Source organism: Punica granatum, chromosome 6 (assembly GCF_007655135.1).
Source record: "Punica granatum isolate Tunisia-2019 chromosome 6, ASM765513v2, whole genome shotgun sequence".
NCBI classification, from domain to species: domain Eukaryota; kingdom Viridiplantae; phylum Streptophyta; class Magnoliopsida; order Myrtales; family Lythraceae; genus Punica; species Punica granatum.
In genome coordinates, this window is record NC_045132.1 from 24468599 (window position 1) to 24590494 (window position 121896).

The 121896-nt window shown below is 39.0% G+C and overlaps 21 protein-coding genes, 1 non-coding gene and 1 pseudogene across 37 annotated transcripts; 9 read left to right on the forward strand and 14 right to left on the reverse strand.

Moving 5' to 3' along the window:
• Positions 1-5658: 5658 nt before the first annotated feature.
• Positions 5659-8902, forward strand: LOC116211289 (serine/arginine-rich SC35-like splicing factor SCL30A). 3 transcript variants are annotated; one of them, XM_031545603.1, is made up of 6 exons: positions 5659-5815; positions 6331-6496; positions 6596-6673; positions 7700-7864; positions 8207-8353; positions 8430-8902. In XM_031545603.1, exons 2-6 carry the CDS (start codon positions 6348-6350, stop codon positions 8650-8652), a joined length of 762 nt encoding a protein of 253 aa, XP_031401463.1. In that variant the 5' UTR covers positions 5659-5815; positions 6331-6347; the 3' UTR covers positions 8653-8902. The 3 variants fall into 3 exon arrangements, with proteins under 3 accessions (XP_031401463.1, XP_031401464.1, XP_031401465.1); XM_031545604.1 differs by having other exon boundaries at positions 8210-8353; XM_031545605.1 differs by having other exon boundaries at positions 5660-5815; positions 8207-8344.
• A 687-nt stretch (positions 8903-9589) lies between these two features.
• On the forward strand, positions 9590-18191 carry LOC116211286 (probable acyl-activating enzyme 18, peroxisomal). Of its 6 annotated transcripts, XR_004157643.1 has the most exons (16): positions 9595-9934; positions 10080-10285; positions 10371-10633; positions 10738-10942; positions 11026-11066; positions 11176-11304; positions 11436-11509; positions 11594-11814; positions 11901-11995; positions 12078-12294; positions 12529-12654; positions 12780-12878; positions 13039-13245; positions 13431-13546; positions 17521-17581; positions 17966-18191. XR_004157643.1 is itself a non-coding variant. In XM_031545598.1 (15 exons), exons 1-14 carry the CDS (start codon positions 9663-9665, stop codon positions 13542-13544), a joined length of 2193 nt encoding a protein of 730 aa, XP_031401458.1. In that variant the 5' UTR covers positions 9590-9662; the 3' UTR covers positions 13545-13546; positions 13764-14023. The 6 variants fall into 6 exon arrangements, 5 of the variants coding, with proteins under 5 accessions (XP_031401458.1, XP_031401456.1, XP_031401455.1 ...); XM_031545598.1 differs by lacking the exons at positions 17521-17581; positions 17966-18191 and adding an exon at positions 13764-14023 and having other exon boundaries at positions 9590-9934; positions 10156-10285; XM_031545596.1 differs by lacking the exon at positions 17966-18191 and having other exon boundaries at positions 17521-17703.
• LOC116211288 (F-box/kelch-repeat protein At2g44130-like) lies at positions 14529-16150 on the reverse strand. Its single transcript, XM_031545602.1, has one exon. The coding sequence runs from the start codon at positions 15982-15984 to the stop codon at positions 14896-14898; it is 1089 nt and encodes a 362-aa protein (XP_031401462.1). The 5' UTR covers positions 15985-16150; the 3' UTR covers positions 14529-14895.
• Positions 18192-23370: 5179 nt separating the features above from the next.
• Positions 23371-25107, reverse strand: LOC116211287 (probable polyamine transporter At3g13620). The gene has a single exon (XM_031545601.1). The coding sequence runs from the start codon at positions 24968-24970 to the stop codon at positions 23534-23536; it is 1437 nt and encodes a 478-aa protein (XP_031401461.1). The 5' UTR covers positions 24971-25107; the 3' UTR covers positions 23371-23533.
• Positions 25108-31361: 6254 nt separating this feature from the next.
• On the reverse strand, positions 31362-33214 carry LOC116210170 (probable polyamine transporter At3g13620). The gene has a single exon (XM_031543992.1). It carries the CDS (start codon positions 32929-32931, stop codon positions 31522-31524), a length of 1410 nt encoding a protein of 469 aa, XP_031399852.1. The 5' UTR covers positions 32932-33214; the 3' UTR covers positions 31362-31521.
• Positions 33215-37533: 4319 nt separating this feature from the next.
• On the forward strand, positions 37534-39586 carry LOC116212446. Its single transcript, XM_031547066.1, has 3 exons — positions 37534-37750; positions 38258-38635; positions 38741-39586. The coding sequence occupies exons 1-3, from the start codon at positions 37582-37584 to the stop codon at positions 39436-39438; spliced, it is 1245 nt and encodes a 414-aa protein (XP_031402926.1). The 5' UTR covers positions 37534-37581; the 3' UTR covers positions 39439-39586.
• A 625-nt stretch (positions 39587-40211) lies between these two features.
• TRNAG-UCC lies at positions 40212-40283 on the reverse strand. The gene has a single exon. It is a non-coding gene; the product is annotated as a tRNA-Gly (tRNA).
• A 773-nt stretch (positions 40284-41056) lies between these two features.
• Positions 41057-46401, reverse strand: LOC116211980 (serine/threonine-protein phosphatase PP2A-2 catalytic subunit). Its single transcript, XM_031546538.1, has 11 exons — positions 46118-46401; positions 45035-45091; positions 43988-44071; positions 43609-43680; positions 43179-43250; positions 42792-42832; positions 42457-42523; positions 42068-42259; positions 41863-41952; positions 41665-41772; positions 41057-41536 (listed from the first exon to the last, which is right to left on the reverse strand). Exons 1-11 carry the CDS (start codon positions 46208-46210, stop codon positions 41471-41473), a joined length of 942 nt encoding a protein of 313 aa, XP_031402398.1. The 5' UTR covers positions 46211-46401; the 3' UTR covers positions 41057-41470.
• A 2448-nt stretch (positions 46402-48849) lies between these two features.
• LOC116210535 (F-box/kelch-repeat protein At1g55270) lies at positions 48850-52879 on the forward strand. Its single transcript, XM_031544417.1, has 2 exons — positions 48850-49338; positions 50977-52879. The coding sequence occupies exons 1-2, from the start codon at positions 49267-49269 to the stop codon at positions 52225-52227; spliced, it is 1323 nt and encodes a 440-aa protein (XP_031400277.1). The 5' UTR covers positions 48850-49266; the 3' UTR covers positions 52228-52879.
• A 401-nt stretch (positions 52880-53280) lies between these two features.
• LOC116212294 lies at positions 53281-53805 on the reverse strand. Its single transcript, XM_031546853.1, has one exon. The coding sequence runs from the start codon at positions 53803-53805 to the stop codon at positions 53281-53283; it is 525 nt and encodes a 174-aa protein (XP_031402713.1).
• Positions 53806-54951: 1146 nt separating this feature from the next.
• Positions 54952-56735, reverse strand: LOC116210536. Of its 2 annotated transcripts, none has more exons than XM_031544419.1 (2): positions 56103-56735; positions 54952-55711 (listed from the first exon to the last, which is right to left on the reverse strand). In XM_031544419.1, exons 1-2 carry the CDS (start codon positions 56604-56606, stop codon positions 55706-55708), a joined length of 510 nt encoding a protein of 169 aa, XP_031400279.1. In that variant the 5' UTR covers positions 56607-56735; the 3' UTR covers positions 54952-55705. The 2 variants fall into 2 exon arrangements, with proteins under 2 accessions (XP_031400279.1, XP_031400278.1); XM_031544418.1 differs by having other exon boundaries at positions 54952-55676; positions 56103-56726.
• A 5376-nt stretch (positions 56736-62111) lies between these two features.
• LOC116211599 (GPI mannosyltransferase 2) lies at positions 62112-65709 on the forward strand. 7 transcript variants are annotated; one of them, XR_004157704.1, is made up of 10 exons: positions 62116-62509; positions 62600-62705; positions 62912-63004; positions 63083-63278; positions 63456-63634; positions 63987-64207; positions 64341-64501; positions 64777-65016; positions 65173-65379; positions 65507-65709. XR_004157704.1 is itself a non-coding variant. In XM_031546050.1 (8 exons), exons 1-8 carry the CDS (start codon positions 62179-62181, stop codon positions 65564-65566), a joined length of 1347 nt encoding a protein of 448 aa, XP_031401910.1. In that variant the 5' UTR covers positions 62115-62178; the 3' UTR covers positions 65567-65709. The 7 variants fall into 7 exon arrangements, 4 of the variants coding, with proteins under 4 accessions (XP_031401912.1, XP_031401910.1, XP_031401911.1 ...); XR_004157705.1 differs by having other exon boundaries at positions 65512-65709; XR_004157706.1 differs by lacking the exon at positions 64341-64501 and having other exon boundaries at positions 62112-62509.
• Positions 65710-65853: 144 nt separating this feature from the next.
• LOC116211601 (transmembrane protein 45B-like) lies at positions 65854-67377 on the reverse strand. Its single transcript, XM_031546054.1, has one exon. It carries the CDS (start codon positions 67019-67021, stop codon positions 66080-66082), a length of 942 nt encoding a protein of 313 aa, XP_031401914.1. The 5' UTR covers positions 67022-67377; the 3' UTR covers positions 65854-66079.
• A 5882-nt stretch (positions 67378-73259) lies between these two features.
• On the forward strand, positions 73260-74163 carry LOC116212443 (dirigent protein 22-like). Its single transcript, XM_031547063.1, has one exon. The coding sequence runs from the start codon at positions 73271-73273 to the stop codon at positions 73946-73948; it is 678 nt and encodes a 225-aa protein (XP_031402923.1). The 5' UTR covers positions 73260-73270; the 3' UTR covers positions 73949-74163.
• A 1107-nt stretch (positions 74164-75270) lies between these two features.
• On the reverse strand, positions 75271-76251 carry LOC116211883 (dirigent protein 19-like). Its single transcript, XM_031546415.1, has one exon. The coding sequence runs from the start codon at positions 76168-76170 to the stop codon at positions 75388-75390; it is 783 nt and encodes a 260-aa protein (XP_031402275.1). The 5' UTR covers positions 76171-76251; the 3' UTR covers positions 75271-75387.
• A 2417-nt stretch (positions 76252-78668) lies between these two features.
• On the reverse strand, positions 78669-79680 carry LOC116211886 (dirigent protein 22-like). Its single transcript, XM_031546419.1, has one exon. The coding sequence runs from the start codon at positions 79534-79536 to the stop codon at positions 78922-78924; it is 615 nt and encodes a 204-aa protein (XP_031402279.1). The 5' UTR covers positions 79537-79680; the 3' UTR covers positions 78669-78921.
• Positions 79681-87683: 8003 nt separating this feature from the next.
• Positions 87684-88607, forward strand: LOC116211884 (dirigent protein 22-like). Its single transcript, XM_031546416.1, has one exon. It carries the CDS (start codon positions 87713-87715, stop codon positions 88391-88393), a length of 681 nt encoding a protein of 226 aa, XP_031402276.1. The 5' UTR covers positions 87684-87712; the 3' UTR covers positions 88394-88607.
• A 728-nt stretch (positions 88608-89335) lies between these two features.
• LOC116211885 (dirigent protein 22-like) lies at positions 89336-90771 on the reverse strand. The gene has a single exon (XM_031546418.1). The coding sequence runs from the start codon at positions 90246-90248 to the stop codon at positions 89541-89543; it is 708 nt and encodes a 235-aa protein (XP_031402278.1). The 5' UTR covers positions 90249-90771; the 3' UTR covers positions 89336-89540.
• A 1694-nt stretch (positions 90772-92465) lies between these two features.
• On the reverse strand, positions 92466-93085 carry LOC116211995 (annotated as a pseudogene).
• A 2217-nt stretch (positions 93086-95302) lies between these two features.
• LOC116210283 (dirigent protein 22-like) lies at positions 95303-96237 on the forward strand. The gene has a single exon (XM_031544130.1). It carries the CDS (start codon positions 95386-95388, stop codon positions 95983-95985), a length of 600 nt encoding a protein of 199 aa, XP_031399990.1. The 5' UTR covers positions 95303-95385; the 3' UTR covers positions 95986-96237.
• A 5893-nt stretch (positions 96238-102130) lies between these two features.
• LOC116211602 (dirigent protein 22-like) lies at positions 102131-102952 on the reverse strand. The gene has a single exon (XM_031546055.1). It carries the CDS (start codon positions 102855-102857, stop codon positions 102258-102260), a length of 600 nt encoding a protein of 199 aa, XP_031401915.1. The 5' UTR covers positions 102858-102952; the 3' UTR covers positions 102131-102257.
• An 8862-nt stretch (positions 102953-111814) lies between these two features.
• Positions 111815-112618, forward strand: LOC116211501. The gene has a single exon (XM_031545928.1). It carries the CDS (start codon positions 111828-111830, stop codon positions 112323-112325), a length of 498 nt encoding a protein of 165 aa, XP_031401788.1. The 5' UTR covers positions 111815-111827; the 3' UTR covers positions 112326-112618.
• A 750-nt stretch (positions 112619-113368) lies between these two features.
• Positions 113369-120308, reverse strand: LOC116211500 (DNA (cytosine-5)-methyltransferase CMT3). Of its 2 annotated transcripts, XM_031545927.1 has the most exons (22): positions 120007-120308; positions 119394-119901; positions 119008-119036; positions 118736-118829; positions 117771-117878; positions 117559-117678; positions 117382-117481; positions 117051-117250; positions 116865-116930; positions 116492-116752; positions 116347-116405; positions 116130-116196; positions 115500-115829; positions 115311-115379; positions 115134-115223; positions 114964-115051; positions 114753-114868; positions 114557-114661; positions 114423-114466; positions 114259-114328; positions 113971-114074; positions 113369-113857 (listed from the first exon to the last, which is right to left on the reverse strand). In XM_031545927.1, the coding sequence occupies exons 1-22, from the start codon at positions 120177-120179 to the stop codon at positions 113689-113691; spliced, it is 2970 nt and encodes a 989-aa protein (XP_031401787.1). In that variant the 5' UTR covers positions 120180-120308; the 3' UTR covers positions 113369-113688. The 2 variants fall into 2 exon arrangements, with proteins under 2 accessions (XP_031401787.1, XP_031401786.1); XM_031545926.1 differs by having other exon boundaries at positions 119394-120308.
• Between the last annotated feature and the right edge of the window lie 1588 nt (positions 120309-121896).

Consider the following 121896-nt stretch of genomic DNA (forward strand, 5'->3'; position numbering starts at 1 on the left):
TGTCGGAATTGAATTAAATTGAGTTTTAAACCAAAAGCGCGTTTAATGAATGAATGGTATTAAATGAGAAGACTCTGTCTGTCTCTCTCTAAGCACCGACGCCCTGTCAGTCTGAGGGTCCGACTCAAAGCAAAGCAAAGGATCGAGGGAGATGATGAAGATGATCTGTTCCATAGAAAACTGTGTAAAAAGTGCCATCGATCAGTCTTCCCCCACCCGCCCACGCTCGCTTTCTCAAAGTCAGCGACCACTGAGCGAGTAATATGTATGTTTGACTTGTACTATATATACATATATATATATCTGTGTGTGTGGGTATATATTCATTCATTATCCTATCCAGCTATCAATTGCCAGCTTCCGCAGCAAATCTTTCCTCTCATGCCATTCCCTAAAATATTATATATAATCCCCTTCTTTTCAGTCCAAGTCTTCCCATCTATCCATTCAACTGGTTAATATGTTCTCTCGAAGAATTTATCAGGGAATAAATATCATAAATCATCCCAATTATAATTATCGGTTCAACTAATTTGACACTTACTCATCTTAAATAACGTCTCAAATTTGAGTTTTATAAATAAAGAAATTCCATGATTAGGAAAATGTTATCTATAACTGGGCCGAGTTTGACTTGAACCAAATTAGTCGGAACCACTAAACTTCTAGATATCAATATGCATCCTACTAAAAAAAATCGTTTCAATTTCAATAAATCATATACATATACAATACATAGTAGAACATCTTAGTTTTAATATCATGTTTATACTAGATGGTAACACGTGCTACACGCAGGAATCATCGATCGCTTGATTAAAATGAAAATTAATTAAATAATATATATATTACTAATAATAATATATATACATAACAAAATAATTTTTAATTTTTATAAGAACTTCTCATACCTCGTGCTATGCACAATTGTTGTATTTTTCTTATTTGTTCACGTCTCCAAAGAAAACTATAATTATATTTTCATAATTTTCACAAATTTTTCTTAGAGCTAAAAAAGATTTTTTATAAGCCAACAGTTTAATTAATAGAAGTAATAGTAGAAATAAAGAAATTATTATATAGAATAGAGTAAAGAGAGAATGAAGAGGAGATCTGAACATCAAGAGAGCCGGGAGGGAGAATGGTGGATAGAAAATAATGAATGCAGGTGAAAAGTGGATGGTTAACCCGGCAAAAATAGAAAAGTGGTGGTTAAAAAAAAAGAAACTTCACCCCAAAAAATAAACAATTACCGTCTATTATCCATATACAATTTTAAAAGTTAAAGTAATTCATCGGGTGATGCCGCATAAGACTTAGATAGTTCCTGATTGAACAACTTTTGAAATTTTTACTAATCATAACACAACAAATGGTATGTTATAATCTTGCTACTTCACTAATAGAACTTCAAGGTTTTTTGGTTACAAAAGTCGAAGAGCCTTTTGTATATATATGTATATATTTATATAAAAAGAGAAATTCGTTGATTATGGGCATATGCTTTCATTATCTTCATAACGGCAATATAGAACTCATACTATTCTATGAATCGGGGAATCTCTCATTACTGTAAAAGTGAAAAAACTATTATGTAAATAGAGAAACTTTACCAAAATTGCAAATGAAGAAAACAATAAAACTAACTTCTTTATAGACAAGTTTAGTCATAAATAAACTTTTGCGATACAGTTTGTCTTTTATGTCAAAAAACTCTAACTCACACATACTCACGGCCCTTTCGTCAAGTAATATATAAAAGCTAAAGCGCGAGATGTGGAAGCTCTATTTTGTAACTCTTAGCTCGTGGTTGAATGTAGCACGAATCGTAGAAGCCCCAATCGCTAATACTCGGATGATTAATTTTTTCAAAAAGATATTTATGTATTTGAATATTTAAATTTTGACACAATAATAACAACTAATTTTATATTAAAAATGGAATGAATATTAAAAAATTTCTATAGAATAAGAAAGTATTTTTAATTTTCAATGGATATTAAAAAATCTTTTCTAAAAAAATATAACATGATCTCGAGAAATTATTATATATATCAAATAATTATATGTTATTAATTTTTTAAAGTGCCGACGCAATGCGCAGTACTGTACCTAGTCATATTATTAATCTAGTGACTATTAATTACTTTCACTATTTTTTGAAGGGTGTAATTCAAAGAAGGAACATTAGACAAACTATTTTTATTTGCCTATATAATAATAGATAGATAGATAGATAGATAGATAGATAGATAGACAGATATATCAAATGCGACTTGCAAACCTAGAATTCCTATTTTTAAATAGCTTTTCTATCGAGTGCTACGTCGAGTGCAATGGCATGTGAATTGCATTCTTTAACTAGTCTCCGTCTTTTCTCCTTTTTCTTTTTCTTGGCGAAACTAGTCTTCGTCTTTGAAAACACTTTTTTTTTTTCTAATGATAAACGTAAATCAGTTTCCCTTTGGAAACTCCTCTTCCGTTTTAAATATCGATTCATTTTGAAATTTTTTGGTCCATTTGAAATAGTAAAAACCAAAAGGCAACCTTAGTCTAAAGAAAATCTAATAAATATATCCTGAAACAAGGGAAAACGAAGCACTTCGATAGCTAAACTTGGAGAATAAGTTGGGTTACCAATTGGTCGGTCAGTCGAAATATATACATACATCATTATTTCTCAAGGCATACCTAAGCTAGGGGTATTTACCTAAAATGACTAATGATTTACCCGTTTTGTCAAATCTATCATATGTTTTTTTTGTCAAATCTATCACATGGTTTACTTTTTGCATCAAATTTATCCCGGCGTTATCTTTTTCGTCGACATCTAACGGCCGTGCTGACGTGGCGCCCACGTGACAAGTGTGGCCCACTATCTCTCAACGTGCCACGTCAGCACGGCCGTTAGATGTTGACGGAAAAGATAACACCGAGATAGATTTGATACAAAAAGTAAATCATGTGATAGATTTAAAAAAAATATATATATGATAAATTTGACAAAATAGACAAACCATGAGCCATTTTAAGTAAAAATCCCCCCAAGCTATTACCACACAACTCTCAACAATAGTCATAATTGAGAAGCCAAGTCATGGCATGGGCAGGAGACTTCAATGGTGCTATAAGTAAGTTTTACTTCGGGGAGAAACATCAATACGAAGACCAACCGTGTCATGACCAAACCCGTTCGGAAAAATCATACGCAGAAGTCTTCTTTCTAATTCTCGCACGTCACTTTTTGATAACAAATATCCGACCTGGTGTTAAGAACATGTTGTGCTACCGTCCCGAGTACCTCCTCCCATCTCCAACGTCCTATATATTCTTCCTATAAATAATTTTGTGATTTTCAGTATGCAAGCTGTTGTTGTAGGAATTTAATCCAAACATACCAACCCTGTCCCGTCCAACAAGTTGTTGACGACTTGCCTTAATCAAATGTTACGCTCTTTGTTCCTTTTTTCCTTCTCGGGTCAATGTCATTGTCTGTGAAACCCTTCCTAGACGGGAGCGTTCGACACAATATACACACTCAAAGAATTGACCAGACCGCTATGAGAGTCTTATCCTCGAAAACGTTTTCTACGCATATGGGGTTAGACTTGAATTAGTAGTACTGCGTTTGCGCATTGACGAGAAACGAAATTTGGTGCAGTGCCATTGTCTTCTATTTAAGACAAAAAGATATAAATTCGACTATCGTTTTATTTCCTCTCATTTATCTATTTCTTTCTAAATTTTCGGCTTGGATATATAAAAAGATTCTGCGTGTAATTAAGCAATTGAAAGTTTGCAAAAAGATCCAAACCAACGTCGGCATGCATCTAAAAAAAAAAAAAGTTGTCACACAATTGCACCTACTTATGAGCAAAGCTGGCATCTACCTAGACTAGGCACCGAACATAAACCAATCAATATGACGGCATTTAGAGCAATAAACACTATAGTATTATTTTGGTGGGAAATAATTAATTTCCTAAACAACCACGTAAGCGATAATGATTTCTCATCTGCTTCTAGCTGGATGCATAATGCATTCAGGAGGATAGAAGGTACAATATAAACTTACTGGTTCATAGTTGCCGATAATCTTGTTCTGCAATATGGCCCGAGCAGTGACGATTTTAGGCTAGAGTTTGGCCTGCACCAGATAATCAAATAGCTGATACAATTGATCGCATCAGACAACTAAATACTACATTAATGTATCGATCGACCTAGAGTAGTCACAAGTAGTTATTTTTATCGTGCAAACAACATCGTAATGCAAGTAACGACAAGCTTTTAGCCGAAAGAAAAATGTTACGTTTAGCTATTCACATGTGTTCCAAGTGCCATACCATACAACCCACAAATTTAACAGCATAATCAGTTGGTCCTTTTTCACTAGAGGCTTTTTTTTTTTCTAATGAATAATAAAAGTCTTTATCGGCCATAGATGTAATCCCGTGGCCATTGTATTTCGGAGTTAGGAGTTTTCGTTAAAGCCGCGCCATATTATTGTGGGGAATTTATTTTTTTAAGATAGCTTTCCCAGGGTGCCTTGCCAATGCCCACTGTTCTATTTCAAATTTTTGATTCGCCGAGCTCTTATCAATTTCGATGTCCAAATTTGATGAAGTATTCAACTTTTATTTCCTGTACTTCTGATTCCCAAGTACTATAATATTTTTCTGGTAAATTTCTGCTTGTGACTTTAATAATTTCTCCATACGTGGAACGAATTTCCCGTTACATATATTTCGTGTACACGTTTACAGTATATGTACATTTCATTTGTTACGAGTGTTTCCTCATGGCCCATGATTGGGCCCAATTCACAGTATCGAGCCCGAACAACACGATACAGTCGATACTATCTGGCATTGCTATTACAGCATCTTTTGATGATCGATCCTTTTGAAACTATCATCATTGTAAACAGATCTCTGATATACTAACGAGTACGAAGTTCTGACTAACATATGCTGCTACTTTATTATCGTGTCTAATACGGATAAAAGCGTTTTCGATAATTCTATATATTCGCTAAAAAGACAATCTCCTGCCTGAACTGCAAGCCTCATAGGCAAAAATAAGATCTCCACCGAATTAATGGATAAAACGATCGTAAATAATAAAATTATATTATCCTCAATCATATATATATGCCAGCCAGCTCCCAGTTTTACTTAGCTGTGTCCAGCACCTAGAGAGGAGGGTTGGCCTTGGGCCAAGACAGGTCTCGAAATACCGTCTGGTCCTCCTCGAGTAAGCGTTCATCGTCTAGAAATTTGCAAACCCAAGCTCTCGAAAGGATGTCCTGGAGACCTCCCTCGGGAATTTATTTATCAGAGATCTCGAAAGCACTTGGCCTTAGCCTGCCTACCAGTCTCGATCACTTGCATACACAAGGTAAGCGCCCTGAGAGCAAGAAGTTGGATCAAATATATATTTCTACATATATAATAATATAACATAAACAAAAAAAAAATACAGAATTTATTTATCTTAATTACTTGGGCCCAATTAAGCTGCTAAGGCCTGATTCTGATGGGCCTGGAGTTCTGTCAGAAGGGGCGGCCCGGTACCGATCCAGCGGGTGAACCGGCGGCTCGGTCCTGAAAATGACGTGAGCCGGCGCTTCGGCTCGCGCGTGATTTCATTAATTATGTGCCCACCGCTCCTCATTAATAACCCTAGGCCCCCTGCTGTCCTCCTTATAAATCTTGACCGGCATACCCGCAGCCCTCTTCTTCGCAATCGCCGTCGATATCACCTGGTCGCTCCGCTCTCGTCCACCACTCTGTCGTCGCCATTTTTGAGCAAGGTTCGTCTCTCTCTTTCTCTATGTATACGTATTGTTGTATGTATTTGCCGAAAAGTGTATCGGAAACGATCGTCTGGCTTAGCTACAAGATCAAGGTCTACCGTCTTATAGATGATAGCTGATTGATGCGATTCTGACGTTGATTCGGCGTCTCTGGTTGTTTATATCGTGGAATTGCTGTTACTGAATATGCTAGTGGAAATTTTTTCTCAGCTTAGAAACCCTAGAAATTGGACGCAATTTTGGCATAATCAGTTCATTGTTTCAGAAATTGCCTCAGCTGATTTCTTTGTTTTTGGACACCTATTTCCGTTTTCCCACTTTGGTTGAATTTAGTTTTCTGAACCAATACTGAATGGAGGGCCTGCCAGAAAGGTTGTGTCCTGTTCTTGTGCTTTCTCAGAGATCGGTGGATGCGTACTTTCAATTGTTTCATCCCCTAGCGCATTGGTTCTTGTGTTTTTGCTGTTATGCTTAGCATCATGCTGATGGTGTTCTCTGTTTTTAAAATTTAGGGTTGTTTATTGTGCCGATGAGGGGAAGAAGTTACACACCGTCTCCCCCAAGGGGATATGGGAGAAGAGGACGGAGCCCTAGTCCAAGGGGTCGCTATGGTGGTCGTGGCAGTGGCAGAGATCTCCCCACTAGCCTTCTTGTTCGCAATCTTCGCCATGATTGCAGGTATGCTTTTATCAGTGCATATGTGCGTGCGTTGCTGCTACAATTGATACACGTATTCATATGAAGTGTCTGAGCATGTCCTGCTGCTATCCTGTACAGGCCAGAAGACCTTCGTCGGCCATTTGGACAGTTTGGTGCTCTTAAGGATATCTATTTGCCCAGAGATTACTACACTGGGTGAGCTATGGAATCTAATATTAGTTCTATGAAGCTTCCCTTGAAGGGAGTTTCTCTTGGACCTGTTATCTTGATTTTCATGAGCTTCAAGTTAATTTCATGATGGTTATGACTTATCAAATTTCTGCTTGAACACATTTAAGAAAACTTGGAACTTGCAGTGTTTTACCAATTTCTTGTTTAGTTTTTCAAAACGAAATTAGGTTCTATAATCTCTTGGTTTGTTTTTGTAAGAACGGAATAATGTTGTAAAGAAATTTATTGACTTTTCCTCTGTAACACTCTTGTACCTAGCTGTCATTTCTTGTTCACTATAAGTGCTGTGAAGATGCATTTAGGGTATTTAGGGTTATAGATGCCTCAGACACGTCTTTCAAAGGTGGAGAGGTGCTCTAAAGAGATTGAAGAACTTGCAAATACTTAAAACTGTGCTTCTTTTACTTGCTTATTGGAAGTTAACTATAGGTTCTGCATATTAGCTTCTTAGATATATCATGTTCCTTTTTATGCAGCATTATTCTAACTATATGTGGTTTAGAGACAGTGACCTATTACTAGTAGGCTACTCCCAAGTGTTTTTGCACATGGTTTTCTTTTTTTACTTTTTTTTCCTTTCTTTTTGATGAATATCAATATCTTCCTGCGTGCGATTACATTACTATAAGTTGCGGGCATTGTTGCTGAGATTTAGCAGTGAAATTAAAGTATTGAAGAGATCAATCAAGTAGTAAGAGTTCAATTGAAGATGATGTTAATGGTAATGAAGATTGGAAGGAAGTTGGGTTTGATTACTATGTGAAGATGTTCCAAGTCTTGAAGAATATCAAGTCATCTTAAAACTGACACTTGCAAGGTCAGCAGCCAAAGTGCTTGCTTTTACTTGCTTATCATGGTGTTCCACATTATTGTGGATATCTGGCAAGTTATAATATCGATACATTGTAGACAGTTCCTGAAGATTTTCTTTGCTGTTTCCTATCTGACTTTGTCTGTTGCATGTTTCCAATTGTCATGTGGTATTTGCAGTGAGCCCCGTGGTTTTGGCTTTGTCCAGTATGTGGATCCTGCGGATGCTGCAGAGGCTAAGTATCATATGGATGGATATGTTCTCCTTGGAAGAGAGTTGACTGTTGTATTTGCAGAGGAGAATAGGAAGAAGCCTACTGAAATGAGGTCAAGGGAGCGTGGGAGGTATGCTTGTCTTTTATTCACTGGAAAATATTCTCTCTAGCTCGTGGATCAAGTTTGGTTTTGATTGATGACAATTGAGATTATGTCTGGTCTGGCTTACATGTTACGTTGCCCAAGAAACATAATTGCGGATATCTCATTTGAGTTCTCTATTCCTCTGAATAGTGTTTAATATTTTACATATTTAAAACGTCAAGGAAGAATTTTGTAAGTATATTGCTAAACTATGCAGTAATTCTAGTAGTCCTGCAATGATGCTTGTTTTGATCATTACAATTGCTTCTTTGTCTATTTGTATATATCATATTTTTGTGAAGTTGAAAGATTCTTGTTGGAATGCAGCAGGAGCAGCAGATATGATCGTAGGCGCTCGCCCCCTCGTTATTCTCGCTCACCTCGATACTCTAGATCCCCTCCCCCTCGCCATGCAAGGTCTCGATCTCGCAGCCATGATTATTACTCACCTTCGGCAAAGAGAAGGTACTCAAGGTCTGTGTAGGTTTTCATCTCTGATATGTTATACCTTTCTGATGCTTTGATTTGAGGCACTGTTACTTTCCTTCAGGTCTCCTTCACCTCAGGTGAAGAGGCACAGTCGGGAAAGGTCTTACACTCCCCCACGGCAGAGCCGTGAGAGGTCCTACTCCCGATCTCCACCTATCAATGGCTCCCGAAGTCGGAGCCAAACTCCAGTTCGTGGTAAGAGTCGGAGCCCTAGCAGGAGCAGAAGCCCACCTCCTGAGAACTATGCCAGGGGCACGAATGGCGAAAGGTCCCCGAGTCAATGAAAGGGGGTCCAGCAGCAATGGAGTGGAAAAGGGGGACAATTTGAAGTACTGTTTTTTATGATGCCTCATATTGTTACTAGAAAACTTATCTAGCGGTTGGTGCAGGATGGTTTTGATGTATTAGGATCTCTGGATATGGAATGAATCTTGTGCTGTTGCGACTAATGTTGGAGTATTTAGTAGGTTATGTTCCAAACTTCTCTCGAGACTTGTAATAAAATGCTTTTTAGTGGTTCAGTTTGCTCGTAAATAGGTGGGTAGTGGTGTGCTATGGCTTGTTCCATCGGTGGCCTGAATTATCACTCTAGATTTGAGGTCCTTTATGAAAATGGAATCCTGTGATCAGATTATCAAATTAAAATAAATGAATTAATGTAGGATATGCATAGCACCGGATCTTGGTACTGAGCGCATGATAATTATGGTTGTGTTATCTGCATGAATATCATCAAGTGATGTTTTTCATTTGTAGTCTATCCATGTTACTTGGTTATGGCAGCCGAGGAGTGTAATTTTCCCACATCTTAATTTAAATGCGCAAATTCCATATATTGTTTTTCCTTACTTTTTACGTGCATGTGTTATGTACCATTTAAGTTGGTCCTATCCTCAACCCACCTATATATGTAGCGAATGAGCCAATCTAGTCTCTACTCCTAGTGTTTGGCAACGAAACCTAAGCGACACGGCACGCGTCGGAATCTCATTTGACGCTCCTGAGAAAAAACCGGTGGGTGACGGGTACAGGATCCTCCTTGAGGAAGTGATGGAAGAGAGGGAGGTGGTGCTGGTGCGGGTGATGGAATTAAAGTCGACCCATCTAACTACGAACAAACGAATCACGTGGCTCATCGCCTGCTTCCCAAACAAACATATGATCGACCGTACCATTCTTCCCTCCCACCTACCTCCTCAGCTGCTTTAAATAAATAGAACGCTCCTCTCTGAAACTGATCAGTCAACAGCTTCCTCCTCTCCTGCGGTACCTTGTACCAGAGACCCGTAGAGATATGGGGACGAAGTGCTTAACTGAAGTCAATGTGGATGATTTGGTGTCGGCGGGATTAGCGGCTGATGAGGCCGAGCAGCTCCACAGGACCCTGCGGGATGCACTGCTCGGGGCTGGGAGTGGCGGTCCGAGGGAGGTGTGGAGGGAGCTGGTGGCTCGCAGGGCCCTTGAGCCGTCCCACCCGCACCGCCTCCATCAGCTCATCTACTACTCTGTCTACTCTGACTGGGATTCCGATGTCAATGGACCTCCCCTCTATTGGTTCCCCTCCCTGTAAGCAGTCCCTCTGCTATCTCTATCTCTGTTTTTGAAGTAGAGTGGAGTCGGTTCTAGAATCCCGGTTCCAAAAGTGATTGCAGACGTCGTGGTATTATCGAGGATTGGCTTGACATTCACTTACTTGGTTTTTCGATGACAGTTTACGAGCAGCCATGCTTGGTTTTTCCTAGACGAGCTAAGAAATGGATTATATATCTTTCGTGTTTTATGATCAGAGATCAAGCTAAGCAGACGAATCTGGGCCGACTGATGGAGTCGCATGGCCAAGATCTCCTTGGGACATTGTACAAGGATCCAGTAACGAGTTTTAGCCTTTTCCAGCAGTTCTCAGCTTCGAGACCCGAGGCGAGTAATTAGCTGGTGCCCAAGTAAACTGAGTTTAGCGTGTTAATGGCAGATTCGTTTAATATGATTTGGGGCCTTTACATAGGTATATTGGTCGATTGTTCTGAAAGAAATAGCGGTTAAATTTGAAGCTCCTCCGAGGTGCATTTTGGATACTGCAGACAAATCTAAGCACGGGGGAACATGGCTTCCTGGTGCAGTTCTGAATATAGCTGAGTGCTGTCTACAGCCCTCGAACCATCCGAGAAAGGAGGATAATAGTGCTGCCATTGTATGGAGAGAGGAGAGAGACGATGATAGTTCGACGGTTAAGTGCATGACCTTGCGTGAACTCCGGGAACGAGTAATGTATGCTCATACTTTGTTCCCTGGCTCTACTGTTCAAGTATGCGAAATTGCTGTTTTCCGTTCTCTATGTTAAAAGTTCTTCCTGATATGTGGACCGAACTTAGCAGGCTGGTGGCGAATGCACTCAATGCAACATTCTCACGGGGCGATGCAATTGCAATTGACATGCCGATGACAGTCAATGCAGTTATCATATACTTGGCAATCATACTTGCTGGAATGGTCGTGGTCTCTATAGCGGACAGCTTTGCAGCGAAAGAAATTGCTAGCCGTCTGCATATATCAAAAGCAAAGGGAATCTTCACTCAGGTGATCGCTCTCTCTTGCTTACTCTCGGAATTACCCGGTACGAGTAAGTAAGCTTATCCTTATGCCGGTTTATGCTGTTTCAGGATTTTATACTGAGAGGCGGTCGAAAGTTCCCCTTGTACAGGTAATTGTCATCCTTTCACTCAGACTTTGGAAAGACGATCTACATTACATATGGCTAGATGAACCATACTAGAACACGGAATAACAATGTTATCTCCTTTTCCTTCCAGTCGAGTTGTAGAAGCAGCACCTCTTAAAGCAATAGTGCTTCCTGTTATTGGAGATGAAATGGGAATACAATTAAGAGAGCAAGACCTGTCATGGAGAGATTTCCTTTCTAGCGTAAACGATAATCCAAGGTAATTCTTGCAGGAGGTTCGGTTTCATATTTTCTCGACCTATCCGAGTACTTCTTCTTTCCTTCCTTTTTTTTCCCTGCCATCTATCCATCCAAGTTTATTAATGTGATTGACTTCGGATCTTTTTGCAGGCCACATCATTTTGCTCCAGTTTACTGGAATATCGACTCCGTGACTAACATACTCTTTTCCTCTGGAACGACAGGTAATCAAATTCCACTGCAGAAATGCCGCTTTTCCCCCTTAACTGTCCATCACAAAAGTAGCTCGTTTATCATTCTTGTATCAGGAGAACCGAAAGCTATACCATGGACCCAAGTTTCTCCAATTCGTTGTGGTGCCGACTCGTGGGCCCATTGTGACGTTCGACCTGGAGACGTAATGTGCTGGCCAACAAACTTAGGTTGGGTAATGGGACCGATCTTGCTGTACTCTTGCTTTCTTACCGGTGCGACCCTTGCCCTCTATCACGGATCTCCTCTTGGGCGTGGTTTCGGAAAATTTGTTCAGGTAAAACACATTCTTGCTCCTTTTCACCTCTTTATTATTGGTCTACATGAACACAGCAGAGATGCTGACGTGGTACATTTCTCCAGGATGCAGGAGTGACTGTTCTGGGTACGGTTCCTAGTTTGGTGAAAGCTTGGAAGAGTACGAATTGCATGGACGGACTCGACTGGACTGAAGTCAGGTAATAATCTACTCTTTCTTCGTTTTTAGTTTTTCTTCCGAGTTTTATTAGAGCAATAAACCGTGAATTCATATATGGGAAGGGTTTTTGCTTCAACTGGGGAAAGCTCCAATGTCGATGACGATCTCTGGCTTTCTTCGAGATCATATTACAGTCCCATCATCGAATGTTGTGGTGGGACAGAGCTTGCATCTTCCTACATACAAGGGAGCCCTCTGCAGCCTCAAGCTTTCGGGGCATTTAGCAATAAATCCATGACAACGGGGTTTGTCATCCTCGATGACCACGGGAATGCTTATGTAAGATAATCCTATTATGTTTTCAAATTCTAGCTAAATATTGTTGCGACCAGCGTAACAGAATAAACGATTAAGTAGGTTTCTGTTTACGTGATGGCCACCACTACATGTTCCTTCGAGCAAGCCATTTCAAATTGCATTAAGAATACACGTTGTTACATTATGAGCTGACGGACTGATCTTAGAATTTTTTTTTTAAAAAAATTTATTTATCCTTTTCAATAATGCAAGCAGCCTGATGACCAACCTTGTATCGGTGAAGTCGGATTGTTCCCTATATACATGGGATCAACAGACAGATTGCTTAATGTTGATCACGAGAAAGTTTACTTTGAAGGAATGCCGAAGTACAAGGGAATGGTACGATCGCATTGTAATTATTCCTGCATTTTCCGTCTCTCTCTAGTCATGGATATCATGTTGGTTTTAAGTGATGAAAGATGGCCTGCCTCTTCGGTAAATTTAAGTTCATTTACTCATTGCAGCGTCTTCGGAGGCATGGTGACTTAATCAAGAGAACCGTTGGAGGCTATTATGTTGTCCAAGGCAGGGCTGATGACACTATGAATCTCGGAGGCATTAAGGTACACACTTCTCCTGCTGTTTACTCTATACAAATGCACATCTTTGACGGATCCAAATGTGCACGAAAAGCATCCTGTTTAGTAGCGCGTGGCTGAAATGTGGGAATAATATTAGCCTTCCTGAAAACCAGACCTGAATTATAATGTGTTTCACGTGCAGGCGAGTTCGGTTGAGATCGAGCGGGTCTGTGACAGGGCTGATGAGTCGGTCCTGGAGACCGCTGCAATCAGCATATCACCAGTCACCGGAGGTCCCGAACAGCTGGTCATACTAGCTGTACTCAAGAAGGGACACAACACTGCCGCGGATGAACTGAAGAAGAAATTCACAAGAGCCGTACATGCCAACCTTAATCCGCTGTTCAAGGTCGATTATTATTTTCCAACTCAAAATCATAAATGATCCCTAATGACCCGACTGCACTGGTCAGGTCTTTTACCTTCACATAAAGCAGTACATCATCGACTCTACATGAAAGTAGGCCTTTCCGAGTTCGGAAGAACATGGTACAAAGAGTCTGATCTCGGGTTATTTCTTTGCCGTTGCAACAGGTGAGCTTCGTGAGGATTGTTCCAGAGTTTCCCCGAACCGCTTCCAACAAGTTACTGAGAAGAGTTCTGAGGGATCAGATGCGCCGCGAGCTCTCACTCCAGAGCAAACTATAGAGGTACATAAAACACCACCCGTTCTTCCCCATGCGTGTATTCAAACTATATTTGCAACATTCTTTCCCCAGTCACCCGTTCGGTTTTCGTTGCAAATTGGAAGATCGTTCATAAAACTAAGCCGGTATCGATAACACACGGTCCAAATTCAGCCCAAATATCACGTATTTCGGTTTTTTTTTTTTTTAAAGATTGATGAAGGAATCTTTCTAACTGCAGCTGGACAGTAGAGACAATTACATACAAATCAATAATCCAACCTTCTCGGCCCAAGTGTTGAGGAACATGGCACTGTCATCTTTGTCATGTGGCCAGCAGGACTTATCCTAAAATACAAAGACCAATTGAAATTGAAATTGCTCTATAATATAATATATATATATTGTTTACATATATGTATGATTAATTGATTGATTGATTGATTGATTTCATAATAATTGTGCCCATCCGCGCCTTGAAAGTTAATCCCAATTTTGTCCTCGTCCCCCCCCTTGTCTCTCTAAGAGCTTCTAGAACGAACAATAGCTTTTCATTTCGTCTCACTATCAACTGTCCGAATATGATCACAAATCTTGAATTTGGTCCCATGCTCATGCACTTTATCTCCTTGCCCTTTTTCAACATATTCGGCATAGTTTCTCCATCCGGCAAATCGCTGCCGTTAACATCCTTTTCGTGCGTTTCTCGGGGACCATTGAGGCGGTCGTCGGGTAAAAGTAAATCAATCGTGCGTGGTGTGACGGGGGCAGTTTTGGGGCTAGTTGGCTGCTTGATTGAATCTCTGAGCTAATCTTATCCACGTCCCGTCCTTAGCTAATAGTATGTGTTCCAACGTATGACAGACGGGAAAAGTCACTGGTAGGGTAGGGCGGCCCCTTAATAGATTCCATTCTGAGACATATATATATATATATATACATACACTTCTTGATCGGGCCAATAATCGGGACTTACTCGTATCTTTAGTCGGTATTCCGTTGCGTATCTTCTCTTCAAGCAGATTAATGATAGATTGCAAATGTCGAAAAACACGACCGACGCAGTCGATGCTTGCTACATATCGCCCGATCATATTGAGAAAGCTCTACATGACTTGTAAACATAAACTTGCTCAAACGCTCTCGCAAACTCCTGACTGACACAACGAAATATTCCCCGGAATCTAATCCCCGATATAGGTCCCATGTTCACCTCGAGAATCTCCGTCGATGAGTTCGTACTTCTGGACTGACAGTTTGGCGCTTTAGGTCGGACTCATGACCCCGATGCTCGAGCTGGAAAATTGGGCCTCGGACAGATATGTCCGAGAGAGAATGATCATACCTCAAACACAATCACCACCTTTGATTTATTAGATCTCCACGCAGCATCCCGATTGAACAAAACCGGAGAACTCATCGGGCACGCTAATTTTCTCGTATTTACCATCTTGCCCCTCCCCTCGCCTGGCCATGTAGAACTCGTGTGGCCCGCCCTGGTACTGGGCTCCGCCCACCAGAGCCCATGGGCCCAGCATTACGCCGCACGTCGCCACTCTGACCGCCGGCTCCGACTCGGCCCAACTCATTAACTTCCCGTCCTTCCCCACCCCGACACACGACCTCGGGCACTGGCTCTGCCGCCACGCGCCGTCGACCCGCCGCCACTCGCCGGAGTCAAACCCGTGAGACTCGGCGCTCCCCTCGAAGCCGCCCTGGCTCTCCGTCCGGTAGCCCGAGACGACCCAGAACTCCCGCCCAATCACCACACCCTCGCACTCGTCTCGCGCCTGGCTCATCTGAGCCAGCTCGGTCCACGTGTCCCCCCTCACGTCGTATGCCCAGGCACTACTCAACGCGTTCTTGCCCTCGTCGTGCCCGCCCGCGACGTACACGCGCCCCTCGCAGGAGGACCCAGCGGCGGCGAAGAACGACCGCTTGGACAGCATCGGAGTTCGCTGCTCCCACCGGCGAGTCGTGAAGTCGTAGACGAAGACGTCCGTCACGGGGTCGTAGCTCACCGGGTCCCACCCGCCCATGACCACCAGCTTCCCCTCGCAGCTCGCGAGCTGGCAGAAGACGGGCAGCCCATTCGGATACGGAGCCGGCTCGAGCCGGTCCCAGGTCCCGCCTACCGGATCGAACACGGTGATGCCGTAAATCGGAGCTCCGCCCCCGGATTTACGCCCCTCCAGCGAGATTTGGCTCGGAAGGACCTGGACCAAGCAGGCGACCTTGCGGGTGTACCCCGATCTCTGCCGGTGGTAGTAGAACTCCTGGCTACGCAGCAGGTGGCGCCACCTCCGGCAGACACGGGAGGTAGCGCCGTGGGAGGTGTATGACAGCCGGGCCAGGCACTCGAGGCCGAGGTCCTCGGGCAGTCCTTGCATCAACTCAGTGAACTCGGACGATTCCATGGGAGGAGACGCTGTGATAGTCATAGTAGTATGATTGGTCGCCATTGCTGAAGATGATGAAGCTGGAGAGATGTCAGTGGCTGAATTTATAAAAGGGCAGTCGGGCGGTGTGTGCGTGAACGAGAGAGATATAAGATACCATCATAAGGGTCTAGTATTCCAAGCTCACTTCCATGTGATTTGAAGTTTTACAAGTCTTAAATTCGAATCATAGGGACATATGCTAGAGTCGGTTCTTTGGCTCAAGCCGAGGTCATCTCCGGCTTTTGTGAAGATGATGAAGCTACGTTGACGGGACAATATTTGCGCTGCCTGTTTAATTCGTCTGATACATTCACGGTTGAACAAAAAAATCCGGACATGATATAGTGGGGGTGACAAGATTGCCACTACTGTTGTCCTTTATTTTATTCATAAAAAAAGAGAGATATAACATAAATAAACTGTGAGCTGCTTGAGATTATAAACAAGACGATGTGGCTCGCAAACTATTTGAGCTTGGTTTGGTGAAAGTTTGAGTTTAGCTCGGTCTTATCGAGCTCGAGCCGAGCTGAACAGTCTCATGAGCCGAGCTCGAACCGAGCCAATCAGTCTCATGAGCCGAGCTCGAGCCTAGGTATGCTTAGCTTGAGCAGCTCGCGAGCCATATAAAAACTTTGGATGTGTTTATTACAATTTTTGTTAAATTAGAATTATGTCGAGCACAATCGAGTCGAGCCCGAGTCGTGCTCGAGCTTATCGAGCTCGGGCTCCTCGTGCTCGAAAAGATTGATGAGCCGAGCTCGAGCTCGGCTCGCGAGTTGCTCGAAATACTCACGAGCCAAGCTCGAGCTTCACCTCTCCAGGCTCAATCGAACTCGAGCCTAGCTCGAGCCCCGACTTTCACTCTCGAGCCGAGCTTGGAGCCCCTTAAGTGTGGGATGGACTTGGCTCGATTACACCCCAAATGCCATTGGCGCTGCTTACAAACAATATCGTTATCTTTTTATTTCTTTTTTTAATATTACTTACCCAAATTCTACAATGCATGTTTTGATTTTTTTTTCATATCATACATAACTAATTTGGACCCTTAGATCCATTTCAGTCTAATATGGACCGTCCATTTTTATAAGTTTTAAAATTTCGAAACCCCCAAGAAAATCATGATTCGGTGCCTTTATTATAAAAAGTATGATTGATCTTTGTTATCTCAGCTCATCCTTGGGTCCAAGGAAGAGGGAACGCATTGGAGATACCAGTAGATATATCTATTATCCACAATATGAGGCAATTTGTGAAGTACAACTGCTTTAAACAATTTGCTTTGAGGCTGAGAGAACAATAATTCCTTATTTTCATAAATCGATGTTTACCATTTTGGCATCTAACAATGTTACTTCTCTTAAACATTTGCGAGCACTCTTGACGAAAATGAATTGGCCGATCTGAAAGATCAATTTGATGCTATTGATGTGGACAAAAATGGATACATCAGTCTAGAAGAAATGAAACATGTGAATTTTTACTCCAAACTTGTAATGCTGATTCTTTCTCATTAGAGCTTCTTCTTGGTGGCTTACTTTGATTGTCTTCGTGCAGGCCTTGCTACGGATCTTCCCTGGAAGTTAAAAGATCTCGTGTCTTAAAAATTCTCCAAGCGGTAAGTTTCCTCTTCTCTTTTTATTCCAAATCATTCTTGTTATGATCGAGAAAAATATTTTCGAGTGACATTATGGTTTATATCTTTTGAAATGGAATGACACCATTTGATGTTTCGATACATATTAATATGGTCGGTAGATTTCGACAACATTGTTGAAAATTTGTAGGAAGAAAATATGAAAGTAGAGAATGAAAATACTAAAAAAAATTATGTATAATGAACAATTCATATTAAATGGGAAGATCTAAATGTTCATATTGATTTTATATGGTATAAAAGATTTTAAAATTCGCACAGAAGAAGCAGCCTATTGCACGTACAAAAAAAAAAGAAAAAAAAAAGGAAGCAGCCGATTACTTATATATTTTTTTCTTCTTTTAGGGCTAATGAATAAAAATATGTAAAATATCATCGGCTGTGTGATGGATGGACGGATCATGTCATAGCCATTATCATGCATGTGATTGATGGAGTATTATATGGGGCGGGGCTTCCACGGTGAAAATGACCGATCCAAATTCCATCATATAGAAACCAAGAAGTGGGCCGTCTCAATTTGTAAAATTTTCACTTTAGCCTATACGAATTTGAGTCAATCTTCAACTCACCCAAATCTCATATAAGTATGTGATTTCTTTTTCAATTTTTTTATGCGGAATAACATATCTCAACACTGCCTCCCCGTGACAACTTGTGATCTTACATGTGCCACGTGTTTTTAATCACTCGCCCTTAACAACTGACCATGAGTCGAACATCCTCTTTCCGTGTGATCCAACACATGCTATGTACCATTAATCACCCGCCCTCAACAATTGACCATGAGCAAGGTATCATTTTCTAGAGGGGGATAAACACCAAACTAGCATCGAGCTCCACACTTGAACCTAACTAGAGATGCACCTTTAACTATCTTAAAACTAGACCGGGCCACTCTCGGGTTTGACTAACATGAGACGCACTCTTAGCTGCCTCGAAATCAAATATGGTGAGGTGAGAGCCCATATTTGTGCGCGAAAGCGTAACTCACTCTGATTCATGTAAAATTCTCACTTGAGTTCACACGAATTTGAGCTTATCTACAACAAAAAATTTTAAGCTAATAGATTGTTGGATACAAATCTTACATAAGCGTGTGATTTCTTTCTCAATTTCTTCGTGTGGGACAACATATCTTAACACTACTGCACACAATCTAAGTCTTGGTCTCATCCTCGAGGCCAACTTGAGATTTGGCTATAACTAATGTTGAAAATAAGATCGAGCTCGTCTCAAACTTGGTCCGGCTTGACTCATTTCGATCTTGCATCCAAGACTATGTTGAGCTCAAATGTCATGCATACTCGAGCTCTATTAAACTAGCTCGATTGATATCGAACTTGATCGGAATGAATCGGATTTCAGATAATATGCTACGTTTGTTTACAAAATCAAATATAACTTAACTTTATTTTACTTTTATTTCAATTCAACGATACAATCATTTTCAATCATTTCTTATACTTTTTTTCTTTTCTATTATTACAATTAATTTTTTAATACTAAATTCTCTTAACTATTCAATTTTTTTTCTCAATTCAATAACACAATCATTATTTTTTTATTTTCTTCTTCAAATTCTTTCGCATACTATTTTTTATTACTTTTTTTTCATCTGCTCAAAATCAAGTTAAATCAAATTTAATTTTATTATCAAATGCAATGTAAAATGGGCCTGTTGGGTTTCAAAATGCAATTTTAGAATCACAATTCTAACTTAATTCTACTCACAACAAAACAAAATAACTCATACAAAGTCAAAGAGTGGGCCCCATTTATACCACTTTTTTTCCACAACAAAACAACATAACTCATACAAAGTCAAAGGGTGGGCCCCATTTATATCACTCAAAATCAAAATTAAAATCTGATTTTAAAATTCTACTATGAAACCAAACGCAACCTTAATGCCTTGATTGGTTCGTGAGTATAATTTTAAAATCATAACTTTAACCTAATTCTATCCACAACAAAACAAAATAACTCATACAAAGTCAAATAGTGGGCCCCATTTATACCACTTTTTTCCATAACAAAAAAACATAATTCATACAAAATCAAAGTGTGGACCCCATTTATACCACTCTTTTTCAAAATCAAAATCTAATTTTAAAATTCTACTGTAAAACAAAACGCAGCGTAATTTATTGGACTCCAGAGAACGGATGAGTTGCGATCGACTTCGTTTACATCAGTGCTTCGTGATGGTGATGCCCCGTGTCCGACCGATTTATCTTATTTTATCTCAATCTGATATGAACGGATGAGATTGATAGGGCGGATTTGTCCGACGGCGATGTATATTTATTCTTCACCGTGCTTCTTTCTGATCTGCCCCTTTCTCATTTTATTATCTTGTTAATCTTATTTTTGTATTTTGTATTTTACGGGTTTCCGGTGAATGATGCAAGGTGCAAAAATTTTCCATTTCATTTAACATTGAAGAGATCAGCATAAAATTGACATAAATTCATTTCAAATAGATTTGTCTGACGGCGATGTATATTTATTCTTCTCCATGCTTCTTTCTGATTAGCCCTTTTCTCATTTTATTATCTTGTTAATCTTATTTTTGTATTTTGTATTTTACGGGTTTCCTGAATGATGCAGGGTGCAAAAATTTTCCACTTCATTTTAAATTGAAGAAATCAGCATGAAATTGACATAAATTCATTTCAAATAGAAATGTCCGAACCCACTTTTAATATATCATTAGCCGCCTTTTCTTGATTAAACAACAGTTTGTTGGTTTTAATTTAGCAATTTATACTAATTAATTAGAAGGAATTTTTTTGTTTTATTGTCCCCAAAAGCCTACAACAGATTCCAGACTTGAAATATGGTCGAACACCTTGACAAGTTAATACTATTTACAGAAAATATTTCCTTCACTTTTGTTAAAAGAATGGGAAAATCGACCCCGTATGTTCGACTTCATATGGATCTCACACTCACAACAATTAAACTAGTGTTCATATACCACTAAGAAAGTACTTCCCGTAAGATCTTAACCATAAAGACGCAGTCCCCAACAACTGAATTAAGTAAAACTAAATGTACTCATGGGGTTAAATATGTTTTTGGTGAACGACATATACGTATATATTTTATACTAACAATTAATGAGAAGATCATCGCACAACGTCGATCATGCCACTAGATTTAAGTTTAAGTATTTCGTATTGCATGCGCTGGAGGAATGCTCATTATCAACTCGAGTACGCATAAACTTAATTTCTTTCTTCTTAATTATATTATTATTTACATATGATAAGTCAGTAAATAACACTTATGTCCAATCAAATAAATTTGTTTAATGATTTCCGGCAGGGCCCCTCTCTACTTTTCCTAATTTTCCAGCCGTGAGAGGGTTGAAAAATAAAATTAAAAATGAGAAGTTATCTTTGCATATTAAAAATGAGAAGTAATTTTTTTAACCGTTGACTTGCTTTACTTGCCCATTACGGCCATCATCATCAACATCATAATATAATAATTAAGTACAGTTAAAATCACTTGAAAGCAAACATCACTTGCGAACTTCAGCTTCATATGGTGTGCGGGTTTGCGGTTTAATTAGGAAAAAAAACAATTAATTAGGGCTTCCTTGCATCAAGAGAAATGCCTCCTCCCATAGATATCCACATTATATGTGTGTGTGTGTGTGTGTATATATAGACGGCATCTAAAATCTCTTGACTTTTAGCTTAAGAAATAAATACTCTGCTTCATTGAGGTTATCCGCAAAAGAAGAAGTTATTCTCTGATTACAACGAGACTCAGCGCAAGTTGATGGAAATTATATGCCAACTATAAGTGTGATGCAGAGTCAATAATGTGAAGTCAATGCAACCTATTTTGGCTTATAAGACGGAAACGTAATTGCCATAGGGTTGATGGGTTGCTTATAGCCGACACAGAACCCACGGGCCGTTCTACGATACATAGGGTAGAAATGACATGTATGAAAATACGCTTTTTTGTAAGTAAATTATTCGATCTCAGATAATTTATTTTGGATTTTATATAATTTATTCGAAATTTTTTCAAAGAAAATATTCATATGTGCGGTACATGCATGTAATTAATTTATTCATTCACCTTCGGTTCAAAAGGTAAAACGAAATCGCAAGCCATGACATGACAAAATATATCGCCAGGCATCAAAATTTTGGCCTAACTCTGACTATGCAAGCGGTCTATTCTCATATAATTGACCGAAACCGGAACCTTTGTGGAAGCGAGCGGACCAAAATAAAAGGTTTATGCTAAGAGAATAAAACCGATTCTTATATCTTATTAAAGGGCTCGTTTCAGGTCCAATCGGCCCGTGAGGTTTCGAATTGGCAAAGGGCGGAATAATATTATGGATTAGAGCAACGTGGATAAGATCGATCAGATAAGCTTCCGTGATGTCACAACGGAGGAATAAAAATTCGTATTGTGAATTGCAATTTTTTTTATTAAAAATCGCGTGATGATTACGTTAGAAGCGCAAGGCCAGCCGATAGAGAAAAAAAAAAAGGCATCAAAAGAGAGATTGAGATCAGCTTTCAGGGCAAAGGTTGAACCGCAATGCGGGGAAAAGACTATCCCATGGTTTTGAAAAATTAACGGCTTTTGCGGTCAATAACTTTTATATATATAAGTTTTAATTAATTAATTAAATAACTTCACCAAAAAAATTTAATTAATTAATCTTTATACGTAATTTTCAAGGAATTAATTTTTCCGAAAAAAAGAAGAAGAAGATAACTTCGTAGACATCTTAACATATCATCAAATCTTGATATTATACAATGACTGAGATAAAATAAATAAATCACTTCACTCGGGAAAAGTTATTGGATTTTTCGATACTCCAATCTCTTATCACAATCTATATATACACCTTCAGTGTCGAACAAAATTTACTAGTGGACCGACATGTCCGACTTGATTAGTCGGGACTCAATTGAACTTTCGAAAATCAGGGTTCACACCGAAAATTTTTACTAGTAGGATTGTTTTTCATAATTTGAGTCTCCAAGTTGGGATATTGTATATAGATTTTCTAGGATTTTGATGCCGTTTGTCCTAGTATTTAAGAGAACAAATTGAGATAAATGTATGAAAATAATCACCTGAAGAGATTCTTTATAGTCGAATTTTTTTATATATATAATTACAAAATAAAATTCAAGTCGAAGACACATGAAATGATGCAGAAGTCGAACTTGGGCTCGATGAGGGTGGCCCACTTAAATGGCCAGCTGGAATGGCCGACATACTTCGAGCAAATTCTTTAGGCCCACAAAGTTCGACTGAGCCCAATAGTCAGTCGTAGTGGGCCAGGCAGCTGTATAGATCCAGTAATTAAATCGTATCCCGAGTTGGCATGGTATGGGCGCGATACGTTGGAGAACAAGACAACACAAAAGAGACATTAATCGAATGCGAGTCCGGAGGCCAATGGTCTGTCCAGTCGACAGGAACGTCTGTACTTTTCAAATACTCTAAAATTATGCATAGGTTGTACCATCCATGAATGCCCTTCTAATTGTGGAAAGTTTTATGGTCCCGGGGGAGGACCCGTCTGAAAGGGCTCGAGACCGTTAGATAGGAGGACAACCCCTCCCGCCCTCCCTCGAATAAACAGGAGATGTCCAACCATAGATCGCAGGGTCTTATGGACGAACCTGTCAACAAGCCAATATTGGATGCATCGACTACACACACATTATTGATTATGCATTTACACTTTATGATTGGCATAATTTCCATCAACTTGCATAACATTTGATATATATTCCGAGCGCGATAAAACAGAGATATGGACAAGTGTAATATATGTTGGTGCTGAGCTAACTATGAACTAAGTTTCGTCCCAATGCTACATTGAATAAAATAATTAAATCAGAATGAATAATTTCAGCCTTCTTCCATTGCTCCTACATCTCCACCATCGCTGAACCTCATGATCTTCCTGGACCTGCAGAAGTTCATCAAGAAGTAGAACCCGATCCCGCCGACCGTCATCAGCCCTGCCACCATGTACACCACCTTGGTCGCCAACACCATGATCAGTATTAGGAACCCCGCCGGGATGAGGCACATCACTGCGAGCCACGGGAGCCCCAGCGGCACCCGGTAGGGCCGCTTGATGTGGGGCATCTTCCGCCTCAGCCACAGGAAGGATGCGAATTCGAGCAGCATCCCGAGGCTGTAGAGCAGGTTTGCAGACCCGACGACGTCCTCGAAGTTCATGTACGACATCGCGATGCACACTGCGGTGGAGAAGAGGATGCCGACCCAGGGGGTGTTGAACCACTTGGAGCGGGCCCCGAAGAAGCTCGGGATCATCCCGAGTTCAGCCATCCCGAGGATCTGGAAGGCGCAGCTGCTGAGCTGGGCCTCGAACAGGCCGACCGAAGAGAGGACAGCCCCGACCTCGATCCAGATCTTGAGCCACTTGCCGGCGATCATCTCGGCGGCCTCCGCGTGGAAGCCCGTGTCCCACTGGGACTGGCCCACGGAGACCGAGCCCGTGACGGCGAAGAGCGGGATGAGGTAGGCCACGCAGGTGAAGATGACGGCGAAGAACAGACCGACGGGGAAGGTCCTCTGGGGGCGATCGACTTCGCCGGCGAGAGTGCTGACGTTGTCCCAGAAATTGAGGTTCCAGAAGAGGGTGTTGAAGTAGAGGGTCCAGTCCTTCTTCACGCCCTTCTCCCCGAGGCTGAGCCAGCGGTGGGGGCGGATCTGGGGGATGGCTATGGCGGACATGAGGATGAAGGGCAGGAGGGAGACGACCCCGAGCACGACGGCGGCGTACCCAACGACGGTGAGGCCCAGGAAGTTGAGGAAGGAGAGGACGAGGGTGAAGGAGAGGAGACCGAGATTCCGGGGGAGGCCGGAGGAGACGACCGGGAAGAGCTTCTTCAGGTACTCCATGCAGAGGAGGGGGAAGGAGGCGATGTTGATGACGCCGCTGAGGAGCTTCCACGTGCCCATCAGGGAACCGGCGAAGGGCCCGAAGGCCCGATCGGCCCATATGACGAACCCCCCGTTGCCGGGGAAAGCTGTGGCGAGCTCCGCCGTTATCATGGCCTCCGGGACAGACCAGATGAAGGGAAAGACAAGGAAGCCGATCAGGGCAAGGAGGGGGCCAGCCGCCTGGACGGCTGGCTCTTCCCCGTACGGTCCCCCGGCGACCTCGAAGTAGATTAGGAAGATGAGGGGGATGAGGGTCAGCTTCTTGGGCTTGGTCGTCCTCACCCCCACCACGGCAGGCGGCGCTTCAGCAGCCCCCGCGGCGGCCGTCGTGGGGAGCCGCTGGTCTTGGATTTCGGGAGCCATTCTATGCATGGGCTGGGCGACGGAGCAGAGACAGACAGAGAGGGAGAGAGTGAGGTCAAAGTCAGAGCTTCATCTTTTGGAGCAGATCGATTGAGGGTGAAGGAAAGAAAGTCATAGAGAGACAGCTTCGGTTGCTGTATTTGATTTGATTTTTTTTTCTGATTACAAAGATACTCTTAGATTTAATATAATAAAATAAAAATTTTAATATTTAATAAAATAATATAGATATTCTCATTAAATATTAAATTTATAACCTTTTGATTATTAAAAAATAATTTATGCCAATGTCCTATACTTTATATTTGATTTGGTTTATTCACCGAAAAAGCAGTGTTAAAAAAAAAGTGTTTGATTTTCTTTTTTAGACAGTTGGCCAGTTGGCGATTTTATTTTACTTTTTTCCTTTTCTTTTTTTTGCATTAGGAGATCACAAATGAAAAGCTAAATATAAAAGCATAAATAACAAGAATCGAATTTCAAAAATTTCCCCCTTTTGGTTACAAAATATTTGGCTCCAAACTTAGCTTAATAAATGGTATGTCATGTCATATAGAACTGAACCGAATATTTACTACTGAAGACATAGCAGCAAAGAATGAGAGATTTTTTTGGCCCCACATGATTTAAGGAAGTACCAATAAATATATAAAAGATAAGTGAATCGATGTTGATCGTGCCAAGCGAGTGATGCTAAAACTGTTGTTGATTCTAACTTATGATATTCTGACCATAGATGTATTTGCAATGGCCAAGGATTAAAAGCAAATTTTATCTGTCTATCATGGGTATTAAAGTTACACTCTCCAATTTCATGCATTAGAGCGGCTCGATCCGTTTAACCAGAATGTGCCATATCAGTACTTTTAAAGGTTTTCAGTGCATTTGAATAAATGACCCTTCATATTTCTTTTATGTGCTGAATAACCCTTAATTTCTTGTATTTAGGTTTTATACCGAGAAAATAATTTTTTTTTTAAAAAATCATTCTCGGATAAATCTTAATTTTGATTATCTCCGTGACTGATTTCGCCACCTCCTCCATTTCCTTTCCTCTCAATATGTTGGCCTCGCCTCCATCTCTATTTTGGCTCTTCCCAAAGTCTTCTCCTCCTCGCCCCATCTTCGATAATTGCTCCAATCTCGAAGAACAATTTGAAAATTGAACTCGCAAAGTTGCAAAAAATGTAACTCCTGCTACTGCTAAATGGAGGAATCATCCTATATTTCATATATCAATATTTCATTTTCATATAACTATTGATATGAAAAAATTACATTTAAATTTTCAAAAAGATAATAAATATAAAAGTAATAAATCTATACTGTCAATCAATATTACATTTTTTAATGCGTAATACTACATATAAACCATCAGCAAGACATATCATAATTACAAAAAATTACAATTATTTATTTACAAGAAAATAAACAAAAAGGAAAATTGTAAAGATCCGCGCAACACATGGGCTTGGAGACAAGTTACAATTAATTTTGATGCAGATTGTCGGCTGCCAAATTGATTTGAAAATGATGTGGATGTGATTAAATGATCAAGATATCTTCAGGGAATTGCAAGTTCATTCACATCCGATTAGGAAAATGTGGGCAGGGATTATATTCCTACTTTATAAATTCATTCACATTGGAATCGGGTCTTTAAGACTTTTCTAGTTTTCTAATTATTATTATTATCGTTCTAAATTTAGAGTTTAGGAATAATTTATTTTTATTCATTTTTGCCACCTCGGGAAAGTACTACGTGTCAGTCAGTTTCCTACGGCCTCTGTATCCTAAAATCTTCGACGCAGGTGCCCAAGTGCAAATCGCGTTCATCTCGTTCTGTTCTCTACAGAAATTGAGCCAATTTTTCTATTCCATTTTTTTTTAATTAAGAAACCTAGATTCCAAATGATATTTTACTCTCTCATTTTATTATTATAAATATAACTAAAAGTGAAAGTCGTTAGAAATCAAAATACGCATTTTCAAAATCACTTCATTTATGGCTAATCGTGTATTTTTCGTTAAGCATTTTCCATTAATTTCTTTTAAAATATTAAATAACGTTAGAAAAAAAAATAGGAAGAAAAACATACGGAATAATGTTTTATCCCCCCCTTTCCTCGGAGAGCAAATTGGCATGTTTTGCTGCTATGATAGATAGATTAGAGGCTCTTACTACTGCCCCCTAACTCCTCTACATCATCATCTTCTTCTTCTCCTTCTACCTACTCAAAAACGAGTAACATGTACGTCTCGAGCATTTTATTTTATTTTTACTTAGAAAACAAGTTTTTCTAATGAAATATTTTGAAAATTAAGAGGGGAAAAAAAAAAAAAAAGGAACAATGGGAAAGATGCAGTGAAGGCCTCACCAGCAAGTAGCAACCTCCCATTATATTGAGGGTGGAGGTGGGCTGGCGGGGCCTTCACCCACTCAAAGATCGAGACCCATTCCAGTAGGCGATAGCTCATAAGTCTCTAGGAGGAGACTCGTTATTTCCGTCCCGAAATATAGCAATTGTGCCAGGTCCGGTCCGGGATAGAGGGAAGGGATGAAGGAAGGGAGAAATCGACCATAGTGAGGCAGAAGAAGGTTGGCAGGTGGGAGAGGAGGCTAAGAGAGAACTGGGTATGGCTGAGGATTGGCCCAGATCTTATGGGCTTCTAGCTAATACCATTAAGGACAGAAGGATTAGATATGGAGCGTCAATTGATTTTTGGTGAGGTGATATTTTCATTAATTCATAGCTAGGAATATATAGTTGTCTAAGTGTGTTTACAAATCGTATAAATTAAACGTACATAATTGAGACGATTTATATATGAAAAGACATTATTTGCTGCCATTATCTCTGTTATGAACACCCATCACATCAACTTGCGTAAATGTAGTGTCACTTTCTTCTCCAGTGTGTATTGATTACTCAGGGAAATTCTCATACGAATTTGAGTTGTGGTAACATACTTAGTACATTAATTTAAGTATTTCAGTTACTTTTATTTTTGTGATGAATCATACTTAACATTAAATATTTGAACTAAAATACTAAAATATTTGAATTGAAAGTAAAAAAATAAACACTTGTCCTAATTACGAATACTAAAAGTATCAATCGCTTAAACTAATTATCAAAAACTTTAACTAAAAGTACTAATACGTGTTATCGCGACTCAAAGCCATGCTAAAAAGACCTAATTACTCATATGCCGTTTGATAACATTGTATAGTATGATTTTATTTAATTTCACGGGATGAAAATAAAAGTAGTTAGAGAAATTTATTATTAAAAATTTGATTCTAATAATGGTTAAGAAAAAACATGTGAGGTAATTTATTATTAAATTGAAGAAAAAGATAAAAAAAAAAAGAGTAATGATTGTGTTGTTGAATTAAAGAAAATGTATTGAATAGTTGAAAAAATTTAGCATTAAAAATTAATTGTAATAATAGTTAAGAAAAAGTATGTGAGTGAATTTATTTATTAAATTAAAGAAAAAGATAAAAAAAAAGTAATGATTATGTTGTTAAATTGAGGAAAAAGTAAATTAGAATTAAGTGGAGTATGACTTAATTCCATCGCTAAATAATTATTAGCCAATGAAAGAACAATTATATCTAATCAAATAAATCTATATATAACTAAATTGTACTTGGATGCATAATAAATGAGATTGGGTGCACAACGCTTAGAAGAAGATTTAAAAAATATGGAAAAAGAAAATAAATAAATATTTTTAGAAAATGCAATTAATGTATCTAAATCTCCGACTCAATATATAATAGAAAATTAAATGAATATGAAAAAATTTTAAAAATAAAGATAATAATTAAAAATATTAATAAATGCAATTAAATGTACATAAATCTCTTACTAAATACAATTAAGAGAAACTTTTTTGTAATATTTTGTTTATATATCAATGATAAATGTAAATAAACAGTTAACTTACTGCGATATTATAAAAATTGAGTCTACCTTATAGAAATTGATGTAAAGATTTTGGTATTATTCTGAAAATTAATGAAGCATATCTATAATTTATCAGAAAAACTAAACATCAATATGTACGATCATATTGAAAAGTAAAATTTTAAAAATATGGAAAAAGAAAATTAATGAACAAAGATAACAATAAAATATTTATAATAAACGCAATTAATGTATCTAAATCTCTAACTTACTATATAATAATTATAAAAAAATTAAAAGAATATGAAAAAAAATTAAAAATAAAGATAATAATTAAAAGTATTTAATACATGCAATTAACTGTACATCAATCTTTTACTAAATACAATTGAGAGAAAAAAATTTGTTGTAATTTTTCAATTATATATATGTGATAAATGTGTATAAATAGTTAACTTAACGCGACATTATGAAAATTGAGGCTAGCTTATAGAAATTGATTTAAAAATTTTGATATTCTTACGAAAATTAAAGAAGCATATATATAATTTACCATAAAAACTAAACATATATATGTATGAGCATATTGAAAAGTAAAATTTAAAGTGTTAAAAAGAAAATTCACGAATCATAGAAATTACCTTTAATAAATTCTAAAATAATAAGAAATATATTAAAACTATATCTAAAAAATATAGTTAATATACATATAAAATATATATTATATATCATTATATATAAAATAATAACAATTCTTACCCATGAAATAAGATTATATAAATTGAAAAAATGATATTATATAAAATAGTAAAACTCTTTATCCAAAAGGAAGTTTCCATAAATTTGAAAAGTAATATAAAAGAATAAAAATATATAAAATCAAGAAATATATATAGCACAAACTAACGCGGTGAAAGAAAATAAATAAATGTACAAGATATAATAAAAATGTTGATTATAAAATTATAATTGCATCATTCAAAATAATTCAAGCTAATATATTGAAAATTATTTTTGAAAATTGATTATTGAGAATTTTTATTTTCAATAATAATAATAATAAATTAATATCTTAAATTGTGATAATTATTATTTATAAAAAATATAAATATATGAAAGTAAACCCATGCAACATACGGGATTAAACGCTCGTTTGTTTGTATTATTTTCTGCAGCCCGTGGCTCTCTCACCTTTTGCTAATTGTTCCAGCCATGAGAGAGTTAAGAAAAATAAAAATGAGAATATATGAATGTCAGATGCTAACTTTGATTAACCACTCGAGAAAATTCTATGGTCTAATCGAGAAAATTAGTCGTAACGTACAATCATGTAAATTACTAAATACGTGAGTAAAAGTTAAGTATTTCATTAAAAGGTTAAGTTTTTGAAATCCATATATCTCATTTAAAAAACGTTATGTAACTTGTTTTGAAATACGTGTAATTTACTTTAAAATTTACTTTTAATTACTTTCTTTGCTAGTACTTTACCAAAACTTTAAAGTAATTTACTACAAATTGAAGTGATTTATATGATTGTATGGTGCAATTGATTGCAACGGAGACTTTTTCATTCTAAAAGACATTTAGCTCATCGAGGACACCTATAAGAGTAGATGTATGTGGGTGTTATAACAGAAATAAAATCTCTTGTGATAATAGTACGTGTGTAATATGCAGTCAATTTCGAATCAAATTCAAGTGAAATTTACTAATAAGATTATTTTGAGTGATTTGAATCTCTCGAACCGATCTGAGCATGGGTATAGTCCACTGAATTCTAGATATTTAATGCCTCTTGTTCTTGATATTTAGGCAGCAACTGAGATAAATGCATGCACAGTTGAAGTTTTGTTTCAGAAGAGTATACCCATGATCCAAAAACTGATGGAATTCCGGTCTCGATTGGAGTGGCCCACTGAAATCTCCAGATTGAAGGGCCCCACATAGTTCGAATTTAACTTCGATCCCAAAGCAAAGGAAAGGTGTCCTTTATTTATTTATTTTTATTTTTAAGTATGGAAAGGTATCCTTTGGACCGACATGAGAGGGTCCGTAGCGGGTGTTTCCAGTCCAGTAATTAATTAAATAGAATTCCTAGTTGATATGGCACGATACTCTGCGGGAACCAAGACAACACAATGAGATGTGGGTTCGAGAGCTGATGTTCTGCCCGGGCACCAATGCAGCTCGTGTAAGCCAGTTCGTCGGTGTGTTCGTATTCGGTGTTCCCGACTTGAAGTGCGGCTCGATTTGCTGAGAGGCCTTTTAATGCGAAGAACGTGAAGTGTAAAGATCCTTCTTACAGGGTAGAGTCTATGTACAGTTAAGTCAACTACCTGCAAAGATTCCTTTCATCGAAAGGAAATAGGGAAATTAAAAACTGTCATCTGTAATTCGAGACTCGATATTTAATGAAATTATTTATATTTTTAATTACAATTTTTATTTTATTGTATTAAATTCATGATCATTCTTGTAATTTGATATTAAAAAAAAAAGCCAAAATCTGCAGACGACTAATATTTATTATGTCATTTACAAATAGTTTATATACGACAATAAGACGCAGCAAATGCATCTTTCCTTTGGTGCTTAAGAATTATATTGCTAACATACGTAATGATTCAGATAATCATGTGTTCAGCCTTCCTCCACTACTCCGTCGTCTCCTCCTCCATCACTGAACCTGAAGATCTTCCTGGACCTGCAGAGGTTCATCAAGAAGTAGAACCCGATCCCGCCGACCGTCATCAACCCTGCCACCATGTACACCACCTTGGTCGCCAACACCATGATCAGTATTAGGAACCCCGCCGGGATGAGGCACATCACTATGAGCCACGGGAGCCCCAGTGGGACCCGGTAGGGCCGCTTGATGTGCGCCATCTTCCACCTCAGCCACAGGAAGGATGCGAACTCCAGCAGCATCCCGAGGCTGTAGAGGAGGTTTGCGGACCCGACCACGTCCTCGAATTTCATGTACGACATTGGGATGCATACGGCGACGGAGAAGAGGATGCCGACCCATGGGGTGTTGAACCACTTCGAACGGGCCCCAAAGAAGCTCGGGATCATCCTGAGTTCGGCCATCCCGAGTATCTGGAACGCGCAGCTGCTGAGCTGGGCCTCGAACAGGCCGATCGCAGAGAGGGCTGCCCCGACCTCTATCCAGATCTTGAGCCACTTGCCTGCGATCATCTCGGCAGCCTCTGCGTGGAAGCCTGTCTCCCACTTGGACTGGCCCACGGAGACCGAGCCCGTTACAGCAAAGAGCGGGATCAGATAGGCCACGCAGGTGAAGACGACAGCGCAGAACAGACCCATTGGGAAGGTCCTCTGGGGCCGGTCGACTTCTCCGGCGAGGGTGCTGACGCAGTCCCAGAAATTGAGGTTCCAGAAGAGGGTATTGAAGTAGAGGGTCCAGTCCTTCTTCACGCCCTTCTCCCCGAGGCTGAGCCACCGGTTTGGCCTGATTTTGGGGATAGCGATGGCGGACATGAGGATGAATGGCATGAGGGACACGACCCCCAACACTACCGTGGCGTAGCCAACGACGCTGAGGCCAAGGTAGTTGAGGAAGGAGAGGACGAGGGTGAAGGAGAGGATGCCTAAGTTCCGGGGAAGGCCGGAGGAGAAGACCGGGAAGAGCTTCTTCATGTATTCGATGCAGAGGAGGGGGAATGAGGCGATGTTGATGATGCCGCTGAGGAGCTTCCACGTGCCCATCAGGGACCCGGCGAAGGGCCCGAAGGCCCGCTCGGCCCATATCACGAACCCCCCATTGCCGGGGAAAGTGGTGGAGAGCTCCGCAGTTATCAAGGCCTCCGGGACAGACCAGATAAAGGGGAAGATGACAAAGCCGATAAGGGCCAGGAACGGGCCAGCCGCCTGGACGGCAGGCTCCTCTCCGTATGGGCCCCCGGCGACCTCGAAGTAGATCAGGAAGATGAGGGGGATGAGGGTCAGCTTCTTGGCCTTCGACGGCACTTCAGCCTCCTCGGCGGTGGTCGTCGGGAGCCACTTCTCCAGGTCCTGGATTTCGGGAGCCATGGCGAAGGAGCACAGAGAGAGTGAGATAAGAGTCGTCAAAGCTTAATGTTTTGGGGCTGATGGAGGATATGATCGGGAGCGGGAGAGGAGGAAAGACAGAGACGGTTTGGGCTCACCCAGGTTTAATGGCATTGGCGGAATCAGAGGATTCGTTGCTTATGGGATCAGCTAATGCCAAAACGGTTTGTGATATTTTCATCCAAAAAGCAGTATGTGATCTAAGTTACCTTATTACTATTAGGCCTCGATCACCATTGTTTTTTCGGTAAAGAAATATAAGTTTTTGGAAATTCAAGGTACAATCACTTTTTCTTTTTCAAATGCAATCACATTTTTAATTGTCGAATGATTCTGTTCCGTAGACTTATAGAGTATTCACATAAATCGTGAGTATAATCGGCGAAACAAGTTCGCTCTTGCTATAAAAAATATATATGTTATTTATTATTAGTTAGGTCATAGACTTTCCCAATATTTTTACACACTACAAAAAAAGATCTCATTAATTATATATATATATATATATATATTATTTATTTATTTATAATAATTGATGAATTACTAATCAGAGAATCTGCAAAATAAGGCTGTAGGCCAATTGCGGATTCTGTTTTTGGTCACAGATGCATTTGGCTCAATCCTTGGCTCAATAATTGGTATCACACCTCATATCAAACCAAAAAACCAAACATTTACGAGGAGCGGTTATATTTTTGCCTATTTTATTATAAAGATTGGTTTGATTTATCATAATCTTTGGTTTAAATTCATGATTTCCTTATATGAGACGTCTCTTCTGCAATTCCTAAAGTTACGTAACGCGAGATTCACCTTGAACGTGTCTTTAAAACATTTCAAATTTTTTACTTTATCGTTTTAAAGAAATGTAATTTAATATACACGACATTGCCTAGAAATATCTAAATTTAAAGGGTCACGAGTAGTTCATTGAATATTCAAATCTGGAATATGATAGATATCAAGTAAGTGCGTGTGTCACAACACTACGCCTTTTTTATTGAAATATTAGACTATGTCCTGTTGAAAAGTAATATATGTCAGTTTCCTACTTGCTTCGTTTAGTACGTAGGAATGGAATGAATTGGAATGAACTGCTCGTTTCTTTATTGCATCTCATTTTCTTATTAGTGTTTCTTACATAAGTTGAAAAAGACATTCCCTCATTACCATCTTTTTCCTTCATTTTTGTGAAATGAGCATCCTCTCAATTAAAAAAGGGAATGGTCATTCCCTTATTTTATGGTATATATTATAAACCATCATATATGTTATTTTAATTTATATATTTAAGAATGTATATAACATGATATCTTGATAAATAAGTCTAATATTATAATTATATTTCTTTCTTTTGTGATAGTTATTAAAAAAATTACATTTTTTACTCAATACTATTTCATTTTTCCATATAAAATCCATTCATTTTCATTACAAACCAAACGAGATATTTCTCAGAAAATGGAGCGTTGATCCCATACTTTTTTCAATTGAATTTTTTTTTCCACAGATTCTTATGATGGGAGAGCCCAATAATAGAGATGGAATATTCAATTATACAGATTCGACAGAAGAAAAGGTAACGTTGACTTTGGATGTATTAATTGTGGAAAGTAGGGACGAATATTTTTTGGAGTTGACCAATCTCGTTAGAGTTTCATTCCGTTTGGTTTTTAAAAATTATTTAACTTTATTTTATTTAACTGTATTTATCTTATTCAATAATACAATTATTACTTTTTTTTATTCAATTTTTTAACCATTCAATTCAATTTTTAATACTAAATTCTCACAACTATTCATTATTATTATTATTATTATTTTCATAATTTAACAATACAATCATTACTTTCTCTCAACTATTCATTACTTTTCCACAATTCAACAACACAATCATTATTTTCTCTCAACTATTCATTATTTTTCACACTTTTTCTCATAATTCAACAATACAGTTATTACAAACCAATTAAAATAAAATCCAACTCTACTCAACTCTAAAACCAAATACAACAAACTAGTCAGCCACCAACAATGCTTGGTTTAAATGGCTCGGTGTTAGATTATTGTAAAGTTTTGATTTCAAGTCTTATAAATAAAGAAAATTCACGTTGAAAAAGTTTCACTTCTTTAAGGGGCGACCAAACTCTAATTGAATTAGTCAGAACCTATTGTACTTTCAGATATCATGATACAAACAAAAGAAAAACCTTGTCAGTTGCCCACCTAACTATATTGATTCGATTTTTATTTTCTCATTATATATGAAAAATTACGTTTTGAAGTGATTGGATTTTAAATCTTTCCGTATATATGTAATTTTATTCTTATCTTTTCAAATGACTCTATTTTTTTTTAACGGTGAATTTAATCCTATGAATGTGGAGTGAGGGCATCAATTAATGAACTGTTATCATTCTTCCCGTCGACAATCCATAAATAATACTAAAACTCTTGTTGGAATGGTCACATGTCAAATTGATAATTTTTGCTTTTCTTTTCTTTTTTCTTTTGATTTTTGATGTTGTACTCTCATCTAAGGCCTATATATATATATATATAAATAATTTATTTATCTCAATATAAATTTTTTATTTTAAGTAGCCACTAGTTTCCGATGGAATGCAAAGTTAATATAGCCTATTGACAATCCTCTCTTGAATTGGTCGTGGTCGCAAAATGCTTCCAATGAATTTCAAAGACCACTTAAAATTAACGAGGTTCACAGTGATGAGTTTTCAATTAAATTTTTACTTAATAAAAATTAAAATAGTTATAATACTTCGTATTTATAGGTTTGTTGTATTATTATAATATAGTGCATATTTTTCAAATGCTATAATGCACCCCATGTATTTTTTTATATTTTTATTACTAAATACAAGAATCCTCATAATTTTACACAAAAATAAAGAATTCTCATAATTTTGTAGTACATTTTAGCATTATATCATAAGTCAAAAAGGTATCGAGATTAAATGAAATATATTCCAATGAGGACAAGCTATAATAGTAACATATTAAAAAAATATGAGATACGTAATGCCGAGGAAATAAGTAGAATTATATGCTAATAAATATAGTTGCAATTCTATATGTGTAATACAAATATATATGGTATAGTTATATCTACAAAGCATGAATTAATATTTTAATTTTTATAAAATTAATTATATCTCTATTTTTAATATTTCATAACATTTGCAATTTTATACTTGCTTATCGTGTCATCTAATTAAGTTTGTCATTTTTTCCTCCGCGTCTATATATGTTTATTAAACAAAGACAATTTCGAATTTAGAGTGTTACATCGATTTTTAAAAAAGTCACTAGATATTAATTTGTTAATATTTTATATTTTTCAATATTATTAATATCATTTATCGTATTATGAAAATATTATAGACCGAGATCTTTTTTGGAGACCCGCGGTATCGCAAAGGTCCCTTTTCTAATGTCATCTTAATTCACATGACTGACACCGACTACCCATCTCAATAGTTTGTCATAATAATATATAGGATGACTCTCACAAAAAAAAAATTTAAAGACTACTGTGAAATTTTCACTTGGGCCTATATCGATTTGAGCCCATCTGTAATCCAAAATCTTAATTTAATATGTTACTGAACCCAAGTCTTATATATGCTTGTGATTTCTTTCTCAATTTTTTTCGTGTGAAACAACATATTTCACACACCCACCCTCAAGTGACAATGTGTGGTCTAGCACATGTCACGTGTCTTTAAACATCATCCCTCAACAATTGATCACGGGTCAAGAGAGGGGAGACAAATAACAGACTAGTCTCAAGCTCTACACTCGGGTCTAACTAGAGGTGCACCTTTAACCACCTCGAACTTGGATCGGGCCACTTTTGGGCCAAACAAATATGAGGCGTACTCTTGGTTACCTCAAAATCAAATTTGGCATGATGTGAGCCCACATGTATGCGCGAAAGTGTAATCCGCTCTAATACCATGTAAAATTCTCATTTGAGCTTATACCGACTTGAGCTCATCTGCAATTCAAATGGTTAAACTAATAGGTTGCTGACCTAAGGCTCGTGTATACTTATTGTTTCTTTCTCAATTTTTTAGTATAAGATAACATATCTTAACAACTACACTTTTTAACCAGTCCTTTTCATCATTTATTGCAATTTGCAAGGTCATCGAGGCCACATAAATCTCATACTTAAGGATGATTTAGTTCGTACTGGATCTGACCATCAAAAATATTTATGACAATATACATGCTCTGCAATAAGGTTCGCATTAAATTATCACGCTTAATTATTTTCCGGAGATCATTCACCGATCAAGAAGACCATAGTTGCATGTATTCCACTCAGATTGGATTGTACTAATACGATGCTTTCGGCCTTGTCAGACCGGATACGAAATCACCATTAAATGGAATTAGAACTCTCACGTATTGCACCGGATATGGGCTTGGAGTCGGCCCATTGTATCAAAATCTGTCCAATCCATACAGACTCAAGCGCATTCGGGGGCCCATTAACACACTCAGGTGCTATGGAACGACGACGTACGAGGTCGCCGTCCTCTCCCCGTGTCTCCTTCCCCGTTCGCTGTAAGCCTGTAACGTGTACGTCGCAGGTGGGGTGGAATGGAGATATTGTGCCCCGGAAGCGTAATCGGTACGGCCCGCTCGCAGAACTGCGGCTTCCGGCAAAGGAGAAACCTCAAAGCTTGCTTCCTTGGGCTGAGAAGCTTCCGATGTTCCAATGGGCGGTCGCGGTTTCGGATTGTCAGCTCGAAGCGGTCTGATTTTCAAGGTATTGCGATCACATCAGCTCGACTGAGCTGCTTTCCTCTACCGTTTCCGTGCGGAATTAAGCTTCGAAGTATGGAATCAAATCGGTTAAACATGATTGTTTGGAAAGAAGTAGGATTGGTGATGGATTTATATAAGCTGAACTGAGGACATGACCTTCCATATAGGGAACTTTAATGGAGCAATTTGTGATTAGGGCAATCGTTTGCTGTAATGATGAACTACGAGCTGCTTTAGTAACAAAATCTTGCGGCTTTTTCGTTATGATGTAATTTAGAGTTCCACTCACACGTTCAGTACTAAGAAATCGGAAAGATTTGCTGCAGATGAGCACTCGATTGCGATGATTTTCGAGTTTGTGATGTGTCAAAATTCCTCATGTAGCCATATGCATCATCATTTGCTTGTTGTTTTTGCCATGTAATTTGTTGCAATGTTTTGGAAAATTCAGTTGATGTTTAGCTATCGGCGTTATTTAGTGGAAATGAAATTGTGAAGTCTCCTACAGACTTTCAGGGCTATGCAAAACCTTCCCGTCTACTCCCTGCCAGTGAAGTTAAGGTCTCCAGAGGAATACCGCCTGATGAGAAGCCCATCCCTTCTGATAAGGGTCATTCTCAGGCTCTTTTCAAGATTAAGATTTGGACGAGTCGCATGTACGGGTCAAGTTTGAGCAACGACAACTCGGGACTACTCCTCTGTGTGATAGATGAAAATGGCGACTCGATATTACAGAGGATACCTGCTATCACAACGAGCAGTTCTTCCTCAGGAGAGAACAATGAGTCTAACACGGTCCATTTCCAACAGGGGTCTGATGATGAGTTCACATTCGAAGGACCAAAACTGGGAAGAATTCAAGCTGTTTGGATCAGCCTCGAATCAGGTTTGTGCTCCTTGACCTCTATGCATAGTGTTGACTCCTATCAGTTTCTTCCGTGTAATGAAAGTTGTTGACAAGTTTATTTCTCCTTTATGGTTACGAAGACAGGTCAGTGGAGATCAGGGGGTCTGAGTCTCTCTGTCGTTTATCCACCATCAGATGAAGGTCATGGTGGAGAAGAATTCCAATTCACGGGTTTCCAGTATGATTTCATAGCTGAGGATGTCTTGCTTGGAGAGGGAAGTGACACATCAATGGTGGAACTCAGGCCTTCTCGAGTTGCCGAGTTGTCTGGGCCTGATCCCTTTGTTCTCTTAAGCCGAAATTCCCAGGAATCTACATCCGCCTTAACCAGCCAAACATCCAATGAGGAAAGCATGAGGGAATATGCAGATCTGAAGGCCTCTCTGCTACTTTATGATGCTGCTCTGATTGTGATCGGTTCATCAGTTCTCTCATTGTCATTGGGTGAAAATTCAGCTCTTGCTTTCTCCATTGGCGGGGTTGGAGGGTTACTGTATCTGCTTCTACTGCAGAGATCTGTCGATGAGTTGCCATCTCCAGCATCAATATCTAGGGACAGTGTCGGTCGAGTGCTTGGTCGGTTTTGGGGGCCCATATCAACCGTAGCAGTGGCAGTTGCTTTTGTTTTAGTAGCTTTGAAGTATAGCTCAGGAGAAAACGCGGTATCTTTCACCCCAAAGGAGCTCATCCTTGGGATGATGGGATTTCTTACTTGTAAAGTTGCCGTGGTCTTGGCGGCATTTAAGCCCATGACGATAAGTTGGAACCGGTCGACTGATTAAAGGAGGAAAATGGGCATATTTGTCATGTATATACCATGAGAGTAGCAGAAACACCAGTTGAATGATTCCTTCAAATCACACAGCACACTATTATTCTTTTGTTGTCACTTGTTTTCGATCCAAGGCATCTATCTCGGCAGAGTTGATATTTTGACTGGGCAATAACTGAAAATTTCTCTTGTTTCTGCTGCTGAGATACTGTACATGGTGAATTACTGAAGGTGACCATCATTCCGAACTCTCGCATACTTCGGGACATGGTGAATAGGGGTCCCATCAGGAGACGTAGATCCACATCCGAAGCAACCAGAATCTCGAGCCATTTACCCTTAATTTAAGGCAGGTACTCAGTGAAGTTGCCTGAGAGCAGCATATACATGCTAGCACCAACGGATCATTATTGAATGTCTCTGCTATATAATCCTTATGGCTTAGTTGATTGAGTCCGCGTGGATTAACATGGGACCAAATACTATTGTTATTATTATTCAGTGAAAGTAGTTATGTGAGGTTGCTTACAGCCTAAATCCTAAAATCTTTAGGAATTCAAACATTAGCTTGGCGCGATACCCGTAAAAAAAGAAAAAAAGAAAAAGCAATAAACTAATCTGGAAGAATTACATACTAATTAAAAGCTTTTCGATCACAAAACATTTTGGTTGTAATTTGGATTGTGGTAACCGTTGGCCTGGACGACTACTCTCGACTCGAAACACACAATAATTAATCGCTTCAAATAAATATGGAAAAAGAAAAGGGCACGGAAATAGTAATGCGTTTGCCGGGAGTCGAACCCGGGTCTATTGCTTGGAAGGCAATTATCCTAACCGTTGGACTACAAACGCTGCTTCTGATGGATTGGCCCAAACCCTGTTAAAGATAATAGGTTCGAGTAGGCTGCTTTGATCCAATGCCACTTCAATCCGCGAGATTCTGACTTTACTGGCTGACTATGGCATCAAGGTATAATTCATCCCATTGAATCGACGGGCGAAAGATCTATCATCTCTATGGGTACGAATCCTGAGTTCCTGAAATCTCTCGCCATCTAAGACGAGGCATCCTACCGCTTTGCCTAACAGTACAATGCTTGCTAACCCGTTTAGTTTTACAATCAAAATTTTAAAAATTTTAATTATAACTTTAATTTTCCCCACTACATAATTATTACTTTTATCTTTTTCTTAAATTTTTTTTACTATTTAATTTAATTTTTAATACTAAATTCCCTCGACTATCAATTATTTTTTTTACAATTCAACAATACAATCATTATTTTCTCTCAACTATTCATTACTTTTTCACATTTTTTCTCATAATTCAACCCAATTAAAATTAAAACATTTTTTCTCATAATTCAACCCAATTAAAATTAAAACTCAACTCTACTTAACTCTAAAATCAAACACACAAGTCCCATACAATAATGCCATTTGATTTATCCACCATTGCCTCATCAAATCCTAAGTGTACAGACATCATGATTCGATCATTTTCATGACTATTGGTTTTATTAATTTTTTGAATAGTATTAAAGAACTACCACGATCGAAGTGGTTCTTCCATACGATAACATTCATCAACTTGGGGAAGAGTTGACGGAAATGAGACTATAAAGTCACAGTTTTCGGAGCCCCAACTTGTAGTATTACTCAAAGAAAATCTCAAGTCAAATATTACACACAATTAATAAAGGTTAAAAAGAAAGAATCAGAGAGGCAAAAACCATCCCAACAATCTATAGATCCCGACAATCAAAGGTCGCGGTTCAGTTTTAAAGATGAAACGGCGCCAAGAAACACACACAATATATGCCGCTACCACCATCGTGGGGCTGCAAATGCTTCTCTATTGAGGAATGAAATGTTGCAGGAGCATCAAGTCAACCCACCCAGGTGAAGCTTTGTCAGGTTTCCAGTGAACCTCTCTCGCCTGCAGTTTTTGCTGCAATGGGAGTTTCAGGAATCCAAAGTACGCTATGACGACACAGGCAGGGACTGAAGCTTAGGAATGTTCAGCCAAACGACTTTCATCATAGGAAGTAATCAGGTGTCCTTCGAGTCACGTCAGGCTCTCCCCTCCTTGGAGCTGGCTCAAACTGCAGCACAATAAATTTGATGAAGAAACCCAGCCAGCTATAACTTCTGAAATTCATGTACTATGCCAAAGGGGGGAGAAGGAGGGGGGTGTGTGGGGGGGGAGAGGGCGAGAGAGAGAGAGAGAGACCTGAATGAAAGTGTGGTCCCTGCAATCATCAACTTCGAGGATGGATGCCATGTTGCCGCAGCGATAACAGTAGTTCGGGGCACTGAATATGGTGACTACTTTTTGATCCTGTTTAAGTCCCGCAGAGCAATTAGATGGTCAACCAATGAGAGGTTATATGAAGACTAACGGGGGACTAGAGGGATTCGAAATACTTACATGGCCCCAGTTATATCCTTCCATAACCAACTGGTGAGCTCTAGCTATTAGCTTCAAGTTGTTGGTATGGTTAAATTGTTCGGATATGTCCTGTGAAGATAATCAGATGGGACAAGAATGTCATTGAGTACCCAAGGATGCTAATTTAGACAATAAGTAAAAGAGAGACAACAAAAGAGAGAAGTTGAAGAAAAAACAAACTGACCTGACCAAAGGTATATCCTGCTCCCCTAGGCGATATGCCCCAACCACAGCGATCGTCAGGGTCAGACCATAGAAGGTCGCACATTGGCCCCTCATGAGGAACTTCTTGGACTCGATCAAAGTTACGTATGTTATCGAGGGTTTCAATTGATGGAGATAACCCACCATGTAAACAAAATATTTCCGATTCAACCTTCAGAAATCCATACTTGTAATGTCAACTCCCAGTTACAGAAAGACGCATTAGTGGCACTAAAGCAATGATGAAAATTTCCCTTCTAACGAGCACACACTCGGTAAAAATTCAAAGACATACATACAGTAGGTTCTTCTACATAGAACAGCAACCAAACGGAATAAGGAGAGAAAATTGTAGAAACAAGGACTAACCAGTGCTGTCAGCGGGAAATAGTCAAAAAGATCAGTAAATATCTTCCAAACATTAGCATTGCCATACCTGCAATAAGCAAGACATTACTTACAATAGGTTCAATTAAAAAAGCAGAACCATAAGAAGAACGGACATAGTAATTGTATTGATAGATCAGCACATATTTATATCTAAATGCATAATGCAAGCATTATATGCTTCGATGGTTCACTAACTCGAGCAACATAGCTACTTTATAAATTTAACCCACTGTTATAAATCAATGTGTCTTCTGACTTTTTCATATCTCAGACTTGGCAAAAACAATTCAAACCAAAGCAAGTAAGATACTCACTTCCTCAGGCATTCATCATAAAATCCATAAACTTGAGTAATCTGCAGGAAGCATGAAGAGGGGAAAAAGGTCAGAAACAAATATTTTCCTTCAATTTTCTTTGCTAATTTGCATTCTGACTAACACAATCAACACAACACATGCATTATATGTCTACCACAAAAAAAAAAAAAGGTTCTATAATTGTTTGACAATAACCAAAATGGAAACAGCCCCTTAGATAGAGAACTGTAACTGATTAGCTTGAAATACTACAATGAACTTCACAAATAACAAGGCACTTCATTGCTTGCCATCCTATATAATACTTCAGGCACACTATGGCTTTAGAAAACAACAGATACACAGGAAGCACACTTGTCATTATTGAGAAAACAAAGTATGTACCTGCCGACTTTCATGGTTGCCCCTCAGAATTGTAATCCGTTGAGGATAACGCACTTTAAGAGCCACCAAGAGCTGCATGTATGACGCAATCATTATAACAGAAACAGCTTTACAATAGTAAAGGCAACAATTCAAATAACTCCAAACAAAAAGCTATATATGGCAAATATGCTCCAGAGAAGCCATAAATTGGAGTAACTTTCAGTACGACCAAGACTAGTGAATAAAGATATGCCAGAGACACCACCCCGGTCCCATGCCATGGAAGTCCAGAAGCTAATAACTCTATTCACAACACTCAAATTTTCCAATTAAAAAGAAGCTGTGTTGATTGTGATTTTCCCAGTTGTATATCTTAAAAAGATATACCCACGATCAACTGAATGTAAATGATATAAATCAATTCGCAGGTTTGGAAAGGGCCGCTTACAGTAACAGTTTCAACTGAATAATACCCACGATCGACATAGTCTCCCATGAACAAGTAATTGGTGTCTGGGCACTGCCAAACACAAACCAAAACAAGAATAAGATAAACCTCATATACACTTATCCTAGTGTGATTTCATACAAGAAACAAGAAAAACCTCTTTTTTTTCGCTGAATAAACAAGAAAAACCTCTTGAAATGTGATAAAACCATCATTAAAATATGTAGGACGACATAGATATTAAAGAACATGATCTTCTCTCGAGAATCAGGTTGCATTAATAATTACCAATTTCCAGAGGCAATCTGATGTTAATAAAACCATTTTCTACCAACTAAACATACACATGTGAAAATAAAAGTGGGCAAAGATAGCACACCTTTCCCCCAATACGAAAAAGCTCAGCCAGATCATGGAACTGCCCGTGAATATCACCACATATTGTAACAGGGCTTTTGACAGGCTGCAACATGAAAGCAAAGAGGGGGAGGGTCAATATAGATCATACTTTTGAGTAGGGCTGATAAAACAAACCAGCTGCCTCGAAAACCCGTTCTGAACCGCCTTTACCGGCACTGAATTTTCGGTTCCCTTAGATCTCGGTTTGGTTCTCAGTTCAGTTTCCTCTCTCTTTTTCGATTATGGGGATGGGGACGGTTTCAAAATCATAACCCCGAATACCCCAACCCGCTAAAAGTTTGCATTATAATTAATTTTCTCAGCCCAGCCCACTGCCCAGGGAGCCCTCATCAAAACCCTTCCGCTCCGTTTGATTTCGCAGTTAAAATCACAAAAAATTTAACTATAACTTTAACTCGACACACTACACAATCATTTGTCCTTTTCCACAATCAAAATCAAAGTTACTTTAACTCTGAAACCAAACGCACAATTCAAAACCCTCGACTGTTCTCACTCCTCCGCTTCTTTGTTGCAATTGCAAACCCTCATCTCCCTTCTCAATGAGTGTCACTTCTGCTCTGTGGTCACGCTACACTCTTCAAGATTATGACGGTTCGTTTACTTTCTTCTTTTAATTTTCTTTCGCCCTAGCTAATCAACAAAGGTCGCTTGTTCTTGCTTTAAGTTTTTGTTGATTTGTTTTTTTCCCAATTTTTCCAACAATGTAGATGTCTTCGAATAATTTTCTCGGGTAACCCAAGAACCGAACCGTAAAAACCCGTAACCGTAAGGATCAATTTTCTTTACTTATTTCGGCTACGGTTCTCGGGGACGGGTTCTAAAATCCCTGAAGCGACGAAAGTGGTGAACCGTAATTTTACCCCGAACCGAACCATGATCAGCACTACTTTTGAGAGCAAGATCAGGTCAAGCCACTGTATAAGAGGATCAAAAGAAGACATATATACCATGGATATATAACATTATTCTAGAGGTGATATTAGATAGTGACATTCTTACACACCTGCACATTGCTTTCTACCATTAGAATCTCCTTGGCCTTCTCACAGAGCACTCTCACCTGTCACATGGAAGAAGAAGACATTAGTATGCTTGTTTGAGCTAATTCTTACTTTTTTTTTTTTTGAGTGATAAAAATAGAAGAATCCAAAAAGGAACACCAAAAAAGGTACAAAGAGATGCATGTACAAAAGCATGCCCAAAGGAAAAGCCAACTGCTGACAAAGAGTAAATTCATACAAAATTAGACAGAAGAAAAGAACACGATCATTCCATTTAAAAGGACTATTCGAAAGTTGCCCACTTCATTGATATGGGATGCCAAAGCTGCAAAGGCATCTTTTGCGCTTCAAACGGTATCTCGCTTCCCTGTATGCTTGATAATGGAATCAGCGCATTAACGAAGTTTCAACTAGATACCCCATCTATATCTCCCGAGTCTAAGCAGGGACAATAACAATATGCAGAACAGCCAGAACACCGCCAATAAGTCAGATTCCACCAGAATGAGAGAATATGAGGCATGGTGACAGCTTCCATCCAATAAAAGATTCGGGAACAAGTGAAGCAAGATTTCATGCAGTAGATTATACAAAATCAAGGGACGCCCCATTTGCTATTGTCCCATAGATCGCATCGTTGTTCATGAACTCCACTAACCAACAGTCTCTCCATCGAGAGGCAATGCTCAAGCTCTCTCTAATATAATGCTTCTACACGTAAATTCCATGTCTCCCCAACTTCGTCACTGAATAAAAAGATAGGTGGGAACATTCATATAAACCTATAGCTAGGCCGGCGCCAACAAATCACTCAAGCTCCAGACTTCCACTATCCGAAACTTCACAAAACCACGCAGCACATGGGTCATAGAAGGCTGCCACTCAGCTACGCATCGAGGATCAGCTAAACGAAAATAATTCATGGACAAAACTCGAGAAGAATCTCATTACGGAGAGACAACAACGCATGTTCGGTCCGGATCCGTACTATCTACCGGGAATAAATCTATGAAAATCCCACAGATTGAAGCAGAGCCTTCTGAAAGGTCGAGAAATCTGAACGGGTACAGGGACTTAGAAGGTACCTCCTGTTCGGACAACGGCTTGCACTGCATGAGCTGGGAAATCTGCTCGTCGACGTTGCCATGCGAGCTCGAGGAGATGGAATCCGAGCTCATTTTCTCCACACAACTCGACGCCAACGCCGCGCCTCAGATCGCTCTCGCCTCTTCGATATCCCGGGCTCGCTCTAACCCCTGGCGCTTCACCGCATTTCCTCGCCAGCCCTCCGCCTCCTCCGTCACTGTAACTGATTTTTCCGATCGACAGAGAAACCCAAAAATACAAAAATGGCGATGGAGAAAACGAAGAAAAGGAATTGATTTATATATTTATCTTATTTTTCGTGGAGGATTTTTTTTAAATAAAAAGGCATTGCGTCGGGGCGTGGCACGGGATCTCCTCTTCAGGCGCGTGAGCGGAACTTGCCGCGGTGGCAGGCGGACCATTGTGCTTGTGCGGCGTGGCGGGCTTTGGCGGCGAGTAGGGACAACGAGGATGAAACCAGCGCGTGAAGGTGGGCGTTGTGATCGGACGGTGAAGAGTGAATGGCCAATCCCCAGAAGATTTTGGGGCCGGAGGATTTTGAAATCGAGGAGGAGGGAACAGCCCGATCGCACGGTGGGAAACGGGCGGGAGTTTTTTAATTTTTAGTTTTTTACGTAAAAATCTGACGTGGAAAATAGGATTATTAATTTTCAAAAAATTATTGTGGCTTTGGTAGAATCGATTAAGTAATGATTAAAGGTAAGAATCTAATGAGAATAATGATTATAAATAAAGGGTGAGATCGTTTAAATGTAGCAACATGTGATCACTTTTTTATATTCACATGTATAGATATCTCCAATTAATCCCGATCAGAATGAATCAATCGATGTTCCTCCTATGACATACGTATCAAAAAAAGTACGTCATTCTAAAATTGCGTCTATAAAATATATGAATATCGCATGCGTTTAGGAGACTCAAAGCATAATAGGATTAGAGAGGATTGACGTTTTCTTGTAGTAATTGTTATTTTTGCAATTCAAGTATTTGAGAAAAACACGTGTAGGTGAAGCATATGGATTAGGAATTATCATCCACCGTACCCTCGATCGACGAAAATTAGTATCCAATGGACGATCGCAATTTGTTAATGCAAATGCTATTTAAAAAATATTTTGATGTAATGCGTGTGCAGAGAGTTCATTTATTTATGGCGTGATATATGACTAATTGAGACATATGTAGCGGTAAGTTTTAAAGAAAAACACTTCCGATGTGTCTAACCGTTTTTAACAGCGTTTTATACGATATATATGACCTAGGCAATTCATGCTGCCAAACAATCATTTTATTTTAATATAAATTGATCACATATAAATCTCAACGAACATATTAGTTGATTTTATTTATTTTATTCTCATTTTAAATAAGTCGTTCTTCGCCAGTTTTGACTGAATCACGTGGTAATCTCCGCCCTACCCCTTCCATGTTTATAATACGTCATCTGTCATTTTCGAGAGTAGACTAATAACGTGGAAATTAACAGAGTTGTGAATTTCTAAATTGAAACATGGAGTAGATGAGAGGAGAGTATACTTAAAAAAGAAAGGAAAAAAAAGGATGTTGATGGAGTATTTCCGGTCAATCTCTTTGACATATTCATATGAGCCAAAGTGGCAAGTAAACAAATTATTCTCGCACATCACTATCTTAGGGGTTTGATAATGTCAAAGTTCTCGTTAATGTTTTGGAAGATGGTTGAATTTAATAAAGAAGTTATTAATGCGTGACATTTATTTGACTACTAATCTAATATTTATCTTCTAATCTTGACTCAACACAAATTGCATGCACATCAAAGAAGCATTGGATAAACTCAATACCAATACATAGCTTTCGTCAATTAATCATATAGCATTATCGTATGTCGACACCGAGATTAGCAACTTTGGAGAAAAAAGAAGAAAAACTTGGTTTCGCACGGCACTTTTTTTTTTAAGTAGAATACCACTGTCGGCATTTACTTATTTACTAACAACCGATTTTGTTCCTCGTATATTTTTGTCATAAATTAACCCCAAACGTTGGCATTCTGTTTACCATTTATGCCATTCCGTTAACTTCCGTGATAGAAAATTTATTGACGGCGTTACCTTTTCCGTTACGGAAGGGTATAAATGGTAGACATAATATCAATGTTTAGGGTTAATTTGTGATAAAAATATTTTATGAACAAAAACGATTGATAATGAATAAGTGTGTGGTAATAGTGGTATTTTTTTTTTCTCTCCTCGATCTTTGGTTGACTTCTTTCGTCACCATTAGTTGCACATTTCATGCATTGGTACCTTTTTTCCCACCTTCCTTCTCACATTTTTTCCCTCGATACCTGGCGTGTAACCGTACACAGACTGAACAATAGAGATAAACCCCAATTATCAGAATTAAAAACTACGTATCAGAAAAATAAATAAATAAATACCGTTTTTCGTCGTAATCTTTATGAAGGGCGTGCCCGATGGGTAGAACGAACAAAACCGATGTATAAAATGTTTATGGATGGCATGTTGTAACATTGGGGGGAGATGACTGGTTGAATCAAATTGACCGGAGTCCGGCAATGAACAACGGGACCCCGACAGCGCCTCCGACCTTGTCCTCGATTCACCTATTTATTAACAAAATAAAATAAAATCCTTGCGTAAAAGGTAGATTGATTAATTAATGAATTAATTGGTTAAGTGAAATTGATTAATCAATCAATGAGTCTTCTCTCTCTCTCTACGCTGGCCGAGAGCGAAAACGAGAAGTTGGTGGAGCACTCAAAGCCCCCATGGGTCCTCTGCTCTCCTCCTCTTCCTTTTAACTCTTCAACGACGACACCCACTGTAGAGAGAGAAAGAGAAGAGAGAGAGAGGGGGGGAGGGAGGGTCACATTTTTGTTGGCGTAATTAATGAGCAGCGAGAGCTGTTTTGGGGAGCTTCCTCTGTTTGCATTCGGGGGCTGGGCTGCCCTCTTGTTTTTTCTAATCGTCTGTTAGATCAGAATCGGCCCTGATTGAGGAGGGTGGCATCAGCTGCTGCAGCTCTCATCTCTCTCGATCTGTTGTAGCTTTCTCCCGTCTTCTTCCTCCTCCACCTCCTGGTCTTGCTTGCTCCTCTGCTTCTTCTCTTACATGAGTCTATGGACCGAATTGTGGAGCAACGGCAGCAGCCTTCGAATGCCCAGAGGGGCTTCCGGGTCCAAGCTCCACTGGTTAGTCCACCTTACTATCGTTCTCCTTCTTCAGTTTTCGCCCTTGCGGGTTTTGATCTTCGGGCGTTTCTTGAAAGACCCCGAATCGAAATTTTGGTCGGCTTTCTGATGTTCTGAGGATTTTGACTAGCATTTGCCTATGCTGAGAGATTTTCGGATATCTGATTGAGGATGATTGCTTTAATTGGTTTGTCGATTTTGTTGCATCATTGTGAATTTGGTGATTCCAGTGCTTGTTTTATAGGAAAAATTGAAGTTTTGCGTTTAAACCGTGAGAAAAGTCTTTCGGTTGGCCAAGATTACCAGTGGGTGCTGGACAGGGGTAATGAAAAGAATAAATCCCAGATTTTTAAGAATACCCTGATGAAAAGCATCTAAATGTGCAACCTTTGAGACAATTTGATAGGGACCATGTGTCCGAGAATATATTCTTTGTTCCCAGATCATGCTGATAGCTATGTGACCTTATTGAGTGATCGTTTAGTTTGATGAGTGTTTACTAGGGTGATCTGTTTTCTCTTCTTCGTTTCAAGCCTGGTTATCTCTTTTGGGCTTACGTCTCAAATGCTGATCTTGCTCAGTTGCTCTTTGTTTCATCATTTGCTCTGCCAAATTCTGTGGAATACTGTCTTGCAATCCTGCGATACATTTGGAGCTGAAAGCCGGAAACTGTTCTCTTAGTCTTTGATTTCATTGTGTAAATATCATGCTTTTCTTTCATTTGTTAATGGGGCCCTTTTCCCTCCAATCATCCTTATTATTGTTACATTGCAACAGGCAAACCACTTTGGTTTCCCATTCCGTTCCTGAACAAATGTATGTCCAATAACAAGTTTATCCATACATATACTCACACAAATAGATATATATACATATATGCGTGCGTGTGCGTGCGTGTGCCATTTGTTTCTGCTACCAGCTCCAATCCTAACTATGTTGATCTCTTCTCTGACGTGCCTATCTCTTTCTCTTTCAGTTTTCTATGTTACCTCCTCATTTATTTTGTTGGTTGTACATAAGCAGTTTCTCATTCATTTTTTCTCATTTTAGCCCTCTCTATTTCCTGAGTCTTGTTGTCTTTTTATTAGTAAACTGTCTGCATAGCCAGCAATAATCTTACTTGTCGTATCACTTGGTGCTATTGCCACATACACACGCTTGCATCCGCCTTTATACATTTTGATCCTCACTTCTTGTCCACTCAACTTAGTTTCCTAATGGAATGTCCATGGTACCTTCCCTAAAATTTAACCTACAAATAGAGCACTTTGTGAAGATAAAACTATTCAGGCTGTAATTGGCTAAAGCTCACTTTTCTCATCAGACATTGCTCTACCTAGCTATATTTTTATGGATATCGTAACAACGCTAATATCTCCCCGCTGAATATTTCCTAATACCAGGTTTAACTTTTAATTTTATTTTTTCAATAATGAGATCCCTTTTGATCTACTCTGATTCCCTGGGTGGAAAGAGGAATCAACAATATCTGATATATCTTTTCAACAATACCTGAGCCAATGTATATATGAAAATTAACAGCGATCCCTGTGGCATTAGCTTCCCCACATTTTTGCTTTCTCATGTTAAAACCTTCTTCTGTTTCAATAATAATGAGATGTCTACCAAACTTTGCAGGTTGATTCCGTGTCATGCTATTGCAAGGTTGATTCGGGGCTAAAAACAGTTGTTGGTGCCAGAAAGTTTGTTCCCGGTTCAAAGCTCTGCATACAACCTGACATCAACCCTAATGCGCATAGAACCAAGAACTCTCGCAGAGAGAGAACTCGAGTCCAGCCCCCTCTCATTCCAGGCTTACCTGATGATCTGGCCATTGGGTGTCTGATTCGGGTTCCACGAGTTGAGCACAGGAAGCTGAGGCTTGTGTGCAAGAGATGGTACCGCCTCCTCACTGGAAACTACTTCTATTCCCTGAGGAAGAATCTTGGTTTAGCAGAGGAGTGGGTATATGTGATGAAAAGGGATCGCGATGGGAGAATCTCGTGGCATGCCTTTGACCCTACTTACCAGCTCTGGCAGCCCCTGCCTCCAGTCCCTAGTGAATACTCAGAGGCCCGGGGATTTGGGTGTGCTGTTCTGAGTGGGTGCCACCTGTACTTGTTTGGAGGGAAGGACCCGCTGAGGGGATCTATGAGGCGGGTTGTGTTCTATAGTGCTCGGACTAATCGATGGCACAAGGCACCCGAGATGCTGAGGAAGCGACATTTGTTTGGATTTTGCGTAATTAACAACTGCCTTTACGTAGCGGGCGGGGAGTGCGATGGGATCCAGAGGACCCTCCGATCAGCTGAAATTTACGATCCTAACCGGAACAGGTGGAGCTTCATCTCAGACATGAGCACGGCTATGGTGCCCTTCATTGGAGTGGTCTATGATGGGAAGTGGTTCCTGAAGGGACTAGGGACCCAGCGGGAGGTCATGAGTGAGGCATACTGTCCCGAGACCAACATGTGGGCCCCAGTTCGTGATGGGATGGTGGCAGGGTGGCGGAACCCAAGCATCACCCTTAATGGTCAGCTCTATGCCCTGGATTGCCGGGACGGATGCAAGCTTAGAGTTTATGACAAGGCCTCTGACTCGTGGAACCGGTTTATAGACAGCAAACTCCACTTAGGGAGTTCCAGGGCTCTCGAGGCTGCTGCCCTCGTCTCACTTAATGGGAAACTCTGCATTATTAGGAACAACATGAGCATCAGTCTAGTTGATGTTTCAAGCCCTGATAAGCATGTAGAGACAAACCCCCAGATATGGGAGAATATTACCGGGAGAGGACATTTTCGGACAATCGTTACCAACTTGTGGTCGAGCATAGCAGGGCGGAGCGGATCAAAGAGTCATATCGTCCACTGTCAGGTGCTCCAAGCCTGAGAGTCTTGAGAGCTTTTGATTGTTGTTCCTCTATCATGAACTGGTTCAAGCCTTCATGCTGCGGCTGTGAGACTGAACGAGCTTTGTCTAGCATAACCTGGGGCCACTGCACTGACTTAATATTGCTTATGGGTAAAAGGATTTTTGGTTGAGGTGATCTATATATGATGTTGTTGAGCTGAGTATCGAGAAGTTGAAGGATCTTATGGCATAATTGATACCCGAGAGCAGAGAAAATGTGCCCATCTGCTGTTAAGAGATTCGATCATGGAGTGGATTGACAGGGCTTCTCAGGAGGGACATACCAGGACAGGGATAAGGCGACTTTGGTTTTTGACAAAATGGGGATGAATTCGGAAGCAGATTGCTGTAAAAAATGTTGCTGCCGGGCTCTAGTTCGGGTCCGTCCATTTTTTACTTTCTCTCCCTCTCTTTTTTTTTTTTTTGCCTAAAAGAAAATTTCGGTTTGACGTTGTTTATGGCATTGCTTCAGCCTTCAGCAGTACTAGGTATTATTCTCGGAGAGATTTCTTAGTATTCCCCCTTCCCGTTTTGTGTATATACGTAGTTGCAGTCTCATAGATTGTATGTTGTGCTGTATCTCTCTCTTTTGTTTCAAGCAAAGGAGCAGTGTGAATCCGCTTATCCCGAATTCGGTGCCTTCCTCTCTTCTGCTCTAGGACATAGAGAGCCATGGTTTCTGTTCCAATCCCCAGCACCGGAGACCTTGCCGGGGCTTCATGGGTGGGAGACGAGAAACTTAGAGAAGCGGGGTCGGTGCGGTCATTAACTTAGGTTGCTGAGGTACTAAACATTATTCATTAGGGAAATATCCGACATGGTTCTCCGAGTTATTCAAGACTTGATGTATTATTCGAAGAGGAAACAGTAGATTTTACGTAACGTAACGTAACATAACCGGCTTAATATCAATCCGATGGCTCAATTTCGCTTCCAAGCTATCAAACAATCGCATTAGTTACATAAGTATGATACATATCGGCAGAGCATATTTATATGCTTCTACTCGCCATCAATGGCGGCTCCAGAGCTTCACTTCATAGCAGCCTTCTTATCCGTTTCGTCTTCCAAGGACGCCTTGCTTCTACATTCGGGGATTCGTTCGAACTGCTTCATCGGCAGCTTCTCCGACAGGGCACCCACGTAGAACTCCATCATGCCAGAGGCCGAGTCAACCTGGATCGCCGTCACAGAGACCCAGACAAAGAGCTTCTTCGCCTGGATCCCCGACACGCCGGCCGCCGAGCCGTAGCTCATCTTCCCCTTGATCCTCCTGTCGTAGTAGACGAGCTCGTCGAAGTGGACGTAGCAAGGGCGGCCGAGCTGGATCTCGAAGGAGCCGTCGTCGGAAAGGTTGTAGGACTTGACGTTGTTGGGGATGAGGCCCCGGGGGAACCCGTACTTCGGGAGGAGGTCGTGGACGTCGGCGACTCTCGACGGGACGTTGGATGCGAGCTCGGGCGTTCGGATGGAGAGGGAGGGACCGGCCGAGAGGACGAAGACGACGAAGAGGAGGATGAGGGCGGAGAGAAAGGGCGGAGGAGATGAGGAAGCCATTAACGAAGGCGGGGAAGGTTTGGTGGGTGAGGAGAGGCCCCAAAGAAAAAGGATTGAAGTGGAAAGGGCGGGACGGTAATTTAATAGACTGGAGGAGGGTAGAATGGGAAGATCGGGCTTTGCCTTTGTTTCGACGACTTTTCATTTCATGGCAGTTACTTACTTGCACTCAATGGCGTGTAATATTTGACTTTTGTACGCAACTGCATCGCACTGGTTCACGTGCGAAGACCGAACCGGCAAGAAGGGGTGGGGTCGGGTCCAAAGACAATATATAGGATTGTGATTTGATCAAGTAATGGTCACTATAAGTGACTCGACTGTAAAATTTTTCTGGTTAACATCGAGTTTTCACCACGCCTGCGTAGTATTTGATTCTTAAACCGGACCTTATGAATAGTAACATCTATTCGTAAATATTATGGTTCTTTCCTAAGCGGACGCTGAATTCCTAGTGCTACCATAAGGACCAGTTATCAGAAGCCACGATCGAGTTTTATGGACTGCGTTTGATTTGTTAGTGTGATTTTAAAATCATAATTTTGATTTTGATTTTGATTTTAATTGTGGAAAAAGACAAATGAGATGGTATTATAAATTTAATTTGGAAAACGTGTGTTTTTGTTGTTTAGTGAGTAAAGTTAAAATCAAAATCGCGATTCTAAAATCACACCTACATTTCAAACGGGCCTCAAGACCAACAATCTACGAACTATTGGAACGTGGCGTATGAGTTGATGCAACAAATCATATTATAAGTAGAAGAAGATATACCGGGTACGGCACTTTCAGTAGAAGTTGCTATCAGGAATGGGCTCCATCTTATTCATCATCTCCCTCACAGCTTCAGGGATCAACAGCGCCTGGCCGTCGTCACCTGTTGTTGAGACGCCCTCGTCGACAATGACGAGAACAACAACAAGGCTCAAATATAAGATGGAGCATGTGACTGCCGAGCTCCTCTTTCCACTCAAGTTTAGGCTCAAATCTGCTCGTCTCGGATTTGGAATCGGCAGTCACATTTATAGTGAGACTCTGAATCTCCCACGGCCTTCCTATCTGCTGTCCTTCCAGCCCCTGATCGTCTGCTGCTTGCTGTGTCTCATCGTAGCTCGTGTTGAGAAAAAAAAAGTACTTGTCCGATGATTGCATAACACAAACTTCTTATTCATAATTAAAGTTCCAACTAGAACACCAAAATCTGTCAAACCAAACAGGAGTTCAATTGAGAACTTTACAACAACTATAGAATATGTTTTCTTTCAGATGATATGTTACACTAGCTACTCAGAATTCCTTTTAACAGAAGTGACAGTACGATCTATGGGGAAAATATCAATCGAGACCAACACATACACTCTGCCATGGAAGTGCCCCTCACCACACAGATATCACAAACCGGTATAGTTAGTAGGAAAGAACTTCAATGCTTAATAGTTCGACTTGATTCTGGGTTTCTCTTCCATTAATTTACCATCCACATTTTTTCTCCTCTTTGAACTTGCATCAAGTCAAATATCTATCAATTTAGCAGAAGAGGAAGGACCCTGCCGCTTCCTGTTTCTGCATAATAAATAACTGCACGGTAGTGCAATTGGCTGTCGAGGACCCTTCGGACAGTCAAGATGTAGAATCCGAACCAGAACAATCGAGGCTTTAATTAACCCAATCAAACCACACAAGGTTTTTGTGCAATGAAGTTAATGAGAGCAGAGATCACATCTGGTTTTCACAAGAAAAAAATTGAGATAGAGTGACGTTGCTCGTAGCTGATTCCGATGGATTGATCATCTTCCGGGTAAAGAATGTCCGCTCCTCAGGGATGCCTATTCTGTCTTTACCATTGGAGTTTTGCCGACAGAATTCGGGAGCTGCAAATTGCAAAATGATAGCCCAGTTGTTACTTCTGCAGTATGATCAATCGACGTGAAATGAGGAGGATGATTAAGTCGAGGTTCAATTCATTGTATTTATAAATCAAACCGGGTCTTAATTTAGATCGTTTCTCCTGAGAAACGAAACCAACATAGTGACCGGTGTCACGCATACACCTGCAGGACAATCCATATTTACCGGCCAATGTCACATGTATGGCTGTGCAAGCATATATCATACTTCTAATTCATGTTAACAAGGCAATAATTGATTTTTGAGTAAAGCCAATTGATTAAGATCCTGATCGAAGATATCCGAATTCCATGGGACAAAAGGTTTTACTATGGCCAGACAGTGACAGGAACTCTTCATAGAAATAAGCATGAACAGAATCAAGAAGATCATATGGGCATACTTCTTACCTCGGTAACCCGATTCAATGACTCATGGCACAGCCCGGAGACACGGTCTCGACAAGAATGAACTTTCATGAACTGATCGATATCGAGCTTCTTGTTAACGAAGCCGACCTGGAAGTATATCGAATCTGATGGAGGAAGATCGACCCTGATCTCATTGACGTCGAACCAGATGAAGAACCTCTGCACCTGAATCCCCTCGAGCTCCGTGATCGACCCGTAATTGATCTTCCCAGTGATCTGGTCCTCGTAGTAGATGAGGTAGTCGAACTGCACGTAGCAGGGCCCCTTCAGGAAAACAACGAACCGGCCATCGGGGGAGAGGCTGTAGGACGTCACAGAGTCGGGAAGGAGCCCGCCCGGGAGGCCGAACTCGGGCAGGACGTCGTACACCGTCGGCTCGCCGGGTTGAGGCAGGGGCGTGGGCTGCGAGAGGGAGGTGGAGATCGTGAGGAGGAGGGAGAGGACAGGGACGAGACTCTGTTGGAGCTTCGGATCCATAGCCATGGATGTTGGTTTGATTGAGGGAGCAGTGGAGCCCAAACTTATGGGATGATGGCAGTCAAGGTGAGGGAAAGACGAAGGTGAGGAGAAGCTTCATTGTCGAGCTTATTTGGTCTTTTGTTAATGGCGGGGATTTTTGGTTTCAATTTAATCTGCATAATATATTAAGAAAATGGAAAAAAAAATCAATTATTTTCAAAATTTATTATTGAGGGCTAATTTACCAATTAGGATTGCAATCAAGAGAATTAATTAAGGGGAAATTACGGATACTTATCCAACCTTCTATATTTTGTTTTTAATTCTTTCGTTTAATTTTAAGGATGATGTAACATGCATATAATATATTAATGATTTATATGGAATTTAAGGTGAAGACAAAAGATATCTTAATCATGCAGCCATCCATTATGTGCAAGTGTCCAAAATTCCAATCTCCATTATTGTTTGGTGAGAAAATAGGAATATATATACCAGACCATGATCTAGTTTAAATCTGACTATCTAGAATTCCGGAACACGAAAATCCTTAGGACATGTTTGGCCGTCATAATAGAATAGGAAATATGAGGAAGAAACGATAGGATTTTAATTCTAAAGATAGCTTTAATTTTAATTTTGTGTTTGGGTAAAATGTTATTATATTCATAAACATGAGTTTGTGTACTATACTTTTCTTTTATGTTGTGCGTTTGCTTACAATATTTCGTCGGGCGCCAAGTCCCTTCTTTGACGTCTCTCATCGACAATGAAGGCAAGTTAGACTCATACTTCTCCCATTATTTCTATGAAAAGGAGAGTAACGCGACATTGCGGCCCTCGCTAGTGCTGCTCATTGATCACTAGGTTAAGCGAACATAAGTAGCCATACTTTCATTTGGGAAAAGGGACTTTTGAGAAAGACACAATATCAAAAACCCAACTTATGGTGTTATTGCAATAATAAAATACTTTATACAAGTTGCATTCATGAATGATTTTTAAAACAGAGGGAGCAATTTATTTATTTAAGCATCACGGACTATTAATTTTAGTTTATAATCAAATATAAAGTATGCATGCCTTCTTATATTATAATCTAAGATCATTTAAGCAACAAAGATTCGATTCTCCAAAAAAAACAGAAGCAACAAAGATTATTAAATGATTTTTTCACAAGCTTTATTTAGAACTCGCATGCCTTTGATGTTATTGTAATTTATGCATTTTTATTTAATTTCTTTTATATTATTTGACTTTTTTATTTTCATTATTTTTCTTGGCGTGCATCCAAGTATATGGAAGCTCAGTCGGCCTAAACTGATCTAGTTCGAGCTGAGTAGCCTACTAAGGGGTAAAACTAAACTAATTTAGCGTGAATTAGTCTATATAAATTAATTTGGTAAAAGTTAGTGAGAAAAACTCTTATGGTTTTTCATTAAGAAAACTTAACATGTTATGGAATTATCGATGTGAGCCCTAAGGGAGAACGTATATCCATTACTTTACATATGTCTGCTTAAGTGGGAGTTCATTTCTTCACCTGTTATTATGATTAAATTTGAGATACTTATTTTTTTTTTTTTGGGGTGGATACTTCTGTCATAGAACATATCGATACTGTGAGAATATTACCTTTGCCTTGCGGTGCCGATAATTTATGAACTCTATGGTTGTAAATTTGTTGATCCAAGGCAAAATGAGGACCTTTCAAGGACGAGAACTATAATTTGTAGTAGATTGAAGCACTGGCACGGCGGCATGGCCATCCTTCCTTCCAGTTTCTGCCGAGCCGGTACCTCATTTTCTTCCCTTAAAACAATTCCTTTCCGAAGGACAGCATAAGGGCCGACTGTCAAGTTCCTGTCACCTTTGATCGGGAGGAACCTATGGACTCCGTTCCTGACCCAGTGACTCTGAAATGTTCCTAATGGGAAATTTCGTCTGGTCACTCACCAGAGCTTTAGGAACTATGTAATTTCTTTATTACTTGGCTTTGGGACTCGACGGGGAAAGTGTTTTAGCCGGCTCAGGTGTACGTGCCTTCTCCGCCCTAAATGTTGCTGCAGCGGGAGATCGAGTTGTTGGTCATTTCACTCAAAATGAACTGTTTGAGGCACTCGAATCTCCTAATCATCCCTGAAGTCGATTTACTGATGGTTATAGGTCTGATCGGCTTCACAGAAGCAATGTTGACTCCGTGCTCTTGAGCAACACAAGCTTCGATTTCACTAATTATGTTCTGTTCGAGAGCCTTATTAACATCTAGGACTTACTGCAATAGCGACCAAGCCAACCTGGTCTGATTTATCCGTATGACAGCACAAACACCCCGGAAGAAAGAGTTCTGATGAGGTCTCGACCGTCTTCTCTGCATCAGTCGAGTAAATATTTCTTTCTGCCACTATTATGCCATCCTTAATTATTCCCGAGATAAACAAGTTCCCATTAATTGCTCGACCCAAGTCTCCATCACGGATGTTCTTTCTTCCAGGATAATTGTCAAGTTCATTCCTGAGAGTTTCCCAGTTAAGTTCATCCCTGCCCCAATTACCGATTCCAGCACTGGGACTAGAAATCCAAATTTCACCTTCCTTCCCTGTTTCTTCAATCTCCATGCCTTGCTCGGGATCGACCGTCCTGATATCTACATACTCATCGTTATGATCCACATAGCTACAACAAACTCTCCCTTGCCAGTCTATAAAGATAAGCTTGCCTTCCCCAAAAGCACAACTTACGAAGACAATTTTCAGCAAGGCCATAACCACGAGCCATCACCTCCCGAATAAGGCCAAAAGGTTGAGTAAGCTCGATAAAACGCTGTAATGCCTCCTGTCACACTATTTCTGCCGCAAACATGAAGAAAATAAGGGAGGAGATCATAAGTGTGGGACTTGGGCTAGGCGGATTGTAGCCTCCGAATCACAATCTCGAAGGCAAAGTTGGGTCCGGCACTGGGTGTAGCTCTGTATTTGCTCATAGTCTGTAGCCAGAAGAGGGGGTTCTTGGTAATGTGACCGGTGAAAACAGAATCCCTGAGTCACAACTGACCGTAATCGTGAAAAGTCCTCTGATCAGCCCTTGTCATGGTACTGAGGAAGCCAAATCACGGTCATAGTTTTGGAGCTTGTCCGATATATCATCCTCATTAGTTTGATGTTAAGAATGACTCCACCATGAGTAATCATTACACTAGCATCCCAGTTGAGCCTGATTCGATTATAAGAAACATAGATCATCAGGTGAGTTTCCGAGATACCAGAGATATCTTGAGGAAGCAAGGCCTCGAGTGTTTGGTCCAAGAATCTGTCTACAACTAAGGAAGAGTGGGCCAGCTTACATTTTTCCGAGTGAAAGAAACAAAATTCTCGAGTGAAGCTTGCCCGAACTGCCATGTGATATCCTCTGGTCGACAAAATTGCAACTGCATTTTACACATTGGCAATGTTCTCGATCTTCATGAGAGCTTGTCCACCCCTTTGGAATGGACTGGGGGGAGAACAGGGACAGGTATAACTCCGGCCCTTGAGCAACCAAAGAAGGCGTCGACAAAGTCTAGATCAGGGAGGTGAACCAGTAAGACCCTATCATCACTCTTGATCAAAGGTTTCCGGCATTTTAGGAGCTTGTGAGCAGTGAAGTAGCATTCTCTTAAAGTTCCCCCGTAAGTCCTCTGACTGATTGCCCCTTCCTCATCAATCCATGAGTAGAGAATCTTATTCCGCATGACTTCATGAGTACCCTAGTGTCTCAGATATCCTTCAAGAGTAGATCTACCAGTGAACTCTATTCCCGGAAATTCGCCCAATATTTTTGAATTCTTTGTCCTGCCTCAAGGGGAACAAACTCTGCAGAAGTAGATAAAACACTTAAGTATATGGTGCTTATATGATATATCCACTTGGGTTATAGTTCTAGGAAAATCACAACTTGCCTTAACATATTAAAACGTTTACGGACCAAAGCCATTGCATAAGATGAATTTCTCTCGGTAAGCTCAAATTGCCACTAGCCCTCTTCCGTAATACGTGTTTCTCAGGCCTTGATGTTCAGATTCCTATCTCTCATTCAACCCATTCTTCATATCTGCATCCCGATTCAAGAGATTTATTCACCTACATCTAGCATCAAATAGATGCAATATATATGATGTACCGGGAAAAATTATACATACCTTCCGGCCCAGCATGGGGAAGGTACTTAAACTGCCTCTGCAGAACCACCCTCTCGACTTCTCCTCCCATGGATTTGACTCCTTTTATTGCAAGTTCCTTGACAACGGGTCCTGCTACGTTTGCTGAATTTCCGTACGGGAAGACAGTGGTGTCCGCATGGAACCTTTCATCGCAATAGGATTGCCCACTGTTGCAGGGTCATCCATGTATTCACTGAAGTTGTAGATTCCGACTGGAATGCGTTAGAACCCCCTGATCTTCAGGACCACTTAATTGCTGAAAAGCTCCTTCTCTAGTTCACCCACATCAAACACTTGTTCATCAGGTTCTGCAGGAAAAATATTTCCATTAGATCCCCCGAAACGAAAGAGTAACAATGAAACTAGTGGGAGCGTCGTACTTATGCAACGAACCTTTAAAAGCTGGTTTGTAACACGAAGCAAGTGATTAAAGAGTTCGCATAGAAGAAACTGTCGAGTTTTTAATAACTACTTCCTAGAGCGGAAACTTACCTGGAGCTTTGACGGCAATGAACCAGTGAAACAACATAATCATCTGCGAGAATGATATCCCGATATGTCCCGGTAGAGCTTTCAGTAAGAGCGAGCTTGTGGGAGTCCATTTCTTCTAATACAACCCGAATTCTTTCACCAAGCACTATTAGCAGCAAGAACTTGACCACCCAAGTAGTATATCTTTCCCGTAGGACGACTCAGCCGATTAAATCAGTATATCGTAATTAGATATTACATACAATTTATAAAGCATACGAAACAATAGATAACTTATTAATATATCAAGAAAATTAATAAATATACAGTATCTTAATGATAAAAGGTCAAGGATACTTTCTTTTTCCGAGTATCATGCAATTTGAATCTAAGATTTGTTTTTTAAGCCAGACAATTGGGAAGAGGATTACTTATTTTTTACTTTTTATTAAGCAAATTGTAGTTACGAGAATTCAGCTAAACCGAGCATATCTGTGATCTCACTGAAAATATATATAAAAGCAGATTTACAGATTAATTAATTCGCCATAATCACCAGTAAATCTACACCACCATGTGGTCGTAATATATTGCAGCTGATAACCTGACTGCACTCTTGAATGGGCCGACGGGTGGGCCCACTGGCCAGCTCAAGGAGAAATGGGCCAAGCTCGGTCAGTCCCACTACGGAGTAGTACTTGTACTAGGCGCTAAAGTAGAAAACGCGCGAACTGTTAGTTATTTGTCTACGCCGGGCGCATGTACACCAGTGAACATATAAGTTCACACTCACTCTTGGACTCATGTACACCCGGTGTATGTAGGAAACATCCTGTCAAACTTTGCCTCGTATTCGTTGGATTGGATCCCCACTCGCATTCTCTCAACTCCGCCATTCATTTCTCTTACCACCGTGAGATCCCTCCGATGACGACTCCGGTCAGCCACCGCACCACTTTAATCAAGTCGGCCGTCGCCTCTCGGCTCCTCCTCCTATCCCTTATCATCCTCTGGCGGTCACTCGTCAGCCCCTACGACACCTCCGCCGGCCTGAACCCCAGCTGCCTCGCGGACCCCTCACCGTCTCACCCCGTCGGAGCTCAGCCGCTGCTCCCCGGCCTCGGCTCCGCGGTCGAGCGCAGCATCGTGTGGGACGGTGTCTACTACATCCGGATAGCACAGTGCGGGTACGAGTACGAGCAGACCTACGCCTTCTTCCCTCTCCTCCCAATTTGCACCTCCCTTCTCTCTCGCACAGGTTGGGATTCTTCGAGTCTGCGTGTTCGATTTCTCAATTTGATTTTTCTTTTCAAATGGCGCCATCTCCGATTTTGATTGAATGTTGCAGCTTTGTCCCCGCTGGTTCCGGTGATTGGCTACAGGGCTGTTCTGGGCTTGTCGGGTTATCTGATTAACAATGTCTCTTTCGTGCTCGCGGCACTCTATTTCTACAGGTTGGGTTCTCTACTCCACTGCAGCTCTCCTTGTCGATGATTCGATTGGCAATACTATGTGATGCATTTATGCATAATCATTAAGAACGAGGTTTTGGATTGTTGGAATTTCTCTTGAAGTCGTTGAATTTTCTACAACCATTACTTTCTGAGTGCTGTAGTTTATGCAGTTTTAATGGTGGATGGCTATATTGCATCTGAAACAGGCTCTCTCTCGCTATCCTGAAGGACCCAGAGGCATCGCTGCGGGCTTCGATTTTGTTTTGCTTCAATCCAGCGTCCATATTCTATTCGTCAATGTAACACCCGTATCTCTTCCCTTCATAGTCGTTCTGGGGAAAGAAGCGAGTTTGAATGCCCTAGTAATAAATTTGCAGCTACTCAGAGAGCCTATATGCGCTACTTTCAGTTGGAGGAGTATTCTACTTATTATCTGGTGCAAGTAATGTTGCTGTCCTCTGGCTTGCTTTGTCGGGTCTTTCAAGGTCCAATGGAATGCTTAATGCTGGCTACATCTTTTTCCAAGCAATGCACCAGGTTTACAACGCATGGTTTATCAAGAAGAAATCTTTTGTGAGTATTTTGCTTAGTTTGCTTGCTCCATTTCTTTTCTATATAACTTAATTTGGTTTATATCTCTGCCATCATTTACTGATCCAATTTACGGCATTTGATGAACAGCTATAACAATCCTAAAATTGATTTCACAGAGGTGTATAGCGGTTTTCCTCATTTAGTGCTTTCTCTCAGTTGGTTATGCAGGTTCTTGTTGTTGCAGCTCTACGTGGAATATGCATATTTGTTCCATTTATGGCTTTTCAAGCTTTTGGATACTACAATTTATGTCTTGGACGGCTTCCCAACGAACTAAGGCCCTGGTGCAATAGAAGACTACCTCTCATGTACAATTACATTCAGAACCAATATTGGTACGCTAACTTTTTACCGTTAATATGACATCTCCCTTTCCACCTAGGTGGGACTGTTGTAATACATATCATATGGAGACTAGTAAGCATATTTATGGGGACTGGGAATAATGAAGGGATGAGGCAAAACCATCAATCCTATTGACTAGTCATGACTTGTACCGATTTGATGTTACAGAACATGGATGGATAGGTATTTGGCTCTAGTGGCTCCACTGTCATCCTTATCTCGTCTAAAACATATCTCTTGTCCAGCTTGTCTGTGTTTATGAACTTTCATGTTTTGGAGGTTACCTTGGAGGGGATGAAGAGGGAGTATATCACTATTATTTACTGTACCTTTTGATTTCAGGGGAGTCGGGTTCTTGAAGTACTTCCGGATTAAACAGCTGCCCAACTTTCTCCTTGCATCCCCAATCTTATCACTGGCTCTATGCTCGATCATCAGTTATGCAAGATCGAGACCAAGACTCTTCCTTTCGCTAGGCTTTCGAGCCCTTGCTGAGGAAAAGTCTGCAGAGCCACTCTTTTCAATGGAGGCGGTTCAAGAAGACGCCATCCCTAGAAATCCTGGTAGTGCTTTCAGTATTAAATGGTTTTGTGTGAGATACCCACTGCTAGTGATCTCGTACTCTGAATGGACGTTGCATTACTGTTAGCCTACCTAAGTCTTATGTGCCCCTAAGTGTCCGTTTGATTCTAATAGGAAACCGAGATATCAGGAGAAGGAAGCAAACAAGCAAAGAAGTGTTCCCAGTAGAACACGACTTCCCAGAAATAAAACCTTACCTATCACCCTTGGCCCTGCCATTCATTCTGCATTTGTTGTTTATGGCAGCTACAGCATTCTTTGTCATGCACGTACAGGTTAGACTCATTGTGATCCTGATGACTTATATTTATGAAGTCTGGCAGCTGACGTGAAATTTATATGTTTACACATCAAAGTGTTTTCCTTTTGAAAATGGAGAAGCTCTTAATAGGCCATGTCTAAGATTAATTCAATATGATGCATGGGTCTTCTATTTTGTGTAAAATGGTGCATTTGCATTTACTAAGTTGCGACTTAACCATTTGAAACTGTTGCCTCTTCATGTTATTCCATCTGAATGTCGCTATTATTATCGGTGATATCTTGGCAGGTAGCCACTCGTTTCTTGTCTGCAAGCGCTCCTCTGTATTGGTTTGCTGCTTATTTGATGGTGTCTCCTGGTGGTTCCGGTTATACAATTTGGGCTTACTCTGGGGCTTACATTCTTCTAGGCAGCCTGCTCTTCTCGAACTTCTTTCCTTTCACCTAATGGGATGGATAGATTAGCCCATACGAGTTTCGCACTGCAGTCAATTTTGCACGGTCCTTCAATGTAGAATTGCCTTGTCAGGTTCTCGACACAAGCTCTTTATTTTTCAATTTACACAACTCAAGCTTGTTAATGGTCCTCCCGATTTATTTTATTCTTTTGGATGACCTACAAATGAATGAGGTCTTGGATTCTTATGAGATTCATCCTGTGCCTTCTCAATCCTGTTGTCCGTAGGGTTGGGATTCTCGATCTCTCTTGGACTACAAAGAAGATATATTTTGATGATCGCCAGCGTTTTTCGGTTTGACAGTTTGAGAAAACAAAAGAGGGAGGATTACCATTCACATATCAACTGCGCCCTATCCATTTTACTTTGCTGTTCTAGTTCAATGGTCATACATGCACAAGCTTGCTTCACATCATCGTCGTCCTTAAATGAGAGTATGTTATGATATGTGTCTTTCTTATATCGTGACATCGTGAACTACTTATGGGCCATGGCGTTGCTTGCTGCAGAAGCTTTCATTGAAGTATGAGGTTTTTAAAGAGTTGCTTGGAATGTGCGCAGGACAGACTTGATTGCAAGACAAGGTGGCTGTTCCTGTTTTGTTCTGCTCAAGGGAGTTAGACACCAAAAGATCTGTTAACCTCGTCAAGTTGCCCAATTGGTCATGCCCCGATTCCTGATGATATGATGAGTGTATTGTACAGTTACATGGGTCGTAGTGCGAATATGTGTTGATAAATCGAAGGTGCTATCATTCACGGGTACGTGCAGAAGATCACGCCGCTTCAGGCTCGTGAATTTAAAGCAATGGTGAATGGTTGATTAAAAGATAATTCACTACAAAATATTTATACATAATGGAGACTTAAGTGGTTTATATTTCGAATATAAAAGAAATCAGAAAAAAATAATAAATCACTCATCTACTCACAATTTCATAAACCAAACAGATATATGCAACTTAAATTAATCCCATGAACCTAATAAAGCTAATCACCATTTTTTCCCGTGAGATTGTGGACTTAACCTATTGACTACGACTAATCCCATTGAAGCATCGGCCTTGGCTCTAATCACAAAACAAATAACAATTAACCAGACACCTATGTGCTAATCAGTTTGCTTCATCCCTTGTTACCTGCCGGTATCTATGGCTGCAAACTGTTTCCTCACGCGACTGAATCCATTCAGATCCCGGAGTTCGCCCTTCTTGTGTGACTCCACGTCGTCGCTGTCCTCTTCGAGCACCAGATCCTCCTTTGTGAGGGACATGTACTCCGAGTTCTTGCCATAGAACCTCATCATGATGAGGTAGAGAGAGACAGAGAAGACCGTCACCAATATCAGGAACCAGCTGAACTCGATGTTCACTAGCGACTTGGCTCGGTGGAGGTCCTCATCAGTCCCACACCGGACCACCTGGTGCCCTTCCTCCAAGTTCTCGAAGCAACCCCTGGGCATGAACTGGGGCGTCCATAGCATGAAGCCCATGACAATGAGCCACAGGCCTTGGAACAGTATGCTGGAGGACCGCACGAAGCTGACCAAGAAGCTGTCCCGAAAAGGTATGCCTAGCAGGGTAGTTGCAAGAGAGGTGAAGATCACGAGTTGCAGGAGCAGGTGGTACTGCCCTTCGACGCCCATGTGGTCGGCCGAGTGGAGGTGGAATAGGAGCAGCTGCTGACCAAAGGCTATCGAGGCCATCAGCTGGGTCAGCCCATAGTGTGCACTAGGCCTGATCCTGTCAAGGGCTACTGCAAAAGCTGCGTAGGTCAAGAAGGTTAGGGAGATCGTAGCGTGCTCAAAGTTGTGGAGGTGGTTCGACGGGATGGTGCCATCAACATCGAAAGGTTGATGGCTTCTTGGGCCTATGAAGAGCTCCATGCAAATGGACATTGATGAGGCTACCGTGATCAAGAAGAGCTCTAGGTACTTGAGCCTCGATGCCGGGAACCATGGAAGAGATGCATAGGCGTCCGGGTGGAGGACATGGAGCTTGATGTGGTTGTAGAGGTGCCATAGTCCTAACAAGAAGAACCCGAAGCCCGGCGCCACATGACCAACGAGAGTGCCCATATATGTTTTCCCCCGGCAATCCTCCAACAGACTATACCTCTTGCACGATGAGCTTTCTTGACCGTCAGGGCAAAGGTTGACGATACTGACGGTGTGATCGCGTTTCTATCGGCCCTTTGAGTTATAGACTAAAGCACTAAAGACTTTCACAATTCCTGCATCTTTCTCGACTTTCTTGATATGGATCGTTATGGCGATTCTTGCTCGAGTTCTTTGGAGTCTTGGGAGAGAAATGAAGGGAGGAGTGAAGCCCAAGTTTTGGTGGGAGAAAAGGGGGAGAGGATGCAGCTTTAAGGAAGGGCGTTGGTTGGAAGTTTGAACATAGGATGGTAAGAGGGTCTAGAGGTTTCTATAGGGCATGGATGGAGGGATTCCGTGGGTTTGAATCTCATCTTGGCCAATACAAGGTATTCCCATATTATATTTTATTAATCGAGAATGCTTTACCATTTTTTTTTTTTTAGTTTTGCTTACAAAATACTTTCAACCAACTTTTGAACTCTCCTAACACGGGTTATAATTTGTTCGCAATTAGATTATAATTTGTTCGATGATAGCACAATTTATCAATTATATCACATTTCATGACCATATTTGAATGTGAAAAATGGTATTGATACATGGGAAGTTGAACGTTGACTTCTTGTATTCCGCGGGAAGCTGATCTTCTCTAGAAGAGGAGAGGACAAACACAATCTGGCTTTCATTGTGGATATAGACCCGTACACTAGTTGACAAGTAATTACCCCTCGTAAAATCAAATTTGTTGACAACCTAATTAATTTAGAATTGTATGCGTACCTATTTGATTCCCCAATATGAATCCATCCGTAGCTTTCTTGGGCAACAAAATATGATCCTAGAACAAAAGGGCCAAGGTCCGGAAACCCGGTAACACGACTGGTAAACACATTATATCAAGATATATGAATCTTGGGAGAGTGTTGCCCCAATGATGATCGCCCACCACAAGCGATAGATAATAATAGCCGCTTTCGCAATATCCAGGGGGTTTATTCGTATGCATCGATAAAGGAAAAATTCCGAATCCGGATCATAGGGGGACTGCATTCTAAATATTGCTTCGGTCCTGAGGATGTCCGCTTTTATAAACGTGTTTAATTGCTTCTCTTGCGACGGTTGTTCAATTATGTCGTCTCATCTGAGCATTACCCTGAGTTATTTCCATAGTGCATTTGTAATTTCACGTAAGAAAATTCAAAGTTGGCTTCCTTTTCCATCCCTAAAATTAATATAATATAATCACTCACATGCATCATGAGATATTCTTATCCAATTTTCTCACAAATGGTGAAGACAAGCATCTAATCCCGTCACTCGGACATGTATATATCTACACGTATCTCAAATATAAATGATATAATTTTGAATATATCAGAGTCCGTACACTCGCTGTCGATATATATAGTCGGTTTTCTTTGTAGCGATGTACACACACAGGGATAATAGTCTATTAAATCTTACACTTTTTTTTTTTTTGCTTTTTTACATTTGATATTACATGATATTAGGCCTTTAATTATAGATTTAGAAAATGGCAATTAAGGTATTATGATCGGATCGTGATTTAGGTCATCAGTGACGTTTGTCCCCCTGTCAATACAAACACTTGAAATTTCTTTGTGATACAAAATGACATGTTTTCATCATTTTCTGTTCGAAATTATTCATTTAAAATTATTATGTTATATGCTTTTACATGAATATTGTGCTTAAAGAGTCAACAACAACCATCGTCAGCACGAATAACATTATGAGTATCATCACAACAAGAAATGAACCAAAAGGTTAATTTTCTCATCCGGCACGAACCGGTTGTTCAAGTCGATGCTCAAACGTTGACAACATACTTGAAATTTTTTTCTAGCAGTATATATATAGCAGCATCAGCTTAATCCGATGGATTCTGGGGATCGACTAGCTTACCCATTATGGTTAGTTAGTTACCGAACAGCAGGTCTATATATATACAACCGATGAAGATTGACGAGTGTCCTGGTTCGATGTCCACGAATATCTGGACATTCAAAAGCAAGGTTCACCGAGTAAGGTCCTTGATTAATTGTTTCTTTCTGCATATGATTTATGAATATGGAGAATTCAGAAGCCATGGGAGCACCTGCGATTAGCTGCGATGGTGAGATCAGGTCGGCCTCACCTGACTGGGCTCGCTACGAATCTTCTCGGGCCCACTGTTCAGAGCCCATACATTTCATTGTGATGATTGGACGGCCCACTTGAGCGACTAATGGGCTGAATTGAGCCCATCTTCTGATTTTCATCCTACTTACATTATAACTAGAAGGACCTTACTTTTAGTATATTAAGATTTCATTGTTATTTCAGAACGCATGAATTCGCCTTAGTTTTAGTATGTTGAGATTTCATTGTTTCCTTTCGTCCCTGATTTTTGCTCTTTTTTTTTTTGTGGTTACTGATTTCGGTTTTGGTTTCGTTTCATTTCGTTTGCATCGGTCCTTCACTTTCCGTAATTTTGCAAGCAGGAGACAATTTAGTAAGCAAGCATGCATTATATGCACTATATCGTTTCTTTATCCTCCTGATCTCTCCCCAGGGTTTTCGATTTTCCCTGCTTCTCTTTCTTGCCGTCTCATGGAATGTAAAAAGCAGGTAAGTTGCCCGAATTTAAGGAGCTTGGTATGCCAAACCCGATTCCATTGTATTTCATATATCTGATTTCTCGATCCGTGCTTTGTTCTCTCCTCTCTGACTATATTGCTAGGGTTCTAATATTCAGTATCCACGTAAATCAATCTATCTATCCATCTGATCAAGTTTAGACCACGGAGAGTACCATTGATGAGCTTGGCAAGTGTGGCTCCAGCCACGGATATGTCTCAAAAGGCCTTCTTGATTTGAGCCCAAAATGTGATCTGTAGTTCGGGTATATTTTTATTTTATTTATGTATGTGTATGTATATAATATCTACATTAATTAACTATCTGTCTCTGTATGTGTCTGTATATATTGTTTAAATAAGTCGACAGGCTGAAAGAATATTGGGCTTTCATATTTGTAGGCTGGATATATGCATGGGGAATTGCGGCCTGAGCCCTGACACTGTGTTTGGGAGTTACTTCTATTTTCGAAAAAGAAATAATGCCTACAGTTGTAACGATATAAGCCAATGCAATTCCAAATATTAATTTTCTCAATAGCAGCTATATTAAATTATAAGAACTGGTTTATGATTGTTTTGGACACTTTCTCTCTTGCGAAGTCTATCCCTTTCTCTTCCTCTCATAAAGTTCGAATTACACAACCATGAGCCTGAACCCAAGTGAGATTGTATTTCCATCTGTAACTGAGGTTTTTGATCCTCGTTTTCTCTTTCACTTTTTTTTTTTTTCATTATGTCTAGGTGTCACCATATCTTATCTTTTTCTTTAGGAGTCTCATCTTAATTCTTGATAACTATTCATATAGATTCATAAAATAAAAATAATCATATATATTGGCGCAAATTCTGTCTTTTGTTTCTCACTGTGGAGTACAGCCTGTATGTCTTGCATTGAATATTGATGGCATGCTATTATTGGTGATTTTCTCTCTTTTTTGTCCCATATTGTCAATCAATTATTGAAGAAGGTGAAATTTCATCAGTTCCTTCGTTAGTGAAACGGGACAAATGCCCAAATATTCATCAGTTACTGTTCAATCATTATTCATACAACGGCTGTGTCTGCGTATATATATTTCTCATATATATATATATATATATATATATACGCAGGCTATATATAACATCAAGACTCATGTTTACTCATATAAAGTTTCAGTGATGCAACAAGTAAATTATACATCGATTCAAAGTGAAGTAAACTAACCAACAAAGTTGGTGGAGCGGTAAACAGGACCTTTAGAAAAGAGGAAACCGCAAGTTTGATTCTCGAAAGCACACTTGTTGGGAAGAAAAATAATCTTTAATACTTGATTTCCTGAATTGTGAGACTAATGTCTCTCATAATTTTCTTTTTTTAATTATTGACGGTGTATCAGAACTAATACCAATACCCCCAAGGTTAACTATATCATCCAGTGTATCATAACTAATACCAATACCCCAAGGGCTTATTAACATCGTATTAGACCCACGGACCTCCTTATACAATTGAAAAAAAAATATCATCCATTATGCTCCAGCTTTCAAAGTCCAATGCTCATGCGTCGTGCCAATCAACCTATAATTTCGGGAGCTTGTTCCAGCAAACTATGTACACGTTTAGTAAATTTAGTAAATCTTAGAGTGTGTTTGGATTCGCAACAATTTTCAACTCAACTCAACTCCATTTATTTTCAATTCAACATCACAATCATTATTTTTTTTATATTTTAAATATTTTTAACCATTCAATTCAATTTTTAATATTAAATTCTCTCAACTATTCATTATTTTTTCACAATTCAACAACACAATCATTACTTAATCATTATTTTCTCTTAATTATTTATTATTTTTTCACACTTTTTCTCATAATTCAACAATACAATCATTACAAACCAATTAAAATCAAAACTCAACTCAACTCAACTCTCAATCCAAACACACCCTTAGCCACTATCTAATCCCCAACTATATGACCAACCGTAACCTATAGCTTGGGCGACGGTTCCTATGCGCTAGCGCTACAGTGAAAATCAGGATAAGTTATTTCAGTTCCATGTCCACAAACATCGTTATATTTGAAAATACATGTTATGCTGTAATCTGGTCTCGGTCGATTCTTTCTGCATATAATTACAAAACTCATAAGGTTAAAGTTTCTGCCCATCATCGCAGGTGTTGAGATAGGGTGCATGAGCATGCACCTCACCTGGCCAGTTCCAACTTTTATTGGGTCGAAAATTCACATCCATTTAGCCCATTCTTATGATTGGGCCAACTTTCTTGGCCCACTTAAGTGAATAGTGGGCTGAACTGAGCCCATGCCCATATTTCATATTTTAATTGCATATATTTAATAAATATTGATCACATAATTGTAACTAATAATTCCATCATTGTAAATAATCATATAATATAATTAAATTAATCTTTGTAACATAACTAATCCTATACGCAATCTTTTATTCATATACTTGTATACGGGGTTATCAAGCCGAACGAATTCGTTTTGCCGAATCTAGTCAACTTATTTAATTGGACCATCAAATATTTGTCGGGACATTAGTGCAGCCAATAACAGTGAGAGATGAGATACGACGACGTAAGTGGCATGAAATGTTGATTTTCTGCCTGGTAGGTGAACAGGGTCTACGTAATAATTCAATTTGGTCAAAAATAGGGTTCCCATTCCGAAAGCTTCCTGGAACTTTACCTTCTCCACTTCTTCATGAAGATTGCATCCTCAAATGAATATTACATTAGTAAATCATGAATAGTAGGGCCTGCACATATTAGTGATTTATAATTTTAATAGAACGAAACGAAATTGTTCAAATACATCATAATCCTCACATTACTTTTTTTTTTTTATACATATGTCTAATTTAAGCCGGCTATTTTGATCAAATATGTATTCATATATATGACCAGCACGGCATGAAAAATTATTTTATCGCATGGAACGATTATTGGAGACACGTCAGGAGAGTGCGCATAATAGTTTTTATGTATGTGTGTATATACAAATATATGTATATATATGTATATAAATGTGTTAAAGGTTGTTACACGGTATGACCTTTCATCAGAGTCAAAGAAGAAAGGAAAATCACACCGAAAAAAAAAAGGAGTTTGTGGCCAAAAAAGTTGTGAAGAGTTTTGTAAACGAGACGCATATGTCAAGTGTCATTATTATCAAACTAAAATGTCAGAAGGCAACACTAAACCCAAGATTACGCATTGCTAACGAGTAAAAAACACGCATCATATAATAAAAAAATTATTTATTTATGTGGACGAATTTTTTTTTTTATAAAAAAATTGAAATTTACTGTAAGTATTTTTTTTTTTGCTTAGATTTACTAGAAAATGTCTCGATTGTAATTAAGAGATCAACTCAACACGATATTCGACTAAAGATTAGTCCCAGACCGAGTTAAATTGTGTATATTAATTACATGAACCTTCTCGGAAAAAAAAAAAAAGAAAAGTACATGAACCTGAACCTGAAACGTGGTAAAATATATTTTTCCAAAATATCAATTTTCTATGGAACAACTCAGTCCCTCTCTATCTGTCTGATCTATATATGTCTGTAGGTATGTGTCTCAAAAAACCCCCCGCCCACCAACTCCAACTCTCCTTCAGCACAAACTTGGTAAGAGAGTCTGAGAGGAAGATGGCCAACGTTGCAACCATTCCTAGTTTCCGCTCCGGTTTCCTCGTGCTCTCCCTCTTGTTCTCCACTTGTTTCCTAGCTTCGGTCGCCGGACTGGACGAGAACCCCGGCGCCTTTGGACGGACCCTCGACCGGAAGCTGATGGGCCTCAAGAAGGAGAAACTGAGCCACTTCAGGTTCTACTGGCACGACGTCCAGAGCGGCAAGAACCCGTCGTCCATCATGGTGGTTCCGCCCGTCAATAATTCGCAGACCGCCTTCGGGCAGGTGAACATGATCGACAACCCCCTAACGCTGGACCCGGAGATCGGCTCAAAGATGGTGGGACGGGCACAAGGGTTCTACGCCCTGGCGGACCAGGGCCAGATCGGTCTCCTGATGGCCCAGAACTTCGCCTTCATGGAGGGCAAGTACAATGGCAGCACGATCACCGTGCTGGGCCGCAACCCCGTCTTCAACCAGGTGAGGGAGATGCCGATCGTCGGCGGCAGCGGCCTCTTCCGATTCGCCCGGGGTTACGTCCAGGCCCACACCCACACCTTTGATATCAAGACCGGGGACGCCACTGTAGAGTACAATGTGTATGTCTTGCACTATTGACGGCATATATAAGTCATTGGTGCTCTTTTTTTCCTTTGTTCTTTGTCTCCTTTTGAAATAATAATTTATCTTCGGTTTTCACATTTGCTATTATAGATATTGTCGATGCACAATAAAATTAGGTTGGAACTGTCTAGAGTAAGGCTCCTATTCCTTCACGTCGGGGCCCTGGTTGTCTTTGTATACTGATGAGTTAAGGTAACAATATTTTCTAATCGCATCGGGTGTCCTTTGAATCGAGACATTTTCCGGACGAAAAAAATTTGTACTTGAAATAGGATGGCCTTCTATTTGTATATATACATATAAGAGCAAATGCGATATATACCTCTGCAAAAGCAACTGATTACGTAATGTTTACGGTCGATGAATATTATCATTTGGCTATACATACATACATAAATACGTACATATATATATATATATATATCATCTGCAAGTAGACCCGATCGAGAAATTCATTATACACAAAGGTAAACGACAACCTTAATTATCGATCGGGCTGATCAGTGACTATATATAGATGATTTCTGATCTGGTCCTTGCACAAATTTTAGTTATATAAATAAAATGGAAAAGTGTCCACTTAATAAATTATAAATTATTTTATATGTTTATAAAGATGAGGGTCTATCAACGCATGCCATGGGCTCCCTAAGGGAATTATGGTAGGGTTACGCTTTTTCTGCTTCTTCCTTTTGGCCTGTTCTCCATGAGATTCCTCCACCGCCAGCTTCATGATAATAATAATGGAAATTTTTCCTTTTCTTTTTCGGTAAGCTATGATAATGTAAATTAATCTACAACACGTCACACTCAAGGAAGAAGAAGAAAGAACAGGAAATAATGTAAACGTAACCACCTCGTCCTGTGTTTCCTTTTTGCATTTATTTTAATTGATATTGATATCAAGTCAATTTTTTTTAAAAAAGAAGCAAATGATTCATTATTTTTCGGAACTCATAAAAGTATAATAAATAAAGTAAAATAAAAGACCACATGAGTTTTATCGATGAGATCCAAACATAAGACCTTTTGATTTCAGATCTACATTATATGTTACTATATTAAATCCTCTTTATTATGGTTGATTAATCAGAGAGTCTTCGAGGTGGACTCGGAAAATGATGAAAGTTAAAACCTATTTTCTAGTCAATGAGTCCTCGAAGGTCCACACCAACCCCTCCCACTAGCTAGACCCCGGACCGAGTAATAATTAATTCGAAATGATCACGGATCTCCCCCATAACAAGTTATACTGACGTGGAAATTAAAAGTATGATTCAATTTCTCTTAAAAAAAATTATACAATATAACTCGAATAACCAACTGAAAAGATATCGAATTGAATTATTGAGAACAACCCGATTAAGTCTCAGATGAGGCTTTGATTGCAACATTCATCAATCGGTATATTTTATGAGACAAAGAAGTGTAACTTAAGTCTCCAATTGGATTGGAACTCTATTATTCTTGATGTAAAGTTTACCGGAAAGATATTGCGCAAGAATTAGGACGTCTAATTTATCACGAATAATAATACGCCTCGATCGGTAACCCCAGTAGCTACTGTCTAGCTTTACAACACTAGTTATTTTTCCGAGAAAACCGCAAAACATCAACACCGCGCTGTAAATATTGTAATCGACTGTGGCGTCGCCGGTCTTTAGATCGAAGGTGTGGGTTCGGAGCTGGGCGTATCCATGGGCAAAGCGGAAGAGGCCGCTGCCGCCAACCACGGGCATCTCCCTCACAGCATCGAACACGGGGTTGCGGCCAAGAACGGTGATGGAGCTGCCATTGTATTTGCCCTCCACAAAGGCGAAGTTCATGGCCATCAGTAGGTCCACCTGGTCTTGGGCCGTCTGGGCGTAGAACCCCTTGGCACGGCCTACCAGCTTCGAGCTCGGGTCCGGGCCTAGCGTTAGGGCATTGTCGATCATGTTGACCGCCCCGAAGAAGGTCTGCGAGCCATTGACGGGTTTAACCACAGAGATAGAAGTGGGGTTCTTGCCGCTGGCAACATCGTGCCAGTAGAGCCTAAAGTGGCTGAGCTTCTCCTTCCTTGAGCCCAACAGCTTCTTCTGGTCGAGGGTCCTACCGAAGATGCCGTCCGCTTCACCTTGGCCTCTGGCTGCAGAAGCTCTTAAGAAGGAGGAGGACAGGAGAGACAAAGCGAACCCAAATAAAATGGGAACAATAATTGCAGTTTTAGTAGCCATCCGTTTCGTCTCTTGTCTAGACGGTCTCTCTTGTGAATTCTCTGCACTAGGAGAGTTGGAAGCACCATATGGGTAATATATATAGAAAATGTTGTCATGCATCGGTACTTTCGAATCGGCTGCTTCCGTGCTTCCGCCGAGCGACGCCCTCTTGCCATCTGATCAGGTTTGGGCCGGGTCGGGTCGGATACGTCCCGATTTGTGTTTGTTTGGATTCAGCCCGATTTGGATTCAAATGGAATGTGGGTGGCAGAGGGGGCTTGCAATTCAAACTTCTCGGCCTCTCCCTCTTTTGTCTCTCTTGTTGCAAATGCCGGATTGGTCGGCTCCTGGTATGCTACCTGATGGATCGGTCGGCGGTTGTTGCCTTCCCTGGCCTGATTTGGTGGCCTGACTCCGTGATTGGTTCCTAGCGCTCGAGTGCTGCTCAAGACCCCCCCTGCTTTGCTCTAATTTCAAGGTATCTTCAGTACCTTGGAATCAAATGGTCGAGTTCTACTTGGATATACTACTTGAGGATCTTTCCTGGTTTATCAAGATCCATGCGTGACGACATAGTGCTTTGATCGGAATCTCTTATAGTTGCTACTTTGTATTTCACCTCAATTTTTCTGTATAGTATGTTTGGAATGATCTAATTATTTTTGATATTGTAATATTCATTTCTTGAGTATTTTTTCTTGTGCTCTTTTCATGTAATTTTTACATGTTATGAATAAATTCTCAAGGTCCAGAATTTTTTTTAAAGTATTATATTAATATAAGAATGAGGGTTGGCATAGTAGACTATGACATACGTCATCGCTCGGTGATTAATGATTCCAGATTTGATTTTCACTAGTAAAATTATCTTCCTCCGTATAGTTTTTCTTTCCCTTTACTTATATTATACTACATCCACAGTTTTTTTTGTAATCGAAAAAAAGAATTATGACATAATTACTAACACAAGTTAGTTCAATCGCGCTTATTCTCATTAAATAAGGTCTCGAATTCGATTTTTGTGAATTGAGAAATCCATGTTGAGAAAGTTTTACTCTCTTAGTAGACACCCGACTCGAATTGGAGTATTCGAAATCTATTGGTCTTTTGAATATGTATTACGTGACCATGCTTTCTTAACTTTATTAGGAACAAGATCAATGAATGTTTCGTCAATTTAATATTATCAACTAACAAATGATTGGTTGAGTAGTAAGTAGATTCAATCCCGTAAGAAGGAGAATACAAGTTTGAGTTCTGGAAAACACACTTATTGAGCGGGAAAATACCTGAATTATATTCATCTTGGATAGGTTTTTCTATGGTAAAATATAAAAAAGAGCTTGCCGCAATGAGTTCATCTTCATCTTTGTATATTATAAATATATCAGGGTGGAACTTTTTCCCTGCTTACACCACATATTTCTAATCGGTTCATCTTTATATATATATATATATATATATATATATGTATGTATGTATGTATCCGGATGAAGAGCAGCATCGTTCCTCGTAGGCACAATGAGACTCGATCGATCGGGACCCTTGACCTCTCACTTGAAGTGACGTCAAGTCACAACTTCGCTAAAAACTTCGATAGTAGGTGGTAATTATCAATCGACCTCGAAATGATCAGCAAATTAAACCGCCATTGGTTGTTAAAAGTTAGTCAATAATCTACATAAATATGGGTTGTTACCAGTTAATGTCAATAACTTTTGCGGTTGTTGGACCTGAGTGTATCTTATAATAATTTAATTTAACTAAAGTAATTTGGAAAGAATTCATTTTTTGGTCAGTCAACGCCGCCCTCCTGTCCTGAGTGTAATATTTCTACCCCCAAACGGCCCGTCGTCAGGGCCCACCGGCCCATCTGTTGGCTAATAGGCCTAACTAGATTCCTGGGCCCATATGAATCTTGGGCAGGTAAGGTAAGTGAACAGTGAGCGTTCAAATTGCCATATGGATTAGATTTTTTTGCTCTTAATGATCATCACTGATTTAAAGGTTCGGATCAGATCAACTTGCATATAAGATCGTAGGAGTGGCATCCAAGCGTTTCATCAGAAAATCATCGTGCAACAACCGAGTCCGATTACTTCAGTGGTTCGTCATGGATAAGCTCGAGGAAAGCCACCCAAAGTATACATAATATATATATATATTATGGATAAGTAAGTATACATAAGTTCTTATGGAGGTTCTCAAGGAAACTGGTTTTATATTACACTCGGATTACGGATATTAAGCACGACTACTTATGTCCACAGAATATTGTAATTCACAGAGTAACTAACTACCGAATGATCCTTCAATCATAATATTCAACGGTTCTGATTAATTATGAGACGAGAAAAGTTACGTATAATTTAAGATCCGAAATAACTATGAACTCGATTGTTCTTGATGTAAAATTATTGTAGAGGATTTTATTATACTATATCCATGTGTCTCCCTTGTAACCGAAAAAAAATTATTATAGAAAAAAAGCATATTCGAATAGGAGTTGCCGCCCATCACAAATAATACTTTTCATAAATCAACAAATTGTTCAGCTTCCCATCGCGCGAAATTATTGCACGGTTGAAACAGTCAGAGGACGAAATTCGATAGGTGAAGTTCCAAAAATAAAACATAAAAATATCGATTGGTGCACGTACCATAAATAAACTTGCAAGGAAAGCCTCAAATTAAAGATCATCAAAACCGGTAACACCCCTATAGTAATGAAAGATGTAAACGTTGTACTCAACTGTAGCATCGCATTACTTAGTAATGAAAGACGTAAGCGTTGTACTCAACGGTAGCATCGCCAGTCTTGGGATCAAAGTTGTGGGTTCGAAGCTGGACATACCCGCGGGCAAAGCGGAAGAGGCCGCTGCCGCCGACCACTGGCATTTCCCTCACAGCATTGAACACGGGGTTTCGGCCGAGAATGGTGATGGTGCTACCATTGTACTTGCCCTCAATGAACACGAAGTTCATGGCCATTAGCATGCCCAGTGGCAGGTCCTGGCTTGTCGGGGCATAGAACCCCTGGGCATGGCCGACCAGCTTCGAGCTTGGGTCCGGGTCCAAAGTCAGGGCATTGTCGATCATGTTGACCTGCCCAAAGAGGGTCCTTGAGCCGTTGACGGGCTTAACCACCATAACGGAGGTGGGGTTCATGCCACTGAGGACGTCGTGCCAATAGAATCTGAAGTGGCTGAGCTTCTCCTTCTTCGAGCCCAGCAACTTCTTCCGGTTGACGGTCCTCCCAAAGACGCCATAGGACTCCTCCTCCTCGCCTCCTGTAGCTGGGGCAGCGACCACGAAGGAGGAGGATAGGAGGGAGAATGCATAGAGAGCGGAGGCTAAGATGGGAACAATCGCAAATTTTGCCATGACGTCTTCCCTCGTTGTCTATGATCAGGTCGTCTCTCAGTCTCTCCTGAGTTTCTTCTTCACGGATGAGGGTTGATTTATGCGGTCGCAATAGCGAATAGAAAAACATATGCATGAATCGCGTTTAGCAAAAATTATATCAAGTTTGAGTCATGTTTTTAGCAAAACTTAGTCACGTTTTTAGCAAAAATTATACCAAGATTGAGTCATGTTCGAATATAAATATCTGTGGAATGAGAAAGAGGGTGCGTAGCGCAGTCGTGCACACCCTCTCTATCAATCAAGAGGTTGTAAGTTTGATTCTCACTCGTACCCATTTTATTAGTTTTTAAGATTTCTACTTTTTTTTATACTAGACTCGTGCATTAATTGTATTTCATTTTCACGTTATTAAGACTATAATCTTTTTAAAATGTACTACAGATTAATGAATGACAATTCAACAATCTGTGCTAATCTATTTATATTACATTAATGTTGACTCTTGAAGGTTCCAGCAATGAGAAGCCTTGCTCAATAAATGAGAGCTTGCCACGTCAGCCTCTTCAATTCTTTTGCAGCTTCTTATTGATCGGGTTTAATTAATGTTGAGAGGAAAAAAAAACACTATAATTGAAAATATCCAGCCAATGTGTTAGAAAGATAATTTAATTTCCTTCCTACAATTAATCCACTATTAAGTGGAAATTTCCGGTCAGATGGCCCAAGCTGGCAATTTCCAGCAAAACTAAATTGGAATAGGATTTCCTTCCCAAAGCCGATTTCCTTTCATTCCAACAATTACTGGACAAATTAAATTGGAATAGGAGCAGTTTTGCCAAAATTAATTGTAATCAGATTTATTACTTTAGGTAATTGGATTTAGAGGTGTTTCATTCTGATATTAATCCTAATAGATTGGGCAAATTGTAACGTAAGCATTTTATTTAATTCCCACCTTTACTCTAGGAATTTATAGTCACGTAACCTACGAACACAAGTGCTTCTATTTCATTTATCAAAAAAAAAAAGTGCTTCTATTTCAGCTTGTGTTTGTTATAAAAGGGGAAGCAAATGGAGAGGAACTTCGTTGGAACAATGGGTGGCCGCTGTTTGCAAGCTTGGTAAGGTCTTTCTCATGGTACTCGAAAGCCATAAATGACGATTTTAGTTTTTGTTGAAACATTTCTAAGTTATTACACGAATAATGTCCCATTGAGATTTTCATTGGATTACCATTTTTAGCATTTATGATATATTTTTGTAGGTCGGTTATGGGTAATAGAGGTTGTTGCAACAGGTTCATGTGCCAAAATGTTTAAGGAGAAGGAACCGTATGGACCTTTAGCTCCATCTGCAAAGATGGTTATTGTAAGGATATTTTGTCTGAGTTAGAAACAATCAGACACTCTTTCAGTTCCATCTCTCAAGGTTAAAATTGTGTGAATTTCGTGATTTTCTTTTGTAAATTTTCATATTGTAAGTCCAAAACAGTAATAGATCATGGTTAATATTTTATTGAAACCACCGAGATTCATGGAGAAGTTTAGATTTGAACCAATAAAGATGAATCACCCTGCAATCTCTTTGGATTTAAATTATTTGCCTATGAGTTATATAAGTTAAATTATTTGTTGAATTCTTGATGTAAGTGAAGTTTGATACATAATATTATCCTTTCAATGTTCAACATCCTTCTCATCGTTACATGTATGAGGAACCAAATCATCTTGTCCAAATAACAAGATTATTCATGTAAGTTAAATTTGCTTTATAATATTTTTCTCATGTTATCACTTGCTCAGATTAAGTTGTTATGTGTGTATTTTTTTTATAAAGATTTTGCTGCATTACTCTTTACAGAAATACACCGAGTTGAAATCTTGAAGATCAATCGCAAAGAGAACAATAAAAATTTGGAAAAGCAAGTGGAAAGGATGATAGCTACTCTAAGATCAATATAATTTTCGTTATAGATCCATCAAGAAGTAAGTGCTTTTTTCTTTTGTATTCAATTTTATGTAGTACATGATACATATAACGGAGTATTGTATATAGATGATATATATTCCATTCTTTTATGCATTACCATATTGTGTTAATTATGCATTAACTATTTTATCGTATGACATCTTTCTATTTTCATTTTAGGTGATGATGCTAGATTTAGCATATGAATTTTGAAATTAATTTTTTTATAATAAATTATATCATCATTTAAATATTGTTAATTTGATATTCGAGAGGTAATTTAGAAAATATAGTAATTTTCCTTGAAATGCATAGAATAATCAAAGTACAATCTAAAAAAAAAAGTGATAAACATGATGCAGGAAAAAACTTAATTTTGAGAAAAAGGATATTCTATACAAATATAGAGACTTAAAACTTAATTTCAAATAGTACTTCATTGATGATATTTAATAGTTTATTTTGAAATTAAATTGTTAAATATTGAAGTTGAATTAATTTTCATATTTATATTCTTTTATCATAGTGTGTATGTGCATATAAAAGTTATTATATAAGAAAAAATCCCATGCAAGCAAAAAGCTAGTTAATATTATTTTGACCAATTTTCTTACCTTACCTAATAGAAAATAGCACAATTAGTCAGCAATCTCGACAACCGAAGGGGTTCTATACCACAACAAATAATCAATTATGAATACTAAACTAAGTAATTGTTGTTCATCATGAGCTGTGCCACTCTAATTAATCATCTGCGTTTTTTTTCCCAGTAAAATCTAATTATCGTATTTGAAAAGGGGATCTGGATCGACATTCTGCCCACCGTTCTTAGACCACCTATCTTATGGGATTTTGTTGGGATCTCTTTACCCGTTTCTATATTTTATTAATTATTGTTTCTGGGATTTGTCCGGTTTCTTTACCCAAAAAGAGAGACATCTTACGGACAAGGCATGCATGGGATGGATACTCCTTCCATGGTGCTACGATGATACTGTTGCATGAAAAACCGGGTTCGTAATGGCACGTAATACAACTGCATTGGTAAAACTCAATCAAAGAGGAAGTCTCATCATATTTTACTGACGGGTCAGCATTTGGGAAGAAATGCAAAATCACCGAAGGGGAGAAGATTATATAGTCACAATAATTCACTTATTAATGTAACTTAGAACGGACGTTCTGCATTTGGGAAGATTATATTTTACTGACGGGTCAGCATTTGGGAAGATTATATAGTTCGTTATTTTCTCGTCTTACAAAGAAAGTGGATTCATCTGAATTTGACAAAATAATCTAGCCTATAAACTTTAGCGTACCAGAATTGCCAAGACGATATTGATCGAAAAACAAAAAGAAAAAAAAACAATTATTGGGTAACTTACACAATGCTTGTATCGGGTCGATACTTGTGATTTTCCCTTTTTATATATACAATTGGGACTTTAAAATTGAATGTTGGGTTTTGTGGTTAATTTTTTAATAGCTGCACGTTTTACATCATTTTCTTAAATAATATTTTTTAATAGTGCATAATGGTGACAGTTGTCAAGTTAATAATTTTTTTTTCCATTTTTTATTTTCATTTTCTTGCTTTTATATTGTGTAAACAATAGCACACGATCTCGAGTTGTTGGAACAGTAAGCACATTTCTCTTCTCCCCCACATTCCCAGGTTTGAAACTCTTCACTATCCTTATGTAATTCTTTTTTTATCTTCACTTATTATCCCTCTCTTCCTTTTTTTTGGTTTTATTGTAATTAATTTATATATCCTTAACTAATTGCAATCCTTGACTTATTCTCTTTGCTATTTTTAAATATATTCACTACCCCTTATTTCTGATAATAATTGATTTATTTATTTAGAGAAACATGAATATATAATTTATTTTTTACTAATACTTATTTTAAATTGTATGCAATCATCTAATATATATATTTATTTTAAATTTAACATACTTATTTATATATTTTATTTTGATGAGAAAATATATTATTTATATATTTTAAGTAATAGAGGATGAATATCCAGCATATTGTTATTGGATGAAAAGCAAAGTAAGTGGAAAAACTTAAATTTACCTAATACTCAAAAGTCTTATACACTACTTGGAGACTTGGGAGCAAGTAATTGTATTCCAAGCAAGGGTTAGATGTTCAAGTGTCTTTGGAGACTTGGAGACTTGTGGGATAGGTGATTTTACTATGATATCTCATTCAGGTTGCAGTAATGAGTCCAAGCCCATGAGTCTTGGAGTAGTTACGAGTCAAATCTTACATCCCACTGTGGGCATACGGTTATGTCCTACAAGACTTGCTACGTTGGTTGCCACCCGAACCCTATTATTCATAAAAAAAAGAAAATAAATCTTACATTGCCACAAAAGTAAGTACATTTTTGAAAAAATGAAACTTCTATACAATTTAAAGATCATATATCAATTAAGTTAAATAATGACTCACTAGATGTTCAATTTAATAATTTAACATCATACCTCTTCATGATTTCAGAAAATTAAAATATACAATATCTTACACGATTCAATTTGGGCTGTTTCGCTACGATAATAGGATAGCTCCTAAATTTCATTTTAGGGTGCTGTGAGCCACATTGACAATTTTAAGATATAGAAATCGGGTAATTAACGTGATTTTGTCAAAATTACAATCGCAATATTTCATTTTTGCTCCAAATCTAGCACGGCCATAAACTTTTATGTCAAAATGCTAACAAGGGCAGATCATGTGTAAAATCACATTTTTTCGAACTTTTCTTAGATCTAACACGTACTCTCAAAGTTTTCTGTAAAATCACAAATTTTCATTCTTGTCCAAAATCTAGCACTTCAGCGGTGGACTAAAAACCCTTGCCTTCTTAAAAATATCATAGACAGTTTCTATAGGTTGAGCGACTTAACTTTTTCAGTCAAAATGTTAATGTGATATGCGTCGTAATTAATTTTTAAAACAAAATTAAGTAAAAATAAAAAAAAATGAAAGAAATTTTAAAAATAGAAAAAAAAATGACCCTCCCCACCAGTCAAGCCTGCCATTCAACAAGCTCATGCTGTTGGGGTCATCATTCTTTGTTATTAATAGACGGCTTATTTCGCTCCTAAATCCATTTAGCCTTTCTCCGGCTCTTAGGAAGCAGTGCTAGAGCATCTCGGTTCGAGTCCTCTTCCGAGACCAGGACCCTTTTATAATGACTTGTGCAACAGCCTTGTTTCAACCCAAACATGGTGAAAGTCTTCGAATGTGTGTAGATTACCAGTCCCCTGATCTCGACATCCAAGCACGAGTCCCTTGAGCGCTTCGGCGGTGGATAGTAGCATGGAGAACATCGCTCAACGGATACGAATTCGAAAGAGCCTAGTTTACACTTTTTGCATGCTCAGTAGTCAAACTCCTCTAGCTTTTTAGGCACTCGATTCTATGTCCACACATCACATGCCAGCAGATGTGGTCAGGTCATTGGTACTCAAGATATTGTGTCTGGAGAGGTGTCCTAATTGTACGACTTTGGTATGATGTCCTTCCTACGTGGATTCACGTAGAGCATCACTCAACGGATACGAATTCGAAAGAAAGGTCAATCTCCGCAATGCTTAGAGCTCCTACGTTCAGCATAAGATCCAATTTGCTATTCTCCGATCTTCTTTCTCGCTGACACGAATGATGTACTATATTATTATATATACAGTAAACTCATAGTTGGCTAATTCATGTATTGAATCAAATGGGCAGCTGAACTTCTTTGTCTATTTATCTAAAATTCTGTATATCTTTTTACTTTATTAAAGAAAGACACCGAACGAGACCACACCCCGTCTGTGTGGTGAATAAGGTCTTAGTATGTATGAGCATTCTGGGCAGATCTCAATAAGTCGCTGGTCGAAGGAGTGGAATTGGACCAAGGGGAATCCCCATAGGAACTAGTCCCTCAGATTTCGCACCCAAGGCTATGGGGAAAGATGTAGATCGATTGGACTAAAAGGCTAACGGTTTTCTTCCTCATGGAAATGTTAACTACGAATGGCTAGATTTTTGTGGTTTGTGATGGATCTAGCCCTGTGAGCCTCTCCCCAAGCAGTTGCCCTGTATTAAAGGTCACTTGCGTGCGAAGTGCACTTGGGAAAAAGGAAAGCAGCTTGGCTTAGAGAGGAAATCAACTGGCCTTCTGACCTGACCTTCTGAGATGGGGAGAACACAAGTCAGCTAATCCAGCAGCAACAACGGAAGCGGCAGAAATCAGTGGATTCATGTGATCACCAAACCAACTCCGGCTTGGATAGATTCCGTGCCGTATACGCTAGGGTTCCGCATATACCTTTATTTAACATAATTAAACAATTTTTAATTACTAGATCTAAGACTGGAAAAGTATTTCCAAATTCTATTTTTATGTGCCAAATAAATGTCGTCCTAGCTATAGGTTACACTTTTTGCCCCCCCAACACCCCCCCCCGGCAAGGGTGTTTACCGGGGGTGGTGGCCTCGGCAGTCACCACCAACCCAACGACATGACCAACCGTAACCTATAGCCACTACGTACACTTAGTAACCTATGGCTAGGACAACACTTATTATGCGCTAGCACTACGGTGAAAACCAGGATATCTTATTTCAGTTCCACATCCGCAAACATCGTTATATTTGAAAATACACGTTACACTATAATCTGGTCTTGATCGATTCTTTCTGCATATAATTACAAAACTCATAAGGTTAAAGTTTTTGCCCATCATTGCATGTGTCGATTGTCAATTGAGTTTTACACAGTCACGTTATTATATAATACTCGACGAGTATTTTCTCGGGTGAGATAGGGTGCATGAGCATGCATCTCACCTGCCCGGTTCCAACTTTTATTGGGCCGCAAATTCACATCCATATAGCCCATTCATGATTGGGCTCAACTTTCTTGGCCTTAATTGAGTATTGGGCTGAACTGAGCCCATGCCCCAATTTCATATTTTAATTGCATATATTTAATAAATATTGATCACATAATTGTAACAAATAATTCCATCATTGTAAATAATTATATAATATAATTAAATTAATCTTTGTAACATAACTAATCCTATATGCAAACTTTTATTCATTTACTAGTATACGGGGTAATCAAGTCGAACGAGTTCGTTTTGCCGAATCTAGTCAACTTATTTAATTAGACCATCAAATATTTGTCGGGGACATTAGTGCAGCCAATGACAATGAGAGATGAGATACGACGACGTAAGTGGCATGAAATGTTGATTTTCTGCCTGGTAGGTGAACAAGGTTTACGTAATAATTCAATTTGGTCAAAAATATCGTTCCCATTCCGAAAGCTTCTTGGAACTGTAACTTCTCCACTTCTTCATGAAGATCGCATCCTCAAATGCAATTTACATTAGTAAATCATGAATAGTAGGGCCTACACATATTTGTGATTTAAAATTTTAATAGAACAAAACGAACTTGTTCAAATACATCCTCACATTTTTTTTTTATACATCTGTCTATTTTAAGCCGGCTATTTTGATCGAATATGTATACATATATATGACCATCACTGCATGAGAAATTATTTTATCGCATGGAATGATTATTGGACACACGTGAGGAGAGTGCGCATAATAGTTTATGTATGTGTGTATATCCATATATATATATATATGTATATAATTGTATTAAAGTTTGTTGCACGGTATGACCTTTCATCAGAGTAAAAAAAGAAAGGAAAATCACACCGGAAAAAAAAAAGAAAGGAAAAGAAAAAGGAGTTTGTGGCCACAAAAGTTGTGAAGAGTTTTGTAAATGAGACACGTATGTCAAGTGTCGTTATTATCAATCTTAAATGTCAGAAAACAACATCAAACCGAAGATTACGCATTGCCACGAAATAAAACAAATAAAAAAACGCATCATATAATAAAAAAATTGTTTCTTTATATGAACGAATTTTATTTTTTTATAAAAATTTGAAATTTATTATAAGCATTTTTTTACTTAAATTTAGTAAAAAAAATTCGATTATAATTAAGAGATTAACTCAATATTCGAGCAAAGATTAGTCCTAGCTGACCAAGTTAAATTGTGTATATTAAGTACATGAATCTTAAAAAAAAAAAAAAGTTACATTAACCAGAAATGTGTTAAAATATATTTTTCCAAAATATCAATTTCTATGCAACAACTCAATCCCCCTCTATCTGTCTGGTCTATATGTGTCTGTATGTATGTGTCCCAAAAAACCCCCACCCACCATCTCCAACTCTCCTTCAGCACAAACTTGGTAAGAGAGACTGAGAAGAAGATGGCCAACGTTTCAACCATTCCTAGTTTCCGCTCCGGTCTCCTCGTAGTCTCCCTCTTGTTCTCCACTTGTTTCCTAGCTTCGGTCGCCGGACCGGACGAGAATCCCGGCGCCTTCGGACGGACCCTCGACCGGAAGCTGATGGGCCTGAAGAAGGAGAAGCTGAGCCACTTCAGGTTCTACTGGCATGACGTCCAGAGCGGCAAGAACCCGTCGTCCATCATGGTGGTTCCGCCCGTCAATAATTCGCAGACCAACTTCGGGCAGGTGAACATGATCGACAACCCCCTGACGCTGGGCCCGGAGATCGGCTCGAAGATGGTGGGACGGGCACAAGGGTTCTACGCCCTGGCGGACCAGGGCCAGACCGGTCTCCTGATGGCCCAGAACTTAGCCTTCATGGAGGGCAAGTACAATGGCAGCACGATCACCGTGCTGGGCCGCAACCCCATCTTCAACCAGGTGAGGGAGATGCCAATCGTCGGCGGCAGCGGCGTCTTCCGATTCGCCCGGGGTTACGTCCAGGCCCATACCCACACCCTTGATATCAAGACCAAGGATGCCACTGTAGAGTACAATGTGTATGTCTTGCACTATTGATGGCATATAAGTCATCGGCGCTCTTTTTTTCCTTTGTTCGTTGTCTCCTTTTGAAATAATAATTTATCTTCGATTTTCACACTTGCTACTGTAGTTATTGTCAATGGACAATAAAATTAGGTTGGAAATGTCTAGAGTAAGGCTCCTATTCCTTCACGTCGGGGCCCTGATTGTCTTTGTATACCAATGAGTTAAGGTAACAATATTTTCTATATGCATCGGTTGTCCTTTGATTCGAGACATTTTCCCGACGAAAAATTCTTTTTCGGTGGAATCCGGACGAAAAATTTTGTACTTGAAATAGGATGGCCTTCTATTTGTGTATATATATATATACACACACACATACAAGAGCAAATGCGATATATACCTCGTGATAATAATAATGGAAAATTTTCCTTTTCTTTTTCGGTAAGCTATGATAATGTAAATTCATCTACAACACGTCACACTCAAGGAAGAAGAAGAAAGAACAGGAAATAATGTAAACGTAACCGCCTCGTCCTGTGTTTCCTCTTTGCAATTATTTTAATTGATATTGATATGAACTCAATTAATAAAAAAAGAGCAAATGATTCATTATTTTTCGGGACCCATAAAAGTATAAGAAATAAAACGAAATAAAAGAACACATGAGTTTTAGATGAAATTTAAATATAACGTTTTGTGTGATTATATTAAATCTTCTTTCTTAATCAATTTTATGGTTTATTAATTGGAGAGTTATCAAGGTGGACCGGAAAAGGATGAAAGTTAAAACCCATTTTCTTGTAATCATTAATTCGCTATGATCACGGATAAAAAAAATTATATAATAGAACTCGAATAATCTACTGATGAGATATTGAATTGAATTATTGAGAACAACCCGATTAAGTCTCAAATGAAGCTTTGATTGCAACATTCATCAATCACTATATTTTATGAGACAAAGAAGTGTAACATAAGTCTCCAATTGGATTTGAACTCTGTTATTCTTGATATAAAGTTTACCAGAAAGATATTGCGTAAGAGTTAGGACGTCTAATTTATCACGAATAATAATACGCCTCGATCAGTAACCCTAGTAGCTATTGTCTAGCTAACACAACACTAGTTATTTTTCCGAGAAAACCGCAAAAAATCAACACCGTGCTGGGGCACCTCATCAGTAATGAAAAACGTAAATATTGTACTCGACTGTGGCGTTGCCGGTCTTTAGATCGAAGGTGTGGGTTCGGAGCTGGGCGTATCCATGGGCAAAGCGGAAGAGGCCGCTGCCGCCAACCACAGGCATCTCCCTCACGGCATCAAACACGGGGTTGCGACCGAGAACGGTGATGGAGCTGCCATTGTATTTGCCTTCCACAAAGGCGAAGTTCTTGGCCATCAGTAGGTCCACCTGGTCTTGGGCCGTCTGGGCGTAGAACCCCTGGGCACGGCCTACCAGCTTCAAGCTCGGGTCCGAGCCTAGCGTTAGGGCATTGTCAATCATGTTGACTGCCCCGAAGAAGGTCTGCGAGCCATTGATGGGTTTAACCACCGAGATAGAAGTGGGGTTCTTGCCGCTGGCAACGTCATGCCAGTAGAGCTTGAAGTGGCTGAGCTTCTCCTTCCTTGAGCCCAGCAGCTTCTTCTGGTTGAGGGTCCTCCCGAAGATGCCGTCCGCCTCGCCTTGGCCTCCGGCTGCAGAAGCTCCCAAGAAGGAGGAGGACAGGAGAGACCAAGCGAACCCAAATAAAATGGGAACAAGAATTGCAGTTTTAGTAGCCATCCGTTTCGTCTCTTGTCTAGACGGTCTCTCCCGTGAGTTCTCTGCACTAGGAGAGTTGGAAGCACCATATGGGTAATATATATAGAAAATGTTGTCATGCATCGCTACTTTCGAATCTACTGCTTTAGTGCTTCTGCCGAGCGACGCCCTCTGCCCATCTAGATCTGATCAGGTTCGGGCCGGGTCGGGTCGAATACGACCCTGGTTTGTGTCTGTTTGGATTCAAATGGAATGTGGGTGACAGAGGGGGCTCACGGTTGAAACTTCTCGGCCTCTCTGTCTTTTGTTTCTCTTGTTGCAGGTGCTGGATTGGTCGGCTGCTGGTATGCTACTTGATGGATTGATCGGCGCTTGTTGCCTTCCCTGGCCTAGACTATTGGTCTGATTTGGTGGCCTGACTCTGTAATTGGTTCCTAGCGCTCGAGTGCAGCTCAAGACCCCCCTGTTTTACTTTTATTTTGAGATATCTTCAGTACCTTGGAATCAGATGGCTGAGTTTTACATAGATATACTGCTTGAGGACCATTCCCTGGTTTACCGAGGTCCATGCGTAATGACAAAGTGTTTCGATCGGAATCTCTTATAGCCACTACTTTGTAGTTTACCTCAATTCTTCTGTGTAGCATGTCTGGGAGGATCTGATTATTTATGATCTTATAATCTTCGTTTTTTGAGTATTTCACCTTGTACTCTTATTATGTAATTTTTACATGTTATGAATAAATCCTCAAGGTTCATGAACAAAAAAAAAGCATTGTATTAATATAAGAATGAGGGTTGGCATAGTAGACTATGACATACGTCCTCGTTCGGTGATTAATGATTCCAGAATTGATTTTCACTAGTAAAATTATCTTCCTCTTTATAGTTTTTCTTTCCCTTTCCTTATATTATACTACATCCACAGTTTTTTTGTAATAAAAAAAAGAATTACGACATAATTACTAACATAGGTTTGTTCAATAGCGTTTATTCCCATTAAATAAGGTCTCAGATTTGATTCTTGTGAATTGAGAAATCTGTGTTGAGAGAGCTTTATCATTTTAGTGGGCACCTGACTCAAACTGGATTAGTCAAAATCTATTGTGCTTTTGAATATGTATTGCATGATTGTGCTTTCTTAACTTTATTAGGAACAAGATCAATGACTGTTTCTTCAATTTAATAATATCAATCAACAAGGATTGGTTGAGCAGTAAGCAGATTCAATCCCGTAAGAAGGAGGACACAAATTTGAGTTCTAAGAAGCATACTTGTTGGGCTGAAAAATACCTCGATTTTATTCATCTTGAAAAGGTTTTTCTATGGTAAAATATAAAAAAGATGCTTGCCGCAATGAGTTCATCTTTGTGTATATATATATATATCAGAGTGAAACTTTTGCCCTGCTTACACCACATATTTCTAAGGGGTATTTACTTAAAATGGTCCATGATTTGCCCGTCGTCAAGGCCCAGCTGCCCATTAGGCGGCTAATAGGCCTAACTAGATTCGTGGGCCCATATGAATCTTGAGCAGGTAAGGTAAGTGAACAGTGAGCGTTCAAATGGTCATATAGATTAGATTTTTTTGCTCTCAATGATCATCATTGATTTAAAGGTTCGGATTGGATCAACTTGCATATAAGATCGTAGGAGTTGCGTCCGAGCATTTTATCAGAAAATCATCGTGCAACGACCGAGTCCGATTACTTCAGAGGTTCGTTACGGATAAGCTCGAGGAAAAACTACCCAAAGTGTACATAATTTTTTTTGCCCTTTTTGGATAAGTAAGTATACATAAGGTCTTATAGAGGTTCTCAAGGAAACTGGTTTTATATGACACTCGGATTACGGATAATAAGCACGACTAGTTATGTCCACAATATATTGTAATTCACGAGAAACTAACTACCGAATGAACCTTCAATCATAATTCCCAACGGTTCTGATTAATTATGAGACAAGAAAAACTACGTAAAATTTAAGATCCAAAGTAACTGTGAACTCGATTATTCTTGATGTAAAATTATTATAGAAGATTTTATTGTACTATATCCAAGTGTTTCCCTTATAACAGCTATATATATATATTACAGAGAAAATGCATATTCCAATAGGAGTTGCCACCCATCACAAATAATACTTTTCATAAATCAACAAATTGTTCAGCTTCCCATCGCGCGAAATTATTGCACGGTTGAAATAGTCAGACCACGAAATTCGATAGGTGTAATTCCAAAAAAAAAAACATAAAAATATCGATTGGTGCACGTACCATAAATAAACTTGCAAGGAAAACCACAAATTAAAGATCATCAAAACCGGTAACACCCCTTTACTAATGAAAGACGTAAGCGTTGTACTCAACGGTAGCATCGCCAGTCTTGGGATCAAAGTTGTGGGTTCGAAGCTGGACATATCCGCGGGCAAAGTGGAAGAGGCCGCTGCCGCCGACCACTGGCATTTCCCTCACAGCATCGAACACAGGGTTTCAGCCGAGAATGGTGATGGTGCTACCATTGTACTTGCTCTCAATGAACATGAAGTTCATGGCCATTAGCATGCCCAGTGGCAGGTCCTGGCTTGTCGGGGCATAGAACCCCTGGGCATGGCCGACCAGCTTCGAGCTTGGGTCCGGGCCCAAAGTCAGGGCATTGTCGATCATGTTGACCTGCCCAAAGAGGGTCCTTGAGCCGTTGACGGGCTTAACCACCATAACGGAGGTGGGGTTCATGCCACTGAGGACGTCGTGCCAATAGAATCTGAAGTGGCTGAGCTTCTCCTTCTTCGAGCCCAGCAACTTCTTCTGGTTGACGGTCCTCCCAAAGACGCCATAGGACTCCTCCTCCTCGCCTCCTGTAGCTGGGGCAGTCACCACGAAGGAGGAGGATAGGAGGGAGAATGCATAGAGAGCGGAGGCTAAGATGGGAACAATCGCAAATTTTGCCATGACTTCTTCCCTCGTTGTCTATGATCAGGTCGTCTCTCAGTCTCTCCTGAGTTTCTTCTTCACGGATGAAGGTTGATTTATGCGGTGGCAATAGCAAATATAAAAACATATGCATGAATCACGTTTAGCAAAAATTATATCAAGATTGCGTCACATTCGAATATAAATATCTGTGGAATGAGAAAGAGGGTGTGTAGTGCAGTCGAGTATACTCTTCATGTCAATCAAGAGGTAGCAAGTTTGATTCTCATTCATGCCCTCTTTTATTAGTTTTTAAGATTTCTATTTTTATACTAAACTCATGCATTAATTGTATTTCATTTTCATGTTATTAAGACTATAATCTTTTTAAAATGTATTGTACCATTTTAAAATGTATTACAGATTAATGAATGAAAATTCAACAATATGTGCTAATCTATTTATATTACATTAATGTCGACTCCTGAAGGTTCAAGCAATGAGAGGCCTCCGCTCGATAAATGAGAGCTTGCCACGAAAGCCTCTTCAATTCTTTTGCAGCTTCTTATTGATCGGGTTTAATTAATGTTGAGAGGAAAAAAACTATAATTGAAAATATCCGGCCAATGTAAGATTAGAAAGATAATTTAATTTCATTCCCACAATTAATCCACTATTAAGTGGAAATTTCCGGTCAAAAGTGCCAAGTTGGCAATTTCCAGCAAAACTAAATTGGAATAGGATTTCCTTCCCAAAGCCGATTTCCTTTCATTCCAACAATTACTGGCCAAATTAAATTGGAATAGGAGTTTTGCCAAAATTAATTGTAATCAGATTTATTACTTTAGGTAATTGGATTTAGAGGTGTTTCATTCTGATATTAATCCTAATACATTGGGCAAATTGTAACGTAAGCATTTTATTTAATTCCCACCTTTACTCTAGGAATTTATAGTCACGTAACCTACGAACACAAGTGCTTCTATTTCAGCTTGTGTTTGTTATAAACGGGGAAGCGAATGGGGGGGGTACTTCGTTGGAACAATGGGTGGCCGCGCTGCTGTTTGCAAGCTTGGTAAGATCTTTCTCATGGTACTCGAAAGCCATAAATGACGATTTTAGTTTTTGTTGAAACATTTCTAAATAATTACACGAATAATGTCCCATTGAGATTTTTATTCGATTTCCATTTTTCGCATTTATGATATATTTTTGTAGGTCGGTTATGGGTAATATATATTCTTGCAACAGGTTCATGTGCCAAAATGTTTAAGGAGAAGGAACCGTATGGACCTTTAGCTCCATCTACAAAGATCGTTATTGGAAAGATATTTTGTTTGAGTCAGAGACAATTAGACACTCTTTCAGCTCCATCTCTCAAGGTTAAAATTGTATGAATTTCGTGATTCTCTTTTGTAAATTTTCATATTGTAAGTTCAAAATAGTAATAGATTATGGTTAATATTTTATTAAAACAACTGAGATTCATGGAGAAGTTTAGATTTGAACTAATAAAGATGAATCACCCTGCAATCTCTTTGGATTTAAATTATTTGCCTATGAGTTATATAATTTAAATTATTTGTTGAATTCTTGATGTAAGTGAAGTTTGATACATAATATTATCCTTTCAATGTTCAACATCCTTCTCATCGTTACATGTATGAGGAACCAAATCATCTTGTCCAAATAACAAGATTATTCATGTAAGTTAAATTTGCTTTATAATATTTTTCTCATGTTATCACTCGCTCACATTAAGTTGTTATGTGTGTATTTTTTTTTATAAAGATTTTGTTGCATTACTCTTTACAGAAATACACCGAGTTGAAATCTTGAAGATCAATCGCAAAGAGAACAATAAAAATTTGGAAAAGCAAGCGGAAAGGATGATAGTTCCTCTAAGATCAATATAATTTTCGTTATAGATCCATCAAGAAGCAAGTGCTTTTTTCTTTTGTATTCAATTTTATGTAGTACATGATACATATGTGGACGAATTTTATTTTTTTAATAAAAATTTAAAATTTACTATAAGCATTTTTTTCCTTAGATTTACTAAAAAAAATTTGATTGTAATTAAGAGATCAACTCAACTCAATATTCGAGCAAAGATTAGTCCCAGATGACCAATTTAAATTGTGTATATTAAGTACATGAACCTGAAATGTGTTAAAATATATTTTTCCAAAATATCAATTTCTATGCAACAACTCAATCCCGCTCTATCTGTCTGGTCTATATGTGTCTGTATGTATGTGTCTCAAAAACCCCCCACCCCCCACCCCCCACCCACCATCTCCAACTCTCCTTCAGCACAAACTTGGTAAGAGAGACTGAGAAGAAGATGGCCAACGTTGCAACCATTCCTAGTTTCCGCTCCGGTTTCCTTGTACTCTCCCTCTTGTTCTCCACTTGTTTCCTAGCTTCAGTCGCCGGACCGGACGAGAACCCAGGTGCCTTTGGACGGACCCTCAACCGGAAGCTGATGGGCCTGAAGAAGGAGAAGCTGAGCCACTTCAGGTTCTACTGGCACGAAGTCCAGAGCGGCAAGAACCCGTCGTCCATCATGGTGGTTCCGCCCGTCAATTATTCGAAGACCTACTTCGGGCAGGTGAACATGATCGACAACCCCCTGACGCTGGGCCCGGAGATCAGCTCGAAGATGGTGGGACGGGCACAAGGGTTCTACGCCCTGGCGGACCAGGGCCAGATCAGTCTCCTGATGGCCCAGAACTTCGCCTTCATGGAGGACAAGTACAATGGCAGCACGATCACCGTGCTGGGCCGCAACCCCATCTTCAACCAGGTGAGGGAGATGCCGATCGTTGGCGGCAGCGGCCTCTTCCGATTCGCCCGGGGTTACGTCCAAGCCCACACCCACACCCATGATATCAAGAGGAGGGACGCCACCATAGAGTACAATGTGTATGTCTTGTACTATTGATGGCATATGAGTCATCGGTGCACTTTTTTTCCTTTGTTCGTTGTCTCCTTTTGAAATAATAATTTATCTTCGGTTTTCACACTTGTGCTATTATAGATATTGTCGATGCCCAATAAAATTAGGTTGGAAATGTCTAGAGTAAGGCTCCTATTCCTTCACGTCGGGGCCCTGGTTGTCTTTGTATACCAATGAGTTAAGGTAACAATATTTTCTAATCGCATCGGTTGTCCTTTGAATCGAGACATTTTCCGACGAAAAAATTTTGTACTTGAAATAGGATGGCCTTCTATTTGTATATATACATACAAGAGCAAATGCGATGTACCTCTGCAAAAGCAACTGATTACTTAATGTTTACGGTTGATGAATATTATCATTTGGATATATATATATATATATATCATCTGCAAGTAGACCCGATCGAGAAATTCATTAAACACAAAGGTAAACGACAACCTTAATTATCGAGCGGGCTGATCTTTGACTATAAATAGATGATTTCCGATGTGGTCCTTGCACAAATTTTAGTTAAATAAATAAAATGAAAAAGTGGACACTGAAGAAAATGGAAAAGTGGCCACTTGAATAAAGTGGCCACTAAATAAATAAAATGGAAAAGTGACCACTGATGTGGTCCTTGCACAAATTTTGTAATATGTCAAGTAGTGATGATCACTTAGCAGCGACATTCGGAATAGCCTATTGGTTGCTATGGAATTTGGTGGAACAATGATTTATTTGAGGAAGGCTTTGTGCGACCGTCTGACAAATGCCAAGACATATCGAGGGTGGTAGAGAGTTGGAAGGCGACGGGCGATAGTAGACGGGAATCTACAAAGATGGTTATTGTAAGGATATCTTGTCTGAGTCAGGGAGAGTTAGACACTCTTTCAGTTCTGTTAGCACCCCATTTAAATCCACCGGCTCAAGAGGGACAAAATTGGTATTTTTATCATCCATCGGAGGGAAATATTTTTTTTTAATCGCTCAAGCATGCACGACTTCTAAAAATGGGAAATTTTCATAATTTGACATCAATTTTATAAATTTTTTAAAAAATAATGTTATTTGAGATTTTTTTGGATTTCGCGCACGTCAGTGTCAATTTTCATAATTCGGGACTAAATTAAGGCTAAAAAATATTTTATTGTATAACATTGATCCATAAATTTTTCTGAATACAATGCTGGTCCAAAATTATTTTTTCGACATCCAATTATAAAGAAAAGAATTTTAATCTATACGCGTGTTAAATTTTAAATTTCTAAATCTGAAAAAAAAAAAGTCAAAGGCAACGGTAAGAATTTTCTGACCGTTGCCCCCTTCCTTTCCCCCCTTCTCCTCCCGATTTTTTGTCCTCTTCTCTTCTTTTACCTTCTTCTTCCCGCTGGCCCCGAAAAAAAAAAACCGTTAGAACACCCAAAAAAAAAAAAACCCTAGCCGCCACAAGTCCCCCATTTTTTTTTCCCACAGCTCCGAAAGAGACGGCAAGGGAGCCCCCGCAGCTCAGTTTTTTTTTTTCGGACCTCGTTCCCTCAGCTCAGACAGGGACTCCCCCAGCTTCGGTCTCCTCCTCTCAGCTCCCGTCCATCTTTTCCCTCAGCTCCCGTCGATCTCTCCCTTAGTTCACTCACGCAACTTGCCCTCAGCTCGTCGTCTCCCCGTCTCTCCCTCTCAGCTCACGAACTAACCCTCCTCACCTTGCTGCTGCTGTGTTGCAACCGTTCCTGGGCTGCCGTTACCGCTGAACTGCTGTCGCCATGGGCAAAGCGGAAGAGGCCGATGCCGCCAACCACAGGCATCTCCCTCACGGCATCAAACACGGGGTTGCGGCCGAGAACGGTGAGGGAGCTGCCATTGTATTTGCCCTCCACAAAGGCGAAGTTCATGGCCATCAGAAGGTCCACCTGGTCTTGGGCCGTCTGGGATGCATGGGATGGATACTCCTTCCATGGTGCTACGATGATACTGTTGCATGAAAAACCGGGTTCGTAATGGCACGTAATACAAGTGCATTGGTGAAGAAATGTTCTCTTCTAATATAGACCAGTAAAACTATATTAAAGAGGAAGTCTCATTTTATTTTACTGACGGGTCAGCATTTGTGAAGAAATGTAAAATCACCGAAGGGGAGAAGATTATATAGTCACAATAATTCACTTATTAATGTAACTTAGGACGGACGTTCTGCTTTACTAGATATGACTTTGAAATCGTTCGTTATTTTCTCGTCTTACAAAGAAGTGGATTCATCCGAATCTGGAAAAATAATCTAGCCTAGAAACTTTAGTGAGCCAGAATTACCAAGACGATATTGATTGAAAAAAAAAAATACTTATAGGGTAACTTAAACGATGCTTGTATCGGGTTGATACTTGTGATTTTCCCTTTTTGAATATATAATTGGGACTTTAAAATTGCATGTTGAGCTATGTGCTTAATTTTTTAATAGCTGCACGTTTTACATCATTTTCTTAATCTATCTATCTATAATCTATAAATATAACTAAAACTATTGCATGTTGGTGACAGCTGTCAAGTTAATAATTTTTTTTCCATTTTTTATTTTCATTTTCTTGCTTTTATAATATACCGTGTAAACAATAGCACACGATCTCGAGTTGTTGGAACATGAATATAGAATTTATTTTTTTACTAATACTTATTTTAAATTGCATGCAATCATGTAATGTATATGTATATATATATTAAATTTAACATACTTATTTAACATTATAATTGATATATTTAATTTTGATGAGAAAATATATTATTTATATATGTTAAGTAATAGAGCATGAATATCCAGCGTATTGTTATTGGATGAAAAACAAAGTGGAAAAACTTAAATTTACCTAATACTCAAAAGTCTTATACACTACTTGGAGACTTGGGAGCAAGGTGTGTGTGTTCCAAGGAAGGGTCAAATGTTCAAGTGCCTTTGGAGACTTGTGGAATAGGTGATTTTCCTATAATATCTCATTCAGGTCGCAGTGACGAGTTCAAGCACATGAGTCTTGAAATAGTTACAAGTCAAATCTTCTATCCCGCTGTGGGTTTAGGCTCATACGGTTATACCCTACGAAAGTTGCTACGTCGGTTGCCACTCGAACCCCATTATTCATTCAAAAAAAAAATTCTTACATTGCCACAAAAGTAAGTACAATTTTGTAAAAATGAAACTTCTATACAATTTAAAGATCATATATCAATTAAGTTAAATAATGACACACTAAATGTTTAATTTAATAATTTAACATCATACCTCTTCATGATTTAAGAAAATTAAAATATACAATATCTTGCATGATTCAGTTGGAGTCATTTCACTACTATAATAGGATAGCTCCTAAATTTCATTTTAGGGTGTTGCGATCCACATGGACAATTTTAAGATATAGAAATTGGATAATTAATGTGGTTTTGTACCTTTTAAATTTTTTTATATCCAGCAGATACATTTAGAATTCCTATTAGGATCGCAATATTTCATTTTTGCTCCAAATTTAGCACGATCATAAACTTTTATGTGAAAATGCTAACAAGGACAAATCATGTGTAAAATCACATATTTTCCAACTTTTCTTAGATCTAACACATACAATCAAAGTTTTTTGTAAAATCACAAATTTTCATTGTTGCCCCAAATCTAGCACGTCATTAGTGGACCGAAAACCTCTGCCTTCTTAAACATATCATAGACAGTTTCTATAGGTTGAGCGCCTTAACTTTTTCTGTCGAAATGTTAATGTGACACACGTTGTAATTAATTTTTTTAAAAAAATCAGTAAAAAAAATGAAAGAAATTTTAAAAATAGAAAAAAAAATTGACACCCCCGTCAGCAAGGGTGTTTACTGGGGGTGGTGGCCTCAGCAGTCACCACCAACCCACTAGATGAGGATGCCAACGAGCTTAGAAGTTGTCAGCGACTTTGTCTGGGAAGGTTGTGGCCTCCGATGAGGCCACCATCCCTCGATAACAATAATGTACACATTTGAGCTTTACATTTTGGGCCAGTGATCCATGGAATTGATTGGCCGGTGTACCATCTCAAAGGTGATGGTCCTGATGGAGACGCCAAGGCTAGGCCCATCTGAATCATGGGCAGTCAAATCTGTGTCCAGATTCTATAAAGTATATAGGATTGGTTTGGGAGTGCTGTTACTGAAAGAAAAGTGCTAAAATTGAGCTGTTGAAAAATAATTGATGATTCTCAAAAGCAGTTTGGTGTTTGGCATGTTGTTTTTCATATCTGTCGAACTGAATGTTATAAATAATAGGTGTTTGGAAAACTACTTTTGCAGTTGCTGAAAAAAGTTAAAATGACATATAAGTACACTAATAAAATAAACTGTCAATTAATAATTAAGTCACTTGAAACTCGATAGTGTGATAACTAATAATTAATGTCGATCTAGCAAATTCTAGTAATCGGATGTGGAATTTTTCTGCCTCAGGTACCTCCTGCAAGTTCATTTTTCATAAAAATTAGTAATTAGTAAAATTAAAAATTATAATGGTAATGGAAAAAAATTACAAACTAATTTTAGAAAGTACTTTCAGCCTTTCTTCCCACCACTCAGGAGATGCAGCAATGGTTTGTCTCGATGAGTCCCAGCCAAGACCCGTTTCTTTTCCTAAAAATTGTCTCCATAACTTCCACTTCTTCTTGAGTTCATCCCACTAATTTTTTAGGTGGGTTTTTATCGTAATCCTTATTTGCCGCTTTATTAAAATTGGCAATCAAATTAGCCCACCCAATCTTATTAAAGTGGGAGGTTAGGCGATTACCCGCTTCCACCTCTATTATAAATGCATCGATGAAAAATTTTAAAGATTGGAAACTCATAAGATTATATAGAAAACATGTGTATCTTATTGTATTTTTAATAATGATGTTTTAGAAAAAAAAAACATAGTTTATCTCTATCATATGTTTTTATGATTATTATACACAGATACTAAAAAAAAAAGTCTGCACTTTGCCGCGTGTAAATTTCTTGAGGTAATTATACATCATTTAGAATGTATTAAATTTGAATTTATTATAATTTTCGCCTCTCATGTTATTTGTAATATAATTTCACCAATACAATTTATTTTATAATTCTACTCATAGTATATGAAAAATGCTATCTCAAAATACTAATGTTGAAAAAAAATTAATAAAATGATTTTTCCCCAAAAATACATGGAAATAGCAATACCTAAAAAGAAGTTTAAAGGAAACTCGGAAATATACAACATTTATATTTGTGAAAATGATGTTTGGATAAATCTAAGGCATTGAAGGCAAATTGTTTTCAATTTGCAAGGTTATTTTGATCTTCTAATTAAGTAAATTCTTAGTCTCATAATTTAATTTCTCTTTTATAATAATAATTATAATATAATATAGTGCAAACAGCTTAATTAATATAACTTGGTTATGCATAATTACCTAGTTTTGCCTCTATGTTTGATTTGGAAGAATATTTATAAGGTAATATTGAAGGTGTGAGATAATACTACATTTTTAGGAATAATTTAGAAAAGAAGTTGCAAGGAATTGTAAAATAGTATCCATTTTTGGAGTACATTGTAAAAGAAAAATTCAAATAAATATAAAAATAAAATTAAGAAAAAGGAAGAATGGACATTGGGCTACTTGTCACTACATGGAGAGTTACTTTTTGTAATTCTCCTTTAGTTTAAGATCACAGGAGTAGGGTGCAAGGGCTTCATCATAAAATTTTCATGTGGCAGCCAAGTCCGATTACCATTTCGTCCTTACTGCGAATGAGGAATCTCGCCCTTAACTAAATGAAATTAACGAATAACAATGATGAGTTAAGAACAAAGAAAAATAAAGAGAATAACCTTTCATGTTTGATTTTCCGAAATCATACTAGAGTAATATCTCTTGCAATTTTGTAACTGAGAAAAAAAAAATGAAGATAAGATTTTTTTTATGTAAATAAGAAATACCAAAAAGAAAATATAGAAAAGTATACAAAAAAAGAGAAAAAAAAAATAAAAGCTTTGGGCAGGATCAATCTTGGGTCCGACTAATTAAAGAATACTTTCGGTTTTATTGGTAAAATGACGTGTGAATATAGTCAAAAATTATCGTACGGATTTCCTTCACTAACATGGCATGCTGACTTAGTTAGATCACGATAACACATATTCATACACATACATGCTAAATAACTCGAAATTTCATCAGTGAACAAGTAAAATAATTTCCCGAGGAAAACCTCTGGAGATTATCAACACCAACAACACCTCATCAGTAGTGAAGGACATAAACGTTGTATTCAACGATGACATCGCCGGTCCTGGTATCAAAGGTGTGGGTTCGGAGCTGGGCATATCCACGGGCAAAGCGGAAGAGGCCGCTGCCGCCAACGACAGGAATCTCCCTCACGGCATCAAAGATGGAGTTATGGCCAAGCAATGTGATGGTGCTGCCGTTGTATTTGCCCTCCATGAAGACGAAGTTCATGGCCATCAGAGCACCCAGCTGGTGCTGGCTCGTCATGGCGTGTAACCCCTGTGCCCGGCCAACCAGCTTCGAAGTCAGGTTTGGGCTAAGAGTCAGGGCGTTGTCCATCATGTTAACCATCCCAAAAAAGGTCTGCGAACCGTTGGTAGGCATAACCACTGGGATAGAAGTCGGGTTCTTGCCACCGACAACGTCGTGCCAGTAGAGCCTGAAGTGGCTGAGCTTCTCCTTCTTCGAGCCCAGCAGCTTGTTCAGGTCGAGGGTCCTCCCAAAGATGCCATAGCCCTCATCCCGGCCTCCGGTAGCAGAAGCAACCAAGGAGGAGGAAAATAAGAGGGAGAAAGCGAAGGCTAAAATGGGAACAATAATTACAACATTAGCCATCGATCCCTTTCGTGATCTTTGTCTAGTTATTAGTCTTCCCTATCAGTTTTCTGAGCTTGGAGGAAGTTAGGAGCATGTATATATATATATATATATAGAGTGAGGTTATGCATCAATATTTATATAGTGAAAGTATATACTACAGATATAACTATACAATGAAAGTATATATTATATCATACCACGTCAGGCTCGTTTAATTGATCACCTATGTATATATATATTTATATATCCTTGGAATTATGTGATAATTTTTTGTGCTAATGCAATTCCCTCTGAAATTTGTCCACAATATCAATTGCGGAATGGTTGTTTGATCGACATATATATGTTGTCGAATATCTATGTGATCGGCCGTAATTAAGCAGGTATAATATGAAGTGTATATGTACAGAATGTATTGATTGTGAAGTATGTGGGATAATTAATCAATAGTAACATTTAATTAAAAAGGATGTAGCAGTGGCGCACACTCTTACTTAGTGATCAGTAAGTCTTAGGCTCGGTACTCAAGTGAAACTATGTGATCGGCCGTAATTAAGCAGGTATAATATGAAGTGTATATGTACATAATGTATTGATTGTGAAGTATGTGGGATAATTAATCAATAGTAACATTTAATTAAAAAGGATGTAGCAGTGACGCACACTCTTACTTAGTGATCAGTAAGTCCTAGGCTCGGTACTCAAGTGAAACTATTCATGCATTTTTATTAAATATTTAAGATTTTTATTTTATCATATTAGGTCATCACCTCTTTTGTGACTAAAACATAGTAGCATTTATGTGTTTATAAAGGATCATTATATTATGTAAGTTTACATAAATTTGTTTGTTACAAGTCAACCTTTGAATAATATAACCAAAGTTTGGAAAAGGACCATAAACATTTTGGTCAGTCAACACCGGCCGCCGGAACCCCTCAACCCGGTATGTCAATATTTCTACCCCAAACGACCCGTCGAACTTGGCCCAAGAAAAAGGAAAGAACGACCCCAGCGTAGTTGACGCGCCAAAGCCCAAATGTGGCCAAATGGTCTAATTGTCGAGAATATATGTATATAATGAATTTACCATGTGACACTGTCATCAGACACATAAAAAAATCAATTTTTTGTCAACATTAGATTATATATATATATATATAAATCAAGATATGACACATATCCGTAACATATAAGACTTTTTTCCTCCTCGTCATTCTTATAATATTTCTTCTACAATATTTATCTACCGTTTTGATTAATTATGACACCATAAAGTATAAGTTTTCTTCGGTAGATCCATAAAGTATATTTTAAGATTGGACATCAACGCGCATGAACTATATATATATTTCTTGAAGTATAAGACAAAATTTTACTTCATAAGAGATACCATTTGTCACGAATAATACCCTCTTCATAAGTCAACAAATCATCCAAGTTTCCCTTAACCAGTATGGCTAGGCATTGCTGACATAATTAGATCGTAATTTTATCGGTACACATTGATGCTGACAACACATGATTGGCACGTATACTGTTTAAATTTTCCAGAAGAATTACCGAGGGAAAAAAAAAATTGCAACGGAAACTTCAAAAGATCATCACCGTCCGGTCAGTCGACGGTACTTCATCATCAATAATGAAAGAGGTAAATATTGTACCAATGGTGGAGTAGCCGTTCTTTAGAACTATGATGTGAGTTCGGAGCTTAAGGGCCTGTTTGGTTTCAAGATGGTATTTTAGAATCACAATTCTAACTTTAATTCTACCCACTACAAAACAAAATAACTCATACAAAGTCAAAGAGTGGACCCCATTTATACCACTTTTTTCCACAACAAAACAATATAACACATACAAAGTCAAAGGTGGGCCCCATTTATACCACTCAAAATCAAAATCAAAATCTAATTTTAAAATTATACTATGAAACCAAACACAACCTAACCTTCTTGCCGCCGAACACGTCGTGCGGGTGGGATTCTTAACCACCTCGGGTTAGGAGCTACCCTTGGGGGTCACGGGCAAGGAGCACGTCCCCGTGGTAGCAGGCTGCAAGACCTGCTTAATGTACACGGACCTACTGCTTAGCACCATGCACGAAGTATATCACATATGTAATATGTTCTTTGCCGAGATGGCTATGACGTCAAAAGGCATGTTGGAGTACATTAGGCAGGTCTTGCAGCAGGCTACAACCAGGACGTGGTCGTTGCCTGTGGCCACCTCGGACAGCTCCTGGGTGGTGACCGCTAAAATAAAGAAGGTGGGGATGACTCAGAGGAGGACCATTCGGTGTTGTCGTCGGAGCTCTTATCCTTGTTCTCGTCAGAGGAATAGGAATTTCTCGAGTAGTCGATATTCACCTTTGGGTCCTCTTTGCCCCTTCATCCCGGCCCAGTCCTCCAGTTAATGCAGTAAATATCTCCTTCCTGAACATGTATAACAGCATTAGCAGATGCATCACTTAATTAACTTGTACTTACCAATGGCATAGTGTTGGATAATAAATTTCTAAATAAAATGGGCTTAATTCGGATTTGATCCCATTTTTCTTTATTTAACCGGTGAGGGACAATTGTCCTCTTACATCTCCAATTTTTCTCCAACATGTAGTTTTCATCTTTCTCAAGTTCATGTCTCGATTGAGTAACATCTAACTCGACTGTAAGTTTTGCTAAGTACGTAAAATTGCTCGAAATCCACGAGACACGTCGCTCGGCAGAAAAGCAATTTTCCTTTTTTCTTTTTCCCCTATAGACGATGCGAGGCAATTGCAGGAAGATCATGTGGCCTATTTTATTGAAAATTGCAAGTTTTCATCATTTTTTAACCTATAATAGCTCCTAAATTTTCAATTCTGCGTGCCATGCATTGGCAATTTTGAAATATATGAATTAGACCAACGAAATTACCGAGAAGGAGGACAGGAGGGAGAATGCGAGGAAAGCGCCTAAGGTGGAAACAGCAGCAACTTTTGCCATCCCTTTCTTTGTGATCTATTAGGTTGGAGTGCATATGGGGTGTATATTCCTCCCTTTATTATATATATATATATATATATATATATAGCTAGACATGTTATGCATCAATATATATATTTATAAAATATACCAAGTATTGAGTCACACTCTAATATTATACTAGAACCCTTCCAAAAGCTTCGAATGTTGAACCATAGTAAAATATATCCGTACATATTAGGCATTAATTTTATGTATCCAAATAATTACAAAATGGATTATAATTTGAATATTATGAGAAAAGTGGGTCAAAATCGAGACTTAATTTGATATATTATGATCCAACTTTCTATTGAATCATGACTTTCGTGTTTACATTCAAATTTTCTATGCATGGATCACATTCTTTTTTCTTTTTCTTTTTTTCTTTCGGTGAATCACAATTTATTTTTTACCCGAACATGGATCACATTTTATTAATTTTAATTTCACACACTGTTAATTGTTTAAAAAATCTTGTATTTTAGAGAAATTATATGCGAGGCTCACGCATTTAGTATAAAAATTTTAACAACCAAATAAAAGAGCACGAAAAATTACACCAACAAAAATCACACTAAAAATATATTAATTTAGTTGACTAATGGTGCCACTGCACTATTAAGCACTCTTCCTCAACACCACATGATTAATTTAATCCTTACAAAAATACGTCAAAGCGGACCTACCCCTACGTAATTTGCCCTTTCTTTATGCCATATATAAACGCGAAGGAAAAAAATGAGAAACTTAATTAGATAACATGATAATAAGAAAGTATAAGAATGTAAAAGTTTATATGAAATATTAAAATATAGAGATATAATTAAAATTAAAAATTTAAATATTAATAAATGCTTTATAGATATAATTATACCATATCTATTTGTATTACGCATAGATTTGCCATTATATTTATTAGTATATAATTCTATTTAATTCATTTGTATTAACTATCTCATATTTTTTTTATATGTTACTACTATAGCTTGTCCTTACTTCAATATATGTCATTTGGTCCCTGAATATTTTTTACGCATGATATCATGCCAGGATGTACTCAAATATTATGGGGATTCTTTATTTTTTGTTTAAATTTATGAAGATTCTTTAGTTAGTAATAAAAAGCAAAAAATATAAGGAGTGCATTATAGCGTTTGAATATATGTCGATATTATAATAATACAACAAACCTATAAATACGAAATATTATAATTTTTATAATTTTTATTAAGTACAAATTTAATTGAAAACTCATCATTGAAAACCTTGTTAATTATAAGTGATCTTCGAAATTTATTTAAAGCATCTCTCGACCATGACCAACCCAAGCGAGGGTTGTCAATGGACTGAAATAACTTTGCATTTCGTCGAAATTGGTGCCGACTTAAAATAAAAAATTTATATTTAGGTAAATAAATTATTATATATATATATATATATATATATATTTAAGCCTTATATGAGATTATAAACTAACACAAAAAATAAAAATAAAAAGAAAAGCAAAAATTTATTAGTTTGACATGTGTCCATTCAAATAAGAGTTTTCGTTTTATTTATGTGTAATGGAATGAAAATTAATTAATATTCCACTGCAAGTACACGATCTTTTTGCAAATTGCACTACTTGGTAGTCGAAATTTAATGGGTCCGATTAATCCAAATTTGGGTGAGGTCAATCCACTAATGGATAAAAGTCCCACAATCGATCATAAACTTTTTGCATTCACATGGCTTGAATTCAAAAACTTGTTTATTGAATAACCAATCTCTTGAACAAATCCAAATTGATTTTATATACTAGAACCCTAAAAATCCTAAAAATGCCTTGTCGGGCAAAGCAGAAGGGAGAGAATGTATGAAATGGCTAATCAAAGCATGTGAATGTACAATGCATTGATTAATTCTTTTTTCATTCTTACCGTATCGATTCATTTTCACATTAAATTCCATATTAAAAGTAAGAAAAATTATTTCTTTCTTTTGCCAAATATGATTTCTTTCTTTAAAAGCAAATAGATAGTGCATTTATTGAATTTTTATTCTTTCTTTTTTATTACCGTAAGCATTCATTCATTCCTCTATTAAAAGCAAGAAATAATTTTTTTTTAACAAAAGCGCATGAAGAGACGATGAACCAGAAGCCAAAGAAGTAGTAAAAAAGTTGACATGGCAATCTCTTAAAGACCAAATGGAGGCCTCTCATCACACAAGCACGATGTGTCAACTTTAATATATTATAAATAAATTTGATGGCTACAAAAGCCATACAGAGAAAAATCATATGAGTGAAGTCCGAAACTTCGTCGAGAAATATTCATGAAGCCACCGAGTCCGATTACCTCATAGGTTCGTTTTTTTACAGGCCCAAAGAAACCTGCCCAAAGTACGTTCCGATTGAGTCTTGTAGATGGAGAAAATACACAATTCAGAAAGCTTTACTTTTTAATGAGCCAATTTGATTTGAAACTGGATTAATTGGAATTTATTGGACTCTTGAAGCACAAACAATTAAAGGAAACAGTTTGTGAGAAATGGTTGGTGAAAAAGAATGCCAAGACCCAGGAATAATGAATGGCTAATTTTGATTATGTATAATAAAGAATTCTGATTATTTCCTGAATTCCCCTCCACTTGTATTGGATCAACTTGTGTTTGTTGGTTCTTCATTTCTGACTTGGACTACTTATTAGAAGTAAATGTTGCAGATGTCGAGAATCTTTCTCATATGTGTCATGTGATTTCATTACATAAAATAATGAGTGACCTCTTTGCCCACCATTTGCAATAGTTTTTATCAACAAAGTATATCCATATAATCGATACAACTTAAATTGCTTAAATATTAAAAAAAAGATCGATTATCGAAATGGAAAAAGAATATTAATCGATGCATAGTGAAGAGTGAGATGTAAAGTAGAGGCACTTACCCCAACTCAATCGAAACCACAAGGTCTCCGAATCAATTTCTCGTCGGTCGGACTCCTCGGTTCTGTTTTGTCCTCTTCCCCCATATCCCTTGTCCCTTATTAAGCTCATAACCGAATAGGTAGAGAGTTACCAAAGCGTAGCTCGGCTAGAATTAACCCAAACTTATTAGCTTTTCTACGTATTAGTCGATCCACCCGCGCTTTGTATGGAAATTATCATTTGTGACGGATTTTAGTATATTTTATCATTTTGATCAAATAGCTAGCGCGCAATGATGATGATTATTTTGGTGAAGTTACGAAAACATTTGGCATACGAAGGGTCGATAAATGAAAAATTCTTATTTTAAATTTTTAGACAAATGGCATGTAATGACAATCTCTCCGGGAATTATATATTATATATAGATATATAGATTAGGATTCATGAAAGTCCAACTCGGAAATTATAATAAGGAGAATAAAGAATAACAATCGCTTTTATAGTAATACAAATAACATGGTTACAAACTGGCTATAAAACTAACAGCTCCTAAAGATCTTAATTAATTGCACGCGGGTCATGTGGTTATCATGATTTTCTTTTAAACAATCGTGCGATTTCAGGTCGTAAAACTAATAGCTCCTCAATTTCAAATTGACGGGGGTTATGCGATTGTTCGTTATTTTTGTTAATAGATCCTAAATTTTATTTTTGGTGTGTCACATGCGCAATTTTAAGAAATAGAAATTAGACCAATAATAATAATAATTGCGCTTCGGTCTTGCATTTGGGGCCTGAGACCCATGAAACTAATGGGCTGATGTACCAGCTCCAACGTGGCAAACCGGGCCCATCTGAATCATGTGCAGGTAACGGAAGTGTCCAATTTGTCGCATGCATTAGATATTCATGTACTTAATATAAAAATCGTACAATTGGGCTCCCATTGCTTCCATCAGAAGATGTTCACGAAGCAACCGACTCAAAGGCTCGTTCATGATAGCCCAGCAACTGCCCAACGTAACGTAAGTTGTGATCGGAGGTTCTAACGGATATGTGGCTTCTATGGGCCTCAATATATATATATATGTGCAGAGGAGGATCTCACCCCAACAGAAACCTCCCCCCCCCCCCCCCCCCCCCCCCCCCCCCCTTCTTAATTGTTTGTATTAATGTATGATATAGCTCACAATCACCATGACTAGTAAATCAAAAGAAGGAAATATCATAGAATTCCGGGCTACGCCTCGGTGCAGTTCAAAAGGAAATGCTCGAGTCGAGATTAATCTGGAAGTCAATCATTTGCAGAAACCGAGCCTGTGAGAGTTGATTTTTCCTTCCGCAATTTATAGTTTTTTTTTTTTTTTATGGAAAGTCCGTCCTCTGATGGATGATTGGCACCAGTCCCATTGGTCTGGTTCTTCCGCGAAAACCACGTGTTCGAATTTTACATCGTAGAAGAAACCAAGCTTTAGAACAATTCAAATCCATGAGAATGCTTTTTTTTTTTTCTTGGGTTTTGTTTTGTTGTCTTTGTTTCTATTATATATGCATCCATCATTCTAGTAACCTTTTGTCCGCCCCTACTAGCATTTTCGAGACGTGCTTAAACCCGTTAGGCAGTTCTATTAAAATCTAGACATATCTAGCCTTCTCCTTTGCCGGTCGATTACCTAAAAGCAGAAAAGGGCTACCGATAAAGGTTTCATCAATGTCACCTCTTTGCTTACTTTATAAGTCATAATAAACAAAGAAGAAAAAAAAAAGTAAGTGAAAAAACAGAGAGAGAGAGATAGAAATTAAGTGAAGAAATTACCTTCTTACTTTTTTTTTTTTTCGATAAGCAAGGTTGAAGGGGATATATTAAAGCGAGAACGGTACATCAAGATTTGGATAACCCTCAAGCATACAAAAAGAAAGAAAATTGAATTTGTTGCTGTACTGGCTTAAGTCGTGTGCTTGAGAGTTATCCGATCGAGGAGTCCGAGTACATTTTCAGTCCCAACAAAGAGATAAGAGTCTAACGATATCGGATACAATGCTTTTGATTTCCCAAGGGGAACGATGTGGGTAAATGATAGCATCGACGAGCATCAACAAATAACTGTATCTGTAAAAGATTTACCTCTTACTTACTATTGATTAATCAACAAAAACTGTATCTGTAATTAAAAGGCAAATAAAAATAAAGGTGGACTCGGACGAAGTAATCCTAAAACCTAAAATTTTTAAAAAAAAATTATTTCTAGACTTCCATTACGAAAAAGAGAAGAATTTAGAAGATAAAAGGTGACTTTGGTCCACACGATTTATGGGCCCTTTGTCAACAATAACTTTGGCCTTTACTTAGCACTTGACCTAAAGCACTTTTATAATAATATAAATAAATACTTATTATTCATTTATAATTTTTTAACAAATAAATAAATCTTTTTAAAGCCCAAAAGAAAAAGGAGAAAAGAAAAACCTTTCTCTTCTCCCCACATGCTGGTCTATGGTCGGTTGTACGTGGCACCTTCTCATTGGTCAGGTCCCTTTACAGAGAGACAATCCTCCCTCTCAGCCAATCTGAAATCCTCGACAGCCCACCGTCCTCTGAATGGGATCCTTTAACCCCCATTAATTAACCAATATAAATTACTTATGCCACACTATTAAGGATCAGGCGGCACCATATCAGACTTGTAATTCATAAAAGAAAAAAAAAAATTGCTCGAAATTTTGACAGTCTTCAGGTTTATAATTGCATCATAGCTTCTCATTTGAAATGTATGAGATATAGGAGGCATTCTTACCAGCAAGCCACATCAGCATATCGTGATATTGTCCGAATTGTATGTTATGAATATCGAATTCGGCGGTAGGGCAGGTTCTTCTTTTAAGCGAACGATATTGAGGGTGACGTTTGAGGGCATCAAGTGCATGCCCTCAAATCTAAGGGGGCGCAAAATAAGATATAATATAAGGTCAAATTAAATAATAACATTATTATATATTTACCCAAAAAAAAAAAGAAAGTCATATTTTCCTCTTATATATATATGCCTATGGCTACTTGCCCGTGATGAACTCCCAACCATACGATACAAACATCCCAAACCAAAGTCCTTTTTGCAGAACCAAACAACTTCCTTCCTTTGGTTTGTGTCTGTCTCCTCATCTCATAGAGAGAATGGCAAGGGAAGATCAATACTACTATGAATACAGCTCGTTCTGGGACTACTTCAGCTTCCCGGTCCACCTCTGCTTCTTCGGCCTCATCCTCCTCACCATGCTCGGGTTCTCGTGGTACATCAACTACGAGTCGATGTTCGAGGACCTCGAGACCCAGCTCAAGCTCTTCCTCATGGCCTGCCCACTCGTCCTCCTCCTCCTCGTCCACCTCCTCTCCAACGAGGAGAGGCCATGGGTCCCCGCCCTCGCTTTCCTCCCCGAGAGGGACTCCCTCCACCGGGCCGGCGGCACCCCCTGGGGCGTCGCGGCTCTCCTGGTGCTCCTCCTGGTGATGGTGTCCTACCAGTCCTCCCTCCATGAGCGATGGTTCCCTCTGCTCGCCAAATGAAGATAAAAAAAAAAAAAATGAATAATATGGTCTTAAGTGAAAATTTTTTAGGCTAATATGTAAATTTCTATAATTATGGGGGAGAGGGAGATCTTTTTCCTTTTTTTTGGCATGCAGGATCCTGGTTGATGATGCTGCTGCCACATTAAATAGTTTTTTTTTTTTATTTTTTTTTCTCTTTTTCTAAAATTTTTCTTTTTGATGTTTGGCGTTTTATGCTGATAAGTGATGTATTATATGCAAAAATCTTCTCCATTTTAGTGTCCCGATCCTCGATCCTCTAGGCTTGCTCATTCGTGCAGTTTCTTCTTTCGATTACACCGAAGGTATGAGACTATAAATGAAACCGAGCGTCGAATCTCTTTTTCATTGCACACGTGATTTCTTCGATCACTGTTAGTATTTAACATCTTTATCTTGAAACTCTGGTTCGAGCCTTTCAGATCCACGGCGCCGGTTAAAATATTCAATGGCACCGAGCATATAGAGCTTCTCGAGTCGAGTCGAATCCAGATCAAGAAATAAAATAACTCGAAAAATTCAATCAATGAAAGATGTTATTACTCCATTGCCACTCTTCTCTGTGAATGCCCATAATAGAATGGACCATAACGACACCTTACCACCAATAATGCACATATATTATTTTTATTTTTATTATATTGAAAGTAGATATCCAGAAAATGGTCAAATATAGTGAAGTGGTCAAATATTATATAGTGAAGTGGCCCAATGAAATTATAACACCTCCACTGCCATATGACGTCCCATCATATCATTATCATTACCAAATCATCAAATATAAAACAAACCACACTGCGCGAAAAGCAGAAGCAATCACTTGATGTATATGTCAGAGAGTAGGGCACTGATCAGATTATCCTCTCCCAGATATGTAAATTCAGAATTACAAGATTAGAACTACAGAGCTACAATGTGATTTCTCCTGCCAAAGGATGGGACTGAGTCGGCGTAACTCAACTCAAATGACCGCTCGTAATCCAATACCATAACTTCACATGTGATCGGGAATAAAAAGAAAATGAGAAGAGGATGACTGCATTTGAATTTAGAAAAAAAAAAAATTGCCCAATCTACACTTCTACATGAACATGACACATCTATCTCAGGATAAAATCATCGCAGTTGCAAATAATTAGATGTCTCATAAATAGCAGTTAAATTGCACCTGAATTCATCTTTCTCTAATGGGAAAAACTAAAATGAACTTCCTAAGATCAACCCTCACAATGGGTTGTAAATAATAGGCTTGAAATCTGCAGCGATAAATGCTAGTAAATCACAGCAACTTACAATGTATTTATTTGATACTGGTACAACAAACAGTTTGAGTGCTGACCAGCTATAGATCTTCGGATGACGTAGAAGAGCGCAACTCGAGCTTATTCGAGAACACAGCTGGCAACTTCATCAACGGGGTATCTCCTAAAGCACCTCGGTAGGCGACAGACAACGCATAGCCCAAAGCTCTGGCAACAGGAACTGCAACTGCATTCCCCACTTGCATGTACCTAAAATTTCGTGAGGGAAGTATGTACGACGATGTGGTTAAGTGAAGCGAGATCGGCGGCAAAGGAATAGGAGTTCAATTGTGTATAAAGAACAAAGAAAATATATGAATCACCTTTCTTTGATGGGCCCAGTTAGCTTGTAATAGTCGGGAAAGCCTTGCAGCCTTGCATTTTCTCGAATCGTAAGCACCCGGTCTTGCTCAGGGTGCAATATTGCCTGCAAGATCATAAAGTTTCAATGTAAGTCATCATGAAATTAACTCTGCCTTTATTAACTTTATAGTCAAGTAATGAATCTTAGTAATGCCAAATCTTGATCGCAGGCACAAACATCAGTAAGGGAGAATGAATCCACACAATTGAATCACTTAAGGAGAGAGAAAAGGGGGGGGGAGCCACACCTGATTATGGGGCTCAGCTCGTGTGACCACAGTCGGCACAGTCTCGTCCCACCATAGACGGGCAAAAGGCCTAGATGTTCAACCCCCCAAGCAAAAAAACAATATCATAGTTGTACATAATGATATATCAATTGTTTAAGAGTTCTGCAAGGAGAAAAGCTTACTTTGATGAAGTACCACCAACAAACGTCATTGCATAATCTGGAACCTATAAACATATCATTACCCAAGAGGATCAGGTATGCCAAGCCCAATAAAGAAATGATCAACACAAAAGAGAAGAGGGACAATGGATTACCAGAGGTTTTCCAGATTGCAAATAAACCCGAGGAATGTCAGGATCCCATTCAACCTTGTTATCTGGGCGCACATGAACACCTGGTAAGTCCCTGAAGTTTGCTCCCTGTTACCCAAAGAACATAATAAAATGATTTAGCAAAGGAAAAGTGTTTCAGTTAACAGCCAGCTTTCTGATGTGAAGGACCATAACCAACCTTTCTTTTTGGAATCTGACAAACCCGATCATAATCATCCTTGTTCAACTCAAGGGAACGATGATCATACAATAATTCATTCAATGTCTCAGACCTTAAGGAAGACCCCATCATCTCTGCAAACCAAACAAAATAAACTCCTCTCGTTTACTAAAAAGTATCAAGAAAAATCAATAAAAATGCCAAACTATAAACAAAAGCACAAACTAACCTTCTTTACTCAATCTAATAAATCGTTGAAATTCTGTTTGTGGTTCTTTATCATACGGCATCTCATCCCGATGCTCATATGTCCCAACCTAGAACATTATGGAGACTTAAACTCAAGAAACCTCGTAAATCATAGGCAATAGATAATCCAGAATATGTATTCAAACTTACTTCGGGGAGATCAGAGATTGCATCTTGTAATAGCAGTTTGTTTTCCAATTGGCCCAAGGAGTAGCCCTCATCATATGCAACCGTGTGTGCCTGCATTTGATGTGTCTCAATTCCTGTGGACTTCTGAACCGAGAAACTCAATCCTCAAATTAATACAGGAAGTCAGAAGATCCATACCTCAAACTCCAAAGGAATTACACCTCTGACCACAACATTGTGAGTAGGCAATGGATACTGCGGTAGTCTCTGTTAATACAAGATTGAATACAAATTAGAAAAAACAATTTTTAGTTCCAAGGGGTCCCGAGCTTATGCTTAGCAAAAATATCCTAATATCTTGAATAATTTCAAAGTTTACGGACACACCTCGGTAGGCCGAGCACCCCATACAAACACACGCATCCGAAACTGAGGGAGCCCATATGCACCAGCGGCCATCATACCCATACGAGCTTGATAATTCATCTGCACAAGACGCCCCAATGCATATCGTCCAAGATATCCCTCCGCAAACTTGACAAGATCAACTACGTTCTCCATTAGGACATATCTCGGTTTCAGATATTCGACTATATCCATAAACACTAGGAGCTGTTTGTTCTTGACGTCTCTAAGGGGATTCTCCCTGTCGCGGAATCGATTGAAACCGCTGATTCCTTGACAAGGAGGGCCTCCACATATAACATCAACATCACCCTAAGAAAACAGAATAACGATTTAGCAAAAGATATGCCATATACAATTCCTTTAAAGGAGATTAGCTATTCAGTTGCACAAGAAAGATAAATCAGCCACTTCAAGGATGAGGGATCACTCAGTTCTGATTTCCTATAACAAGAACAAGAAATACAAGATAGGCTTTAATTGTCAAGTGTCAACCATTTCTGATAATTTTCCTGAACAAATAATGACTGATGACTCGTAAATTTTTGCCAAAATATAATGTCCAAGAAGAAAACATATCATATCAATTACCGAAAAATGATAAATACTGACCGGTAAAGGCAAAAGCTTCGACTGATATCCTTGTGTAACGAACTCCTTGATTCTCTTTCCGCAGTCACTGTTCAACAAGAATACTATCAAATTATAAAAATAAAAAGTAAAAATAGTTAAAAATTAAAAATATAATTTAAAAAAATTACAAACAAGCATGGCATGTAACTTATATATCATGATATATGCAGGATTGTTTTCTTTAAAGCAGACGCACCGCAAGCCATCAATGGGCTCCCATGTGTCGTCATCGGGTCCATACCCCTTCCATCTCACCTTTAAGATAAACATATCAAGTAATTTAGTTTCTACATTTAAAAATCAGTTATTGTCAATTTATATCGTTGTTTGAACTTAATTACCTTAAAATGCAACCCGATTTCTTTCTTTGAATTAGGATCGCCGTAGCATATTGCTAGTATCCTCTCCACCTCGAAGACCTCTCCATCATCCTCATTATCATGTTCACTTTCTTCCTCGTCCTCACTTTCTTCATCTTTCACATTGAAGATATCCGAGTATGGTTGATTCTGATCATTGCTTCCGACCAACCCAGCAGCAACACAAAAATTTTTCCACTCTTTTAACAATGATAAGAAATCTTCAGCTGCTTCATTTCTAACCTGATGATAGTTACATGATGATAGTTACAATAGTAACAATAATGTTCAGTTTTCCAACTCCGCAAAATAGTGAAAATATGTAACATGAGAGCCGAAATAGTCAAACTCTCACCTCTGTCTCTGGGTGATTCAACTTCAAACTATTGCAAGCATGCTCATTCAAGTCGACTGCCCATCGCTACAGCATTGGAAGGGGGGAAAAAAAAAAGTATGATCCATCAAATATAGACCATATACAGAGACAATTAATTATATTATCTAAAGGTTTTGTTAAATAATCAATAGAAAACTTCCGTACCGTAACAAGTTTCAAACCACCCAAATTTGCGCCGAGACACAGACCAGTTGACATCGCCCCACAACCGGAATAGATGTCCAGCAACCTTACTTCATCCTCCTTTGCAACCTCCTTAGAGCTCACCTCACAACTTGACACAGCCATATCACCTTCGTCAGTTGAAATGGTTGAAGAGCTCTCTTGACAGTTGTTTTGGTCATCTACAGCATAAAACAAAAAAGATGAGAAGGAAAGTTAACCGTCCTGTTTTGAAGGAGAAATGTATGGGATCAACAAGCATTAATTTAGGAAAAACAAAATCTACTATCTAACAGACGGAAAGGACAATTACCTAAAGGCAACTCCTTGAAAGTGGAGTAAGGCAATATGTAGTGAGTGTCGTAATAGAAATCGCAAGCTGGAATCGTCGCCTCCTTTGCTTCCAAATCCACCTAAAAAGCAAATGTAACTTGCTGAGATTTTAACACGAGCAGATAAATTGTACCGTCTAGAGGGATTGAACACGCACATTAAGTGGTATTTTGACAATGCTCAGCTTCTGAACCAGACAATCTAGGGGATTATCGTCATGGACATCCGACAGGAAGACACGCTTTCCGTCAATAAGAGTAGACAGTTGCTTGATGACCTAGAACAAAGAAACAACACAAGCACCGACTCGTTAGCATCGACACATGTTCCATAACAAAACAACAGTGTAAAAGTTTAGTTTTAACTTACTGTGTCGGATGCCCTATAAAACCAGCGAGCACTGAAATAAAGTGAACCTCTTGTCGCCTCGAACATTTCAACGATTCTACATATATAATTCTCCTTTCCTTCTTCAGCCTAAACCGGTGGGGAAACAAACAAACATCAGCTTATTTACTAGAGTCTGAACAAGCGGCCAATTGACCAACATGTACGCATGCTTAAAACTAAAGAAACTGTACCCCCCCCAAAAAAAAAAAACAACTTGAATGCAAAGCGGTAGCACACGTTGGGTATATTAAAAACAATAAAAGCTGGTGAATCATACAGGATTCTCAAGCATCCCTTCAGGTTTAAACTCATCAGAAATTTCATATTAACTCACAGACTGGAGCATTTTCGTGATTCCACTAGAGATACACTGGATTAAGTTAATTGGAGCTTCTGACCCCATAAACTGATACCCTTCGAAAAGAAAATTGCACTTTAGTAAAATACATATCTTTTACTAACATCTTTAATAATTTATTTGATGGTATAGTGCAACCAATGTTATTGATTTCACCATAGGAACACCCCCCTCCTCTCTCCCTCTCGAAAAAATCTTGTGTGCAATGGTTATACCACGGAATATTATGCCACAAGACAAATAAAAAATATTATTTTTGCCAACAATGACTTATTTTTGTCAACAATAGATTTTTTCTATTTTTATTTACATACTAAAAACCAAAATGACAAATATTTATTGACCTGTGGCATTGCCATATATTACCACAACTGCATACGAGACTTAACTCCTACATCTCAAAGCATGGATTCCGCGTGATTTTTGTCAAGTATTTGAACAACTTCCACGTAAAAGACAGAGACAGACCAAGAGACAATACATTAAAATGTCACCCGCGTTTTAGAAAAAAAGGAAAGTTTTCTTTTCCATCTTATATTAAATGATCTTTAAGGTGGCTTTATGAAAGACCAGATCAATTACCCACCTTTACGAATGCATGATCATTCAGACAGTAAACAATTCCATCAACTTCAGCTCTTGCATAGTGCCGCTTTGCCAGCCGAATTTCCTCGCCATCACTATTCATACAAAAAACAGCAAATGGACAGGGGGATGAATCAATTGGACAGCAACATGAATCCAAAAGTGATAATAAGCAGGCATGAAGAGGAAAGGAAGCTAATTAATTACAATAAACGCATGCTGCAGCCAGGAACAGGGCAATATAAATAGGACATCTTAGAGTCGGATTCTTACTTGCTTTTTGCAGCCGCTTTCCTATTATTCTGCGAGACAACAAAGATTCTACATTATGGCAGAGATAGGAAACAAGCTGAAATTAAGAGGGTAACATTATTTCGTCACAGATCCGACACAAACGAACGAACAGTTTAATAATTTTTTTTAGATTATGGTGCCAATAACTCCAAACTTATCCAGCCACACTTACCTAACTATGAAAGGAATAAACTTTAAGGCCGAAATTCTTTAAAATGCAAACCGAAAAGCTTGGATATCAATAAATTAATTTGCACAATAGGAAACCGCGGATTCGGGTATCTGCAGTTTCTCGAAGAACTCAGTCTCAAGCTCAAACTCCATATCTATCGAGAAAGAAAGAAGAAAGGAAACATGAGACTTACCCCCTGATATCTCTTAGGCCACCGGCTCCGAGCTTCTTCGTCTGGAATAGGATCCCCAAGGAACCGGCATTCTGTGTCCTCCGCGTCGCTGGCGTCCTCCTGCTTTTGCGGAGCTCCATCATTCGCTGAGCTGGCCCCATCAGTGAGCTGAGAGTTTGGCTCCTCCTTCAACTTTTCCTTCTCCCCCTGGGGAGCAGCTCCCGCCTTCTTCCCGTTGGCAGCAGCTCCGCCCTTCCTATTAGTGCGGCCTTTTCCGGAGTGGACTTTTTTCACCTCGGAGACCTCCTCGACGGCAATGCTAGCAGACTCCTCGGTGTGCATCTCCACATCCAGCTCGGACGGGGCAAACGATTCGAGCTCCTCCGCCGGCGGAATCTCCACCTTCGACCTATTGGCGGAGGCTTGAGCTGCCCTCCTCTGCGACTTCCGCCTGGAAGGCGTCTCCACGTCCTGCTCGGCCGTGGCAGCCGACGCGAGCTCCTCCGCCTGTGGAATCTCCATCTTGGACCTCTTGGGGGAGGCTTGAGCTGCCTTCCTCTGCGACTTCCGCCTGGAAGGCGTCTCCACGTCCGGCTCGGCCGTAGCAGCCGACGCGAGCTCCTCCGCCTTGGACCTCTTGGGGGAGGCTTGAGCTGCCTTCCTCTGCGACTTCCGCCTGGAAGGCGTCTCCACGTCCGGTTCGGCCGTAGCAGCCGACGCGAGCTCCTCCGCCGGCGGAATCTCCACCTTGGACCTCTTTGGGGAGGCTTGAGCTGCCTTCCTCTGGGATCTCCTCTTGCAAGGCATCTCGCCGGAGCTCGAACAGGAGGTGAGAGACACGGGCCGCGAGCAGGAACCGTAGGCGGCGATGAGCGAGAGAGAGGGAGAGAGCGAGAGAGAGAGAAAGGAGGGAAGGGCAAAAGCTGGAGAACAGAGCGGGATGTTTTATTTATGTGAGTGGTGGGGGAATGGGGAAGGGCCATTTTGGGGAAACGTGAAATTGATGGAGGGCTTGGGCGGGAAATTGAATTCTTTTCCTTCTTGGCAAAAGCGAATTTCAAAATCCTCCATGCGAGGGAAGACGCAGAGCTTCAGGCAACCGAATACAAAGGTGAAACCTTTTCAGCCCGTTGCGGGAACCGGAAACCTGCGTCCCGTCCCACCGTAAGCTCCGTGGTCCTTCTTCTCTCGTCAGCTGGATCACTGTCATGGGGTCTTAGTCAAAACATCCGACGACGGAAAATAGGAAATACACTGATGATCACGTGGATGGCGCCGCAGGGTGACGTCGAGTAGGTCCACATTTGACTTGGGCATGTCAATCTATTGAAGAAAGGGCAGTCGATCGTAGTCAATGTCTTTCTTGATTTTTTTTTTTTTGCCCTTTACGTTTCGTTTTCTTCCCAATCTAAATTGTGGGGATTCCAAATCAATGAGAGGTGGATATAAATTGTGGTTTAGTTCGTTAAATACCAGTCGATTAATAGAACATGTTGTAAATATCTGTTCATTTTTACCGATACTCTAGTAATATTTATCGTATCTATTACGATTATAAAAGATAAGACTTTATAATATTTACCTCTTCTTATTTTTTCCTTAGAGTGGTAGATAAGAATGTTGAATTTTATATTTTATTGTAATTAGAAAATGAAAATATCCGATATTTAGTCAATTTAGATTTTTTTGATGGACTATTTCATGTATATACTCGCCATTATTATGCCTTTAAGTTGCTAGTTGGGTATTATGATCCTTCAATGTTCGATATAGTTATTATATATCTACTCTTGTGGTTTCGACCTTTTTATCACCATATATACGATCTTTTATCTCTTTCTTTTCGCAATATTCTTTCCAAGGTTTATCAAAGATAAAAGAGTTTCTATCACGCTGAACCCGTGTCGACGAATGAGTGAAGCTCTCCAGCTTTGCAGGTACATCTATCTTCCTCCTCGACTAGAAGATTAGCTGGTGGAGCCTCCCATTCCTCAGCATCCATCTCATAGTCGAGGTAGTTCACACCCGCCATTGCTAGAGCTTCTATGGAGACCGACATTGCTCGAGACACTAGTGTTTCTTTGAAGGATGACAAACAAGGCACGCGAGAGATTGCCAAATTTTCAAATCTTTAACCGTGCCATTTATATATTATGTCATTGACAGTATATGTATCGTGATCAAAAAATGGTTTGCTTCGGATGCCCCAGAATATGTAGTTCTGCAGATCCACGCAAATGTCGTCTTGCCAACGAAAGGAGCAGAAACTCATTGGAGATCAAAATGAGCTAAAACTTGTCGAGAAGCTCTTGTAAAATTAGGGAAAATGGGCTAGTGTCGTGTTTACATGAAAGGAAGAGAATGCATGGAAGCTGAATCGCCATGCTGAACTCGATTGCGTGAAGCTAACTGTTCTTTTTCAATTTTATCGTATCAAACACAACGTAACATTCAACTGATTTTTTTTTTTCGTGCTCAGATCGAGTCTCTGCTATCTATACGAGTTGCCTTAGGAGAGGCAAGT

What these genes read in the sequence shown, in the direction of transcription:
- LOC116211601 (XM_031546054.1), bottom strand. Translation starts at nt 67,021, where the DNA reads ATGGGCACTCTCGTTGGTCATGTGGCGCCGGGCTTCGGGTTCTTCTTG.
- LOC116212294 (XM_031546853.1), bottom strand. Translation starts at nt 53,805, where the DNA reads ATGGCTTCCTCATCTCCTCCGCCCTTTCTCTCCGCCCTCATCCTCCTC.
- LOC116211884 (XM_031546416.1), top strand. Translation starts at nt 87,713, where the DNA reads ATGTATGTGTCCCAAAAAACCCCCACCCACCATCTCCAACTCTCCTTC.
- LOC116212446 (XM_031547066.1), top strand. Translation starts at nt 37,582, where the DNA reads ATGGAGATATTGTGCCCCGGAAGCGTAATCGGTACGGCCCGCTCGCAG. An exon ending in GAAGCGGTCTGATTTTCAAG is followed by an intron (nt 37,751 to 38,257) that starts GTATTGCGATCA and finishes AGTCTCCTACAG; the next exon opens with ACTTTCAGGGCTATGCAAAA. An exon ending in TTGGATCAGCCTCGAATCAG is followed by an intron (nt 38,636 to 38,740) that starts GTTTGTGCTCCT and finishes TTACGAAGACAG; the next exon opens with GTCAGTGGAGATCAGGGGGT.
- LOC116211883 (XM_031546415.1), bottom strand. Translation starts at nt 76,170, where the DNA reads ATGGCTACTAAAACTGCAATTATTGTTCCCATTTTATTTGGGTTCGCT.
- LOC116211602 (XM_031546055.1), bottom strand. Translation starts at nt 102,857, where the DNA reads ATGGCTAATGTTGTAATTATTGTTCCCATTTTAGCCTTCGCTTTCTCC.
- LOC116211501 (XM_031545928.1), top strand. Translation starts at nt 111,828, where the DNA reads ATGAACTCCCAACCATACGATACAAACATCCCAAACCAAAGTCCTTTT.
- LOC116211288 (XM_031545602.1), bottom strand. Translation starts at nt 15,984, where the DNA reads ATGGCGACCAATCATACTACTATGACTATCACAGCGTCTCCTCCCATG.
- LOC116210535 (XM_031544417.1), top strand. Translation starts at nt 49,267, where the DNA reads ATGGACCGAATTGTGGAGCAACGGCAGCAGCCTTCGAATGCCCAGAGG. An exon ending in TCCGGGTCCAAGCTCCACTG is followed by an intron (nt 49,339 to 50,976) that starts GTTAGTCCACCT and finishes CAAACTTTGCAG; the next exon opens with GTTGATTCCGTGTCATGCTA.
- LOC116211886 (XM_031546419.1), bottom strand. Translation starts at nt 79,536, where the DNA reads ATGGCAAAATTTGCGATTGTTCCCATCTTAGCCTCCGCTCTCTATGCA.
- LOC116211980 (XM_031546538.1), bottom strand. Translation starts at nt 46,210, where the DNA reads ATGAGCTCGGATTCCATCTCCTCGAGCTCGCATGGCAACGTCGACGAG. An exon ending in AGCCGTTGTCCGAACAGGAG is followed by an intron (nt 45,092 to 46,117) that starts GTACCTTCTAAG and finishes TCCATGTGACAG; the next exon opens with GTGAGAGTGCTCTGTGAGAA. An exon ending in GGGACCACACTTTCATTCAG is followed by an intron (nt 41,537 to 41,664) that starts GTCTCTCTCTCT and finishes ATTGTGCTGCAG; the next exon opens with TTTGAGCCAGCTCCAAGGAG.
- LOC116211289 (XM_031545603.1), top strand. Translation starts at nt 6,348, where the DNA reads ATGAGGGGAAGAAGTTACACACCGTCTCCCCCAAGGGGATATGGGAGA. An exon ending in CCCAGAGATTACTACACTGG is followed by an intron (nt 6,674 to 7,699) that starts GTGAGCTATGGA and finishes TGGTATTTGCAG; the next exon opens with TGAGCCCCGTGGTTTTGGCT. An exon ending in GCAAAGAGAAGGTACTCAAG is followed by an intron (nt 8,354 to 8,429) that starts GTCTGTGTAGGT and finishes ACTTTCCTTCAG; the next exon opens with GTCTCCTTCACCTCAGGTGA.
- LOC116211286 (XM_031545596.1), top strand. Translation starts at nt 9,727, where the DNA reads ATGAGGCCGAGCAGCTCCACAGGACCCTGCGGGATGCACTGCTCGGGG. An exon ending in TCTCAGCTTCGAGACCCGAG is followed by an intron (nt 10,286 to 10,370) that starts GCGAGTAATTAG and finishes GCCTTTACATAG; the next exon opens with GTATATTGGTCGATTGTTCT. An exon ending in TGAATCTCGGAGGCATTAAG is followed by an intron (nt 12,879 to 13,038) that starts GTACACACTTCT and finishes TTTCACGTGCAG; the next exon opens with GCGAGTTCGGTTGAGATCGA.
- LOC116210170 (XM_031543992.1), bottom strand. Translation starts at nt 32,931, where the DNA reads ATGGCTCCCGAAATCCAGGACCTGGAGAAGTGGCTCCCGACGACCACC.
- LOC116211599 (XM_031546049.1), top strand. Translation starts at nt 62,179, where the DNA reads ATGACGACTCCGGTCAGCCACCGCACCACTTTAATCAAGTCGGCCGTC. An exon ending in TCCATATTCTATTCGTCAAT is followed by an intron (nt 63,005 to 63,082) that starts GTAACACCCGTA and finishes ATAAATTTGCAG; the next exon opens with CTACTCAGAGAGCCTATATG. An exon ending in CGCCATCCCTAGAAATCCTG is followed by an intron (nt 64,208 to 64,340) that starts GTAGTGCTTTCA and finishes TGATTCTAATAG; the next exon opens with GAAACCGAGATATCAGGAGA.
- LOC116212443 (XM_031547063.1), top strand. Translation starts at nt 73,271, where the DNA reads ATGTGTCTCAAAAAACCCCCCGCCCACCAACTCCAACTCTCCTTCAGC.
- LOC116211287 (XM_031545601.1), bottom strand. Translation starts at nt 24,970, where the DNA reads ATGCATAGAATGGCTCCCGAAATCCAAGACCAGCGGCTCCCCACGACG.
- LOC116211500 (XM_031545926.1), bottom strand. Translation starts at nt 120,179, where the DNA reads ATGCCTTGCAAGAGGAGATCCCAGAGGAAGGCAGCTCAAGCCTCCCCA. An exon ending in ATGATCATGCATTCGTAAAG is followed by an intron (nt 117,879 to 118,735) that starts GTGGGTAATTGA and finishes CCACCGGTTTAG; the next exon opens with GCTGAAGAAGGAAAGGAGAA. An exon ending in AAATCGGGTTGCATTTTAAG is followed by an intron (nt 116,406 to 116,491) that starts GTAATTAAGTTC and finishes TTTATCTTAAAG; the next exon opens with GTGAGATGGAAGGGGTATGG.
- LOC116210536 (XM_031544418.1), bottom strand. Translation starts at nt 56,606, where the DNA reads ATGGCTATGGATCCGAAGCTCCAACAGAGTCTCGTCCCTGTCCTCTCC. An exon ending in CATTGAATCGGGTTACCGAG is followed by an intron (nt 55,677 to 56,102) that starts GTAAGAAGTATG and finishes TGCAATTTGCAG; the next exon opens with CTCCCGAATTCTGTCGGCAA.
- LOC116210283 (XM_031544130.1), top strand. Translation starts at nt 95,386, where the DNA reads ATGGCCAACGTTGCAACCATTCCTAGTTTCCGCTCCGGTTTCCTTGTA.
- LOC116211885 (XM_031546418.1), bottom strand. Translation starts at nt 90,248, where the DNA reads ATGCATGACAACATTTTCTATATATATTACCCATATGGTGCTTCCAAC.